Raw genomic sequence first — 144,179 nt, 5'->3', positions numbered from 1 at the left:
GCGATAACGGAAAAAGCTTTAATGCAGATCTTATCAGTCACATATGTAATAGACTACAGATTAAACAGAAAATCCATGCAGATTGACACCCCCAGTCTGCTGGGATGGTCGAGAAGTATGATGGAATACTAAAGCTCAAATTGGCGAAAGTTCACGAAAGTACTGGACTGAAGTGGCCAGACGCTCTGCTACTGGCATTGATGTCCATACGGGTTACCCCACATTCTCGTTCAGGCTTATCTCCCTATGAAATCATCTTTGGGCGGCCTGCTAATGTTTGGGGCGTCCTGAGACCCAGAACATTTTGTGATTTAGAGTATCCTATATTCACAGATAAAGATCTTTGACTAAAGATCTCTGTTCCATTCATCAACAGTTTTCAGCAGCTTTGCAGCCCCTGCCCGAGGGTCCCGGACATCGCTTGGAGTCAGGACAGTGTGTGTTTGTTCGTAAATATCAGTGAAAATCCAGCCTGGACCCCCGTAGGTCCGAACCTTTCCAAATCCTGCTAGCTACGCGGACAGCGGTGAAGGTGAATGGCAAGCGACACTGGATCCATGTGTCACATGTGAAGAAACCTTCCCTCCCGCTTCCATATGATCAACGAAGTCAGGAAGAGGTCCTGATCCAGGAAAGTGAGCGAGTTCCTCGTTTTGTCCCTTTTTTTGATGCCCAAGTAATAGGAGAAAAGCAAGAAGAAGGTGTCTCAGGCTCGGAAGGGGCTCAGTCATCAGCACAAGTGATGGCCCCAGATTCTGTTGCCCCTACAGTTAAACAAGAGGCTCGCAGCACCCGTGTTGCACCGGCTGCATCATCCTCTGTTTTGTTTTCTGATCAGGAAATGCCTGGCCATGCTCGATACAACCTGCGGCCCAGAAAACGACACGTTACCCCAGGTGAATATGGTAGGAGGTACGGAGAGACTTGAACGAGAGGGTGCAGGCTTGATCTACAATTGTTTGCTAGATACGCTTCTGGGGTACTGAGCAAAACACTGGACTGAACGCGCTGAGAGCCTTGAACATTTGCTTGCTCTGTTCAGAAAGAAAGGCAGAATTTCTTGTTTAAAAGGGCCCAGGTTGTGTTTTCTTCAAGGGTTGTGTGAGAACATAACTCCAATTGAGAAGTTTGCTTTGATCTGATTTGTGATGAACGATAGGAGCCTGCCTGTGAGGCTCTAAATGGACACAGGAAAGAAGCACCTTCTGGCAGGTTGGACTGCATTGCCATAGTTTATTTTTGACTTTTAGTTTGCATGTATCCCTTTGCTCGTTTTGTTCCCGTAGAGGAACGCCCTTTTGCACCACGCTATTTACCTGCATATATGCCTTTCTTTTCTAGTTGGACCCAACGTGTTAAAATTGCATTTATAGTGGTGATAGTAATATTACAAATCTTATTAATGGGAGTGTTCATATATTTAGAATTTCGTTACCCTATGCATACTGTTTTGGGAACAACTGCCTCACCTCCGGAACATGTGTTTTATACTTTAACCCCACATAAGGAGAGGCATTGTCAGACTTATGTAAAAAATGTTTTTGTTGAAAAGCTTTATCAAGCACACAGCACCACTAATACAACAAATTGTTGGGTATGAGGTCTTTTACCATCTGGTATGCACAAGCCTGACTTATTCATATCCTTACCCCTGGCTTATTTGGGAAGTTGAGGGGCCTGGTTTAAATTGCTTTCTATGATGTAATTGCATTATACTGTGGACACTCAAAGGTTCTCAGAAAAAGATTACAAGATGATTCTAGCATATATTGAAATTCATCAAGGATTTGACCCCAATGGGAATAATGGAGAGGGAACATTAGATCCGAATGCATGTATGAATATGTATACAACACATGAAAATGTCACTTGGGTAAGAAACGAGATTTTGGATTTTGAGGAACTTGATTTCACTCGATATTTTTGACATTTTCAAGATCGTAATGTTACTGAAGATAGGGCTATTCCAGTGCCTATACTGAATAGTACTTCTGCATTCTGTGTTCAGGGAGTAGGGTACATACTAGTAGGAGAGAGTCGATGTAACTATACTCATCAGTTACGTACTTTTAGCAGCCCTCCATTATTAACCCCGCCTAATGTATACTTTGTCTGTGGAGAAAATGCCTACACTTGGCTCCCACGAGGGTGGGCTGGACATTGCTACCTATCTTTTCTGTACCCTCCAGTCTATATCGCCCCTTCAGATTATCACAAGGATCACCGCTTAGATAAACGAAGTGTACCTGTTGGGAGAAATAAAAGAATGATAGATACTGCCAGTAGATCAGACAGATACTCCACTACAGCATTTCACTGACATTATAAAAGGAGTATTTCCCATTTGGGTGCCTATGATCACCAGCAAAGAAGTAAGGCAATTGTCCAGAGTAGTTGAAGGGGTAATTAACACTACTGCAGGAATATTGACTAATATAACCGTAGAGCTCCAGGTGACCAGGCTCGTTTCGCTTCAAAACCGTATGGTTTTAGACGTTATCTTGGCAGATCGAGGAGGAGCATGCCGTGTGATCGGCAGTTCCTGCTGTGTTTATATCCCTGATTCCGCCGCCTCCATTCATTTGGCTATCCAGAAGCTACATCGTTTGGCTTCCGAAATACATACAGACACTGGTACATGGTCTCTCTCTGGTTGGTTCTGGGGTCTGTTGTCTACCTGGGGATGGAAAAATGTTATGGTATTGGCAGACATAGCCGGTATCATATTCATGTTTTGCCTTTGTATACAATGTGAACTTGAATGTTGCTCCTATTGTGCAACTAAACTCACCTCCTCCTTGGCCGGTCCATCCCCAGCAGCAGTTAAGGCTCAGTTAGTTCAGCAGGAGTTCAAAGATCTAATGCAGATCGATGAAGGAATATTTGAAGATTGACTACTTTAGTTAGCTACATCATGCTAAAAGTTCTGAGGGATAAAAATTAGATTTTCCTTACATAAGGCATATTGGACCTATTTTATGTAAGCATGATGTATCTACATGTACCTTTTCTTCTGATATATACATATATGCTTCGTAGGAAGGACAGTGTTTGTTTACTCCATATAGACGCCATTTTCGAACATTTGCTTGAATAAGGGCTGTAATCACGTGATACTCTTCGGAGGGTGTCAAGCCCCAGTTCATTTGAGTTACTGAGAGCATCTGAAAGTAGATTGTTTTCTCGAGGGTCCTGGGAATGAAGGTCGCATCTGGCTATGGGTGCGATAAGCGCATTCCTCGAGACGCTTTGCCTACATTCCCGGGCACCAAGACGAAAGGGAGTCACCCCTCCAGACCTTCCCAGTAATAAATAGTTAAGCTTTGAACTAACCATGTGTGCCATATATGGTCCTTTCCTGGAGCTCGAGGGCCAACTGGTGTTTTTCCTTTTACAGTGATTATGTGTGTAGAACCACGAGCCATCAGTCTTCTCCGAGCACCTGATGGGTGAGGGTTGGAGAGGCTCCTCCATAGAGTATTTTGCTTAATAAACGATTGTTAGAAATGGGGATTTCTTGTTGGCTAAGGCTTGCACCAAAGCCAGGCAGAAAACACCACTCCAGTCAGGGCAAGGGAGTCACATTGCGCAAAAATCACATAAGGCATAACCATGTACACCTAGCAAGGGTAAAACACATGAAACTGTCTCCAGGCCAATTTAGCTTCTCAGGGGGTTGAAACACCCTTTGTCCAAAATGTCAGGGCTGGGCTGCGCAGGCAGCCAAAGAAGACTGCAAGGGTTCTTAGGGCCTAAACGATGCAGCTGCCGACTACGTGCTGGGCAGCTGGGAAACTGAGCATGGCACCAGCGTGCACCCTGGCTCTCCTCTAGAGAAACAGCAGTACCCCCAAAACAATGTGGGAGCCACGTGGGCTTGGACCAAAATGCTGCCACCAACAACGGGGGAGCCCCTTGGGCTCAGAATGATCAAGTAATACCCCAGGGACAACGTTGGAGCCTTTGTGGGCTCTGAATTATCGAGATATATCCCCGGGACAATGTTGGAGCCTCATGGGCTCTGAATTCTCGAGGAAATGCTGAACAACCTGGGAGCGGCCCGATGCCATCCGGGCCGCTCTACCACCCAAAAATGCCCCAGACTTTGGATTCCCGCTCCGGGGACTCGGAAAGACAATAGCCCCTTCTGTAGAATTAGCCCGTCTGGACTTATCGGGCGGCGCTTTGCTCACGGGGGACTCTGCTGCGGGGCTCTCTTCACTGCATGGGAGCCCCGCTGCCAGACAGGTTGCTTCCCGACCCGGCCAGCACTTCTCCTTCGGCACCGGAGACGCCTTCCTTGTCCTCGTTGTCTTTCCCTGACGTCGGGACTTCCTGCTTCCGCTCCGCGTCATGATGACGTGGCGGTGAGAATCCCGGTTGCCAGGCAACCCCCCGGCTTCCTTCGGGGCCACGGCGAGGAACTTCCTGCTCTGTCTTGTCACCGAAGCGCGGGGTTGGCTCCTGCCTTTCGTCAACTAAAAATAAACTGTGGGCTCCTCATCCCTAAGCGCACAAAGCGGGTTAAGCACCCGCTTCTTGGCAAATGAGGTCCCTGGCGGGGTGGGCACCCGCTAGGGATATAACGAGCACAAGGTCAAGACGCAGGGTGGGCACCTGCACAATAAAATCACACCGGCACGGGGATCCTCATGCTGGGGATCCCCTCAAGGTAGGGGCCGCCGCGCTGGCGGCGCAAATGTGCTATTTCCAGAAGGGGGAGGCCAGCGCTTCCCAGATGCAGCTGGTTCTGGAGCACTCTGTTGTGCTCAGCCCCTCTCCCCATTCACAGGACAGGCTAGGGACATCAGTCGCACCACAGGGGGCGTGCCAGCATTGTGTAGGGAAGGCCCAGCCCTATTCAGGTCCCGGGTGCACTCCTCCCTGCCATCAGCATGCAGATCTCTCCATTCACCACCGGGACAGACCCATCCTGACTCCTGGAGCCAGGCACACCAGCCAGCTCCAGCCAATCACAAGCCAGACAGTCAATTCACATTTATTACACAGACATGCCAGCGTCTAGAAGTGGCACTTCCAACCTAGACACAGTAAATCCGCACACATCATTGCGCAGCATTTACTCTCACGAGTTTGCACATACCAAACTCGACCCTGAACTCCCCACGCATCACATCCCCACCTTGGACACTCACATTCCCCATACATTCCTATGGGAGGGCAGGCCAATTTCACAAAATGTGCTCAGAGTACGCACGCACTTTACACTGGGATACAGTGTTAAAGTGCGCAGAAGCCAAAAATAACTAACACCAGGTCACAATTAAAAGCAAAATGCTTAGGGGTGAACCTGCCAGAAGGGCCAAGTCCAACAACGATTGAACCTTCTTCACTGCCAACTGACTGATTATTGGGTAGTGTGATTGGTCTGTTGGTAGGTATAGCCCTTTATGTTATTTTGTCGTACTTCAACATTACAAAGGCAGCAGACCTTTGAATCTCCCTTCTTCAAGCACTGGCCCATCTTGGGGGAGGAGGCATGACACCTCTGCCCAGGTTCTTCAATGCCTCTGGTCTCAAATTTGGTAGGGATTCACGGGGCACCTCTGAGGCGCCCTCTGGGTACATGGTACAATAAATCCCACACTGACATCAGTGTGGGTTTATTGAAAGGAGTAGTTGGGTACCAAACACTCCCGTATAAGTAAGTAAGGGACCCTCTTCACCTTTCGGGCCCTAGGTATCCAGGGTACCATTTACTAGTTACTTACAGGGGGCAAATGTACAAATTAGGAGTTTATTTTAAGGAAGGACCACTGGCACTGTTGGCCTGGGTGGCAGGGTCCGTGTGCACTACATTTGAAACCACATCAAAACCAGGCAAAATGTGTGGGGGATAACCATGAAAAGAGGCTCTTTCTCGCATTGATAGTCTTCAGGGGTGATTTAATTGTTCCCAGCTGATGACTGAACACCTTTATGCTGCATAGAACAAGACACACTAATGTCTTTAGTATATCTATCTATATGCAGAGATTCAGCTGCATGCAGTTGTGAGGTTAACTGTCTCAAAGTCAATCTATGTGATTCACCACATCAAAGAGTTTCCGACTGCAAAAGAGTGTTTTGGAAATGCGTGGAATTCCTTTTCCGAGTCCGACAAGTCTTTCCGACTCACTAAAGGGTTATGAGACTCATTCTGAATCTCAATAAGGAGAGAGCATGACAGGGATAACCGCTTCCAGTTTTGAGAGGCAATGACACGCATCAGTGATTTCTGAACACAAGTATAATTTCAGTTGCCACACATTGGTCAAACCCCCTGAGTTGGTGTACAACTTTCCCAAATGGAACGTTTTTGTTTTTTTAAGCAGCAACTGTCCCTTAAGGACACATAAAGTATATGGGTGCTGGGCGGTGGCTTTTTTGTTTTCATACTGTCACTCAGGGCTAGGGCAGCCCATATCACCTGCAGCTAAATATAGTTGCCTTTAAACTGAACTTCTGTCCATCTAGGCAGGAAGTCCAGCTGCAGAATTGGGGACTGGATGAAACACAATTGAGTTTTGTGGGAAGTCACAAATCTTTGTCCATCTTTGCAAAAGGTAGTTTTCAAGAATTTACCAGATTTTACTATTGAAGGTTGAAGCTTTGTCCAGACTTAATAACATGCAAGTTGATTTATGTCAGGAAATATTGCTAAAACTTACCTTGTGAGAAAGTACATGACCTTGCCCCCAAGACCCTGCCCATTTTGAAAGCATGGGTGTGGGAAAGATGACTTTACCCAGAAACAGATTCCTAAATTAGTGCATATAGATATCCTCAATGTAAAAGTCTTCATGTAGAGTAGAAATATAGGGGAAACGTAAAAATGTATATTAATATTAAGCAGTTTTGTGCAACATTTTTAAAACTGAGAAGGACTTTACAAGGCACAACTGTGAGTCAGTGAATGATGTTTTGAGCAGTCCTAAATCTCCTCAGTGCAGAGACACATATCACACATCCAGCAATGTAAAATTGTGTTTTTGAATTGTGGCAACTTAGTGCATTATCCAAAACCCATATGCTGCAATTGGATCCTGACAAAAAAAAGAACTGATCCATTCTAATTTTAACCAGGAAGAAACAAAGGAAATGAAGAGAAGACACATTTACTTTTCAAGTCATCTTTGAAAATTACCCACTGCAACTCTGCAGGAGTTCAATTAGCCTGCCAAATGATAAGTCATATAAAACCCACCACATCAGCTGCTTCATCTATTTACAGTTTGTACAATTGAAGTCTAATTACTTGTTGCTCTTCTGAGCAGAACGTATTCATATTTTTTCACTGTCTTCTGCATATTTCTTTTTTTAAGTAGCCATTTAACATGCTTTGAAATAGCATCCGAATCCACATCCCTAAAATGACTTCATAGATCTCTCCGGCTGAAAAATGGATGCTGTCCATGTAATAATATTCTTTGCAAATGCATACAAGATGAAAATTGTCTTAATGCTGCTGTCTGCTGCTGATACAATTTCTTTCAAACAGTCATGCTTCACCAACTATTGTTCCTGTCAAAAAGTGTATATTAGAGCAGAATATATAATCTCAGAGAACTTGTCCTGTACTTTACCAATGTTTTACATCACTTAGACAGTGGGCAAATGGTTTAAAATAAATATACCTATAATAGGGCCGCATTCTGCATAGAGCGACATCACTAAAGTATCACACTGGTGGCATGGACAAACTACAAACATTATAATGCAAAACAATACCAATGCCACATCCAAGTGTGAATGATTTATAAACATTGATGTAGGAGTTGTTCTATGTAGATGACTGGTAGATGTTTGTATAGTTGCTTGTTGTCTTATGCTCTTGCTTCTTGTATTTGGATGGACATGTGTGCTCTTATTTGGCTTCTGCACGCCTTAAATCTTCGATAATGTACAAGATATTGTGTAAATGATGAAAGACAATTCATTTCTGGTCATCTGCATTCTCAGATTTTTCTTGAGGAAATATAGTCTCTTATGAAGCTCCAGTCCACATAGCTCTGTGCTACAAATCACTACTTCAGTCTCCCAAAGATGAATTCAAAGATAAGAATGGAAAGGGGCGACCATTCGGTCCCCCCGAACGTATGGCAGAGTACCACGATCCCCCCGGGAAGCCATCTTGGGCGGGAGGCGAGTCTCGGCTGGTATGCCCGAAGCGGCGTAGCCGGGGCGCGCCTTTTCCCGCCCTAGAGTGGGTTGGCCTAGACACGGACGCGGCTGGCCACGCCCTTGGGCAGGCAGGGGCGGGTTTACGCCCGCCCTGAAGACGGATAAAAGGAGAAGCAAGACCAGAAGGCATCCTCTTGTTCCTGTGCTCTGAAGCTGCACCTCCTCGCTGCACGTGAGCTCGAGACGGAACGAAGAGCCATTTTTGAGCGTTGTAATCGTTCTTGTTTGTTTTTCAGATACTCTGTCGGAGAATGCCGAAGAAGGCGGGAAAGCGAATGACTACCGACCAGATGCTACGTGTTCTCATGAAAGAGGTGACCGACCTAAAGAGGCGAATGGATAAAGACGAGGAAGGGGGGCCGAAACGTCCTTTGGCGGGAGCAGCCCCGGGAGGAAAAGGCAAGAGGCCCAGGAGGGGAGCAGCTGGGGGAGACATCCCGGGTCCCAGTACCCCGCTCGAAGCACCCACTCCCGTGCCGGAGGAAGGGAACCCGATTCCCGTAGTGGTCACTCCCGTGTCCGGGGAAGATATGCCGCCCGAACTGGCAGCACAATTAGCAGCGTGGTTGGGTAAAGGTAGCGAGGGCGCCACGGCTGTCGACGCGCAGGTCTTGATGAAGCAACTGCGTGAAACACGGGAAGCAGCGAAGGTATCCACGCCGGCTGCGGCAGTAGAGAAGTCACTGGGGACTGGTTCAGTCGCAGAGACAGCGTCCGGTTCAGGTAAGCGGCCATTGCCGATTGCGAGGGATGAGTCAGCACCCTCTCGAAGGGAAAAGTTGGGTCAGCATGTCCCTGTAGCTATTAAAGAAAAGATATGGGCAGGGGAGTATGTAAACATTTTCTCGTTGCTTACTGATCATTATGAGATGGAGCATGTTAAGGGCCAGAAAGACCTCATGCATCCGAGTGTTTGGCGCGCAAAGATGGCCGCCTTTAAGGTAAATGAAAACATTGGCAATTGGGGCAAAGCGTGGGGGATTTTTACATCGATCTTGGGGGAACGAAGGCCCGAATTGCTACCCGAATTGCCGATTTATCAGTCACGGATCATGGGGTACTCTGTATCACACGAGGGTAATCATTGGTTCTGCTATGATAATCTGTTCAGAAAGGCAAAAGAACATGATAAAAATTTAACTTGGGATTGTTATGATTCTGTGTCCTGGTCCAAAATGGAGGATACTGGTATGTTGAAATTGCCATTGGTAGGGAGTAGCGTTGGCGAATCCTCCCGCCATTATGCGGGGACGCCCTTTCGATCAGGTACGGGTACCGACAGTCACTCGAGGCCTACCGGCAATACAGGTAAAAGGGGGGTTTGTTGGAACTTTAACAGGGGTAAATGTACTAGGCCCCAGGGGTCGTGCAAATTTAGACACGAATGTAGTGGGTGTGGGCAATCATCCCATCCTGAGTCCACGTGCAGAGCCAAAACGGGTGATAACGGGGGTAGGGGAAGCGCCAAACAGGTCTAACATAGTCCGAGGGGCGCCTTTACCTACCCCGGTTGATACCTTGGCAATGATTCCCTGGCTCAGCGAATACCCGGATCGTGCTTCCGCTGGGGTGTTACGGAACGGGTTTTCATATGGTTTCCGCATCCCAGTGGGGGACTTTCAAGGAGTAGAGAAATGTAAAAATCAGATATCGGTCTTGCAGCATACGACCGTGGTACAGGAAAAGATCCGGAAGGAGGTTACTCGAGGTCGAGTCGCCGGTCCGTTTAGTGTACCCCCGGTTGCTAACTTTGTTTGTTCTCCTTTAGGGGTGGTCCCCAAGAAGGACCCGGGGGAGTTTCGGCTGATACATAATTTATCAGCCCCACGTGGTGCTTCCGTAAACAAAGCGATAGACCCGGAAGTGTGTTCGGTGCGGTACGCATCCTTCGATGAGGCCGTAGCCATTTTGAATCGCCTGGGGCCCGGTGCGCTGATGGCAAAATCTGATATCGAGTCAGCGTTCCGATTGCTCCCGGTACATCCAGACGATCAGCGTCTCCTAGGTTTCATGTTTCAGGGTCATTATTACATGGATAGGTGTATGCCGATGGGGTGCTCTATATCTTGTGCCTATTTCGAAAAATTCAGTAGTTTCCTACAATGGGTCTTCACAAAGAAGACGGGTTTCCAACATGTGATGCATTATCTCGATGATTTTTTGTTCCTGGGGGCAGCCGGGGATCCGGAATGTGGGCAGGCTTTGGCTGCATTTTGTGTCTTAATGAATCAGTTTGGCGTGCCATTGGCACCAGGTAAGACTGTTGGTCCTTCGACTTGCCTCGAGTTTCTGGGGATCGAGTTGGACTCCGGAGAAGGTTGTTTCCGTTTACCAGGTGACAAAGTGTTAAGGTTCAGGTCATCCCTGCAAATGTGTATCAGTGAATCTAAGGTTAAGCTGCATCAATTACAGCAGTTAGTGGGACAGTTGAATTTTGCCCTGAGAGTTATACCAATGGCCCGCCCCTTTTCCCGCTCGATCGCTCAAGCCATGGTCGGCCTAAAGGAGGGCCATCATCGCACAAGGCTCTCGGCAGAGGTCCGCCAGGACATGCGCATTTGGTTGGCATTTCTGGCGGATTTCAATGGTCGAGTCGTCTGGAGCAAACCGGCCGTGTCCTCTGAGGAGCTGGGGCTGTGGACAGATTCGGCAGGGAGCATAGGTTTTGGTGCCATTTTTGGCACTCGATGGTCTGCACAAAAGTGGCCGGCATGGTGGCATGACAGTGGACTGACAAGTAACATTGCTTTCCTGGAACTTTTCCCCATTTTGGTGGCCCTGAGAACGTGGCCCGAAGGGTTCAGAGATCACTCTGTGGTATTCTGGTCTGACAATATGACCGTGGTTGAGTGTATCAATAGCCAGGCAGCACGATGCAAATGGATTTTGAGGCTGCTCAAGGAAATCGTATTACTGTGTATGCAATTGAATGTGCTATTCAAGGCAAGACATGTCCCTGGGGTAATGAACCAGGCGGCTGATGCCCTTTCTCGTTTTCGTATGCAGGCCTTCTGGGGTTTTCTTCCCACAGCGGACCCGGAGCCGGCACCCTTTCCCGAAGCTCTCTGGTCTCTCGGTGCCCCGAACTTCGTAACCTCGTGGGAGAGAGTTTAGCACCCAGGACAAGGAAGGCATATGAAGGGGCGTTCCGGTCCTATTTTGCCTTCTTGGGGACTGCTAGAGAGGAGCTTTGGGGCCAGGAGGAATGGGTAGTGAACTTTCTGATGTCTTTACATCTGGCAGGGAAATCGGTGGCCACGGCCCAGAGGCATCGGGCTGCCATTTCCTTTGTTGCTAGGGCTCATGGGATCCAGGACCCGACAGCGTCTTTCGTTGTACAAAAAGCGCTACGTGGGTGGCAACGCCTTGAGGGTCGCAGAGTAGATGAGAGGCGCCCGATAGGTTTGGATAGGTTGGCCCAGTTATTATCCAGACTCCCTGCAACTTGTTCATCTCAGTTTGAGACAGTGTTATTCCGAGCCGCTTTTACGCTGGCATTTCATGGGGCTATGCGGGTAAGCGAATTAGTGGCAAGGAACAAGCAGGATGTGACGGGAGGGCTGTGCGCAGAGCACGTACAGATCAGAGGGGAGACAATGACTGTCTCGTTTGTGAGGTCCAAGACCGATCAGAGTGGGATGGGTGACTGCACAATCATACGCAGGATTCCCGGGTCCTCCATGTGCCCGGTGAAGTGTTTAGAGGATTATTTAACACGAAGGGTGGCATCATGGGGGGGGACCTTGTTGAGACACGCTGACGCCACCCCACTGACAAGGTTTCAGTTTCAGCGGGTGCTTGCGATGTCGATTACAGCTGCGGGCTTGAACCCGGGCGAGTTTGGGACCCATTCCTTTCGGATAGGGGCTGCTACAGAGGCTACAGCCAGGGGTCTGAATGTGGAACAAGTTAAACGGGTGGGGCGTTGGTCCTCCAATTGTTATAAGAGGTATGTGCGTTTGCACATGTTGTGAAGCTGTAATGATGTACTCACGCTTCTTGTTTGTTTGGTTTTCAGTTACGCAAGCCTACGAGGCGGGGCGGACTATGCAGTCGACCCAACACCGGGCCAGCGGTCAGACATCACCGGCTGTGAAAAGGGAGGTGTGGGTCGTGGGCCACTCATACGTGAGGCGTGCCGCGGACGTATTCAAGACAGGTGACATGATTCACGTGGCTGGGGAATACGGGTACAGTGTGTCCTTCTACGGAAGGGGCGGTCTCTGTATTGACCAGTTTCAATCGTTTTTCGAGGGTTTGCTAGGGCGGACGAGGTCACCGCCGTCTGTAGTCATAGTACATCTTGGGGGCAATGATTTGGTCACCACTGGTAGACGACTTCTCCTTGAGGCAATGCTTTCCACTGTAAGTCGGTTAGCAAGGAGAGTTCCAGGGTGCACAATTGCGTGGTCCCATATGATCCCACGAAAAGTGTGGCGGGGGGCTTTTTCTGTTTCAGCTTTGAATCATTCTGTAAGGAAAATTAATAACAAAGTGAGTAGGTTGTTCCGTTCCAATACACTGCATTCTATTTCGCATGGTTGTATTAATGTGGACAGTATGTATTTGAGGGATGGTGTTCATTTGTCTCGGGTGGGGAATGAGTTACTCATAGGAGACTTCATAGCTTGGCTAAAGACGTTAAAACATGACCTTTAGGTAGGAGTGTTGTGGGGGGTCCGGATAGCCGGTCAACTATCCGGTCCTGTGGCGGTAAGGTCATGATCGGTGAGCACTAATTGGAAGATCCCTATGAGTGGGCGTCACCCATTACGGATGGGAGCGCGCGGGGGAGGTGGCCATTGGCCCCTCAACGGGGAGGCGGTCCCTTCTAAGGATGGGTCGCCGAAAGGAAAGGAAAGGCGGTCAAGACCCCTTCCTGGGTAGGAGGGGTTACAGCCCCCTCCTGGGGAATTTCCCGGGGCCAGGACGTCTGCGACGGCAGATGTGGTAAGTTGTGTGGGGTTTGGGGGGGGGGGTCTACGCTACCTTCTAGATACCTCACACGAGTCCTCGTACGACCTTTAAGTGGCGTCGAGTTTTATTGGGGCCCCCGTCAAGTCAAGGGAAATTGGTAAGTTGCACTTGAGGTACGCCTCTGTGCCGCCCCTCACAAGTGAGGGGGATATTTCTGGGTTAGGGATCTTGACACCGGTTACGACCTTGCCGTTGGCCCTTAAACGTTAGGATGTACAATTTCAAAATTTCAAGTAAATGTTTTGTAGGATGTTAGTTCGGCTAGGAGGACCTTTGTATTAGAGAATATGTTAAGGTTAGCCAAACATCGCAATGTGGTTATGAAATTGTACATAATATGAAACTGTTAATTTTGTTTTTAATTTTGTTTCATATTTTAATAAATACGGCCGGGAGGGTCACTCCCTCCCGTCTTCCAAAAACTTCAGAATTGTTTCCGGTTTCCCATCCTTGGGGATTTGTGTTGAGAGGGGGTGGCGGGTATCTCAGCCATATGGAAAGGGGCGACCATTCGGTCCCCCCGAACGTATGGCAGAGTACCACGATCCCCCCGGGAAGCCATCTTGGGCGGGAGGCGAGTCTCGGCTGGTATGCCCGAAGCGGCGTAGCCGGGGCGCGCCTTTTCCCGCCCTAGAGTGGGTTGGCCTAGACACGGACGCGGCTGGCCACGCCCCTTGGGCAGGCAGGGGCGGGTTTACGCCCGCCCTGAAGACGGATAAAAGGAGAAGCAAGACCAGAAGGCATCCTCTTGTTCCTGTGCTCTGAAGCTGCACCTCCTCGCTGCACGTGAGCTCGAGACGGAACGAAGAGCCATTTTTGACCCACCCACCAGCCCCTGAAGACAGCGATTGGTTTTTGAATAAAGTTTGATGTTTAATTTTGATTTTTTCGTTTGCAGGTTGTCGTATTATCGTGATGACTTTGAGTATGCAATAAAGAATGGTCGATTGGTGTTATGTTTCGCAAATAAAGTAATTCTGCTTTAGTGTCCATGAGTAAGCATGCATTTAATAAAGTTGTTGTTGCTACTGTCTTTTAGAATTAGTCATTTGTAATTTAGTTAGCATTGTCGTATTTATTTTGGTCGGGCGGTAAGGTCATGATCGGTGAGCACTAATTGGAAGATCCCTATGAGTGGGCGTCACCCATTACGGATGGGAGCGCGCGGGGGAGGTGGCCATTGGCCCCTCAACGGGGAGGCGGTCCCTTCTAAGGATGGGTCGCCGAAAGGAAAGGAAAGGCGGTCAAGACCCCTTCCTGGGTAGGAGGGGTTACAGCCCCCTCCTGGGGAATTTCCCGGGGCCAGGACGTCTGCGACGGCAGATGTGGTAAGTTGTGTGGGGTTTGGGGGGGGGTCTACGCTACCTTCTAGATACCTCACACGAGTCCTCGTACGACCTTTAAGTGGCGTCGAGTTTTATTGGGGCCCCCGTCAAGTCAAGGGAAATTGGTAAGTTGCACTTGAGGTACGCCTCTGTGCCGCCCCTCACAAGTGAGGGGGATATTTCTGGGTTAGGGATCTTGACACCGGTTACGACCTTGCCGTTGGCCCTTAAACGTTAGGATGTACAATTTCAAAATTTCAAGTAAATGTTTTGTAGGATGTTAGTTCGGCTAGGAGGACCTTTGTATTAGAGAATATGTTAAGGTTAGCCAAACATCGCAATGTGGTTATGAAATTGTACATAATATGAAACTGTTAATTTTGTTTTTAATTTTGTTTCATATTTTAATAAATACGGCCGGGAGGGTCACTCCCTCCCGTCTTCCAAAAACTTCAGAATTGTTTCCGGTTTCCCATCCTTGGGGATTTGTGTTGAGAGGGGGTGGCGGGTATCTCAGCCATATTTGAATAGCAACTTACTTGCTAACCCCACAGAGATGGTTTTCTCATTTACCTAGAAGAGAACATCAGCGAAGAATAAAAGCTCTATCCTCCCCTTTAAAAGAGGAAAACAAGAATTGACTTTTTAATGTTAATGTTAGACCTACAGAGTAGAGCGCACATTCACCAAAGGGTTTTTGACACCCATTAGATCACAAGAATGACAGTAGAGAAAGATAGACAGCGAGTAATCAGTAATAAGATTCTTTAAAAATCCATGTTTTCAGATTTCTCCAAAACTGAGTTAGATCTAATTCTTGGTATAGTTTTTCTGGAAGGGAATTCTACATGTAGGGTGCTAGCACTGAAAAACGTTTCCCATCTGCCCTGGTTTTCTGTTGTCTTGGTATGGTAAGAAAGGTGGAATGTGTAGATCTTAAAGAACATGAAGGTGCATACTTTTTTAATCTATTGGTTACAAAGTGAGGAGCTGTTCATTGTAATGACTTAAATTAAAGGAGATGAGTTTTAAATTGAATCTGCTGTTTTACCAGTAGTCCATGAGGAAGCTGCAACACTGCAGTAGCATGAGTGCTCCTGGGAAATGTGAATATTAAGTGAGCAGCTTCACTATGGTCCACTTGTAATCTGTGAAGAATTCTGTTATGGAGTGAGTCGTATATATATATATATATATATATATATATATATATATATATATATATATATATAATTGAATTGGCCTAATTCAGCAAAGAGAAAGTAGTGGTCATAGTTACCATTTTTCAGGCTTCTAGCAGGAGACACTGAGCTATTTTCCAAACCAATTTCAACATGACGATAAACTTAGATACCACAGATGCAATCTGAGAAATCATTGAGAGATTACTGTTATTGAACACTTCAAGGCTCTTTGCCGAAGTACTGGGCTCATGTACCAGCCCCATTTTGATGGGCCAGCTAACTGACTCCGCAGTTTTGTTTTGTTGTTCAGGATTATAATTCCTTTTGTCTATATTTAGCTTCAAATGGTTGGCACTCATCCAGTTACTGAATAGGCATATTGTATACTTGAATTCCAATTGAGTTGCCTTAGTGCCATCAAGGTGCAACAGTAATTGAGAGTTGTCAGTGTGGGAGCAGAACCATAATATTTCAATGCACTTCAATATTTCAGATCACAATTACTGACCCTGTAGTGAAATACACTCATTAAAGCAAAGCATAATTTCGATTTGGAACTCTCTTTATCGATAATCTCTTTTTCACTGGCGATTCACTTACACTAGTTTAAGAATCTGTTTGTCTCTCAGGCTCCTTTAAACCACAGTGGTTTTTTTGCAGGTTCTGTTCCTTTGAATATCTTCCTCAGCACTTTCTTGTTCAGCAACAGTCTTTGTCAGAGTGTCTTTACTTTCCAAGTAACTTTGGCCTGAGCTCAATCTTGAACTGAACTTGAAATTTAATCAGCTTTTTGTGCTCTTTTCACCGTGAACTTTTTCTTTCCTTTTGGGGTATTTGTGACTTTGTGTATTCAAGTGCAACTTTTAACTGCTTGGATCAGAAACCACTTCTTCTTGCTGCCACTCATACCTTTGTCTTTCCACTGTAACAGCTCTTGACTCTGATCTCTATCTTGAAACTGGACTTCAGTATTTTCAGGTTTTACATCTGAACTTTCACTAACCTGAAACTTCTCTCATTTTCACTTTTGCTCAATGTCTTCACCAGTTTCAAATCTTTCAAAATGTTCATCCTCTCCGATTCACACTGAAAACATGAGCATAGCTTTGGGCTTGACTTTGCACATTGTTTTGTGTGCTCCACTCTGGACCAGCTGATTCATCCACTGATTCAGCTACTTTCATTTTGCTTGTGTGAGCAGTGGAGATCCATAGCGGCACACCAGGACACTTCATAAGTGTTAGTAGTGTACTAAATTTGGCAAACCTATTCTACACCATGTTTACAGAGTGAAAATCTGTTTGGGGATGTGTTGCTCTCATAATATAGCTTTTGAGAGGTAGACAGAATGTATAGAGAAATCAGCAGGTATTGCAGCTTGTGTTGAATAAATGAAGTGTTCCAAATGTATGTACTTGTAAGTAAAGGAAGCATTGTTTCTCAAACTATAAAAGAAATATTTTAATACAAGCCCTAGTGTTTTTATGAACTTCTATGCATATATCTATTCATAAATCTTTATTTCCAGGACAATAAACCCCCTCCCCTCAAACACTATATCTCCCCTCAAACACTATATCTATTAACCAAATCTTGAACTCCTGGGAACCATAGCAGCCTACAAAAATGATAAAACAATAACATTGAATGATAAAAGTGAATAAAACGTTAAAAAAGAGCCCCCTCAAACAGTACATCAATTTGTCAGGTCTCGATCTCCTGGACACCAGGCCTACCTATGAAAGCAAAAGGTGCCCTAACAAAGGCTGTCCATATCATTTTATGAGCCCAATTAATAACCAGAAAATCTGCAAGGATCAACCGATATAATGTTAATTCATCCTTCTCCAAACCTTAATCAAGAACACAAGAGGGCTTAGGGATATCAGGTCTGTCACTTGTGCAAAATCAAACACCGCCTGCACTGAAAAAGCTGGGGTAAATGTGTGATCTTTATAATGTATACTCCGCCGATTGAATCCTATCCAACTTGGCATAACCCCATACCTCGCTGCCATATCGAAGTTGTGAAATGCATTTAACCTTGTACATTTTTAAGAGGTCCACTGGCACCTGGGAGCCTAACCTATATGCAAAACTAGAAACCGTTCCCTGTATATATACTTTAGCTCAATGAGCTGATAGAGTGGCTCGATTTTGCTTTTTTCTAGTGTGAAACACTGGTTAGTGTTAATAAAAAAGTGTGTGTAGATGAATGTGTTACTTTTTGAACTGTTATGGAAGCAGAGTACATGGCATATAATAATTTAATTACGGAAATAAAGTGGTTGAAGGTGTGGATTTTTTTCAGGAGAAAGGAATACCACTTTACTGGTGTACTAAATATAAATATATGATTGTGGGCAGAAAATTTAGTAAAGCTTAGACAGTATTGTGATGTATCTCTGTTCTAAATAATTGATCAGTATCCATTTTTATCTTTTTGGTTATTTTGTCTTCTTTGTAAGGAACATGGAACTTTTCTCTAAGGAAATAGGTATCTGCTTACATAAGCAGCAAAAGAAGAGGCTTGTTAACATAAGCAGCATTATTGTGCTGTTCAGCAATACCTATCTGTTCATGCACAGTGTTTTCAGGTTAAAAAGATGTGGAAGTGCCTGAACAGTTCAGCAGCACCAGCTAACTTTGCATGAGCTAGGCATTGTGAACTGTACATTATAGTTATGCTGGGTTGCTGAGACTTTCTTGCCACCTAGCCTGCTATGATATACCATGAAACTGAAGTCTGTTTGACAGGCTCAGATGGCTAAGAAACTGGAAAAGAACTGCTACTTATATCAAAATCCGGTAGGCAAATAAAGCAAAAAGTGGAGACATATTAGCGCCTGCTGATGAGTTTCAGATAAAAATGTTTAAAATAAATAAATAAAACATTAATCGTTTTTGATGTAGTTTGTTAATATAGTTGCTGTAGTTGTGAATTGTTGTTAAATTGTTTTGTTGTAATTAAAATGTTTAAAGCGGGGGACATGGCCATCCAAGATAGCCGAATGGACCTATTCCACTGAGGCTCTGCTGCGAATGCTTAGGGTAGTCACTAAAACAGGTATAATACGATTAAATCTGGCTTTGCGAATGACCTACTGGAGCTAACAACAATAGAGGCTTCTGTAAATAGGTAGCGAGACAACAAGCATTGGGCGGATGGCGGCGGAGAAGCATCGTGACCAAGACGCCTAGCCATGACAGCGCAGCTGCCGTGGGTGCAGAGGGTGTGGGTGTGGGTGCGGAGACAGATGCAGCAAGGCTCCCAGGGCCATCGCCAAGTCCTTAGCGGGGAAAGCAAGAGGAGGTATCACAGACATGAACCACCATAGGGGAGAAATCACAGCATAATACTGGGCACTGAGGAACCTAAGGCGGCAACCATTAGCAGCACCATTTACCCTAAACTCCACCAGCACACTGTACATCTGAATGTAACCAGCCTGGCAGCCCTGCGTGGAAGGTCAGGAGAGAACTGCCTGCCGTGGGGCGCTTCAGGCAAGGTGAGCAAGAAGAGGGTCCTTGTGGGTATGCCTAGTTGAGAGGGGTGAGTTGCAGGGGCCCATGCCGGACTCTAAAATGAACGATGACAGGTTCAAAGAGGAGAGACAAGGGGGGACACAATCTCCACCCAACAAGAGCACAGAGAGCACCGACAGGCTCCACAGAGCTGTCCCTATACTACATGTCCCTAATATGATGATGGATGACCGCGGTACATGTCTGGGAGAGAAGACAGTGAGAGACCAGGGACTGTCAGACACATCCCTCCACACACAGTAGCGGTGAGGAAGACCACACTCGAATTGTTGGGACGACTGGACCTGATCGTATTATATCCATGCTGGCTCCTGAGAGATACTGTAAAAACTGCTGACAGGGCACATACAAGACGCTAGAATGCATAAACAGTCCACTGTCAAATCCAAGGAGAGTGAGGTCAAAACACATGGCGGAACGTGCTAACCTGCAGATTAGTGCAGACGCCAATATGTAGGCGATCTATGGAGTGTAGCAGGGACACCCCCATTGGCAGCCTTGAGAGATCCAGTCATCTGAGAGCCACCATATTGAGACAAGCAGCAGGATGGTCAAAAGAGATACTGACCTACAGGACAAACGCTAAGGCATAGACAATGGTATTCTACCTACTGATTGGGACTTTATGATCTAAGAGAGCCTGTTCCCAGGTCCCCTCAAGTGGCTATTGGCACACATTGCGACTGAAACCATGTTGGACCTAGCCCTTTTTTGGCAGGTTCACCCCGAAACTTTTTGCTTTTTCCTAGCCTGTTTCTGTGACCTGGTGTTGGTGAATTTAGGCCTCTGCGCACTTTTTCACTGTGGTACAGTGTAAAGTGCGTGAGCTCTGTGTGTGTGTGGTGAGAGTGCCCTGCCCTCCCATAGGAATGCATGGGGAATATGTGTGACCATGGTAGTTCCTGATCTGTTGGGAGTGCAGGGTCGAATTTGGTATGTGCGAACTCGTGAGATTGAATGCTGCACAATGATGTATGCGGCATTAATGTGTCTAGCGTGGAAGTGCCACTTCTAGACATGGGTGTGCGTTTGTAGTGAGTGTGCTGGCACGTGATTGGCTGGAGCTGGCTGGTGAGCCTGGCTCCAAGAGTCTGGATGGGTCTGCCCGGTGGTGAGTGGAGAGATTAGCATGCTGATGTGAGGGAGGGGTGCACCTGGGACCTGAATAGGGCTGGGCTTTCCCCACACAATGCTGGCTCCGCCCCCTGTGGTGCGACTGATGACCCTAGCCTGACTAGTGAATGGGAGGGGTTGCTGAGCACATCAAGAGTGCTCCCAAACCAGCTGCGCCTGGTTTTTCCCCCACCCTGCACCTTTAGACAAAGGATTGTGCTGTATAAAAAGGGTGCTGTGACACCCTGAAGATCTTCTTGTTTCTGACTTGAATCCTGCCAGGGGCGTGCTGCTGCTTGGGCCCAGGGGAAGGCTTGCCTCCCTGGGCCCTGCCCAGCCCTGGGATATCTGATGGACTTATTGTGGACCCTTCTTCCTGACCCTGGAAGCCTTGTCCTGTGATGTCCTGCTTGTGCTGGGACCCTCCTTGCTATGGGGGTCATTTCTGGGGCCTTTTATGATTTCTATGCCCCAGCGCCTTGAGAGCGCTTTTATTCTGCTTTTCTGGGCAGAGCGCTGTTGTTTTCCTTTGGAGGGAAGCACTGCTGCCCTTTTGTGTGCCCGCAGTCCTATTTTTGGACTCGGGTGCCCACCCCGATTATGGTCGCTATTTTTATAGATTTTTATTATTGCAGGAGCCCACCCTGCATTATGGCCATAATTGTTTATATACCGAGGGTGCCCCCCCCTCATTATGCCAGTTAAATCACCGCCGCTGCAACAGGATTCGGGATGCTGTGGAAACAGGAAGTCAGGCAATGTTTTGCCTGACGGCAGACGGGACTTCCGGTTTTGCAGGAAGGTCTCGCGCCCGCGGCCGGACCGGAAGAAAAGGAGAGAAGGCCTCCCGCGGCCCGGGGCTCCCGTGAGCTGTGGAGAGCCCCGGGGCCGCCAGCAGCGAGAGGAGAGCGGCGGAGAGTGCAGGCGGGGCTCCGGTGGGGAAGGAGAGCCCCGCGCTGCTCGAGGAGACCGTCGAGAGAGGTGCCGCCATCCCCATGAGGAGGAGCCTCCAGCGAGCAGCCCAGTGAGTGAGAAAGGGCTGGGGGGGCTCTGTGGGGAATGTGGATGGTGCCTGATCAGGGCACCGGGTGATGTGCACTTCTGAGCGGGCCCGTCCTGCAGTGGGCCGCTCCAACGTAGCCATGGCAAATTAAAAGGGGCCAGAGGGCCCGTGAGCCTTTTGGTTGGTGCCCCAGTGAGGGGCTGATCTTCACAGTGGCAGCGCAGTTGCGGACCGCTGCAACGAGGCAGGCATGATTTTGGTCCCGGAGCCAGCCTGCTCTACGTGCCCATTGCCCACCAGTGCTTGCGGGCATATTTTCATGAGAGCCTCGTGGGCACATTTATTTAAAACGGCAGCTGGTCACTCACCCAAGTTTAAGGGCCCATATAATGTTTGCAGAGCCTAGAGGGCTCCAACGATGGGTATGTTTTGTGTCAGAGCCTGTGTGGCTCCAGCAGTTGGCGCAGTTTTGTCCTAGGGGCTAGCGAGAGCCCCTGTCGCAGTTTTGTCTCCAGCTGCCCAGCAATTAGTGGGCAGCTGCACCGTTTAGGCGCAATGTGAGAGAGAGAGTCCTTGGGAGGGACAGAGGTGGCACAGTGGTGCCAAGCCTTCTACAGCTGCGCACCACTTAGTGCCAGCTGCAACGTTTAGGCCCTGTTACTGTTCTCAGCTGCCCAGCAAGTAGTGGGCAGCTGCAACGTTTAGGTTTGCGCCGGTGGCGCACCCCTGACTGGCGCTGCGATGACAGAGCACCCGGACATTCAGGACACAGGGCATTTGAGCCCTTCTTGAGATGGCCAGTTGGCCAAGGGGGCTGGTATGTGATTTCTGTGCAATATGATTTCACTATGTTTATAATGGTAATTGTCTAATGTGATTTTTGCGCAATGTGATGTTACTGTGATTGTGAGGTTACTTTACCTGTGTAGGTTTATGTTAGTGAGAGTTTACTTCACTGTGAGTCACGCCCCTAAATGTGAGTTATGCTTAGGGGGAGAGTCTAATGTGTTTAGACTAGTGAGAGATTGCCTACTGTATTTTTTCCGGTTAGACCCAAATGTGAGTTATGCGTAATGTGCTATGCCATTATGCCTGTGACACCTCTGAATGTGTTTTATGCATTATGGGCCAGATGTAGTGAAATAGATTTACCGATTTTAAATTACCGAATTTTACCGATTCGGTAATTTAAAATCGGTAAATCTATGGGGTCGACATGTAGGTATTCCAGATGTGCTGGAATACCGAATCGGATGAATTCGGTATTTACCGATTCGGTAAATACCGAATCGGTAATGCCCATTCATTCCTATGGGCTTTGAAGCCCATAGGAATGAATGGGCATTACCGATTCGGTATTTACCGAATCGGTAAATACCGATTTTCACAAGGGTGCAGGGGGTGTCACTTTGACACCCTCTGGCACCCCCAAAACAGGCCCGGGTGCCATGTGGCAGGCATACATGCCCTAAGGGCAGGTCTGCCTGTCACATGGCATAGGTGTGCATGCACACATGTGCATGCACACCGGAATCGGTATTTTACCATCAATTGGATTTGATGGTAAAATACCGATTCGGTAAGGCTCCTGGGACTCTGAAGAGTCCCACCTACATATGGGTGGCTCAGATTCGGTAAATTTACCGATTTTTTATTTTACCAAATCGGTAAAATTACAGAATCTGTAATTTTACCGATTCGGTAAAATAATGCCCCCATACATGCCAATCACCTATTTACCGATCGGTAACGGCCCAAAATACCGATTTTTGGCCGTTACCGACCGACCTACATCGGGCCCTTGGTGTCTTACCTACAACTCTGAATGTTTCTATGCATCATTTGTAATACTTCTGAGCTATACCCCTAAATGTATTTTATTCTTAGGTGGTTGTGTTTTGCCTAGTATATTATACTAGAGAGGTTATGTGTCCATGCGTGATCTAGGCCTATGGTTATTAGTATTGCGTAGTGTGTACCTACCTGTTACCAGTGATTACTGGTTGTGACCTATAATTGTTATTTTGTGCTACACTTATTCTAAGTTCTAGAAGTGCTATTTCTGCTAAGTGTTGATTCTGACAATGGTCCATGTGGCCCTGTCCTGGTGTAAATAATCCAGTGTGAATATTGCCCGTGCCAGTGGGCACAATGTATATTGTGTGATTACTATCTAATGTGTTTTGACAATACAAAAGTTATTTTTATATAACCTTGCGTGGAGTTCCTTTTGTGGTGTGCCTAGGGTGTTGTTGCTGTTGTGTGCATGCGCAAATGCTTTACATATTGCCTCCGGGATAATCCTGTCTGCTCGTGACAAGCTACCAAGGGGGTGAGCAGGGGTTATCTTGGCTTGTGACTCCCTTGCCCTGACTAGAATGGTGGTTTCTGCCTGGCTTTGGCATAAGCCTTAGCCAACCAGAAATCCCATTTCTAACAGACCAATACTAGAGGGTGACACCCACTAACGCCATTGACCCTATGCCATCCAAAAAGACACAGATTAACAGCGTCTCCAGCTATTTCTCACCCACAGAGACAAGATAGCCTAGCGAGGGAGGAAGCCCAATGAAAGATATGACACTCATGAAAGAGGACCTCGTAGCCTAATAGAGAGACTTTAATAGGGAGCTGAGGAAAGAGGTCAAGATAGATTTGGAGGGCTCCCTTGAAGAATTCTGCTCCGACATTTAGGGTAAGCTTGTGTCCCTGCAACAGAATGTCGACTCAGTGGGCCCACGTACACTGGATATCGAATCCAAAGTGCAATAATTAGATCACAGAACGACAGGGATAGAAAATTTGATGAAAACTCTCCACCAGCAACTACAAGACACAATCTTGAAATTGGAGGATCTTGAGAACAGGTCTCAGAGGGACAATGTACAAATCCAGAATCTGGAAGAGGGAGCGGAAGGGCTGGACTTGGAGGCATTTGTCATGGGCCTGTTTCGAGAGAGGTCTTGGGGTTCATGTGTGCTAAAACCTGAAAACGAGATTAGTATAGGCCAGAGTGAAAGTTCCACATGGCAAAAATACCTAGAACGTGGAGGGGTAGGAGGGGATGCATGCGGGAGAAAATATAAAATAGATACAGTAGCAGATCACACCACACCTTTGGTAGTAATGGTGCTGGCCACACTCACATGGAATATCGTCGCTAGCCGAGCTCCGACGCGTGGCCACGCCCCCTGCCTCCTTGCAGCGTGGTCCGCGACCTGCCCCCGTAGTCATTGGTGTTTTCTACTGTTCTTAAGTGTTTCCCTGTAATTTGTAAAGTTGTAGTTGCTTTCTGTACTGCCTGTTGTTTTGCCTGTTTTGCCCCCTGCGTCCTCCCTCCCCGCTTCCCGCCACCGCCGCTAAGCCCCGCCCCTTTTGCCTTCTGGACCCTCCCCGCTCCCGCCTCCCAGCTGCTCCGCCCCCCCCCGAGCACTTGGCCATATATGGCGACCGTGCGGCGCAGGTGAGTGTGACCTAGCTCTAGGACACCCCCGCGCCGCACGGCCACCAGCTGCTGTGTGCGTGTCCCCTGCCTGCTGCCTCGCTAGCCGAGCTCCGACGCGTGGCCACGCCCCCTGCCTCCTTGCAGCGTGGTCCGCGACCTGCCCCCGTAGTCATTGGTGTTTTCTACTGTTCTTAAGTGTTTCCCTGTAATTTGTAAAGTTGTAGTTGCTTTCTGTACTGCCTGTTGTTTTGCCTGTTTTGCCCCCTGCGTCCTCCCTCCCCGCTTCCCGCCACCGCCGCTAAGCCCCGCCCCTTTTGCCTTCTGGACCCTCCCCGCTCCCGCCTCCCAGCTGCTCCGCCCCCCCCGAGCACTTCGCCATATATGGCGACCGTGCGAACGCGCAGCGGTCACGCGCAGCGGGCGCGCCGATTGTGCGCCGAAGGCGCGCCAAAGGTAAGCCCGTCTGCGCCCGTCCGCGACCGGATCGCGACCAGCGCCAGGACCCCTGGCCCCCGAAGACCCCGACCGACCCGCCTGACGTACTCTGCCGCCACCCTCATCGCTCTCAACTCCGGCCGACTCCCTGAATGCCATCAAGCCACACCACGACACACCCACGGACCCTTCAGCTGCCACACCTGCAAGTTCTCCTGCACCCGGACCTGCCTCGCACCAGCACCCGCCAAGTCGAACTCCAGCAGCACCCACCTCAAGTGCATCCTGCTCAACACCCGCTCCGTCCACAGACACGCCATCGAACTCTGGAACCTCCTAGACGCCACAGCCCCTGACGTTGCCTTCCTCACAGAGACCTGGATGAACGCCTCTTCAGCTCCCGACATCGCCATCGCTATCCCAGAGGGCTACAAGATCGTCCGGAGGGACCGAAACGCCAACCAGATGGGAGGAGGCATCGCCATCATCCACAGGAACACCATCCGTCTCACGACCAGCACCGACAACACCCTGACCAGCGCCGAACACCTGCATTTCCAGATCCACACCAACCCGAACACCACCCTCAGAGGCACCCTGATCTACCGACCCCCTGGACCACGCACGCAATTCAGCGAGGACATCGCCGACTTCGTCAGCCCGCATGCCCTCCCCTCCGCTGACTACATCCTCCTGGGGGACCTGAACTTCCACCTGGAGAACAACAACGACCGCAACACCAGCACCCTGCTCGACAACCTCGCCAACCTGGGACTCAAGCAACTGGTGTCCACCCCCACCCACCTCGCCGGACACACACTCGACGCCGTCTTCTCATCCAGCACAGACATCAACTTCAGCCACGCCACAGAGCTTCAATGGACGGACCACAGCTGCGTCCACTTCACCTTCAAGAGAACGACGACCCACCAACACCAGCAACAGGCCGCCCGCAGAAGCTGGAACAAGATCACAGCAGACCAGCTCGTCACCTCCCTGAGCCAACACCCTCCTGCCAGCTCAGCGAACCCCAGCCAGGCCGCCGATAACATCACGAAATGGATCAGCAACTGCGCGGACGAACTCGCCCCGCTGAGGACCCCGCCCAGCAGACCCGGCAGCAAGAAGGCCCCATGGTTCACCGACGAACTCAAGAGCTCCAAGAAGAACTGCCGAGCCCTCGAGAAAGTCTGGAAAAGGGACCCGACACCGGACAACAGGACCTCCTACAAACTGGCCACCCGGAAACACCACCAGCTGATCCGAGCCGCCAAGAAAACAGCATTCAAGGACCGGTTGGACAACAACGCACACAACAGCAAGGAACTCTTCAACATCGTGAAAGAGCTCTCCAACCCCAGCGCAGGAAACAACGACATCACCCCATCGCAAGACCTCTGCAACTCCCTCGCCTCATACTTCCACAACAAGATCACGGACATACACAGCAGTTTCAACAACCAACCAACGCACACCACGACCGACCAGCCACCCCCCCCCACCACCACCCTCCACGCCTGGACCCCGATCAGCACAGAAGACACCATCCGCACGATGAACTCCATCCACTCCGGATCACCAACCGACCCCTGCCCTCACCACGTCTTCAACAAGGCCGACGCTGTCATCGCACCCCACCTGCGAGACATCATCAACACATCCTTCAACACCGCCATCTTCCCCGAGAGCTGGAAACACGCCGAACTCAGCGCTCTACTCAAGAAACCAACAGCAGACCCTGCCGACCTCAAGAACTACCGCCCCATCTCGCTTCTCCCGTTTCCAGCCAAAGTCATCGAGAAGACCGTCAACAAGCAGATGGCCGCCTTCCTCGAGACGAACGGATCCCTCGACCCCTCACAGTCCGGCTTCAGAGCCAAACACAGCACCGAGACCGCCCTCATCGCCGCCACCGATGACATCCGAGCCCTGATGGACAATGGAGAAACAGCGGCCCTCATCCTCCTAGACCTCTCCGCGGCATTCGACACGGTCTGCCACCGCACCCTAATACGGCGCCTCAGCAACATCGGAATTCAGGACAAGGCGCTGGAATGGATCATCTCCTTCCTCGACGGAAGAACACAGCGAGTCCGCCTACCACCGTACAAATCAGAGGCCTCCGAAGTCATCTGCGGCGTCCCCCAAGGATCATCACTGAGCCCCACCCTCTTCAACGTCTACATGAGCCCCCTCGCGGCCATCGTACGCAAACACCACCTCAGCATCATCTCCTACGCCGACGACACCCAGCTGATCCTCTCCCTGACCAACAACCCCGCCGCTGCCAGAGCCAACCTGCACGAAGGGATGAAAGAGGTAGCCGAGTGGATGACGACCAGCCGCCTGAAACTGAACTCGGACAAGACGGAGGTCCTCATCCTGGGCTCTTCACCCTCCGCCTGGGACGACTCCTGGTGGCCTCCCGCCCTGGGCACCGCACCCAAACCGACAGACCATGCACGAAACCTGGGCTTCATCCTGGACTCCTCCCTCTCCATGACCAGGCAAGTCAACAGCGTCTCCTCGGCATGCTTCAACATCCTACGCATGCTACGGAAGATCTTCTGGTGGATCCCCACAGAGACCAGGAAGACCGTCACCCAGGCCCTCGTCACCAGCCGACTGGACTACGGCAACGCCCTCTACGCCGGGACCACCGCCAAGCTCCAGAAGAGACTCCAGCGGATCCAAAACGCCTCAGCCAGACTCGTCCTCGACATCCCACGATCCAGCCACATCTCCGGACATCTGAGAGACCTTCACTGGCTCCCCATCAACAAGAGAATCACCTTCCGCCTCCTCACCCACGCACACAAAGCCCTACACGACCAAGGCCCGAGCTACCTCAACAGCCGAGTCAACTTCTACGCTCCCAAACGCCACCTCCGATCAGCCAACCACGCCCTCGCCGCCGTCCCCCGCATCCGAAGAGCGACCACAGGAGGAAGGTCCTTCTCCTACCTGGCCGCCAAGACCTGGAACTCCCTCCCGTCCGACCTGCGCCTGACCCAAGACCACCTATCCTTCAGGAAGAAGCTGAAGACCTGGCTGTTCGAGCAGTAGCGGCACCCCCCCCTCCCCAGCGCCTTGAGACCCTACGGGTATGTAGCGCGCTTTATAAGTGTCACTGATTGATTGATTGAATATCAAGGGGCTTAAATTGCCCGCACAATGACAAAAATTGTGGAAATATTTCTTAGTCCAGATACATGATGTGGTAGACCTACAGGAAACACACATGGAAAAGGTCAAAATAACACTGATTAAGACACAGAGCCTACCAAGTCCCTGCCTGACTCTGTGCCTGACTGTCTGAATGTGTACACATTATATACTATTAAATTACATACTATAAGCAAGCACCCAAGTCTAATTACAAACACATTCATTCATATTGGCTTGATAAAATAACTATATTTTGAGTATAGCAATTCCTATTCCTCCTTTGCTGCTCACTATATTTTTATTTAATGTTCTCATCTAAGCTCCCTTCTATTTTGCCTTTCACTGTAGTGTCCAGAAGATACACATTTTCTTTCAGCTTATACATTCTCATTGTACAATCTAATTAACATACCTGTAAAATCTCTTTGCTGTTGTCCAAACGTTTTGTAATATCTGATAACAACAGTTTTTCACTGCAAATCAAATCATAGCTATGTCAATTCTCCTCCTCTCTCAGTAGAAATGTACGCAAAATGGTTACGCTTCCCAATGTGCTCTTTCTCATACTCCTGTACTTAGTACATCACAGAGTTCCTTTCGTCTTTTTTGTTGTTGTTATACCACTCCTAAATGTTCACTATTTTTTAACCCTTTCCATATCAATGTAAAAAAATAATCTTTGGCAGGATTTTGTTGTGGATTTGCGGATCCACCAAAGCACTCAGTGAGACCCTCCCATGTGAATCCACATGGAGCCCTTAAAAGTATTAACAAATCTGCTGTTAATGCATTGCATTTATATGTTTTTCTAAAATATTGTCAATTACGAGACATATGCTCCCTATTGAGCAATTTTTGTTCACCAACCTACTTTTCAGTTTCACACTACAGTCTTGTTTGTTCCCTTCTCCCTACACTCTTTTAGCTCCATATCAATATTAGCCATGTTTCCAAAAGTCTCTACCTACCAGTAGGTTGAAAGTGTGCAAGACTTTCTTTCAGCAGCAGCATATTATCTTTACAATAACTGTAGCAAGTGTGGTTGACTGTTTGGCAAGTCCAAGCATATCCAAATGACATAACAAAGCCAATCACAGACTAGGTTACTTCTTTCTTAAAGTCACTACCCAATTTTAGTTCCCTGCACATCTCCACCATCCACTCAAATATGCTCTTTTATATTTTTCTTGCTATCATCCCATTGTCTCTAAAATGGTCAGATTCTAGACTGTAGGCCATAGTTTTGGGTTTTGGGTCAGAGAAAGTGCTAGACAGAGCAGCATAGATAGGAACCTAGGTTTACCTAATGTAGACATTATTTAGGTTGGCCAAAGAGGGATAAAGTGACATCAATTGCTTCCTTTCGTTGAAAACAGTGTGTATTGCCAACATCCAGATTTCATTATAGTGCACTGTGTTGGCAATGACCTAGGCACAATTACTGGAGTAGGACTGGAAATCCTAATGATGGATACCTTTGGCAAATTAATATCACTTTTCTCACACACAGCCTTGGTGTTCTCCGAAATTTGCCAAAGACAGAAGTGGCAGTGGTCAACACAATTTTGTCCGCAGTTGGAGAAATCCTAGAAACAATAAAGCTGTTCCTGCATTTCTCCAAGACCACAACATGGGAACTATATACCACAACAGCTTAAGCTATGACATGGACGGAATATATTGAAAAGACAAAGTCCATTTCACAGGCAGCAAGGTGATCCTCAACAACTTAAAAGATTGCATCATGTTCTATGTGTAGTTATCATTTGTACAACAGAAACACAAAGACTCTTTTCACAGTCAACCTTTTTCTCAAACACTGTTTATTTTTGTTTTCAAATCTTTTTTTCTAATTTCTCATTCAGATCCGTGGAGTAGGTATACTTTTTTGTTAGACAGGCGACTGAGTCCTAAATTGATGCCACCACATCTTTGTTGATGTGGTGGCAGGCAATCAGATCACATCCTTTGCTCTGCTAAATCCATGGATCATCTGCAACATGAAATATACAAATTCTTTTTTTAACCTTATTTTCCCAAAGACTACTAAATTGCTTTATACCACCCAGCAATAAGCACACTTTCTGAACCAATATCTAGCTTTCTGCCAAATTTGGTGTTATTCCGTTCAGCTGTAGCTGTGGCTAATTTTCCTATTTAAAATTGCATGGGAAAATCGCATTTCGGGGCCCCCTTTTTCTCTGCCCCTGGCTGATGGGTCACCCAAAAACATTCTAGGAAACAGCTAAAATGGATGTGATTGAATGTTTTGTAAAGATTTGTTTAACGGCACCAAGGTTATTACCAAAATAAAAGCCATTTCCAATGAAAACGTGACCCTAACAATCACTACCCAGCAAACACATGTGAATGGTTATAGTTAGGTCACAACTTGCATAGAAAAAACATGTTTTGAATTTTCTGTTTCTTTAAAAAGTTTCAGTGCATCTGTACGTACCATTTGTAAAAAAATATATAATAATTCCTAGTTACTTTATGGAAATGTTTACGCTGATCAGTCAAACTGGGAGCAAGGAAAAAGGCATCCCTGCATGGGTACCACTCAGCACTGCCATAGTATAGGACATCTTTGAGGGTGGTCCCCATGGCTGTGGAATTTTTTTTCTACAACATAAAAAGGAAGAATTGGAATCAATTTGTGATTTTCAAAAACAGAATAAAAAACATTTTAGAGCCATTATCCAGCCAATCACATTTGTAAACATATTTAAAATGTGATTGGGAGGAGTCATGCATCAAGATAAACAAACATGTTAACTCATTATAATGCACTCTGTTTCTTTATTAAAAAACGTATTTCTCAAAAGCTACTGAATGATTATATACCAAACCAACCAGGTCATGCTTTTGTAATAAAATTCTGATTTCATGCCAAGTGTGGTGTAAATCTGTTTAGTAATTTGGGTTGTAGGTGTAAGGAAAATTTCTCAGGGGAGCTAAATAGCTCACTGTGAAAAAGGATCATTTTCAAGTCATTACGTGTTGGTGCCATTCAAATAAATCAATGCACTTTTTTTCACCATCATCCACCTTCTGTGTTGAAATATGTATATATTTACGCATATATAGAGAGAGATACATAGAAACTTTTGTGCGTGTGTATGTGAATATTACACAGTGCCAGTCCCAACTTTAGTTATATTTAGGTCAGAGTCAGGGTATTGGCCTTTAGGGAGTGGGCTCTCCTTGAAGAGGTGTACATACAGTGGCAACTGAGTTGAGTAGGGGCATGCCCACCTAATGGGGCTTGGTTGCCTGGAGGGGGAAGGCTCTCAGTGAAGAGCTGTTCACTCAGAATTGACTTTGGTTAGTAGAGGCTTAAACATGTAAATTGGCTTAGGTGTCTGGAGTGAGTCACTTCTCCATGATGAACTGTTCATAGGGTGAAGGCTGTGCTTAGTAGCATCTTGGCAACCTACTGGGACATATGTGTATGTTGGGATTGGACTGTCCATGAGGAGCTGTGCATTTGGTGATGGCTGTGCATAGGAGGAGCTTGGCCACTTAAATGGGGTCTGGCTGCCTTGACAAAGTGGAGTCTCTCTGAAGAGCTGAACTGATTTGTAGCGTAAACTGAACAACATTAGATTGGAAGATTTCATCAGCATTGTCATCGGTCATGTCATCAATGATGTCATTTGAGAAGTCATCAGTGATGTCATCTATGATGTCATTGAACATGTCATAAGTGATGTAATATGCGAGGTCATAAGGAGTCCAAGTTATAGTTAACTGGCTGAACTGTTACTGGTGAATTTCAGTGGTGTTTTAGAATTAAAACATCTAGTTATGACTGTTATTTTCACTTAACTATCGTGTTCTGTAGTATCTTGCACATTTCTCTGTGCACTTTACTGTACTTTACTGTGTTGTGTTTCCATTTAATGCTGTATGGTTCTGTTATTCTAGAATGTATTGTCACTTAACAACTGGTGGATTCAATGACTCTCTTTTGTTGGAGTTGTAGATGGAGCCAGTCCTGCCTGACTCCACTGTCCATGTAGCCAATAAGCTTAAAACATACTCCCTGTGCCTGGTTCCTACAAAATATTGGTGATGATCTTTGGCTACATGGGTGAACCTACGCTAAGTCTATTCAGATGTGAAGACTGTTCCACAATTTACATTCCGGTGAGCCTCAAATCTGACCTCACTGCTGTAATTCAATCCAAACTCTAAGCTGGACTTCTGCCCTTGAGGTAGGATCTTGTTTTCTTTTCTCTTTTCCGCTTTCATGCAATTGGGATACCCAAGGTCCTAACTAAAAACTGTTGTTATTTACCTTCAGTCGGGCCCAGCCATTCGACTTTGTTCTGTGCAGCTCTCGTGTCGTCATTGTTTTGCTCGTGCTTTGCCACGATTCTGCTTCCAGTGTTCCTTCTTGCTACCGACATCTTCGCTCCTGTTTCCTTAACATTCTGTTAGGCACACTGACACCTTTCACGCTCGACCTACTTTCCTCCTGCCTCGCCTAGCTGCTTGTTTGTGTGAAAGGCGGCGGCGGGCGCCATCTTGGGTGTGGGCTCGGGCTGCGCTCCAGTCGCGCCGGCCTCCCGCCCTCCCTGACTATTTAGTCAGGAAGCACTCGTCGCTCGCTGCCTTTAGAGCTCTCCCTAGTCGGGAGTACTAGGGCTGCGAGCAAACTGTGTTCAGCCATCATCTCCGCTTGTTTTAACCATTTGAAAAATCGATTTTAAACGTGTAAAATTTTTATGTTCTGAAAATTCCTTGGGGGTTTCTAATTAGTTTGTTCTGTAGCGGGAATTGAGGTTAGGCACACTGACACCTTTCACGCTCGACCTACTTTCCTCCTGCCTCGCCTAGCTGCTTGTTTGTGTGAAAGGCGGCGGCGGGCGCCATCTTGGGTGTGGGCTCGGGCTGCGCTCCAGTCGCGCCGGCCTCCCACCCTCCTCACGCCCCATATATTGGAACCATGCCCAGACGGCGCAGCGGGCTGGCGCAGCGGGCGCGCGCCGAAGCCGCGCCAAAGCCAAGCCCGTCTGCGTCCGTCCGCGGCCGGCCCCGGCCCAGGGCCACAACCCCTGGTTCCCGACTGCTGTACTCTCCCCGGCACCTACTAGAGCTAAATCCCGGTAAGCCATGTCAGGCCTGTACTACTGCTGTCCTGACCGCTGCGATACCCACTCGTCCTTTCATATGTCCAGGCTGTAGCTATCAATTTACCACAACTTGTCTATCAGCCCACTCTGATCCTATCCACGGCACACCATATGTTAGAGAGAATATAACTCCACATGGTTGCCGAGCTGCGCTTATCAATGCGCGCTCGCTCCCATGTCATAGTTTCTACATTAGTGAGCTTATAGTCACCCATGACTTGGATCTATTATTTGTTACCGAGACCTGGGCAGATGCCGGGTCAGGCCCGGATTTCTGCGACGCTACTCCGGCTGGATATAGTGTCGCTAGACATGACAGGCCCATAGGACGAGGTGGGGGCCTTGCCATTATTTACAAGGACAAATATCGCACCACACTCGATCCTATAAACTCGGTTAACTGTGAATCAGCGGTTTTTGCTATCAGTATTAATCCCAAACGGGCACTAAAGGGTATAATACTTTATCGACCCCCTGGCCCCCGTAATTCTTTTCTCTCTACCCTCTCTGACCTGAGTGACAATGTCATCTGCTCTGATAAATTTACCATATTGGGAGATTTTAACTTTTATTTGGAAGATCAGGACAACCCAGACACTGCCCAACTCACGACTGATTTTGCCAATCTTGGACTGCACCAACTAGTCAAGGGTCCTACACATCAAGCCGGACACTCCTTGGACGGGCTATTTACTAATGATCCTGACATTACTGTATCAGACATTATTCCAATTTCATGGTCAGACCATAGGGCTATTATTTTTCAATTAGATACACGACTCTCTACCTTTCCGCACCCGAGACCTCGCATCAAGATAGGTACCCGGGCCTGGAAAACTGCAGATCTCCCACAGATGTTGCATTCCTTGGCCTCCTCCTGTCCTCAGGGAGGAAATAGCTTGTCACCATCAGCTTCAGAGTTCCAGGACTGGATCAGAAGTGCCGCTGATCTAGTGGCCCCAGAGAAATTTATGCAACCAAATAGAGTATCTCCTTCGGCCCCCTGGTATAATGAAGATCTCCGTCTACATCGCCAACATTGTAGGAATTTAGAAAGGCGCTGGAGGAAAGCTTACTGTGACACAGCTAGACAAACTTATAAAGACGCTCTTATGATCTATAAAAAGGCGATCCTGGCCCGGAAAACAGTCTTTTACTCAGCACAAATTGAGACTGCTGCTAACTCTGCCAGAGAACTTTTCGCCGTTGTCACCACCCTGTCCACCCCCTCCACTGGACCTGGAGTGGAGCCCTCACAGACTTTCTGCAATGAACTGGCCATCTTTTTTACTACTAAGGTTGCAGATATTTACGCTTCATTTGGAAATGACATTAGAACTGAACATAGAGGTGACAGCAGGAAAGAAATACTGTCACACCCTAATCCCGACTCCTTCTCTTGTTTCTCACCTGTTTCACATCAGGATGTGATCAAAATCATCTCCACCATTAAATCAGGCTCTCCTTTGGACCCCTGTCCCCCGTCCGTGATGCAGAAACTCACAGAAGTGATCTCACTCCCATTGATGGAAATCTGCAATAACATATTCCTAACAGGCCAATTTCCTAGTATATGGAAGAAGGCTGTTATTAAACCCCTCCTAAAAAAACCGTCCCTAGATCCTACTGCTGTCGCAAGTTATAGACCAATTGCGTGCCTGCCCTTTCCTGCCAAAGTATGCGAATATCTGATGAATCAGCAGCTCTCAGAGTTCGTCGAGACTCACCAACTTCTCGACGAAACGCAGTTTGGATTCAGGAGAGGGCATGGAACAGAGACTGCCTTGATAAAGGCCTCTGATGAGACTAGGACGATCATGGATCAGGGAGGGGCGGCTGTTCTTATCCTTCTGGATTTGTCAGCAGCCTTTGACACGGTCGACCATGTCACTCTTGTCGACCGTGTCACAACCCTGGGTATAAATGGTCGGGCTAAGGATCTTATTTCATCCTTCCTGGCAAACCGTACCCAGACAGTAAGGCTCGGAGACTTCTACTCTCCCATCTCTGCACTCCCTTGTGGAGTCCCACAAGGCTCCTCGCTAAGTCCCATGCTCTTTAACATCTATGTAGCGGACTTAGCGAGGATAATAAAGGCCTATGGGATACAGTTAACATCGTATGCAGATGATACCCAGCTGGTGCTGGGTATCCATAAGGATGGCCTTACTGTAGCAGCCAACTTCCAGAAAGCTATGCTCGAGGTCAGTACCTGGATGGCCTTGAACTGCCTCAGGCTTAACTCGGACAAGACCGAGATCATGACCTTCGGAAAACTCTCCCCTGAATGGTCCCTCGGTTGGTGGCCAGATAAGCTCGGCCATCCACCTGTCCCAGTGGAAAAAGCCAGAAACCTGGGAGTGATTTTCGACAACAAGCTGGTCTTTGACCTCCATGTTAATAAGGTTGTGTCATCTTCATTTTACATCTTGAAAAAGATCAAGAAGCTGCTACCTTATCTCCCTCCGTCAGCTGGGAAGACTCTGGTTTCTACCTTAGTCTTCTCAAAAATAGATTATGGGAACGCTCTCTTCCTCCACACTCAGAAGCGTGTCATCATGAAGCTGCAATCTATTCAGAACGCGGCTGCTAGGATTCTCCTCAACATCCCTCGCCGCAAATCTACCACCTCTGGTATTCGCCAGCTTCACTGGCTGAGAGTTGAGAGCCGCTTTAAATTCAAGGCCCTCTGTATTGCCTATAAGGCCATACATGGCACAGGACCCAGATTCTTGATCGAAGCTTTTCAGCTCTATACCCCCAGAAGGCACCTTAGATCGGCCAATACCAGTCTTCTGCCGGTGCCACGTACAAGATCAGTAACCTGGGGTGATAGGCGCTTTCTCGTGGCCACTCCAAAACTTTGGAACCTTCTGCCAACTGCCATAAAAGCCGCTCCGAATCTGATTAGCTTCCGTAGGCTTCTGAAAACATGGTTGTTTAACCAGTGAGAAGACAGTAGGATGATGAACCTTTGTTGCTCCACAGCGCCGAGACACCTTCGGGTATTTGTCGCGCTATAAAAGTTGCGTAAATAAATAAATAAATAAATAAACTTCTTCACTGCACGTCACGTCGCAACGCACGTCAACGTCGCTGCCATATTGAATAGTTGAGAAGCCTATCTGTTCATCTTCATGTCTTGCTCCTCATTTACATCAGAGGCATTTTGTTACGTTGGGAAGACTCCCATCTTCTTTAATGAATTTCATGCACTTTTAACAGTGTTTTGGTGGCTATTACTCATCGTTAGGAAGTCTCCCCTCCACTATAGTGGACTTCAAGCATTTCAGAACTGCGTTTTTGTTACATCGCTGCAATGTTGCACACACCATTCCACATTACTTCAAGGTGTTTATAAACACCGATTTTTTTGTTTCCGCTGCTACATCTTTGTGTGTTTTATTTCTTGTGCATCTATGGTGATGCACACACCAGTCTTTTGTACTTCATTTCAACAGCTATTCTTCAGCTGCTACATTATGCTACACCTTTTGTGCATCTAAACTAAACCAATACTCACAGTGATGAACACACATTACCATCTCCTTGGTGTTTGAAGCCTTATCGTTTCTTTGTTAGTTTCTATTACAAGAACTTGTGTACTCACTCAAATTATTGCCTACAGTGCACACCTCTTTGCTTATGGAAACCTACAGTGAACACATTTGAAGTTATTTTTCCTTTTTTCCCCTTTTTTCTTGCTCATATTGCATATTAAAATACATCAAATTCTGTGTTATTTATAGTTTTTTTTAGGTATGTGCACCATGGAAGCTGTTAATCCTCGACCTGCCTTTCTGGACTCTCCCGGTGAACCTTCAGTCAAGTGGGAAATCTGGCACGATGCTTTCAAAATATATTCGGGTGCCATTAGTGGCTTAAGATTTAGTGCAGAGAGGAAAAAGTCTCTTCTATATTCTCTAGGATTTGAAGAAAGGTCCATTTTGAAGCATCTACCACCTTTATCTCAAGAACAATTGCAGGGTATTGACGAATACTGAAAAACTGTCCTTAAATTAAAATCCAGATTTGATAAGCAACCCAGCCTTATGGTTTTGAGGCATAAATTCTTCAAAAGGAAACAAACAGAAGCTGAAGATGTGGAAGTAGACTTGCTGCTGATTGCAAATTTGAGAATTTTACAGATCAACTTATTAGAGACCAGTTGTCTGCCAGTGTAAAGATAAAAACACCAGGCAAACATTATTGAGCTTAGGTGATCCATTCTTTGATGAGACCATAAAATTGCTAAAAGAATCAAAATATCCATGGTCTCATTGAAGGAATTTAATGACAGGCCCAGTGATATTGTTAGCACTGTTAATGTCAACAACTCTGTCAGACATCAAATTAAGTCATCTCAAACCATTACTAGTTCCTCTTCTAAGCTCAAACCTGATATTGTCAACACCAACAAAGTGAATAGTAATAATATCTGTCTCAGATGTGGTAACCCCTCATCTCAAGGGATCCCCTTGTCCTACCATTAATGTTATGTGCAATTACTGCAAGGAAATGGGTATTTTGCTAAGGTCTGTATAAGAAAAAGAGGTTTCAAGAAACCCACTGTCTGTCCAGTCGAATCTGATGAAGATTCTGACCCTGAAGTCATCTCTGTGGTCAGAAGTACAGACGATAATAATACTGATTCTAAGTATGATGTTGCTCAAGATGTTGTTGAGGGCAATCTGTCCTCATGTATTGATCCCATTGTTGACATTGATGTAGGTTGTTGTCACACTATTAGTTCTTGGTGTATTCTGAGTCAAAGATCACGGTATTCACTCAGAATTTTTTTTAAAAAACTTTATTTATTGAATGATTTTCATCATGTATAACAAACAGTACAGCATGGAAACCATGATATACACATGCTCCATTCTTGGCATAGTAGTCTCTCTTGTCTTCGCACAATAGCATAGCGTCTGGTGGATACATCCTAGATAGTGCACAGCTATAGCAAGATTACACACATCTAGTATAATGCAGTAGGGATACATTTACAACATCAGGGGCACATTTCAGAAGGCCTCCATCGCCATATTGCTTACATATCTCTTAAGTCACACATCCTGAAACCCTGAGCAGCAATGATGAAGCATGGAAACACAGAACATAAAGCAGTTAACTTGAATGTATTTCACACATCTTTGGCATGGATGAGGGAAGCCTGGGAGACAAGAAAGGGAAGAATTCATACACCATTCAGACATCATGTCCCAGGGGGTAGGTATCTGATCCTTCTGAGTCTTGCATGAGGAGGTAACCTTGGAGAGGTCCCCATATATCCTTTGATCTAGATGCATGTGGAACCCTTTGAGCATAGCCTGTCAGTTGCTCCTGACAATAGAGTAAATCGTCCAACCAGTCTTTGAATTTCAGAGCTCGCCCCCTGTCCCACCTGCAGGCCACTCTACGCTTGGCCAGCAGGAGCGACATGGCAAGGAATTTGCGATGTGACTTGGGTATCTGTGCGGTATAGCCCAAAAGCACCATCAAGAGATCCCTCTCCAGTGTGCTATTCGTCATTTTCTCAAGTACCTCGAAGATCTGCTCCCAGAACTCCTGTATCTTCGGGCATTCCCATGCTAAATGTAGGAATCCAGCCCCAGGCCTTCTACATCTCTCACAGCAGTCAGTATCTGATGGCTTAAATCTATACTTTTTAGCGGGTGTATAATGCAGACATTGTAGGTAGTTATAGTGTATAACCCGCAGTCTACAACTAACAGAGATTTGTGAGGTCTGGGTACAACAATATGTCCATTGCTCGTCAGTCACCTCCCTCCCCAGTTCCTCACTCCAGTGTGTGTGGGCTGTGCTAGTAGCATCCGTTTCTTGTGTGCGTATACTGTGATAGAGCCCAGATACTAGGTGTTTTCCATCCGTGGATCCCAACATTTGATGTAACGGGGCAAGGCTCATGGGCTCCCGAGGGAAGTCTGGGATAACCGACCGAACCCCCTGTCTGAGTCAGACATATATGAAAAAATCTAGAGGCGAGAGTCGAATTCCGTGAAATAGCTGGTCTGCAGAGCGGAATGTACCATCTTGAAAAAGGTCACCCCATTTAGCAACATTAATCTGTTTGCATAATTTGTGAAACCCTTTTTACTGCAACAATGGCATGCAGGGGTGAAAGGATAGTGGATGCCACAATGGGTATAACAAGGGGGAATCAAGAAGACTCTAGACGCTGGTCACCATCCATCGAGATACGTCGGGAGGGTCAGACGACCTTCGAAACTTTATCCCCATCAAAACTATCATTATATTCCTATGAGGAGATCGATCTGGCCCTAACTTCTACCTCTAGATGCTCATAACCTGGGAGGCAGTATCCACAGCGCTGACATACTTGAAGCTATTTATTATTAACGCCAGATGTATATTCAACTCTAATATCATCGGAACTCCCCACGTCGCTATCAACTACATTGAAGGAGATCACATTTCTATCATACCAGCCTTGTATCTGCACTTTCCCTACAACGACGTTGGGTCAACAAGATTGAAGAATTATATATTTAGGATTTTCGTTCAGCTCCCTTATTCATCTCGAGCTGTTTTAAGTCAAAGACGGGTCACCTGATGAAGGCTAACGAGTCGAAACGCGCGTAGTGCATCTACCGCTTTGCCTACATCATGTTTATTCATCTTCTCCTTTCCAATTTAATGTCTTGTTATATGTATGTCTTTGTACCTGTGATGAAAGACTCCTACTGATTTAGAAATGCATCAAAAGGCTTCTTAAAAATATTTATCACTAACCGTCTACTAAATTCAATTTTAGAAAAAATATATTTTTGATAACATCAAACAAAAATAATAAATTTTGAATAAAAGTACAACTATGTGGTCAATGATAATTTATGTATAGTGGGTTCCTATATCACTATCCTTAATGTTTTGTGTGTACTAGTTATAGACCTTTTTCAAACAATAATTTTTCCCTATGTATAAATAGCGTATTTCATATATAGGGGTCCCCTACTTCCTAAATCGATCTATGATACTGTTCCATGCGTCAACAGTGCCTATAACCATGGTGGGTGGGGTTGCGCGAGATCAAGTGGGTGCATGTATGAAACCATCCAAAGGAATGGGGTCAGCGAGCCAGTTTTCTGTAGATACCTGTGGCATGTATCTGAGGGGATTAATCCAAAAGGAAGCAAAATGCTCTTGCACACTTAAGAAATAGACTTCGAAGTCAGGGATATCAAAGCCGCCCTGGGCATAGCATCTCGTGAGTGTGGACCATTTGAGCCTCGGCTGTTTACCTCCCCAAAGCAATCTAAGTAATTCAGTGCAGAGAGTTTTCTAAAAGTAGGGACCAGGGTTGTAGGGTATATTCATGAAGAGATATAAAAACTGCGGGAGAACAACCATTTTTATCAGGGATGCGCAGCCTGCTAGCAAGAGAGGAAGGGAGATCCAGCGAGTGACATTGCTGATAAGGTGAATTATGGCTGTGCCATAATTGAGACGTATGGTGTCTTCTCTATCCCTGGAAAGCTGAATACCCAGGTAGGGAAGGTCGGTATTGCATCATTCCAACGGAAAGTCAAGGACAAATCTAGTTACCGCAGGTGTTAGAGGGAAAACCTGAGATTTCCCCCAGTTAATATGAATCCCGGATAACCGACCAAAGACAATGAACTCCTGCATTAGGGGGTTGATTTTTGTTGGGGATCTCTAACATATAGGGTAACGTCATCTGCATAAAGAGATATAAAAATTTGGCGTAAATAACAGGGAAATGCCTTATCTTGGTGGTGCTGCTGAAGCCTGGATGCCAGTGGTTCAATCGCTATGGTGAATAGAAGTGGAGATTGCAGGCATCCCGGCCGGGTGCCTCTCGTGATGGAAAATGCGGGTTAGAGATATCCATTGATCAGCACTTTGGCAGTAGGCTGTTGATATAGTAATCTGATCTAGGAGATAAACAGAGGAGGGAAGCCCATATGCTGAAGTACTCCAAGGAGATAATTACACCCATAGTGGGAATTCAGGTGCTACATCCTGAAGCAAGGAGAACAAGGTGCATAGGTTATGGCACGGCCGGGAACAAATCCTGACTGATCAGGAAGGATACTTTATCCGTTAAAAGGGTTAACCGGTTAGCCAGGACCTTAGGCAATATTTTTATGTCACAGTTTATGAGCGACAACGGTCTGTTAAAGTCGCAGGAATCAGGAGGCTTGCCGGGCTTTAAAAGAGAGGTAACAAGTGCTTCCCTCGTCGAAAGGGGGAGCACTCCAGTTTCCAAGGATTCCTCATATACTTCTTTGAGAACTGGAGCCATGATAGCAATATAATTTTTATAAAATTTGGCTGGAATGCCATCAAGGGCCCGTGCTTTCCCATTTTGCAGGTGCATTATCACCTCTCTAATTTCGTTCAGCTCAAAAGGGATGCATAAGAACTCCCTCTGTGTATTGCTTAGCCACCCGAGTGCCACGTCTCCCAAGAAGCTATCTAGATCTACTTTCCCAACTCGCTGTGTGGTATAGAGCGCTGTATAATGTGAGGTGAATGTTTCAAGTATGTAGGCTGTGTCCTGTTGTACCACCTCCCTAGGCCCCATTACTTCTAATATGTGATTTGAAAAGCGAGGGCACTTAGTCATTTCATCTAATGCTTTTCATGGCTGTTCACCGTCACTGTACCTGCAGGCCACCGAGTAACCTCCCTTAAATTTCACCTTTTGCTCTGCAGTGTCCCCATATTCTGACAGTTTCTCTCAGAACTCTCTCTGCACCTGTCCCGTCTCCCTGCCTCCATCCAAGCCTCTAACATCTTCAGATCTTTCTCCAATTTTCTGAGCGTTCCCTGTGTGTCCCTAAGCACAGCAAACCTTTTAGAGATACAGAACCCGCAGAGTGTTACCTTGAAGGCCTCCCATATTGTCTCCACACTAGTCACTGACGCCTTGTTTCTCAAAAAGAAATCCTGGATCTCCTCTCCCAGTTTACTATTGAAAACTGCATCCAGTAGGGCATTGGGCTTTAACCTCCAGCTAGGGTGGGGCTTATCATACTCTGGAGGTATGAGCGTAAGTTTCACGGGGCAATGATCAGTAAACGTTCTGGCAGGGTGTATGACATCACGAATAACCGGTCCTAGGCCTCTTGAAAGTAGACAGTGGTCTAGTCGAGCCCATGTCACAGCATATGTTGTGAAATGCGTGTCTTCCCTGGCTTTTGGATGTGTGTAGCACCAACTACCGATCAGAACCCCCTCGTCCAGTATTCCCTGCAAGACTGCTTGTGAATTATTATAATGACATGATGCAGTGTTAGACCTATCCAAGGCCGGGTCAAGGGCTATGTTAAAGTCCCCACCCCAAATTATATGGGTGGATCCCACATTTATAACCTTTCCCCAGATGTTAGTAAAGAACTCAGGCGTATCGACTTTAGGCCCATAACAATTCGCTATTGTGACCGAGTCCATGCCTAGGCGCCCCATGCTATTATATATCTCCCTTGGGGATCTGTTAACGCTCCTCTTAATGCAAAAGGTGTCTGCTTTTTAATTAATATTGCCGTGCCACGGGCATAGGAGGAAAAAAAGGAGAATAGCCTGCTTTCCGCCCACTTCCTAGCAAAAGTGGCAGGAGAATGTGGGCTAATATGGATCTCTGGAAGCATAGCAATGTTTATCTGTTGACAGTCTAGATAGGCTAATATCTGCCTGCGCTTTCTAGGGTCCCCCAAGCCTCTGACGTTCCAGGACAGTATTCTCAGGTGAGATTTATTTTTCTGGGTCCACCATATCTCCTTATATTGCAATACCTACTACAGTGCAGAGCTGTGTACAATAATAATGGGACAATTAGAGATTGACATTTACAAATGAGGTGCTGTAAAGTACGCATTTTAAAGCATTCATTAACCCACATCCCTACCTCCCCCACCCACTGAAGCATTCCAATCATGCCAGTTACATTTGACCCTCCCACCACCCTGTTACCCAGTAAACAAAACATTACATTAAGCATCTCTAGTCGACGACCAGAGGGAACCTGAAAAGGGGGATTTCCCGTAGAGGGAAATTCTGCTGGGTGGCACACTGGACCCTCTCACCATTCAGGGGTATCAGACAGGCCCCTTAGTGGGCTTCGAGGGTGTCTGGCTGCCTTTGAGTCCTGTTTCCCATCAGGAGGCAGGTCTCGCACTCACGTTCCCGCATCTCCCAGATGCGGGATCATATTGAGTAGGCTCCGCCGCGCCGTAGCAGGGCAGTGTCTTTAGTCATTAACGTGAAGCAACATGTAGCCATCTTGCATGTTATCCATCAGTCTATGTTCGGTGAATGCGATCTCGGCGAATCTTCTGGTGAAGTGACGACAGTCTTTTGTCTCTTTAGGTGCTTTAGAAACTCTTCAACTTGTTGAGGGTTTGTGTTGACCATTTGTTTACCTTGATATGTGACCCGGAGGCACGCGGGGTATAGAAGGGCGTAATCAATTTGGGCCTGTGGTAGCTTTTGTTTGACAGGGAGGAATTTGCGTCTCTCTTCCTGCACTAGTGTAGTAAAATCAGGGTACATGGCGAAAGGAACTCCTTCAAAGATCAATTTTCTTTTCTCCCTTACCACCTTGAGGTCAACGTCTCTGTCACTGTAATTCAAAAGGCGTGCAATGATGGGTCTGAGCGTGCTTCCTGGGGGTGGCCTCAGATTTAGGGATCGATGGGCTCTTCCGACTACGAAGTGAGGGGAGAGAGATTCCGCTCCCACCACTGCCAGAAGCAACCTCTCAATGTACTCCTCCATTTTGCCGGTGTTGGTACTTTCTGGTATGCCCAGAACGCAGATGTTGTTCCTTCGGCTCCGTGCTTCTATATCCTCATTCTTGGTAGCTATAATCTTCAGTAGCTTATCCATCTGCACCACTGTGCTTTGGATGTGAGATGTAGCATCTTCAGCATCTGATTTGTGTTGCTCAGGGGCTTTTATGCGTGCCTCATGGCGATCTATTTTGTGGGCAATCGCGTCCATGTGCGTGGTCAGCATATCCATTTTATCAGCTATGCTTGTGATAGAGCGAGCTTTAGAAATATTTTATTTAAGCTTGTGATGTCATACTCTCATAATTTGAATTAATATATTAATAAGTGTTTGCATGATTTGTTTGATTAAACCAACCTAGATTAAGTTTGCACCACACATGAACACGCGGGAAACTAATTATATGTGCTCTTGTTGCAATTGCAAGTCTGTTTTTGTAACACATTATTAATATTGTCCTGTTTGTTATGTCTGTCCTATTGTCTTTGTCACCATTAACATGCAGCTGATCATTCATGGCATGTGCCTTTATATGTGCTTACATGTATGTCCTATGTTGTGTTTGTCTGTCTGTGTATTATTTAATCATCTTTTTACTCTTTCAGAAACATAAAGCTGGATTACATGAAGAATGGTAGTTATTATATGTGTTGCTTTATTTGTTTGCTTTTGCTAAATGTCTTTTATTAGTGGGTTAATTAATAATTTGCAAGGGCTGGGTGGTACAGAAGGGTTTGTTTTACCTGAATTAATTATTCTTTTGTGTTTGTTTAAATAATAGTTTTCTGGAAAGTGATGCAGGCTGAAAGTGGCGCAGGGTCGCAGGCAAAAAGTGGCGCAGAAAATTGACGCCTTCTAAAAGAGGCCTACTGATGCTAAGCCACAGGAGAAAGTTATTTTGAAAAAAAAGATGACAAGCCTACAAACTTTTATTTTGAAAGCTTCAAAAAATGAACTGCTAAAGTCAACTCTGTGGAGTGGGTTTGGATGTGCCACGAAAGTTTAGAACGGTCTGGCTCAAGGCTAAAAGGAAGAGACGTGACAAGATTTCATATTGCTTGAACATTTTTGCTACAAATTGTAGCGGACTAAGGAACTGTTGCCAGGATTCTGTGCATGGACAATGACTTTGTGTAAAGCCTGGTCTCGTGATGGAAGATGTCACAGTTTACTGTGGCGTGAGGTGATTCAGCCAATGGAGAGCCAGAATTCAGCTGTTGGAATGTGAAAAATAGTTAGCTCAGCTTTTTTAGAGTATAAGAATAGATGGAGCCTAAAAACTAAAATTCTTTATAAATGATGTCACAATCCACTATCACACTTACCAATCAATACCAGGCCCATAAACATAGAGAGTGAGGTGAATGGATACTATATGTTTGTTTAAGACATTCATAATAAACTATCTACAATAAACAAGACCAGCTTGTCATTTTAAAAAGTTTATTAAAACATATTTAAGAAAACTTAGGTTTGGAACTTTATTCAGCAAGCATTAGAAAAAGTCATAAGTAAGTTTTATTCAGCATTTTATAAAGAGAGCTTAATTCAAGAAATTATTATTCATTAGCAGAAATAAGTGAAAAAGAGCATTTCCAAAACCTAACTAACTATTCTGTCTCTACCCTCATCGCCTGAAAACAAAGTCTTAAAAAGTTACATTTCTTACGTGTAATCAACGGACAGCAGAACACGTCCTTCTGGAATCAAGAGCGTAAGCCAAAAGTTTGCAGTTAACGCCTATTCTTATACTCTAAAAAAGCTGAGCTAACTATTTTTCACATTCCAACAGCTGAATTCTGGCTCTCCATTGGCTGAATCACCTCACGCCACAGTAAACTGTGACATCTTCCATCACGAGACCAGGCTTTACACAAAGTCATTGTCCATGCACAGAATCCTGGCAACAGTTCCTTAGTCCGCTACAATTTGTAGCAAAAATGTTCAAGCAATATGAAATCTTGTCACGTCTCTTCCTTTTAGCCTTGAGCCAGACCGTTCTAAACTTTCGTGGCACATCCAAACCCACTCCACAGAGTTGACTTTAGCAGTTCATTTTTTGAAGCTTTCAAAATAAAAGTTTGTAGGCTTGTCATCTTTTTTTTCAAAATAACTTTCTCCTGTGGCTTAGCATCAGTAGGCCTCTTTTAGAAGGCGTCAATTTTCTGCGCCACTTTTTGCCTGCGACCCTGCGCCACTTTCAGCCTGCATCACTTTCCAGAAAACTATTATTTAAACAAACACAAAAGAATAATTAATTCAGGTAAAACAAACCCTTCTGTACCACCCAGCCCTTGCTAATTATTAATTAACCCACTACTAAAAGACATTTAGCAAAAGCAAACAAATAAAGCAACACATATAATAACTACCATTCTTCATGTAATCCAGCTTTATGTTTCTGAAAGAGTAAAAAGATGATTAAATAATACACAGACAGACAAACACAACATAGGACATACATGTAAGCACATATAAAGGCACATGCCATGAATGATCAGCTGCATGTTAATGGTGACAAAGACAATAGGACAGACATAACAAACAGGACAATATTAATAATGTGTTACAAAAACAGACTTGCAATTGCAACAAGAGCACATATAATTAGTTTCCCGCGTGTTCATGTGTGGTGCAAACTTAATCTAGGTTGGTTTAATCAAACAAATCATGCAAACACTTATTAATATATTAATTCAAATTATGAGAGTATGACATCACAAGCTTAAATAAAATATTTCTAAAGCTCGCTCTATCAACTCCCTCATCTGGTGATTTCAAAATCACCAAACAACACCCAAAAATTTTAATTAAAATTTTTATCTATTGAACATGTTTCAGGCTTACTCTGGATTAGTATTTAAGCTCTAATTTCATCTATCTCATAATTAGTATTGAGTCTTACATATTACTAATTCTGTATCCTTTACCCTTTCTTTATTCAGCTAAGTTGAATCCTTTCCACCTTTGAATCCCCAACCCCCAATGAATTTATTAAAAAAACTAAGTTTTAAAATTACATAACTACATTTTGAATTGCACCAACAAAACAAATATCAATCTGAGTATTATAAAACAAAACAAAAAAAAAAGTAAATTTTTGAAAATTTTTGAAAAATTAGTACATAGTATATACCCCCTCTTTTTTTTTTTTTTTCATTTTCTAAACATGTTTTCTTCGACCTTGTGTCTTACATAAAAGTGTTTCCAGCTAACACAATTTCTTCGACCTTGTGTCACCCTGACAAAATTTCTTCAGCCTTATGCCAAAAATAAACCTCAACTTAAAGAAAACTAACACAATTTCTTCAGCCTTATGCCAAAAATAAACTTTAATTTAAAGAAAACTAAACTTAGTCATTGTCACCATTTTGACTGCTACTGCACTCCTCAACAATTAGAGTGATAGTTATGTAGGCCCATTCTGGAGACTTGTATTTTACATTTGGTCTCAATGGTCTTTTGCTTTTCCTGGCAATCATTTCAATTTTCTCTTCAGCTTGCTCTTTTTTGTCTGAATCACTCTTCTGACTTGACACTTCATATTTGAATTTTAAATCTTTAGGCCAGACATCACCTTTAAGCCAGACATCACCTTTTCTCAAGAGTTTCTTCTTAGGCTTGCTTTCTTTACATTCAGCTTTCCAAGCCTTTTTTCTGAATTTTCTTATCTCAGACTCTTCACTCCCATCTGTAACATTTTCTGAGACTTTAAATCTGTACCAAGGAACTTCTTTACTCAGCAGCTTCACTCCGTTAGAAACATCATCCTTACAGCTGGTACTTGGTAATTCTTCCTCTTCTTCAGGGATCACCATTAGCTTCCCAGTTTCAGGATTCTTGTTCCCGCACACAGAGCTACTCTTCTGCTTTTCAATACTCTCCTGGACTTGATTATCTTCTTGCTCAGAATTTTCTGCTTCTGAATCTTCTCTTTCTGCTTGAGATTCTTTTTCTAGCAGATTGTCTTCATTTTCTGAATCTAGAATCACAATCTCTAGATCTTCTTCATTCAATCTTTCATTCACATGGACATCATCATCCAGATGTCGACCACCTTGTCGATCTTCAAAATCTGGATTTTTGACATCATCATCCAGATGTCGACCACCTTGTCGATCTTCAAAATCTGGATTTTCTTCAGGAATTTCTTTTTCAGAGTCTGAATCAGTTGTAGTCTTTTCACTAACTTCATCAGTGTTATCAGGTGCAGGTGCATAAAGGGTATTACTGATATGCATCCACCCAGTATCTGTTGTCACCTGACTTGCTTTCTGCCACCTGGGTACTAGACAGTTTCTCTTCCGATGAGCCTTTGTTCTGACCAAGTCTCTTGGCAATAGATCATGAGCCTGCTCCTTTTCCATATCTGTTCCCAACTGATGGAATACAGAAACTGTATCATTCTTTCTTGTTGGAAAAGCTTCCACCCATTTTGTAAATAAATAAATGATGACTAGGACATATCTCAGTTTGTTATGTTGGGGCATTTCAAAAAGATCTGTTTGAATAGTTGTAAATGAACCACCCTCCCGGCCTATGGTTCCCAAATTCTCAAATGTCTTTTGATCTGGATTGTTTTTCTGGCATGTCAGACATGTTTCCCTAAACAGTTCAATCATTGTATCTCTTGCTAAATGACTTGGACCATGGTACATCTGTGCGATGTCAACAATCATGCAATTGGACATAACAGGTCCGCCATCTTTGTAAACCCTTTCATTTTCCTCTCGCTGTCTGCAACCTTCTTTGAGCCATGTGTTTTTCTCCTCATCATGTGCCTCATCTTGTAATTGTTTTAACTCTTGCCATGTCTGAATTGCAAAGATTAGTATGAGGATGCTTGAAACATGTTCATTGAATTTTTCCCCTTTTATTGTAACCCACTCCTGAGCACTAAATTTAACAATTGTACCTGCGTGCTCATTGCCTTTTGAGACATGATCATTTTTCTCTCCAGCACATTTTATCTCTGCTATTTGGTCTAGAAGCTCATATTCTCTGTTGAAGTCTGGCATGGCCAGAACAGGAGCTTCACTCAAACTCTTTTTAAATTGCTCAATGGCTACAAGTTTAATTTCTTTAATTTCTGTCAGGACAATTGGGCCTTTTATATCTGCTTTTGTCAGTCTCCACAATTGTTTTGCAAACACTGAGAAAGCACTAATCCATTGGCAACAGTATCCAACCATGCCTAGGAACATTCTTACCTGTGGGCATTCCATTACCTGAATCATTTTATTTCTCTCAATAGTTACCTGACTGGGAATCCTCTCTTGGAACCTGAAAGCAAAAATGATTTGACTCTCTGGGTGCATTGGGACCCAATACCACTCAGTATCATGTGGTATCTGACAAAGGATCTCTACTGGTTTGGGCACAATAGGAGAAGAGATAACTATCTCATTAACCTTTCTCAGGTCCTGTATTATTTTGTACCTTTCATCTGGCTTTCTAATTCCCATATCTGGTGAGTCACAAATATTGTTCTCAATCTCTTTTAAGACACCCTGCTTAATGAATGTTTCAATAACAGGAATTGTTTCTGGCTTCATCTTGTACTGTGGAACATTAGGAAATGAATTTCCCTGCTTGTTTGCAATTTTAACTGGATCAGGTCTATTTTCCTTGACTCCACTGAATCCTGTATCTGTATTGTATTTCTGCTCATTAACATAATTTAAAAATGGCGGCAAAGGTATCTCATTCTGCTCAATCACCACCTGTCGCTGTATTTGTAGCTGTTCATTCAATAACTGTTGCTGCTGATTTATCTCATCCTGCATCTGTGAATTTTTACACTCACCTACAAAAGCTAAGGTCGATTTTTCCTTCTCTTTTTTCTTTGTCCATTTTGTTTTCCATTTATTCGGACTACCCCTTTTTCTCAAAGCCCAAATTAAATCTTTTATATGGGCAGAGGCAATTTTACCTGTATTGTTCAAGCCTTCAATGTCCTCATCATCTTGTAATCTTTTTAATCTATCTGTACTGATTGTATTATCCAGTAATTTGTACTCACCAGGCTGTGTCAGGTCAACGTCAGTGTTTTCACTAGGTGAAACTAGAGTCATCACTCTCTTTTGCTGAGTATGAATCATTACTAACTCATTTTCAGGTACTTTAAAATTAAGTTTTTCAGCAAACTTTTGAATTGGAATCGTTAAAGCTGTGGGACTAGTTTCATGTTTTCTAAGCACTGATGGAACAGGTCCAATTACCACAGGAACTGTCACTGCTTCCATGTCTGACGTTAACTGCTCAATTAAATCATTAGTAGAACTTACATGATCATGAATATTAATTTCAGAAGTACTAGGCATCTCATCATACCTACCTGTTGTGACACCTTGAGAAAGGGTCTGGACTGGGACTCCATTAATCTGGACTGGGACTCTTGGCTTTACATTAATCTGCTCTGGGCGTTTGCTTGAATTTCTTTCCTGATCTGTATTTACAACATCATTTTTACAATGATCAATTAATTCTTCTCTGTCAGGTTTATTATTTACATTCGCTAAATCAAAAATTGGATTTTCATTAAAAATTATCTCTTTGCGGGGAGGTGGTATTCTTTCAGAATATGTGTCATTTAAAACTGCATCTTTAGCATCTGTATTTTTATTATGTTTACTAGTTACTCCATTACTCACCTGTTTATTCATTAATTTGCTCTCACATGTAGCAACAACCCTTTTAACCTTTTCAAAAATATTTTCCATTTTCTGATAGCAGAAAAACATTTTCTTCGTCATTGAATAATTTTTATTCATGTTTTAATATACTTACCTCTATTAAAATTAATTAAAATAATTAATAATAAGTAATTATGTTCACTTAATTGGCCTAATAGCGTTTACTGATCAATTAATTAATTTATTTAACAAAGTCAGGTGAAGTAAAACTTTATAACCTGATCAATTTAATATAACTCCTAATTTACCTGCATCGCTAATTTTAATAAACCTGGAAAGAAATATGTATTTACTAAACAGCAATATAAAACATTTATTCAACACTTTAATGTGACTGGGTATATATTTTAATACATTTATTTGCACTTACACACCTTTCTGCATCATCAGCTGTGGAAAAAAAAAACTTAATGTGTTTCCCTTTAATTTAAATATAATGTCTTGCTGCCACCTTGAACATAACGCAACCTTCCTAATTACACCAGTAATTACAGTAACTAGCAAAATCCTTGGAAATATTTATTTATTTAATTACCCTACACAATCTTTGTTCTCCCTTTGTTTGAAATTTTCAAATCACAAACATTGCTATGACTGTTACTGTGGTTCCGGTCCTACTACTGCTACAGCTCTTGTGGCAGCTACTAATGCTTTGACCTTATTTTGTGACAGCTGATATCACTGCTGTTTCTGCTCTGCACACCCTGTTACCATGTGACAGTAGATATCACTGCTGTCCCTGCTGCTGTGGTATCCACTATTTTCCAGCAGTAAGTCTTGGGCTAAGTAAGTTTTGAGCATTTATAATAAAGAAAAACAAAGCATTCGTTTTCTAGAGTGTTGACCAATCACAGAATTTTTATCATAACACTTTAGCCAATTACAGCGCTATTACAGTAACCTATGCTGCTGTTGCAATCCTTTTCCCTTCCCTCGCGCTATTACAACAACTCTTTCTTTGTAAAAAATTAAATCTCGGCCGATAGCAAGCTTGCCGCTTCAGCCAATCACAACACAGCAGCTGAAACGCTCGGCCAATCACAGCGCAGCTGTTTGCTGTGACGTATGCTTCACTGCTTCAGTCTCTCTCCCTTCGTGCGCTCAGGCCTCTGCTTTAGGAGATATTATTTGAATACAGCGCACAATCTCTCACCCAACCCATATCAGCTGTAACAAGCTTTTCCTTTTACAAACAACAGCGCAATGAAGAAGGAAATCAAATCGGGGACATTATTCAATTGTAATAATTATTTTAAGCAACAACGCGCTTCAGCCAATCACACAAATCCCTGCCGCACCTCCAGAAGGATTGTTTTCAGGTCTTCGGCCTGTGGGGGTTGCGATTCCTGTAACGGCCCTCCAGCGCCATTACCCACCTCTGCTGTCTGCAGGCGAGTGTACTTCTTCGTGTGAAATGTGAGACGCAGTTGGCACGTGTCTGGTTTCCCCATTTGGAGCACCTGGTAGCCTGCCACTCCACTGTAACGACGCTTAGAGGAGAAGAGCACAGCCAGCCAGTGCTCCAGAATGGGTGCGTCGCAAAAAGAAAATATTGAGAACAGTGCGCCACTCACAGCTGTAATAGTGGGTAGTCCTTAGTGGCGTGCGGTATGTCTGTATTGAGCAGTACGCGCCCCCCTGCTCTTCAATCTGGCCTTGAAATGACATGAGCTTCCCCTGCCCCCGTTGCATTGTTAATAAACAGGATGATGTAGAACTATTAAGAAGCAATGCACATATATGTCAGTCTCTGCACTGTCCAAATCGGATCCCTCTTGTTGGTATTGTGTATCTCACACTGCACTCATTACAGCCGCCCCTGCAGAGCTGCTCTGTGGCGTTGTAGCCGCTTATGGCTGATCCGCCATCCGCACGGTTTTCAAAATGCCAGCCCTTCCCTGCTCATTTATGGCAGCTACCCAGTTGCTAGGGCAATAATAAAGCAGCCGTTTGGCCCCCTTCTTAAAATAAATTGATTTAATACAAAAGACCGATTTAATATAAAAGACTGATCAACACTTGGCTGTTTTTACACAATTAAGTAAAGAGAATCTTACACTGTATCGTATATACACTTGATTTTTAAAGATTTTTTAGACTTTATACTGTTTTTACATAAACTGTATTCTTCTAATGGTTTGAAGTAACCACACAAATAAAGAATTCATTCATCTGTGCAATAATAAAGCAGCTGCCTGACTCATTTGCTCGTATCCCGGTAAGAGGAGGTATGCCCACTAGCTCTGAGACACTCACCATACCGTAGCCGCCGCCATCTCAGGGCTCAAGCCTGCGTGCCACATGGAAGCTGCAGCGCTTGCGTGCGAGTAGTCGCCCAGCAGCAGTTTCAGGCCACTCAGGGATGTATGGTGGATTCAGCAGCTTCCTCCCGTAACAACTGTAAATTGCGCCGACCGCTCTCCAGACTGGGAGCGCTTATTCCCCAGGTTCTTGGCCCCGCATGCTGGTGTTGTGGTGGTCAAGCCGCACCAAATGGGCAGGATAATTACCAGGATATCGGTGCCAGACTGCGGGAGCCTCACACGATGGTGGCCATTCCACTTGTGCGCCACCAAGCGCCCCCATCACTCAGAAACTTTTTTAAGAAACATGGAGGCGTTCACAACTTATTTCTCCACCAGATCGTTCTCCTGTTTCAGAAGAAGGGCGAAATATTGAATTTATGGTTTTTTTGAGGAGGTAATGGAATTCAGAGGGAGGAGAATCAGAGGGAAGGTATTTGTTGCTGTAAAAGGGCTCAACATTTTAGGGTGGCTTCACCAAGGGCTGTTTGCAATGATACTTAAACCAGGGGCTGAAGAACAAGTGTTGTTAGTCGGTAATGAAGAAGAAGGACATGTTTGGAAAAACAAATTTCCTGAAGTTTTTGGTACTTATTTAGGTAGAATAAAATGATTTAAACATAGGATTATTGTTAAAGATGGTGCTCTTCCCATTAAGCATAAGCTCAGAGGAGTACCGTTCAGCGTTAGAGAAGATTTGGAGAGGGAATTAAAGAACCTCTGACATTGAACCCACAGACTCTTCCTTATGTCTTTCTCCCTTGGTGTTAGCCAGAAAAAGGGGAGGGGAGCTTCGCATCTGTGTGGATTTGAGATCTCTAAACAAAGAGATTTGGGTGGATTACCATCCCCTACCCAAAATAAGTGATTTGTTTTCTTCCACCAAGAAAGCTTGTTTCTTCACCAAACTTGATTTAGCCAGTGCTTACCACCAGGTGGAACTGGATCCTGAATTTTGTCATTTAAATGGGTATTTTTCACCCCTTGGCACTTTTCACTATTGTTGCCTGCATGTCAGGCTTGCGACAGCAGCCTCTGTTTTTTAAAGGAGCATAAGTAATATTCTTAAAGATGATGACGGGATCTTAGTCTTTCAGGACCATGTTCTTAATTTTGGAAAGGATGTTACTTTTCATGACGCTGTCCTTGATAAATATTTGACGTTAATAAAAAACATGGTATTTTGTTGAAGAAAGAAAAATGCCAATTTTTGTGTTCTAAAGTACAGTACCTGGGACATGTTATTTATCAAGATGGAGTAAATCCCAGGGCAGGTTGTTACAAGCTATTGTGGATGCTCCTGAACAGTAGACAAGTCAGGTGGGGAATCGTTGTTGGGATTATGTGAGTACTACTCCAAGTTCATTCCCAACTTTGCATCCATTGTGCGCCCCATTAGTAATCATCTAAAAAAAAGGTGTGACGTTTGAATGGTGCAATCAGTGTGTCACAGCTCTCAATTTTGTTAAGTCCGCTTTGAAGAATTGTTTGTCCCACCAGCCTTTTGACCCCAGTCTACCGTGCTGTGGCACAGTGGATGGCCACCAGGTGGGCATTGGGGCTACGTTGACTCAGTCGAAAAGTGGCTGTGAAATCATTGTTAGTTTTGCCTCCAGGGTACTGAGAGCCCCTGAGCTCCAGTATTTTTTCATCGCAAAAGAGCTTTTGGCTTGCACCTGGGCTATAGAGAAATGTTGTCCATATATCTGGGGTAAGCGTTTTCTCTCACAAACTGAACACAAACCTTTACTGAGCATCCTGGGTGGCAGCATGAGAAAATGTTGCATACCCAGAATAATGTGTATGGTCACCAGACCTCTCCAATTCCAGTTCAAAGTGAGGCACGTGTCTGGGGCAAAAATGGTAGATCCGACTTTTTATCCGGTTTTCCTATTAAGATTAATTAACATGAGGACCTCAAGTTGAATGATTTCACCAGTGAGGATTGTGATGACTGTTTGGGAGCTGTCCTTGAATTACCTTGTTCTGATCTTTGTTCTGAGACTGAGTGGGTGCAACCTTTGGAGTCTAATTGTGTGCTGCAGGAGGTCTGTGTTTTTGTGAAGAATGGATGGCCCGGGTAAAGGTCCTTTCATTTCCACTTCAACCTTTATGAAAGGTAGAAAGTGAGCTTTCTCTTGAAGATGGTTTGCTTCTCAGAGCTGATAAGAAAGCTGTTTTCCGCAAAACCAGTTTTCAAATGGCTCATGAAGGGCATCTTGGTTCCACTATCATCAAGCGTCACATCTGGGACATGTATTGGTGGCTGTCAATAGATTCTGAGATTGATGATGCTGTTTCTGATTATTGTGTGTGTGTGGTGCTGCAGACAAGAGTTTTAATGTGTCCTGTGACGTTCTTCCAGGTGGATTCAGTTTCATTTTGGTCCTCATGGATTATGTCTCTAAATGGCCAGAAGACAAGATGGTGAAGAAAGCCAATACCAAGTGTGTTGTGGAGTTGTTAAGGGAGGTGTGGCTGAGATAGGGTTTTCCTTAGGTTTAAGTCTCTGATAATGGGAAACAGTTTGTGAGTACAGAATCCCAGTCATTCTTTCTTGAGTCTGGTGACAAACATAGGAAGAGTTCCTTGTATCACCCTCAGACCAATTGTCTTGTGGAAAATATGAATCGGGTTGTGGGGGGGTGTGTTAAATGGGCTAGAGCAGGGAACCATGATGTTCATAGAGCATTGGACAGTATGGTGAGGTTTTATAGGACAACACCTCACTCCTGCACGAACATTTCTCCTTTAGAGTTGTGAGGGGACGGAAACCCAACACCAGGTCAGGGTTGGATGGATGGATAAATGGCTTAAATCTGATTCTGATGTTTCTCAGTTAATGTCCATTGCTAGAGAAAATATGACTGGTACCTAAACCAAACGAAAAGAATGGTTTGACTCAAAAAGGAGTGTCAAGTTGGCTCCGCTCCAGGTGGGGGACATGATCAAGATCAGATCTCCAGTTCATACAAAAAAGGGTGGGAGTAAGTTCAGTGATCCTGTCAAAGTTCTCAAGATTGTTGGAAATGCTGTAAAGGTCATGGGAGGTTATTAGTAGAATCTCAACAGGGTCGTGAAGGGTCGCGTTAAGGAGGTGACTCCTTTGTCTGAGAATGTTGATCCACCTTGTTTTAACCTAACCAATCTCAGGAAGAGTTCCAGAAATATTGTTAGACCTGCAAGATATAATTCGTAATGTCATGTTCATCACACTCAAACAGGATTTTGGACACAACAGGGCACTGAGACTGCACTTCTTGCTCTTCTTGTCATTGTAGAAGAAACCAGGAAGGTTCTTGCTAACAAAGGCAGCGCAGCCCTGATTTTATTGGACCTTAGAACAGCCTTCGACACGGTAAATAACCACCTGATGATTCAAAGACTCAGGGAGGCTGGAGTGACCAGATTAACCTTACAATGGCTACAGTCCTTCCTTATAAATGAGGGCTTTACAGTCTTTAAAGACGAGTTTGCCTCAACACAAATACCTCTGACATGTGGGGTCCCACAGGGATCCTCCCTAAGCCTCACCATGTTCAATATATACATGAGGTCACTGGCAGACATTGTGTGCCCATTTGGTGTACAGATCGTCACATATGCTGATGGTACCCAGTTAATCGTCTCCATGAAGCAAGATAACCAACATGGTCCTGATCTAGCTGCCTGCCTTGAGAAGGTCTTTAATCGGATGAACAGTTAATTTTTAAAATGTAGTGGATCAAAGACCGAACTCATGCTCCTTGGGAAGTCTACCCGGCTAAACATAGACCTCCTCTGGCCTGGCTCCCTAGACCCACCCCCGTCCCAAAAAAACAAATTAAAAGTCTTGAGGTCTGGCTTGATTGCAACCTTGACTTCAAAGAACAAGCACGCAAAGTAGCAGCGAGCTGCTATGACCTTCTGAGAATGATCAGGAGGATACTTCCCATGCTTCCCTTTACTGCCAGGCGATTGCTAGTCCAAGCTCCTATTTTGTCACGACTGGAATATGCTAATGCTGTTTACCTGGGAGCCCCTCAAGCCACCACCAAAAGACTCCAAACGGTGCAGAATTGTGCGGCCTGTATGTTGCTAAATATACCCAGACATACCTCAGCGAAATCTGACCTCACTTTCTTGCATTGGCTCTTTGTCCTGGAAAGAATTGAATTCAAGGCAATGTGCATCATACATAGAGCACTCTCTGGAAATGGCTCGCTCTTGATATGTCCCTGGATTCAATTATATCGACCAAATAGAGCCCTTAGATCCGAGAACAAGGGCTTAATCTTAGTTCCAAGATCAAACGTTCACGCTTTGGAGGACGACTGTTCACGTATACTGCATCTAGGTTTTGGAACATCCTACCCCTCCAAGTACGTTCCGAACCAAACTACCTCAAGGTTAGAAAATTGCTTAAAACTTTACTCTTTCCCTGATCTCCTCACAGCATATTTGGTGCCATAGCACTGGGATGCCCCCGGGTAACTACACGTTTTAGAAATGTTCCTTCATCATTCATTCATTCATGTTGTGTTCATTTTGCAGGTTGTATTCCCTCAAACTGTGTGATGATAGGTTGATTTGTTTTGCAGTTTTTTTTATGAGGCTGTTTTTTTTCCTTTTTTTAAGAAGAAGGGAAGATATGTAGCATCTTGTGCGTTTCTCTGTGGACTTTATTGTACTTTAATGTGCTGTGTTTCCTTGCTGTATGGTTCTATTATTTTAGAATGTATTATCACTTATCAACTGGTGAATTCAGTGACTCTGTTTTGTTGGAGCTTTTGATGGAGTCGGTCCTGCCTGACTCCACTGTCCATGTAGCCAATAAATAACCAGCTTAAAACCTACTCCCTGTCCCTGGTTACTACACGTCCTTTTGACCTTGGATTTTTCTGTAGCTAGAAAGATAGATACATAGATAAACAGATAGATGTATTTCATCCCCACCTGTTTGCAAGTTGCATTGAATCACAAATACCCTTTTGTAAGTCTGAAAGACTTCAGGTGTACAAAATGGCTATGCTACATCGCAGAGGTATTTTGCACTGGTAGAGGTATTTTGCACTGGCAAACCCATTGATTTGTCACATTGTGACAACAAAATAAAATATATAATATAAAATGTGTTATTTTTCAGGTCTACGATGCAAAAACATTTTGCAAGTACTGAGATACAGGTGTACTTTTAAATATTTTAATGATTACATCTGTCAGCAAAATACAGTGGAAGTGACATCATGCACCATTTGACTATGCATATTGTTAGATGGTTGCAAAATTTTCTCATGGGTAGTACTTCCGCTGTGCAGTCAGTGTTAAGGCCAGCGCTGAAAGCTATGGAGAGTAAAGAGGACTCGCCGAGCACCACTTGCTTTCTAGGTGCTGCGTTCATGACCTCTATGACCAAGGGTTGCAAGCAAGGCCAGGGCTAAGGGTACCAAAGTGCATGCTTGGGGAAGAAGTTGATTCCCCTGAATACACCTAATCGACGGATTTGCTTCTGTGCTGGTCACGAAAGAGACTTCACACAGACTAACTAGAGTGGGTTTCCAGCAGCCCGCGCTATCTCAATTCCTCCAGAGGCGTTCTCTGTCATCTGCATTGCTTGATTGTCATATTTGCTCACCCATCCATCCAGCTTGTCGTGAGAATGGATGATTCCCTCTGCAAACTCTCTCTTTAACAGCTTGTGATTTAGCTCTGGCAAGAGATCAGTAGACTGATCCCCGGGCATGTTTAAAGATTGATTTCGCTCAGTTCTTCCACCACAGACCCACTTGACAGTCTACAAACATAATCAATACCGTTACACCACAGGTAATTACTCATTAGGAAAGCGCCTTCCTCTCCCAGGGCCGCAGATATCAATTTATCATTTCATTTCCATGCGTGTCAGAAAGGTGCATTTACCTTTCTGAAGCATCATTTGCGCAGACAAGGTTAATACTAATTTAATTCACTCGAACAGTAATCTAAATGAAATGCCTCCATGAAAATGAGGAATTGGACAGAGTTCTGATTAAATCCAATAGTGGGGCTGCTCTCTCAGCAGCATAGCTTGACTTCTGATTGATAGTTGCCAACATTGTTTTTCTTTTCATGTCCTGGCCTAAGTTGTTAAGAGTAACACCTTTTAACTGTAATCACCTGATGAACATTTGCCATACGATACCTATTTTGAGAAAGGCACTGTTCGTCGCAGGGAGCCTCATTCAGTAACACTCTGTTGTTTTAGTCCTAAGAATTCTGCATCCATACTGTGCTTTTGCAACACAAACATGAAGTAAACAATTAACAATTTAATGAGCTCCCCCTTTAAACATTTTTGGGGATGAAAACATTCTACATCTTGAACATGAAGGGTCAAATAAATAAATAAAAAAAGGCCAGATATGTTTCCCTGTAGAAATACCAAAGTTCTGAGTCCATTTCTGACTTTCATGGTATTTAGGGTAAACTCCAGGAGCACCATTGGTAAGATATGAAAATTGAAGCTTCATCAGAGAACATTCAGCCTTACATATTTGTACCTTTGTAAATATAAGGTATATATTTCTGAATGAGAAAATGTAATGTATACGTGCATTTGGTACTGCTAAATTCTCTCCTTTTTCCCCACATGAAACTATTTTTTCTCCATGGTGGAACAACTTCCACTGAGCCCCCACCAGTTATGGGGATGCTTTCTCCCATTTCGCACCTTTAAATCAGATTTACATGTGAATAAGTCCACGTGCAAGTGTACACATTTTTCAAACCTCAAATTTTACATTTGCACTTGTATATTGTGGTATTTGTGCATCTACGTTTCAAGTAAGTGCACAAACACCTTGATGAATTGGGACCCTAATTATTAAATATGAAGCAGCCCAAAGATGCAATTTAGAGTGCGGTTTAACTTCCATTTCATTTGATGCAAGTACTTTCTTCTGAAAACAGTTGGCAACATGTGGGATTTTGGGCCATATGTAAAAGCCAAATTTTAGAATCGGGCTGTTTTGACTGGAAAAATTAGATTTCAAAGGTACAAAATGCAAAATGTGGGGGCATATTATCAAGGGGGTTTATCTCTACTTTTTTGTCTTTAAAAGCCAAGAAAGCGGAGATAAAATGATCTCCCTATTACCTAGCTGTCGGTAACACCAGTTAGCGACAGCTAGTAGGAGATAGCGACCATCTTGGGCCCCACTTTGCATGTCAGTGATATTTATCACTAATGACATGCAAAGTGGGCGTGCCAAGATGTTAGTGACTGAAAACAGTCGCTAACATCGCTATCTCCTATTACCAACTTTTGGAGATATTCGCGCTAAGCGCGAATATCTCCAAAAGCTAACACCTGCCTTGAGCAGTTCTTAGCCATGTTATCCAATGGGAGGTGGATAACATGGCTAAGAGCATTAGCTCGGTAATGCATGAATATCGCTGACTTTTCAGCGATATTCATGCATTGCGGCGATTTTTATCGCATTTGCGATAAACCTTGGTTATACCAAGGTTTATTTGCGGTAAAAATCGCCGCAGCTCAGTGGTAAATTTTTGTCTCTAACCAAGCAATAGCGATAATTATCGCTATTGCTTGGTAATATGCCCCGTGATTCCGTAACTTGTTACTGAATCGCATTTTGCATTTGCGATTTGGTATTTGGAAGTGGTGTGTTTAGGGCGTCCGTTCCAGATACTGAACTGGTGTGGTATGCATTACTGTACTGTTTTGCGACTGAATTCTGGTCGCAAAACAGTAATAAGTTACCACAAGTTTAGAACTGGTGGTAATCAATTTGAAAACGGAAAGGGGTCCCAAAGGGGACCCCTTTCCCTTTGAGAATGTAAATAATAATATTTGTTTTTTAAGAGCAGACAGGGGTCCCACAGATCACTGCCTACTTTTAAAAAAATGAAACTTCAAGGTTTTTTTAAAAAAAAATTAACGCATCCAGTTTTCCTTTTTCGAAAATAGGATGCATTTAAAAAAAAAAAAAAGAATAAGATTTCTTTCTTAAAAAGTCAACACAGACAATATGCCACCTAGCTTAATATTCATGAGGTAGGTCAATGTGCAACTCACAAGGATTCCAGAGATGAAACTCAATGAGTTTCATACATTAGGAATACCAATTTGATCATTGCAATTCAGAGAGTCGCAATTAGGAAATTGGTGTTCTTAATGGTTGTACACCTGGCCCTTTGTTGCTTTAATGAAATGCTATTAAAATAATTCCAGCTGACCTCTATTGAACCTAGGAACTGGTTCTGAGGGTCTCACTTTGAGTACCTCAGTAACACATCTGGAAAATATCCCTGAAGTCACCCATTACCAGTTGCTGAAAGTGCACCAAAGGCAAGCTCCCACACCCTACACCCACTACTCCCACGCCAACTGCACCGATCACCCCAGTCTCTTAACTCACACGAACCAACCTTTCATTCATGAAGACCAAGTGCCATCCAAAAAACACACCACACATGCATGCCTGTGTCTCAACACCAGTTTGCTCTTCAAACATGCCACAGAGATATGGGACCGCACTATGGATCTTCTCTTTGTCATGGAAACATGGCTAAACCAAACCGCAGCACTGGACATCATTACAACTATCCTCCCCGGGTAGAAGATTGCCAGGCAAGACAGTCAGCACAATCCCTGAGGTAAAGTTGCCATTATATTCAAAGATACCTTCAGCTGCTCCACCGACATGGACACCTCCACCAGCTAAATGGAACACGTCATGTTCAAGATATGCATCAAAGCCAACTTTTCCCTCAGCAGAACCCTCTCATACAACCACCAGGACCCCACTCAAATTTCACCAGCAACATCATAGACTTTTTTCATCCCTCATCATCAATGCCAGCACCTTAATCCTCCTTGGAGACCTTAGCTTTCTCCTATAAGATCATACTGACCCAAACGCAAAGGCCCTTCTAGAACAAGTCAGAAACATTAGCCTCTCTCAGTACGTTACTGTATCCAAATTTCTCAACAATCAGCAAAATCACGTTCGACAAGCCAGCAACTATGAACTGGACACGCCATGTCCTCGACAGTTTCAGCATACCCATCCCGCACCACTATCGACCTACCACCACCAGAACTTCCTGCCACAGCTAAAAAAGCGTCTCAGAAGAGGAGTAGGCTTCTGTCCTCTCCAGGCACCGGCCCGAGGACACCAGCAACTTGCTAAAAGTCATCAAGAACCTGAAAAGCTGGGTCACCAACAGTGGAAACACCCTGGCTCCGCTGAAGTGCAACCCAATAGCAGTCGCCCTACAATAGGCCAGCTGGTACACAGAGGAACTCAGGCTGACAAGACCCCACTGGAAGCAGCTGGAGCACAAATGGAGGACAAGTTAAAACTCCAAAGATTAGTAAATCTTCAAACTAGCTCAAAGACGGTATCTAGAGCAAATACGGAATGCCAAGCTCACAGCTCTTGAAGATTGCTTCAACCCCAGCAAAATAATATTCACCATCATCAAGACTTTCACCAAGTCTACTGCTGCCTCCAGCAATATCACCCCCTCACAAGAACTTTGCAATAAGCTCTCAGAATTCGTCTGTAACAAAAACACCTCCAAATACACCAACTTCATCCCTCAAACCGGACCCTGTCACCATCACAGATCAACTTACTATCACAGCCAATGAACAAATCCTTACCTCGTGGCCTGCCGTCACCACCATCAAAATTGCTGCTACCATGAAGACAGTCCTCTCAAGTGCTCCATCTGACCTTTTCCACCACCTCACCTCCTACCAATCAGCAGAGCAATAACACCCATCCTCAATGCCTCCATCTACCCAGCCACATTTCTGGACACCTGGAAGCATTCCACCATCATGCCCCGGCTCAAGAACTCTTCAGCTGACTCAGCCATGCTTTTCAACTGCAGATCCATCTCCCACCTACCATACCCAGAAAAAGTCTTAGAGAAATTAGAGATACCATGTAGTCTAAATTCAGGCCTAACCACAATTCAGAAACAGCAATCATTACCACCAGGCAGTCCTCATTTTCCTGGACCTCTATGCAACAGTTGCCACAGTCTCATAACCCATCCTCATCAGGATTCTGCATGACATTGGTATCCAAGGGCCCATTCTCCACTACATCTGCTCTTTCCTAAAGGATAGAGCCCAAGCTGTCAGTAAGGCACCTTGTTTCTTGGAAGACCACAAACTCATCTGTGAAGTGCCTCAAGGTTCAGCACTCAACCCCACCCTCTTAAACGCATACATGTTCCCTCCTGCCAATGTCATCCATGCGCACAACATCAACATCCTCTCCTACGCCAACAACATGCAACTTATACACTCTCTCTCATAAAAGACCCCAACACAAAAAGCAAGTTCACCACCTGCATGACCGAAGTCACCAACTGGATGAAAACCAACTGTCTTAGGCACAACAGTGATAAGACAGAAGTAGTGATCATCTGCAAGAGCACCTCATCGTGGGAGTCTGACTGGTGGCTGGCCAAACTTGGACCTATACCCAGAACCCAAACCTCGAACCTCGGAATAATCATAAACAGCAAACTGGACATTACTGAACCAGTCAATGCCATCACTGTATCCTGATTCCTCAACCTGATGATGCTAACGAAGATCTACAAATGGCTCCAACACAACGCTAGCAAAACTGTCACCCATGCCCTAGTCCCTAGTAAGTTGGGCTATGTGAACACCATTTACGCTGGGATCACCAAGGAACTTACTAGAAGAATACATATCATCCAGAACTCGGCAGTAAGACTCATCCTCAACATCCCACACAGAACCGACATCACATCACACCTAAAGGAACTCCACTAGCTCCTGATACATAAATGTGGTCATTTCAAATTCTTAAACACACACACATTCAAGGCACTACATAACTCTGTAGGAGAATGGGTGTTCCTTGAGTGTGGAACAGCCTACCAATCCACATCAGAACTTGCTCCTCTGTTCCTGAGTTATGTTATGTTATGTTATAGTAAGTTTATATAGCGCACGGCTACTCTAAAAGAGTGTCCCGGCGCTTTCCACAGGCAGCTCAATGTATAGCAACATAACAAGGAAAAATAGATAAAAGAAAAAGAAAAGGCCCACCCGAAAAAAATAAAGATTAAAAAGCCAAGTCTTCAGGCTCTCAAGTTCTACAAGTATCTGAAGACCTGAAGAACTTGCTTTTCAATGAAGCAACCTACCATAGGCAGTGCAAGGCAAACACTCCTGCTCAGTGCCAGGATACCTTTGCTGGTAATAGTGTGCTTTACAACTGCACATAACATACCACACAGGGTGTAGCAGTAACTCTCTGAGGGAATTTCTGGTTGATCACAAGTGAGACCCTGATGATCCCCTGAGAAAGTCCCCTGGTTATTTCTCATTTCACCCATGATATTTCACGAGTCTCTGGGAGAAGTAGTGCACCACCTGTGTTCCCATGGGACTTATAAGTTGTATAGTGCTGCTAACTCCTGTTACAGGCCCTATTAAATTTAAAACCTAAATTGCAATGAGGCATATATTCGTATTTTGCATCCAGAATAACTTCACTTAACGTTGCTTCTGTGCATACAGGTCCATGCTCACTAAACTTGTTTGCCAATCTACAGTAGCTTGAACTGGGGAAAAAGTGCATTTACATACAAACACTAATTCACAAATAAAAATGAGGTATGCACATAATGAAATTAGTATGAACAAACTTATTTTCCATCACATATCTTCCTAGTGCAAAGTCTGCTTTTGTGGGGATATCTTCTAATGGAATGGGTGCAGATTTTAATCCAGATTGAATTCACAGAGGAATGAACTACAATGTGTACCTGTGCATTTACAACTCATGCATAATGTCACAGAGAACTGCAGATCCTGAAACCCATACTCATAAAATATGTGAGCAGTTAGTGCAAAATTACATTTCTGCTCTTTATCTATTGGTAGAAATGTATTTAAATATATTGACAAGTAAGGCCCTTTATGATACGTACATGTCAACACACTGCCATGCGTTATGGGGTGGGAGCACGTTGATGTCATAAGGCCGCCATCACTGCACTGCTGTGGTGAATAAAAGACAGTGAATACCATAGCAGACTACCTCAAAGCCACAGTGAGATTCCGGAACACTCTCTGGCTGTCCCTGATGGGCAAATTGGTGCTGGTAAAGATGGTTGTCCTACCCCGCTGTTTATACATTTTTGATGGTGTCATATTTGCAATCCCTAACATTTTTTGAATTAGACAGGTTAATTGTCGAACTGCTTTGGGCCTCAGGAAGGAAAAGAGTAAGCCTGACAACACTCGAACATAGCTGGAAGGAGGGTGAGTTGGAACTACTGTGCTTGGAGCTACACTACTGATCTGCCCAGCTGCAGCATACGGTGCACTGGTTCGATGAATGCGACAATTGGGAGCAAAGGCTGCTTCAGGGTTCATGTGGAGGGGTTCCTCTGATGGGGCTCCTCATGTTAGGTGCTGGAGTGCCAGACTTGGTTCTGTATGTGGTCAGAGAGGTGTTGAGCCAGGGAAGGGGCAGACCAGCAGGTGCAATGACATGCTCCCCATGCCCCTGACTTATGCATTTGGGCACTTCTCCCATTCGCTCAGAGCACACAGACAATGTCTGTGGACTGGTGGTGGACTGGACGTTGCAACACTTTGTGGGTTCCGTACCCAATGATAGATTTGTCACTCTGGGTGATGTAATGAGTTGAGTTGAGTTGAGTGAAAATTTATATAGTGCTACTTTGCCCTTAGGCGTCAAGGCGCTGAGGATGGAAAAGAAAGCAGCTGTGTGAGGGGAGAGCGGGGATACTGGTTAATGGTAGGCCTCCCTAAAAAGCCAGGTCTTCAGAGCCTTTCGGAAGAGAGAGTGAGAGGTGAGTTCCTTGATCTCAGCCGGAAGAGTATTCCAAATTTTAGGAGCATGGGAGCTGAAAGCTCTGTCGCCCCATCTGACTTTGTTGGTTTTAGGAACAAACAAAAGATATTTGTTGGCTGAGCGAAGTGTCCTGCCAGGGACATAAGGGGTCACCAGGGGTTTAATATCATCAGAGCCAAGCCCGTGCAATGCACGATGGGTGAGACACAGGACCTTAAACTCTATTCTGGCTTGGATGGGAAGCCAGTGAAGGTCCTTCCTGATAGAGGTGCCTGAGGCGAGCCTCGAGGCATCAGCAACAAACCGAGCTGCTGCGTTTTGTACTGTATGTAGACGCTGTATCTGCGATTTATTAATTCCAAGGTACAGCGCATTACAGTAATCTAACCTTGAGGAAATTAGGGCCACCTTAACCTGTTTATGGGCATCGGTGGAAAGATAGTGTACTAATTTCCTCAAGGTTCTAAGGACCCCACAGCAGGTAGAGGTCGTCCTGCTAACTTGTTTTTCGAAGGAGAGCTTGGTGTCGAAAATAACACCCAAGTTCCGAGCGGACTGGGAGGGCGAAGGACAGGCTCCAAGGGCGGGAGGCCACCAGTCCATTGACCAAATCTCCTCCTTGCCTCCGAAGATTAGCACCTCCGTTTTTTCCCCATTCAGTTTGAGGGAATTCCTCACCATCCAATTTGCAACCGCTTCCATGCAGTTCTTGAAGTTTCGGGCTGTAATATCAGCAGTTTGGGAAAGAGAGACCATAATCTGGGTGTCATCAGCGTAGGAGAGAACTTCCAGGCCAAAACATCTTACAAGCCTGGCAAGGGGTGTAACATAAATGTTACAGAGCGTGGGGCTCAGGGACGAGCCCTGAGGCACCCCGCACTGCGCCGGTTTGGCTGGGGAAAGAAAGTCACCCAGCTTGACCCTCTGTCCACGGCCATCCAGGAAAGATTTCAGCAGACTAAGTGCCGGTATGTCCACTCCTAATGGGGACATTTAACTTGGGACTTGGGCATATTTTGCAGTTTGCCAAAATAGCGGCCACAGAATGTGGTATTTATTTGTCTGTTCCAGTTACACCCCAGGAGTCAGAGACTCTGTTGGCAGTGCTCAATATGGCGGGGTCGAAACTTGATCTCTCAAGTTTTCAGGCTACTGTGGGAGGACCTCATGGTGTGTGCCCTACTGGTCCAGCATAGGTGGCTAGAAGTGATGGATGAGCCTTTATTGGATGGGAAATGGGAGGGCGTACACAAGACTGTGAAGAAGACCTCTACCAATGCGACATTCAAATTGCTACAATGCAATATACTCCAGGGGTACCTCACCCCAAACACATTCTTTGCTATTCACCCTGAGCAGTTAACCTCTTGCCTATACTGTTATGCGAGTGGGGCCAATTATATACATATGCTATGGTGGTGTCCCGAGCTGGACACATACTGCCAGGCAGTCATTGATAGAATAAATGCAGCTATGGGATAAACAGTCTCCAGATATGTTAAACAGTGCTTGTTAGGGATGATTCTGGGTCGAAAGATGAAAGGGTTTAGTATAAGAGTCCTATTGTTGGGTTTGGTGCTCGCCAAGCATAATGTGGCTATTCGTTGAATGTCCCCTAACACTCCAGGGGGAACGAATGGAAGAAGAATATGGCTGAGTGGGTGGTGGCAGAAGAGTGCCACAATCGGAAATCTCAGGGAGACAATAAATTAGCGGATGATTTACATGCTTTGCTGGCAATGCTTGCTAAGCTACTGGAGCCGCCAGATGCTGGGCCCTCGTGAAGGACACATGAGTATTGTGCATACATGTTGTGTGGAAGATAAGTAGATGGGTTATCAGACTGGGAATGTGTGAGTGAGATTAGAGGTGAAAACTAGGAAAGCAATATTTGGACTGCCCTGCACCAGTGATGTGTCAAACGTGTGCCTAGGTTCTCACCGGCTCCCTGTGATGGCCAAAGTGAATATCCAGTACGTTGTTCTATGCGATTGTTGAGATAGAGCACAGTGGGAGGGAGGTGGTTTAGAATACCACATATATTGATGTAAGATGTTGTGTTCTGATTTATTTAAAATGGTAATAAAAATGTATACCACAAAAATAAAACATATCTTTGGTATCTATAATGGGAAAAAAGTGATGTGTGGTATGTTTGAATTATTCTCAGCCACTAGAAATTACTTAGACCACTTGCAGTCCATCATTGTGTTGCCTATGGTGTCAATTTGGACAGGAAGCAGCCATTTGCAAATCAGCCTTGTTCCTTTTTCGATAGGAACAATCCAGCCCAAACTAATAGGAAGTTGGAGCAAAGTCATACATTTTAATGGCTGGTCAATATTTAGGGTGGCAAAGTGGGCAAAAAAAGACTATCTACACTGTATCAAATCTCCACTATGTTGAAGGGCATGGGGCAGTACACTTTTTAGTAATTTACACTTTTGAGTAAGTTGAGTACTTTTTGGCTATCCACAAAATCAGAGTGCAAGTTACTTTTTGGAGGAAATTTACACTCAGAGTTTGTGAACAGCCTAAAAGTAGTCAGAATCAGATATCACTGTTTTTGAGAATAACATGCAGGACTTTGTATTTGTATTTGTATTTTGCATTTATAGAATGCAATTATCACCGACAGGTCTCTAAGGGCTATCAGAAAAGAGAGGCACAGCCTGGCCTGCAGATGCAACGGGGCTAGTATTGAAGAGAGCCCCAAGCCTCTAGGCAGAGAACCGTTTTTAGCTTCTTTCTAAATGGAAGAAGGGCGCGCTCTTTGCGCAGTGTCTCTGGTAGTTTATTCCACAATGGGAGGATAGCAATGGAAAAGGCTCTACCCCCTTTGGAGGCAAGTCTGAAACGATGACAAGTCAGTAAGCAGGCCTCTGAGGACCGGAGCACCCGATTCGGAGTGTAAAGTTTTAAGCGATCTTTAACGTACATAGGAGCTTGGCCATAAATGGCCTTATGCGTAATGCAGAGACCCTTGAACTTGGTTATCTGCTTTACTGGGAGCCAGTGCAGATGTTGGGGGAGAGGGGTGGCATGGGCTCCTCTGGGCAGTTTGAATATTAGCCGGGCAGCATCGTTCATGGTAACCTGAAGTCTGGCAAGTAATTTCTCTGGGAGGCCAATGTACAAGGCAGTTCCGTAGTCAAGACGAGAGATTATCATTGCCGACATGATCAGTCTGGGTTTCTACACTGTTTTCCGCATGATTTCAACACTTTTATCCAGAGTTTAATCCAAATGTTTTATCTGCTTTCAGCAGTCAAACTGTACATATGAAACCACTACATCTGCAGTGTTGTATCCCGATGGGCCAATAACTCCATTTAACCTCCCTATCAGAAATAATCGGGCAGCCATGATATGATATGATATGATAAAGAGGGTTTGTGGAGCGCACGTTCACCAGCGGTTTCTTGGCGCTTAAGTGGAGGGGCTGAGGGGCCCAGCAGTGTGATGGAATTAGTTGTAGGCTAGGGATAAAAGCCAGGTCTTAAGTGACTTCCTGAAGTGGGCATAGGAGGGGAGAAGGCAGAGTTCAGGGGGGAGGGAGTTCCAGAAGAGTGGAGCTTGGGAGGAAAATCTCAGGCCACCATCCTTCTTGCATCTGAAGGAGCAGGGGGACAGGAGATTGGAGCCGGAGGAGCGTAGGGCACGGGAAGGGACATAACGGTGTAGTCAGGAGGAAATGAAAGAGGGTCCCTGGGAGGAGAGGGCTTTCTGGATCAGGCAGCCCAATTTATGAAGGCTGCGCTGGGCCTCTGGGAGCCAATGGAGGCTCCTAAGAAGGGGTTTAGTGTGGCTGAACTTGGGCTGGCCATGAATAAGCCTGGCTGCTTGGTTCTGGACGATTTGGAGTCGGTGAGATTGGTACGCAGGTATACCGGCGTATAAAGAGTTTGCATAGTCAATGCGGGACATGACTAGTCCCAGGGTAACCTGAACGAGAGCTTCATGTGACAGCAGTCGGCTAATTTTCCTAATTCGGTACAGGTGGAAGAAGCAGACGGAGACCACTGATTTAATTTGAGCCCTCATGGAGAGGTCGTTGCTGATGGTAATGCCTAGGTTCTTGACCGAGTTGACAGGGGATGGGGGGGACCAAGGGAAAGGGGCCAGAAAGTGGAGTTCCAGGGGTTACCTAGGGGCCCCGTGAGGACCAACTCAGTCTTGTTGGGGTTAAGTCTGAGCGTATTGGCGTTCACCCAAGTGCTGATGAAGGTCATGGTGGATTGGACTTTCTCAATAGAGGAGATGGAGGGGTCAATGTTGAAAATGAGCTGCAGGTCATCGGCGTAGTTGAAAATGACCACTGATCTTTTCTGGAGTTCGGAGATCAGGGGAAGGATATACAATTTGAACAAAAGGGGGGAGAGGAAGGAACCCTGAGGGACTCCACAGGTGAGTCGTTTTCCTTCCAAGGCGAAGGGGAGAGGCAGGCGGCTTAGTAGCGGTCTTGGAGAAAAGAGGCGATCAATCTCAGCGGTGGGCCCCGGATGCCAGCCATCTCGACCTGATCGAGGAGAACAGCGTGGTCGACGGTGTCGAAAGCCGCCGACAGATCCAGGAGCACCAATGCCTGTGAGGTGTTCTGATCGACTCCCTTTCTGAGCTCATCATGGATGGCCAGGGCAGTAATCTAGTCTCCACTTGCGCTCCGCGTTTGGCGCAGCGCGAGTTTCCTGTCTTTGAGGTCTTTCGTGAACTAAAGTTGGGCATCGTGGGGCCTCTTCTTCTTGAGTTCTTTCAGAGGGGCAAAGTTATCTCTAGCCTGGGCCCGCCAGGAGTCGAGATCTTCAGCCTGTGTGTGAAGTGAAAGTGACAGGCTGGAGGCTTGGAAGGTGGTGGGCAGAGCCGAGGTGAGGGGTGCACAAAGGGAAGGGATGTCTACGCGACTCTAGTTTCTGACCATGATAGGGTCAGTTGTGGGAGCTTTAGTAGTTGTAGGTTTAATAATGGAGAAAGAGATAAGAAAGTGGTCGGACCATGCACAAGGGGAGATCTGAAGATCAGTGATGTCCAGGTTAGAGCTCCAGACCTGATCCAGGGTGTGACGGCACCCGAGTAACATGATCGACTGGTATGCGGTAGCAGAACCACGCCATGATTCTTCCACTGGCTGGATTTACTAAATAACGGCTACTACTTGGGTTATATTGTGCAAGTGTCACCGAATGGCTTCTGGAAATTTTTTCCTGCTGAAATACCTTGTCATTTATGGACTGAGAGACTTTATCATTTATGTGGAATTTTTGGAGCATACCATTAATTGGTGTCTAACCTCCCTGTTGGGGTGCTGTCTTACCACACTCTAGGTTCCCAACCCACCCCCTCCCCGTCCTGAGGAAGACCCGTAGCTGAGGTGTTGATCCTCCCACCACTGCGCAAGGGTCGAAACGTCGTCGATCTCCCCCACTTGTGAAGCCTGGACCCCATTTCCCCTGCCCCTTCAAAAAACGATGATAAAATTATTGTATGACTTAATACGTGGGTCAGGCTCCGACTAAGGAAATTCAACATTAGCCCTTATCTGAATTGTTGGACTTTTCCTTTTCATTCTTTTCCTCTTTAACTTGAGCACGAACTTCTTTGTACTTTCTACTGCACCTGGCAGCATCCCCCTTCTGCCTTTGTTTTTATGAAAATGTATATATAAATGCGAAATAAATTGAGAAACTTATATGACTTGATACAATATTGTGCTGGAAATTATAACTTTTTGGGTACCTTTAATTAGACTTAAAACGTTTTTTGGCTTTTTTGTATGTTTCCTTTTTTATTTGACAGGAGCAAGTCCCTTGAAGTAAATCGGGCTTGAGAGTAATGTAAAATATATATAGATTTCTCTGACTAGAAATATGTCTTGGACCACTTTTTTGCTGTACTTTAATGTGGGTGGCCACTTTAATATGCTCAGTAAATTTCAGACCATTTAATGATTCCGTAAAGTGTATCGAGCAGGCCCTCTGGCGCATGTCATGGGGCCAGTATTTGAAGTCTCCTATAATGAGGATTTTGGCGTGATTTATTGCTAGCTCTGCTGTCAATCCACTGAAAAACTTGAGAAAATTCGGCGAGTGGGTAGGTGGCCTATAAAAAAGGGCACATGTTAAAGGGAAACTTTTGGAGTCAAGTTTGAACAGTAAGATGTCAGCGGAGGGAGTTTTAGGGGTAGTGAGGGAAGTGAATTTGTGAGAATGGGAGATGATGGCTGCAACTCCTCCCCTACCTTGCCTTCTGGTCTGTTAGCCTGATGAATGTAGTAGTTGTCAGGGATGGCGGCCAGTATGTCTGGCACGGATTCAGATGAAAGCCATGTTTCAGATAGGAGCAAGATGTCTGGTCTAACGGAATCTAAGAGATGGAAGATCTCGAGCAGGTGCCTGACTAGTGAGCGGGTATTTAAGTACCAGATGGATATATGGTCGTGGTTCATGCTGGAGGAGAGGGGGGGTTATGGGGTATGGGCCCCTAGGGCTCATGGGGGAGATGTGGGGGGGGAGGGTCCTTGGGGAAGGAGAGAGAAACGTGAGTGGATGATCAAATCCCGGCGTTATTTAACGTACTGAGGAGGTCAGCGTCAATGGGCCATTTTCCCTGGAGGGATTTAAGCTCAGTGACTGTGTAGCAATGGGCGAATCGGGCAGAGTGAGTGGCCCCTGGCCCCGGTCGGCCATGGACAGGCGCAGACGGGCTTGCCTTTGGCGTGCCTTCGGCGCGCCAGCGGCGCGCCCGCTGCGCGCGTCCGCTGTGTGACGGGAAACACATCCCCAGTTATGGGTGGTGGCACGGCCCTATTCGCGGTGCTCCGCCATAATGAAGCTCGGCATAAGGGTCCCACCTTATGTTCTTCTTCCACCCATTGGGTGGAAGAAGAACATAATGATTTCAATGGAAGTACTAAATCAGGATCAGAATTCACCAATGGAATTTCTTCTATCATGCTTTCCGTATGGGGGAGGAAATTCCACCAATTATTTATTATTAATTAATTATGAATTATTATTTAGAAAGCTATGGGCCTGATTAAAATTTGGTATTTGGCTGATGGATTATATCTTATGGCACTAAGAAAGCAGACAGGATATCCGTCCCTTATGTGATGAATAACCCAATCGCCAAACTGTAACTCAAGCCCTAAATCAGGCTCTAGGTCTTATTTTTTAAAGGCACATGATGCAGCTTTGAAGCTACTCACCTTTGCCGGTCTTTAACTATTTAATTGGCTAAAAGAAAGTGATTAAGGTATGAAAAAATATGTTACCTTAATAATTCACAAAAAGCCATAAAATACACCTGTCAGCATAATTGCTCTGATTTCAATTTCTGGTCTCTAGATACCAAAGCAAAATATTAGAAAAATGACCTTTTCCTGCTTGGTCCAAGACAGTTTAGCACAGGATCCTGAAGTGGAGCAATTGGTTGAAATAGGGCATGCAATTTAACAAGGGTAACTCAATTTTTATAAAAAATGGTAAGAACATAATATGACCTCAGATATGCTCACACATGCTCTGACTGATCACCCTGTGGCCTGCACTGGGGATCTGGAGAAAGATCTAGAGAGCTTGCAATCCTGGCTTCTTGCCAGATTAAATGAGTTCGCTCCCTTACAGCCACCCAGGTCCGCTGCTCGGCGGGTTTCTGCCCCCTGGTTCACGGAGGAACTAGCCCTTGCTCGTAGGCAATGTAAAGTGGTAGAGCGTGCTTGGAGAGTCCAGTATGAGCCCGAGGCCAAACAACGGTATAAAACCACGATGAAGTCATACCATGAACTTGTCCTTCAGAGCAAGAAACGGTATCTTGCCAAAAGGATTGACGATGCTGCTAATTCCTGTAAGGAGATCTTCTCAATCGTGCGCGAATTCACTAGCCCCCGGTCCATCTCTACTCAGGGTGCTCCGGCAGAGACCTGGGCTAACACTATTGCCAATTTTTTTACCACCAAAATTAGGCAAATCCAGGTCTCTTTCCCGCAGAGAGACCCAGATGATGTGTCTGTGATGCCGATTGAGGCAGCGTCTCTGTCTCCCTCAGGCCCAGCTCTGCTCGATTTTCCTCCTCTCTCGGCTGCTACATCTTTAACCTTGATGAGGAACCTCAAGTCGGGCTCACCATTAGATCCTTGCCCGGCAAAATTTCTGGCAAAAATGGCAGATGCCATAAACCCTATAGCCAATCCCATTCTTAATCTATCCTTGAGCGAGGGCTTTCTGCCTCAGACCTGGAAGCAAGCCATGGTCATCCCTCTGATCAAGAAACCCAATCTTGACCCAGAGGCACCCTCCAACTACAGACCAATCTCGCTCCTTCCAGCACTGACCAAGATCTTGGAAAAACACGTGCACAGCGTGCTTTCCAACTTTTTGGAGTCTAATGATCTGCTCCATGAATCCCAATCGGGATTCCGTTCCAACTTAAGCACCGAGACGGCGCTCTTGGAAGTCTCGGAGATCGTAAGAGAGGTGCTGGACATGGGAGGCAGGGTGTTGTTAGTTATGCTAGACCTGTCAGCGGCGTTTGACACCGTCCCCCATGAGGATCTCCTCACCAGGCTCCATGACATCGGGCTAGGGGGGACGGTGCTCAACTGGTTTTCTTCCTTTTTGGCCAACCGCCGCCAGACGGTCTGGGTCCCACCCGGATCCGCCGAGATGCCGCCATTGGGAGTCGGAGTGCCTCAGGGCTCTATCTTGAGCCCCACTCTTTTTAACATCTTGATGACCCCTCTGGCGACATTGGCGGAGTCCTATGGGGCCCGGATCGTCTCTTATGCTGACGACACTCAGCTCCTCTTCACCTGTCGCAAGGGTGAAGAGTTTGATGGCGAAGGGATCCGCGAGTGCCTTGGGGCTGTTTTCAGCTGGTTTTCACAAAACAGCCTCAAGTGCAACTCGGACAAGTCCGAAATACTATTCTTCGGATGCCCTTCTGAACCAGACTGGCGAGGATGGTGGCCTGCCGACATGTTCCCTCCCACACAGTCCTCTAAGTGGGCTAAGAACCTGGGAGTGAAAATCGACAACGAGCTTTCGCTCAAATCCCAGGTTTCTACTCTTACGGGAACTTGTTTTGGGATACTCAGAATGCTGCGCAAGTTTTTTCCCCTTCTTTCGGAGCAACATCGGAGGATCACTGTTCAGGCCCTTATAGGGTCCAGATTGGACTATGCCAATGTTCTATATCTGGGCCTGCCTGAATATCTCCTCCAACGTCTGCAGATCACCCAGAACGCTGCTGCGCGTGCCATTTTTGGCCTTCATCATCGCACTAGCGCCTCTAATCTTCTTGTATCCCTCCACTGGCTTCCGGTGCGGAAGAGGATACTGTTTAAGACCATGACTCTTGCCCATAAGGCCTTACATGGCACTGGTGCCAAGTATCTTCAGAGGAGGCTGGATTTCTATCGACCTGCACGATCCCTCAGGTCAGAAACCTTGGCCTTGGCTCGGGTACCACGCATTAAAAAGGCTCGGCTAGGCGGCCGGTCTTTTAGCTTCCTTGCTCCTCAGCTATGGAACTCGCTACCGTTGTCCCTGCGAAACACCTCTAATCTGCTTGTCTTCAGGAAAGACTTGAAAACCTGGTTGTTTGCTGGATAATTTTCCCCTCCTGTGCCCCTTTTTCTGTTATTGTTATGTTTCTTGCTCTTTTCCATGGTCTGGAGCTCAAAGCGCCGGGACACTCCTTTGGAGTAGCCGTTGCGCTATGAAAGTCCCATTTTAACATAACATAACATAACATAACAATTTGGGAATATGTCTTCTTCAAGAAGCAAGTGTCTGCTTGAGACTTTGGTGCAGTGGATTCAAGAAGATGCCACTCATTGTAAATGTGCATATGTAAAAGTCAGTTTAATAGGCACTCAATGGTTAAGCTAATTAGATCACATGGGATAGAGTAAGGAAACATGTAAAAGGTGAAAGGAAATAGGTCGTAGAATTGCTTTCCAGTGGTTTATTGCAACACACTGGAAGAGGATAATTATCACAGTACCTAATTTTTTATGCCGGACGTGGTCTTTTTTTTAACCACTGATTTTGTTTTTATGCGGCTGGTTTACTATAATGTAGAGTTAGATTCACAAATGTATTCCAAACGTAATGAAAAGGCTTTTTTTGTAACCTGTTAATGGCTTTAAATGATTGTAATGATTGATTCGTATACATTACAAAACATTAGGAACTGGGGAACCAGGTTTAAATCCTGAACTTGGCTCAACTTTGTGTGATTCTGGGCAAATCATTTGACCTCCGCATGCCTAAAGAAAAAAGAAATGATTCTCTTGTTCTCATGTTTAATGTCTAGTATTCAAGTAAACAATATCAATCTACAGGAGGCAGCCCATTTACCCTAATAAGACTAGGGCAAACATCTGTAACGTATAACAATGTCTCAAAAGGGTGTCAGTAAGAGGACAATTAGAATTAGTACAATTAATTACTGAAGAATAAATCAAGAAGGGGAGAAAACCAGGGAGACAAGATGCTTTGCAAAACAAATTGTATTAGTACATTCATATATTTGACAAATTCAAATTCTATTGATTAAACAATTGAAGAGTTGTGCTGCGTTACATTAAATGCCTTGTAACCTGTTGGATACTGTGCACAAGTGCTCGTGAAGGATTGTGACAGTGCAAGTGACACGTGAGTTAGTATATACAGCTACGGTGAAGGGTGCGACGACGAACAAGTGAGCTTTAAAATTGTACAAAGTCAGGATAACCAAACAGTAAATGATAATCTAATACACAAGTAATTAAGTATGGTATCCTCAAGGATACTTTTGTTTTGCAAAGTATCTCGTCTTCCTGGTTTTTGCCCCTTCTTGATTTATTCTTCAATAATTAATTGTACTATATCTAATTGTCCTCTTACTGACACCCTTTTTAGTTTTCTTGTAAGCACTCCTATGCTTATGGGCCAAGTTTGCACTATACAAAACTGCAAAAATATATAAGTATGTTAGAAGTCATTGCTTACTTTTATTCTCATAACACCAAGAAATATTTAGGATGGAACTGATTATTATTTCTGTCCTCGGGCTGTGTTGGAGGTGTGCTGTAATTGTGGCATTGAATTAGGTATGAATACAAAAATCTGACCAAGAGACTCATAGAAGTTTGCTAGATGGACTATATATAGGGAATTGTTTTGGGACTCTAATTTATCCCCTTTGCTTGAACAAGAGAGCAGATGAATATCAAGAGAATAATAAAACTAAGTCTGGCCGGTCAGTTATTCTAATAGCTTAGCTGCAAATGTCACAGTCATTGGAGGAATAACTTCCAACTATTTCCAGAAATAGAAACAGAAATTGGCTTTGGGGTGGTCACAGAAAATTGAAATGTTCAGGCATCATGAAGTTGTATGTATTTCACACATATTGGAAGATAAACATGTGACTTAGGATGTAAAAACACATATTCTACAACAAGAAGCTACACATAGCTGCTGCCGTCGGCCGCCGAACGTTCGGAGCACTATCTGGCTGGTGCTGTGAATGTTCAACGGACGACGCGACCCCGCCCACTCTTTGGAACGCCCAGCACTGCGCTGAAATAACGGCCGCAGCTAAGGCGTTATGAACCGCTGGAGTAGAGATGAAATGCAGCATGAGGAAAATTTAAATTAATAGGCTAGAGAATAGTGCTAGCAATGCAAAGTCTCTGGTTTTAAAATAAATGCAGTAAAAAAAATTTGCAGTGCTGCCAAATCTGATGTAAGAACAACTGAGGAAAAATATTAGCTTCCTAATTTTCTAAGTTATCCATAGAGAATAATGATTAACAAGTCTAACATTGAAGTACAAATACAGGATTTGAAACTGCTACAGCTCGCTTCAATTCATTGGGCCTCATTTATGAAAGTGACGCATCGCTGTATGAAAACAGCAATGGGCCACTTTTCATTGCACCCTTTTTTCGACACCAATGATGCGTCATATTTACTGTATGACGCATCATGTCGCAAGGAGTTACAGATACGTCACAGGCATACAAATGACGCATTGCTGGAGTGTGTCACAAAAGTGACGCAACTCTAGCAATGGGTCATTACACATGGGCAAGGCCCATGTTAAATGTGCCTGCATCAGTCTTACGCCTGCCATGAGGCAGGTGTAAGATACTGATGCATTTGCGTCCTTGAAGTGGCATAGTGAAATGTTATAGATTTCACTACGTCCCTTCTACGACCCTTTCTTGCGTCGGAACGCCCCCCTGCATACATTATACCTGGCGCAGGTATAATGTGGCGCAGGGGTTTACAAAGTGACGCATCTGCCTAGTTGTGTCACTTTGTAAATATGGTGCGACAAGGTGCATTTTTTATGCGGCTGGTGCATCACAAAAAGTGACTCACCGGCGGCACAAAAGTGAAGTAAGTGCTCATAAATAAGCCCCATTATTTCTTGATGAATGACAAGATCAATATTCTAGGGCCCGCTTTCGGTGTTTAACTTTTACCTAAAGAAAAGGCACCTTGGTCAGATAGCCTTCCATACGGTCTCCAATTTTTAGAAAATATGTTTGCACCAACTTCAACAATTATCGATGAGCTTATATTCAAAAATGCATTAAAAAAACCCTCATCACTAAATGGAGCTTAAGAAAATACTTTCAGCATCCAGGAGAAAAGCCTATGTCTTAAAAATCTTAAGCTGATTATCCCCTTGTTGAATGTGGATTCTAATATTTCCCTAAACTTTATTTTTTGGGTTATCTCCTGTGATGTCAACCTCCTCCGGTGATGAATAGCAGGGATTCGAGTTAGAACAAGATATCACTGAGAAAATGAATAGTGTGATGATTTATATTTGCAACGACAGAAAAGGAGAAAAGTTCACGGTAGAGATCACTACAGATGTGAAAAATGCATTTTGCAGGATTTGCTACCCTTTTTAGGGCTCGCCTGCTGTGCGCATGCGCATAGCTGGCGAAGCTCTATAGAGGCTTAAATAAGCTTTACCTAGACTGGCGATTGACTGGCGATTTGATGCTGTGCCCGTGGCTTTTAGGTCAATGCGCAAGCGCATTGACCTAAAATGCGCGTGCACATCATCAAATCGCCAGTCAATCGCCAGCAGCACTCCTCCCCTGCTGCTTCACACCCTCATGCCGCTCTCCCCGCTCCGCCCCCTCCCTTGCCCGCCGTGTCGCATTTCTCATCCCCCCTCCCCACAGCAAGGCCCTCAGCCGGCCGTACTTTCACTTTGACGGCCGCTGGCCGTCTCTCGTGTTTCTCCTTGTTTCGCTCTGTCCCTCATAGATATTATGCGGCTAGGAGGGGAAGGGGTCGTGTATAGCTTTCTGCTTTAAGATTAGTTGTTGTGGCTGGCAGCGGCCACTTAAAGCAATCCTTCCTCATCCTCGCTTGTAATCAAAATACTGCATGCATGTGCGCATACTTAGAGGGGCTCGGAGTCAGTAATTGTCGTCCATTGATCTTTTTAACTGTCAATCTCACCTTGATCTTTTTAACTGTCAATCTCACCACATCATACAATATGGGGCAGTGAGTCACCGTACTTAAGCAAATCGGCTCGTATTCTCTTATAGCATTTTGTCTCCTCACGTCATCTGCCTCAAGTGTGCTTCACTGCCAGTGCTGCAGGGACAATATCGTTTTCTTCAATTTTTAAATTTTTTTGGGGGGTTTAAACGATCTTTTCGGGTTACAATAAGTACCTTTTTTATCTGTGCCAATAAGTATCCTGTTTTCCTCTGCAAATTAAAACTAGAAAGGGGTTATCTTTTCCGAGTACCGTGTCTGCTAGGAAGCACCCGTGGTGTTATGCTAAACTCCTATGCAGAGCTTGCTTTTATTTTTAAATTAACATGTTTATTGCCAGCATATAGAGCGGTCCTGTCTGCGCGTTAATGTAGCCATTTTCATACCCCCTTGCGAAACCTACCTACTGTTCTTGGTCCGCCAGGTTCCTTGAAGCTTGATGTTTAGAGAGCGATATGTCTCTTTTGTTTTTGGCAGTTTGCAGTTCTGCTGACTAGAAAAATTGCTTTTTCTGTGTGTTCCAGAGTTCATTTGTATGCTTTACTTAATTTTTTTAAACTTGATTAACCCCTTCACTAATTAGACTTTTTCTTCCTTACGTGTACCCGAGTTTTGAACTCCTTCTCAGTGATGGTGTCCTGTGAAGTCTTTGTGTGGCTCTACCTCATTAAAACCAATGAATGCTTTGGAGCACGGCTGCACATTTAGGGCCGAGGTTTATTGTTCATCTCCTCCCCGCCCCCTCCCCTGGAGGGTTTGAATGCGCATTGTTTGTGTTGAGGAAGGTCACGTGAGCACTCTCTGCAACAGCCCACCCCCAAAAGGCACGTGCTCATCTCCCAGCTGGCTGCTGCTTTGACACAGGCCGACACTTCCTGTCGTGCGTTCCTTGCCCCCACCCCGAAAGAATTTGAGATGGCATGTTTGACCTCCGACCTTTCTTATCCATCCCAGTCCTCTTCTGTTCTTAATTTCAGCTTCTATACCCCTGCACACCAACTGTTTGAAAACCACGTAGGGTATACTTATACTGGGTTAGACTTTGGCACGTCAGTAATGGGTTTATGTGGTCAGCGGAATCTTTTTGGGGGTGGAAATAGGGGAAGAGGGTGTTATGCCAGGCACCCTTTGAGGCCTTATTGCCTCCTTGTGCTTTCACCAACACATCGACCATCACCTCCACATCCACCATGACATCCACCACCACATCCACCACCACCACATCCACCACCACCACATCCACCACCACCACATCCACTACCAGCACCACACCCACCACCACCACACCCACCACCACCAGACCCACCACCACTACATCCACCACCACATCCACTACAACCACCACCCCATCCACCACTACCACCACCACCGCATCCACCACCACCGCCGCATCCACCACATCCACCACCACCACATCCACCGCATCCACCACCACATCCACCACCACATCCACCATCACCACCACATCCACCATCACATCCACCATCAAATCCACCACCACATCCACCACCACATCCACCACCACATCCACCATCACATCCACCATGACATCCACCGCCACATCCACCACCACATCCACCACATCCACCACCACTTCACCACAGCATCCACCAACACATCCACCACCACCACCACATCCACCGCATCCACCACCACATCCACCACCACATCCACCACTTCCACCACCACCACATCTACCACCACCACATCCACCACCACCACATCCACCACCACCACATCCACCACTGCATCCACCACCACCACATCCACCACCACATCCACCACCACATCCACCACCTCATCCACCACCTCATCCACCACCTCATCCACCACCTCATCCACCACCTCATCCACCACCTCATTCACCACTGCATCCACCACCACCGCATCCACCACCACCACCACACCCACCACCACTACATCCACCACCACATCCACTACAACCACCACCCCATCCACCACTACCACCACCACCGCATCCACCACCACCGCATCCACCACCACATCCACCATCAACACCACATCCACCACCACCACAATCACATCCACCACCACCACCACATCCACCATCACCTCCACATCCACCATGACATCCACCGCCACAGCTACCACCACATCCACCACCACCGCATCCACCACCACCGCATCCACCACCACCGCATCCACCACCACCACATCCACAACAACCACCACCCCATCCACCACTACCACCACCACCGCATCCACCACATCCACCACCACCACATCCACCACCACATCCACCATCACCACCACATCCACCACCACATCCACCATCACATCCACCATGACATCCACCACCACCAAATCCACCACCACATCCACCACCACCACATCCACCACCACTTCACCACCGCATCCACCACCACCACATCCACCACCACCACCACATCCACCGCATCCACCACCACATCCACCACCACATCCACCACTTCCACTGCATCCACCACCACCACATCCACCACCACCACATCCACCACCGCATCCACCACCACTGCATCCACCACCACCTCATCCACCACCTCATCCACCACCTCATCCACCACCTCATCCACCAACGCATCCACCACAACCACCACATCCACAACCACCACATCCACAACCACCACATCCACCACCACCACATCCACCACAACACCACCACATCCACCATCACCACCACATCCACCATCACATCCACCACCACATCCACCACATCCACCATCACATCCATCACCTTCACATCCACCATGACATCCACCACCACATCCACCACCACATACACCACTTCCACCGCATCCACCACCACCGCATCCACCACCACATCCACCACCACCACCACATCCACCACCACCACCACAACCACATCCACCACCACCACCACATCCACCACCACCACATCCACCACCACCACCACCACCACATCCATCACCGCATCCACCACCACCTCATCCACCACCTCATCCACCACCGCATCCACCACCACCACATCCACCACCGCATCCACCACCGCATCCACCACACCCACCACCATTACTTCCACCACCACATCCACCACCACTTTCACCACATCCACAACCACCACATCCACCACCACCACATCCACATCAACACCACATCGACCACCTCCACCACCACATCCACCACCACCACCACTTCCACCACCACCACCACCTCCACCACCTCCACCACCACCACCACCACCCCCACATCCACCCCCACATCCACCCCCACATCCACCACCACATCCACCACCACCACCACATCCACCACCACATCCACCACTACCACCACATCCACCACCACCATATCCCCCAGATCCACCACCTCCACATCTACATGTGTGTGGCTCTGTGTGTGTAGGTGCAAATGCAATGTTCTTGGATTGTCGTCACAATAAAATACACTGAACATAATCTTCACAAAAGTTATTTACAAACGTTTAAGCTATTGCCATTATAAATTACAATAACTTTTATTTAAGTATTAATTATTTACAAAATTAAAACCAATTGTTATTTGTAATATCAATACATCGAAGTCACGTAAATACAACACACATTGCATTACAAATGCTATAGGTGTCACATTTGCAAAAGTTAAAACTATTGACATTGTAACTGACAAAGCTATTAATTTTGCTACTTTCAAAACCAACACATAAATAAAAAAAGTGTCATTTACAATACCAATAGCTCAAACTTTCCTAATGCGAGACCTATTGCATTTCCAGTGCTTGTTTTCAAAGAGTTAACATGGGAACATGGAAGTGCAGCTATATTTTGCTGCCATTCTTTGTTTTGTCGTGGAAAAATGGGTCCATTAGTTTTGTGAGTATTTGCATGTCTGGGCCTGGATTTACAAACATTTCACACAAACGCAAAGCTGCACGTAATGTTGCTGTTCTGTGTTGCAGGAAGAGGAGAAAGCAGAACTGGGCCATTTTAAAAGAAATGCGCCTTTCTCCTCTTTCCCGCACTTGCGCACTCTGGGCTGCCTAGTTCGAGTGCATGCACCCTGGGGCCATATTGCAAGAGTGCCTGCATTGAGGTCAGGATAGTTTTTGGGCCAGAATGCAGTACACCTGCAAAGAGGAAATGACGTGCAGAAGATATTTCTCGTGGTTACACCAGCCTCAGGCAGGGGCACAATTGTGGAGCAAACCAATGTCTACAGTTCTTTGTAAATATGTGTTTCCGTCAAAAATCATGGGTGGGTGCATGAGGAAGCCCATGCATCACCCAAAGTATGCCCCCTGATGCAAAGTAATGCAATTCACCACAAACTTACATTTGGTTGCTTTGTAAAGACCAAAATGGATTTTGTGACGGGTCTGCATCAAAAAAGGTGGTTGTTATGACTCACCAATTGCTAACACAATTGTGAATCCCTGGTTAGAGATCGTCAATCTCAGCCCATGCTATAGCGCCGACTGCCCTTTCAACCTTGGCATTAAGAGGGGAGATAGAACAGTAGTTTCATAAAGAGCTCATCTTTTATCCTGGCACTCACATACCCAAGTACCTGCAGATGATCAAATCTTATATAAGTGAATGTTGCTGACGCTTCTCTGTTCTCACCAACAGTGACTGTTATACATGCAGGAGACTGTTTTTTTCTTTCAGCAATCTGGTGCACATCTACATTGTGCATGGCATATCCAATGTAGCACTTTGGTGTCCAGATTGACACTTTTTTAAAGTCTGAGGTGACTATAGTTGTCTGTCAGAGCCATTGTCACTGATCTTTTACAAATATGCATACAGTGAGATTGAGAACAAGTTTACCTCCTACCCCAATGCTTTTGACTGCTTGGTGTGTCCATCAGCCCATAATGGAGCACTTCCATTGCAGTGCACAAGAGAAAACAGTGCCTCTAATCTCCTTTGCCCGCACGAGCCCTTACCTCAGCACTACATAATCCATCCCAAAGACTGATCATTCTTGCTCTGCTGTTTTTTCCTTTACTGTTACTATGTACTTTTCCTTTTAACTACCCCTCTGACAAGGTTGTATAATTGACGTGATGCACTGTAAAGCGCTATATAAAATGATATAAACTGTAATCTACCTCAAACTGTATATACCTTGTTGCATACCAAGTGCCACATTCTGTCACTATGTATATGTATCTACTCCAAATGTATCTCAGGTTTTTGCTGCTTGTGTGAATCTCTGTTAAGCGCTCTGATGCCCTCGGGTCAAGTCCGTGCTATGTAGAACTCTTTGAATAAAAAATAACATTAAAATAAATAGTTTACATCTTAGAAGAACAGAAAATCATCACACTATTTGTCCCATACAATTCTTTTTTCATAGATACATTCAATAGAAAAAGCAGTCCTTTCTTGTTAAGTTTCTGACAGCAGTAGACATGTTCTAATGGTTTTGATAGGACTCAAGTGGAAGCCTGCCCTGAAGATGGCAGCCCTACTGGATTGTCGTTTAATCGATTGGGACAAGCTGACCCCAGGATAGCTACCTCAAAGCCTCGTGGCCTCAACAAGAAAAGCCAGTATCTTGCTTTTCTTCGATCTGTTATTTCGTGATTAGGCCGTGCTGACTTTTTTTGTTGAATAGCCATCCACTGCCTTAATTTCATGGCACCAGTGCAGTTTATATAACCCAACCCCGGCGCGCAGGCACAATGCAAGTGCATGCTCAAAAAACATGTTTTCTCCATTGCATTTAATAGCAAAGTTCCTATTTTAGTGTTACCAATGTGCCCTCCAGCACCATTAATCCGCAATAATAAGCTGCTGTACAATATTTCTACAACACTAGAGGGGTAAGGTCTGCAAACAAACATGGCAGGAGGTGTGCATGTTGCTTTAGTGGCGCATGTTTTCAAATTACATCCCCTAGGTCGCTTCCACCCCATAATGCAGAACTCTGAGTGCAGTGTCGACAGCTGGTGGTAAACCACGTGTGATGCTCGTCTGGTATTGCTTTTCAACTGGCATAGAAACAGGCTAATGATGCCGTAGCAGTGAGCTACATGACATTGCCAGCTTCACTAAGCTAGAAGCTTTGCAGTCAGTTGGCCAACATGGATCAAGACAGCATCATTTCTGCACATATAGCAGCAGGGCAAAAGTCGTAAAAAAAGAAGTGGGGGGGACGCTGTCACCGGAAGTGACGTCACAAGGAAGTGATTTCACAAAAGGTGCCGAGCTCCTCGTCCCAGAGATGCCAAAGAGTGAAGTCCAGCTGTTTGGCAGGGGGTACGGCGTCCCTCCGGTAAAATAAGTGGAGGGGATGCCGTCCACCCGCGTGGTATCCCGACTCGAGCCCTGCATAACAGTGAACAAACCAAACGTAGGCCATGGTTCACTTTTGTATATATCTGATGTATTCAGTTGTTTCTACTTGTATTTAATTAGGTCCTGGTGGAGATACATTTTTTTCCCGGAGTTGTATATAGCGCGAACTTGACCCAAAGGAATGGGGTATCAGTGCGCTTTACTCGAGCACCACTTGTTTACATAGGGACACATTCACATTTTTTTTTAAATATATTTTTATTGTATTTTTTTACATAAACAGGATTTTTGTTAGGCACCGGAAGATTAAGTGATTTGCCCAGAATTACAGGATGTTGATCGTCATTGCCGAGACTCGAACCTGGTTCCCCTGTTTTGAGCCCATTAGGCTACATGGATTTGTGTGCTTAAAATTTGCATCCCCCTGGTTGAAGAAATGCTAAACCTCAAAAGTCTGTACGCTAGAGAAACATGTACATACGTTCCACATATAACAATACCTCATCCCACACGCATACATGCCAACATTTTAGGACAGGGAGGTGGGAGATCTAAAGTATAAAATCGGGAGACTTCTATTGTAGAAAATGCAATTTCAGGCGGGAGACCAGCCGCGGTTGGGAGTGGGATTACGGAGTTTTACAGGTAAGTAAACATAGAAATAAATAAAACGACTTTCGTTGCGCGCACTGCATCACATTTGGGGATGTAGTGCACGCAACAAAATTTGTGTTATTTATTGATAAGCTTACTTACCTGTAAACCTCCCTAATGCATAGTTTACTCCCCTCACCCTGCCTCTCCCCATTCCCACGTCACCGCCCGGCAGGTACTCCCACAACCGACCGCGGCTACGGGAGACAGCTGAAATAAAGCCATTTTTGGCTTCAAAAATCGGTAGTCTCCCGCCTGAATCAGGTCTGGCATATATGCCATACGGACCCATTTTATAAGTACACAGTGCTCACGTCATCCTTTCAGACAAAAACAGCAAAGTGAGAAATCCTGACAAAGACAACAGGTCTACATATGTTTGCTAATTTATACAAATGGAAAGAAAATAATGAACAAAAGTTGTTTGCATATATCAAGAAATTGCTATTATGGTATGTTGAGCCTGAAAAAATGATGAGAGAAAAAAAACACTGAAAGGTTCATTGACACTCATTGTTCAAAGAAAGAGGACATAGATCTACTAATTCCCTTGCACAAAAAGCTATCCTTGATTTTCTTTGAGTAAATAAGCTCTACTTTACACTTACTCCTAAACTTTCAGGAATATGACAGGCCTCCAAATAGAAAAAAAAAGTCTGTGAATTTGAGGAGTAACGATCACAATCAGAATAATGGAATGATGTGTGTGGGTGCCTATGTATGTTTGTGACTTGATACAAAATTTGTCTGCGAAAAGTAGATGAGCAAATGCAATAGCAGCAAACATGCTAATCTAGATAGAACTGACATCCTCTCAGAAAATGCAATCACTTCCCAGTAAAAATTTAAAAGCAGGTTGTGATAAATTATTGGATACTTTACTTCCCAGGGTGCTCAGTGCCAGAATGATGAATTCCTGCACTCTGAGAGAAATTTACTTTTTTCTGCCAAGGTTTCCTCTTCATAATGCTCCCAGGCCTAATGTCATGGTCATCAGCGTTGATTAATGTCATCAGAGAATGTTAAGATAATACATGACATAGTTTGCAGCTAGGAGTACTAAAACCTTGGCTTCTGATAAATCATCAGGATGAAAGCATTTGGATGAGTATATCAACAGGCTCTCTTTTGCAATCAAAATAAGCAAACAAGAAATAAAGAAACGTTTTCCTTTTTAAAACTCTGTACTCGACTAGGTAGTACAAATGAGCATGGTAATGTGCAATCTACATTCCTACGTGGTCTAGCATATCGATTTCCTCTCCTTTTATTTCTTTGTAGCTTTATACCAATGCACGACTTTTCCTATAACCTGTCATTAGGGCAGAGCAAATGGCCTAAATTTAATTAAGACAATGTGAACTATGTTCACCAATATATTTTGCTTAAGCATAGATTTATATATCCATCATCGGTACATTAATTTGCTTCTATATGACAAGCAGAATATGCCCGATCCAAATAAAAAGTCATCCCTGAAGCAATCACAGTCTTAAAATCGATTGGATTAAATTACAAGAGATAAAATACATCAATAAGAGACTATGCAATGCCATCAAAGCCAGATAGTTTTTACAAGACACAGATGAAGAAAGGAACAAGGAAGGGATGATACTGGGCAGGATTACTGTTGAAGAAGAATCAGTAGCGTTCAGTGTGTGGCTTGAGTGGAGGGGCGGGGGGAGACAGACGAACATGAAATACATTTTAAAAAACACCTGCCTCACTGCATTGTGCCCCTCTCTTCTGCAGGGACAGGATCCCAGAGTGCACTGCAGCCAATCCTGATGCTGCTTTTATGCTGCTGAAAGCAGTGTCAGGATTGCCCTGAGCCCTGATATTTTTCACTCCCAGTTAGACTGGGAGCCTGTGCCTGCTCTCTCCAATCCGGCAACGCAGCTCAGGTTGAAGAGAGCTTCAGCATGCATGACGGTTTGGCTGGCCTGAGACAGCTTGCCAGATCATCATGTGCACTGAGTAGCATTCCTCCGCCAGGCTGGCTTCACCCTGGCCCCACCCCAAGCTTTGGCTCCAAGAGAAAAAATAAAACGATAAAATTCAAGGGATTATTATAGTTATATTTTTCATGGTGTTGGCTGCTGGCAGTTGGGGCAATGGTGCCGCTGAGAAAATTGAAGGAAATGAGAGCAAGAATAATAACACCAAACACTTGACTCCCTGCAACCACTATAGATCTCCAAAGCTTGTCAGAAAAGACACTAAGGCCCTCATAAAGATGTCGGGGAAAAAGCCTCCGACCGCTGGTCAGCGGCATTCCACCCAACATGGTAGGTTTAAAGTTTGACCGCCGTATTAGTATGACGGCGGTTGGGGTTTAAACCTGGGGGGGGGTAACTGAGGTGGTTCTGACGGCCTCAAGGAGCCAGTCAGTCAGTCAGAAAGCACCATAATCCCTTAAGGATGAAGTTTCCGCCGTTGGGATTATGATGTTGGTTTCCAACAGCCATTCCATGTCAGCCTTTCCGATATGAAAAGACTGTCAGAAAGGGTCGCTGACTCCCTGCAACCACTATAGATCTCCAAAGCTTGTCAGAAAAGACACTAAGGCCCTCATAACGATGTCGGGGAAAAAGCCATTTGACCGCTGGTCAGCGGCTTTCCACCCAACATGGTAGGTTTAAAGTTTGACCGCCGTATTAGTATGACGGCGGTTGGGGTTTAAACCTGGGGGGGGGGGTAACTGAGGTGGTTCTGACGGCCTCAAGGAGCCAGTCAGTCAGTCAGAAAGCACCATAATCCCTTAAGGATGAAGTTTCCGCCATTGGGATTATGATGTTGGTTTCCAACAGCCATTCCATGTCAGCCTTTCCGATATGAAAAGGCTGTCAGAAAGGGTCGCTGGGGGCCCCTAGCAGGGCCACCTGGCCCGCCGCATTCTGCCCTGAGCCCCCTCAACATTGCTGCACTGAGTGCCACATGATGCAGGGATGTTTACAAACTTCCATTTTTCAGTGGGAGCTTGTGTTGCGGGTCTTGTCAGCCAGCTGCACAAGCTCCCAGTGTATAATGGAAGTTTTTGTCCGCACTATGTGCGGGTGCATAATAATTGGGATTGCGGAATCGCTGACCCATGGTCGGGCGGTTCCTTTCCAGCAATAGTGTTGGGCGGATGCAAGTCTGCCCGACATTGTAATGGGGACCTTAGTGGACTATTTATGTTAAGTATAAATTTAAAATAAAAAAAAGCAAACTGTCAAGTCAAAGGTCCTGATTTAGAGTTTGACAGACAGGGTGTTCTGTCACAAACACAATGGAGTCCCTGCCTGCCAAACCCTTGGCCCATCCACCTGATTTAGAGATGATGGACCATAGCTATTTAGTCAGCAGAGCCCCTATTGGTTCATTTGACAGAATACTTCAACTGAATGCCCAACAGAGTAGGGGTTGTGGTAGGAAGCACATTACGTTGCCTGCTGTATTTAGGGTACAGGGTGAATGTGTTTTGTTAGGAGAGTAGTTCAACACAATAACAGGACTTCAACTCTCTTTAAGGCATCCAACATAACAGGCCAGCCTGCAATAGACAGACTTCTCTCCACATGATCCCTGGAAGTCAGGGTACCACATTCCATATGATGCTCTTAACACTTTGTGGATTACATCACCATTAAAGAGGCATCACTTATAATATACATAGGCCACAACACCCCCCTCCAATAAAACAAAGCCTGTACATAGTATTTATATGAATATAAAGCAAACAATGTAAACTTTACAAGTAAAATGCAAGACTAAACACACTACCAGTTACTCTGGAATCGCACATAAAGGTTACCAGAACTAGGATGAAAATGTGTAAGAACATAATTGACACTTTTTACCCCAATACAATACTATATTTGTTTTTCTCCCAACGGTACAATCAATTCACAAAATAGTCCTTCAGCTAGGTAGGGCTCCTCTTGACCCTGGCACCAGCATGAGGTGAACTCAATAATGACATTTACTCCCCATCCATCCATGGCTTGGAAACCTCTAGAACATTATGTTTCTGATCTTCCTGTGAGAGACAGTTTGGCAAACATGACATACTCCACACCTCTCCATTCTCCAGAACTACCACATTCTTTTTGACCTCAGTTATATGGAAAAGTCCCACAAATTCAGATTCCCCTTTGCCAACCCTCTTTGGTTTATTCACATACACTTGTTTGCCATCTTTCCAAACTATGGCACCACGTTTGGCATCATGACAGCCCTTGCATTTTTTTAAACACAGCCCAATTGCTCACATTGCACCTCACTCTCTCCTTCTTCCACCCCATCCACAAGGGATTTAGTTTGGACCAAGCCACTCTTCCCTTCAAACATTGAAAATGCAAAATCACTGTAACACTGTTGGGAGTGGTGCACTGTGCCCACAGTTTTTCTCTTAACATTTGCCTGAAAGATCGTCTCACCCTTACAGATGCCCTAGCACAATCCCTCACCAGGCCATTCATCTTCTCCACGAGCTCATTGGCCTAAGGAGCATACAATGCAGTGTGGCAATGCTCAATGGACAATTCACTCAATAAAATCTTCATTTCATCAGAGACAAACTGAACACCATTGTCAGTGATGATTGCCTTAATAACTCTATCACATGTAAATATGTCCTACAAACATTCTAACACATTTTCTGTGGTTATGGGACTGGTGCAATAAACTGTTACCCAGTTGAATGTAAAGTCTACTAATATGAAAACATAACTTTCCTTCAAGGCCAACAGATTAAAAGGACTAACAGTATCCAATGCAAGCTTTCACCAGGACTCCTCAGGCACCTCAACGGGAGACCCCGGGGCAGCTCTAACCACCTTGGATTTATTTCTGTTTGCACACTTCCAACAATCTCTTACAAACGCTTCTTTTTTGTCTGTGTATGCTGGACCACCAGAAGCTCTCCATTTCCCTTGCCTTGGTGAGGTTCCTGCCAAGGTGTCCTTTGAGGGCCAAACTCATTATTTTGTTCTGCAACCTACTAGGTGGAATCAACTGGTCCCCCCTGAACCATCTGTCATCAATGACGCTCAATTCCTTCCTCACACCCCAACACCTCTTCACCTGTGTGGACCATAATCTACACTCAGTCCAAACTTGCACCACATACTTCTTCACTTCATCCCAGAGAGTTTCTTTGCTACAACCCTCCTTTCACTCCAATACATTTATGGATGATTCCTTCACTTACATGATTGGCATTTCTATCTCGGAAAATACTTATTCTTCCAAATGGAATCGGGAAAGGCAGTCAGCTGCAGCATTGTGAATTCCTGGGAGATATTCCACCGTAAAACTATATTCTAAAACAGCTTCTACCCATCTCTTGATCCTGGGAGTAGCTCTTTCAGTACCCTTGCAAGTAAACACTTGAACCAAAGGATTGTGGTCAGATCGCAATACAAAAGGCAAACCGCACAGAAAATATTTGAAATGATCGATGGCCCAAACACACACTCATGTGCTTGACACTCAATGACAGAGTATCTCTCTTCTGCCCCTTTCAGAGAGCGCCAAGCAAATGCTATGACCTTCTCTTCACCATTAATAATCTGAGTTAGTACTGTTCCCAGCCCCTTGAGACTATTATAAATTGTGAAAATTTTCTTTTTTGTCACATCTAAATATCCTAAATTCAGCATACTCCCAATCTGCATCTTTATCTTAGAAAATGCTTCTTCCCTTTCACTTGGCCACTCAAATTTGACCCCTTTGTGAGTAACACCTTTAAGGGCATCACAATGTTTGCAAAACCATGAATGAATCTGAATAGTATTCAACCAATCCCAGGAATGACCAAATAACTTCTTTGTCCACAGGAATCTTTTAAATATGAACGCCCCTAAGGGTGTAACAAATGAAGTGAGGTGACACAACTGTTCATGCAGCTTCATCCAGTGATAATCTACAGATAGGTCCACGAAGCTGAATACATTGGCCCCTTTCAGCATAGATAGCATGTCGTTATGTTTGCAGGGGGATGAGAGTCTACCCACATACACTATTTTAGGTCCCTGAGGTCCAAACACATCCTCAATCTGAACCCCTTGCCCTTGGGTGTGAGAACTACAGGGGCCAACCACTCCGACGACTCAATCTCTCCCACCACATCTAATGCTTTAAGCCTATCCCATTCATTCTTTAAGGGGCACGTCATAAGATTGGGAACTTTCCGCACCTTATGGACTACTGGTCTGGCATTATTTTTTTAGAATGATCGTGTGTACAAAGCCTCTCGGAAGACCCAGGCCTTCTTTAAACACTTCAGGGAATTCACTTGCTATGTTGTCATCTTCCTCAAGATTCTCTATGAGCATAACCTTCTCAGTGGCATTAGGATTAAGTGTGATTCCTATATTCCTTTGGTGGCATCAACCCAACAGGTTATCATCCCACCTAGCCACATATAACTTCTCTACTGTCTCACAACCTTTAAAATTGATATTCATTAATGGTTTAGCCTAGCAGGTCAATCTTGATAACACCATAACCCCCAGGAGAGGCATCAGGAGCACACAACTCTATTTTGACCTTGTAAAATTGGTCTCCCAGTTCTTATCATCTATTAAGGTGAATGGAGATCCAGAATCAGCCAAAATGTAAACATGCTTTCCATCCACCATTATTTGGCAATCCGGCGTCATCACATGACCAGTATCCACCTTGCCTTCCATCAGATTCACTCCTGAATCCTCAGTTTGCGATACACACAGAATTGCGTGTTGATGTACATCAAGTTGCTCATCTATGGTCTGCACCTTGATATTTTGCACACCCTCGCCAGGTGTCCTCTCTTACCACAGCCCCTACAGATCAATTTTCTTGCCTAACAATTGGGACTGTTGGAAAGGTGTTTGGGATTGCCACATCTGTATCACATTATCTTAACAATATCTTTCGTGTCTTTACATGTAGTTCCCTTACTATTAATATTAACTGAATTTCCTTTAAAATTAGCATTCCCTTTACAATTAGCATTACCCACTTTGTATACGGATGGGTTCCATTCATCTTCTTCATCACTGTTTACACCAAGGTGGACAACTCTTTCCGTCATGCTGGCAGGTTTTTCCCGCATTCCCTTCACCCAACTTGTGGTGTGCTCCATCCCCTTTAACTATATCCACAGCATCTTTCAATGATGGATTTATTATAGTAATTTTTCTTGTACACAAGGATTGTTTGTGAAACACACTAGCTGGTCTCTTCTAAAGTCTGTAAGTTCCCCAGCTCACAAGTGTGTGTCAAACTCTTTAGTGACGCTATGTTATTCCCAACTTGTTCAGTCTTGTTCTGAACTCTCATGAAAACGTATGCCCCTCCATAACTGTGTTGATTGTTTGTCCGGAGTGTTTCTCAAACATAGCAATGGACATTTTGTATATGTAGCTGAACTCTCCCTCAGCATTCTTACCGGTAACTCATCCAAACTTTCATAGATATTATGACCTTTAATTCCAAGATTGTGCAGTAAAACACCCTGTTTCCTTGCCAGAGAAAATTACCCCACCCCATTGTGATTAAATAGGAATCGAGAAGTATTTTCCCCATTTCTTCCATGCCAAGATGGGGCCTGCAGCCTCAGAAAGGAATTGCAGAGATGGGAGCATGCTTGCTGCTGGCATGTTTCAGACTTGGCACTCAAAGGATCCCCTGAAAAAAAGAATGAATTAATTAAACAATCTAAAACAGCCAGTTAAAATAATGAATTTACATTAATTGGTTAAAACAATAATGTAAAATAAGAATGTTTCACCTAGTCTCTTCAATTTGCTGCTGCTTCACTTGTGGCTATGCTCTAATAAGTTTACATTCCTGAATTATTGTGAGCATAATTGTATGGTTTCAACTTTGTGCTTAAAGGTCAGAAAGCTTCTCACAGTACCTTACAAGTTTTCTTTTTGTTCCACTTCAATGTCCTCCATTCTATAATGCTTGCAAGTCTGGGAGATCACTCTAGACTCACTCAAAATTCCCAAGTGCCATTGTTAACTCAACATCGCTGAGCTTCCTGCTTTGAAACAATAGAGTGTGTTTAAAACGGCCCTAGTTTTAAATTTTTATGCTGCTCTACGTCCTGTGCTGCAACCACTAGAGAACTTCTCAACTCCCTACAACACAAGTTGACATGGAAGCTTATGAGCATCTGCTAGGGCGCGTTCTTTGTCTGAGTCGCACTCCAATTCTCAAGCGCCTGCACACGCTCCTCCTGTCAGGTTTTACTCCAATGTTCAGCAACTGTGCTCCACTATGTCTTGCAACACATGCTGGGGCTCGAACCAGGCCTCGAGCTGGGTACAGGTTCCAGGACTTGTGATCCTGTAACGTCAGGTACCCACGCATCAAACGGCCACAGCAATCCGCAACCTACAAAAAGGTTGCTGCTAATTGCAAAAATACATAGGTGCCAATCCTTACCGGGCTCTAATAAAAATAGTCTTTAAATTTCACTAATGGAGGTGTTCGCAGCAGCAGCTCACTAAATTCTTCTTCCATTCAGCACTGGCACTGAATCACAGTTACACTGTACACAAGGTTCATGGCGCATGCTTGTAACTCGTCGCCAGGGTTAAGAGAGTAGATCAACACAATGACAGAAGTTTAAATCTCTTTAATGCATCCCCCACAACAGCACAGCCAGCACTAGACAGGCTTCTCTACAACTGATCCCTAGATGTCAGGGCATCACATTCTATATGATGCTCGTATCACTCCTTGGATTACATCACCATTAAAGAGGCATAACTAAAATACATAAGCCACTACATCCCTTCTTTCCTATCCTTTGCACCTGTAAAAACGTGTTAATAAGGGAAAAGAAAAAAATAATGACCCTCCCCTTACCTTGGGATAAAACTCCCAGGATGTGTGAAGGTCATTTGTTTCTTGTTTACAGGAACAACCTCCCCCTTTGGATCTGGAACCTCTTGCCTGTACTTTGTGGTGAGCAGAAAGTAGGCCTGAAATTTTCATTGTACTAGAATAATTGGTTTAATTTACTATACTTGACAAACAAAGGCTGCAAGAAAGGATACTACCTGCATAAGGGACCACATAGCAATGTTGAATACCTTCTCCACATCTAAAGTGATACACCTGAAAGTTCCATTCATCTAATAGCTATGTTTATCATGTCACAGTTGGAAAGGGCCATCTTTTGTGTGGTACTCCAGGAGATTTGTGACTTCACTGCCCTACCTTTTTGCTGAATCCATTTTTATTGGCATTAAATATCTCTCCACCTTACACTTAATTGGCACACTTAGTTTAATTATACATTCCTAATAACTGGTACTAAAAGTACCAAGGGTCTGTAAATGAAAGGCTGCTAGTGGGCTGCAGCACACGGTGGGCCAACCATTAACGTAGCTCTGTAAAACATGTCTCAAGCCTGCCACAGTAGCATGTAGTGCTGTTTATGCTGCTATTTTAACCTGACAAAATAAACCTTTTGCCATGCCTAAACCTTCTGTTTTAATACTTTCAAGTCAACCCTGGTGTAGACCCTAAAGGCTTATAGGCCAGGGTGCATGATATTTAGAAAGCAAGACATTTATATTTAAGTTATGAAGGTTGTTTATGACATGTAAAACTTACATGGCGTAAAAGACTCATAAACACCAGGGTTAGTCAACCACATTGAATGCTGTGAGGCATATTCTCAAGAACGTGTGATAACCATCGCAAAAGTAACATTTGCACAACACAACATCAGCAGGGTGAGTAAAGACCAGGGACTGGGGGCATGGGGGAGATGTGCACAATGGCAAACATGCACAACGATGTGTAGCACACTGCACACCCACAGTGACCTTGAATCATGTCCTTGATCCTCATGGCACACTCCAGCACACATACATTGCAGCAACAGCACACCCACATTGGCAACAATGTGGTACAATGTGCAAATCCAACACTGCAGAACAGAGGACACATCAGGCTCCACACAGGCACAAAAACAGGCCCACTACATCTGACAGATCTGGAAACTGTGAAATGGAAATGAACGCGTACAACCTCACATCCGTCATGAAGTCAAAATGTACATGGTCCCTCATCGAAATCCTGCACCTCCCAAACAGTCACATTGTACATTGTTCTACAGTCTGCATTAAGCATGGGCGGAAAATCCGTTACGCTCGCAGATTTTGCGGATTTTCGGTAAATTCGCAATCTGCGAGATTCGCGAATTTCCCGCAAAATCCGCAAATTCGTACGCAGCGGATTTTTTTTCTTTGCGGTGTAAGTTCGCAATTGCGAACATGTAGGTGCGGCGGGCAGCAACAATCTCGCACTCGCGAAATTACAAAAATTGTAATTCTGCACAAGAAATCTACTAGCAAGCAGCATAGACCTTCTGAAAATGATGATTTTTATCAGAATAACTCCTCAGGTTGACATTTGCCTGCACTTTTTTGGATTTGAGGCCTTTTGATTTTCTTTGGATAACTTTTGGATTAGAAATCAACTTTCTCATATAAGCTTGGTGGGGCATTACAGTTGCTGTAATGCTGTTCTGCAGAAAAACGAGTTTTGCAAAAGTGAAAGCAGGTTCAAAAGTTCAAACTCATCATTAGTAACCGTTCCCTGTAGTGCTTCCTGACAAGGGCCCCTCCAGAGTTCAGTTGCTAGTTGCAACAATTGTATGACCCTTCTCTGACCCTCAGAGCAGGCTCATAGAATAGCTACAAGTAGGCCACAAAGGTCCTGGAAAAAAAATTGCACTGCAACAGAAAGCAAATTACAGATAAGGAAGCAGGTGCCAGACTGGAATTTTATAACAGTGACACATTAATAAATCAACCCCAAATTAATTCATGTCAGTTGAAGCAGGGAGGTGTGCTTGCTTTTTCCCCCCATAATCTACAGTGATGATGAACCAGAGGGTGGCATAAGGCATTGATGTACCAGAGGGTGGCATGGGTGAAACAGAGGGTGGCAGGGGTGAAACAGAGGGTGCTGGGAACCTGTGATGATGAACCAGACGTAGAAACAACATAATCGTGACCGTTGCGAGCCGACATGTAAGTTCGCAATTGCGAACTGTTACAAAACCCTCGCGAACTGTCAGAAATCCTTGCGAACTGGCAGAAATCCTTGCGAACACAAAAAAAAAATTCGCGAGAATTCGCGGATTTTGTGGATTGAGAGTTCGCAAATTCGCAAAATTCACGAACGCCAGATTCGCAAAATTCGCCCATGCTTAGTCTGCATGCAAACAAGAACAATGCACTAACATACATGACAACACAATGTCAACATGCATCTCCCCTTTACATTGAGAGGGACACACAACACCCCCAGCAGAGCACAGAAGACCACACACCAGTGATGCCGGAAAGGACCACCACACCTTCGACACCAACACCCTACAACAGCCCATGGACATCCCACACAACCCACCACCAGGACCAGGGCAGCCAAGCCACTTAGAGGAGAACACATACCCTGCAACAGACCACACAGCAGGAAGCACCCGCAAGCACGGCTGGCTCACAATACTTCACCAACCCACACATGGCAACCCAATGCCAGGTGTCAGAACGCCAAAAGGGGGTGGCCGAACTGCTGTGGGATCGGTCCGAATCCATGGAAGCCCACATACGTGGGTGTCAAATATCCCTCAGGGACCACCTACACCCCACAAAGGAGACCCACACTGCCATAGTGACACATGCAGATGCACATCCCCAGTACAGAACCACGCCCAGGGGTACGCAAATATCAGTCACACACCCACGTTGGCTCTGTGTATGATGGCGCAGGCCACTCCGCTCACACTTACAGGGGGAAACGTAACAAGCTACATCCTGGTGATCTTCCCCACTGGGTGGGATGACTGTCCACAACAATCCAAACACCATTGGTGTGTGTCGACATGGATAAGTGTGTGTGGTCTGCATACCGCAGTCTGGCCCTCACATCCATGCTGCATTCGGAATTGTGTACATTCTCATTCACCGGTCACTTGCCTCCTAGGCACATGCCTGGTCCCCACCTCTTCTGACATTCTGCTATTGTGTGGCTCAGGTGTCATGCTGTTGATGGCTAATGTACATGGCTGGGCCATGTTCCCACAGTGAGTTGTGCTGTCAGGTCTGGTGGGTGGGCATGTTGTATGTGAGCTTGTAACATGTGCATTTCCTGTGTTGTGAGTTGCATGATTGTGGAGTTGAGGTGTGTGCATTTGGTATTGGCCAATGAGCAGTGCATTTCCGTGGGTGCCATCCTGGTAGGAATGACTGTAGGAGGTGTTTGCATCATGCACATTGCCTGGGTGGTTGGCGGGGACATTGACGGAGATTCCCCATTGGTCCACTAGTGCCTGCACATTGGTGGGATATGTGCTCTTTCTGTTGCGCTTATTTTGTGCAGTGTTACCAGGGGGCACAAGTGGGACATGTGTGCAGTCAATTGCCCCTCGAACAGTGCGGGAAGCCAGCTGTGGCATACACGCCTTGCTTGGTCTCTGGCTGTTCCTGTACAGTGTGGGGGAAGTATTGGTACTGGGGTACTAAGCTGATGGTATTATCCATGACCATTGTGAGGGACTTGGATTGGCCTGGCTGTGTGACTCAGCCAACTCGGGTGATTGTTGGTTGGAGGGAACCAGAGGCCAAGAGGTGCATCACGGCCAGCACCTTTATCTGACGTCTAATGTTGGTTGTCCACTATGTGTTGGTACCGTCAGCTGGTGGCCAATGGTGGTCAGGATGCAGAAGTGGGTTGTCCCTTTGAACCTGTTATGGGCAATTACATTTTCTGGTGTTGGATGTGTGAGGTTGGTGCATTTTCTGTGGTCGCTGTGTTTGTCTGTACTGCCTCAGTCATGGTCCAGGGGGGCAGTGGGTGCCATGAGGGGGTCCTGGTGATGGTGGTGGTGGGTGTTTTGGCCCTCTTGGGTGTCCTCCCACATGTTCATTGGCTCCATGGTGTCTGTTGTTCTTCTGGTGCAGGCTGTGGTCTGACTTTGCACCAGGTCAGAGCAGGTGTTTGTTTCCTGCTGCTAACGAGCCTTATCGCATGTTTTTTGGTCGTATCACCGATCTGGCTGGTCTTTGAGAATGTTGTGGAGTAGTGTTGTTGCTGCTTTTTGCACGAGAACGCCTACTCTACATCTCATTAGTGATAGTTGCAGGGGTCGTCTGTGGCGATGTTTTTTGCGGCTGCTATCGCTGGAAAACTGGTGCTATGTTACCAGCTTGTGAATGGGGTGATAGATTAATCGTAACTTTTGCTGCAATAAAGTGCTGTTAACTCGGCGATTACTCCTTGAGAGTAAGCTTTCTAGAAGGGGGGTGGTCCACAGAGAAATCCAAGTCCACATCAGTTTTCACAGGATTTTAATAAAGACAACACACTCAAGAAAACTCTGGACCTCTTGAGTTTTCAGAAAATAGGGTATTTGAAGTGAATGATGAGTGTGTTAGGCATTACATCTTAGTGTCCTTAGGCTCAATCCTTGAGAGTAAGCCCCTGTGCACTTGGCAATGATAATCTGGAGATTTATACATTGGTCTAGGGCACCTTTCCCTGATCCAAAGCCATATTGTAAGTTAGAAATAACATTATTTTGCTCCAGTCAGACAATCTCGCCAGAACCACCCTTCCCAAAATTTTCACAGCAGAATCTATTAAAGATATATGTCTATAAAATTGGGGCTCATCTTTTGACCACTTTTTAAACACTGGAATAATGATGTATCTGGACCAAGTTCATAAAAATCCAAAGTTTCAGGCAGCATTAAAGATTTGCCTGAATATTTTTGCACAGATTAATGGATCTGCTTTATATAGATCTGTGGGGACCCTATCTAGGACCGGTGGATTATCTTTAGACATGATTACAATGGCATCATAAACCTCATCCTCTCCAAATGTTATCGTAGGGTGTTGTCTAGTAGATACCCGTTCAATATTGTATCCCTCTGCTGCAACCCTTCCATACTTGCCCTTAAAATGCATGACCCCTACTTCTGAAGAGATAGTACAATCCATAAAGGTAACTTCAGGTCAAACCATAGCACTATTATTTACCATGCTTATATGTAGAAGATTATTTCAAGCCTGTTCTTTAATTTATTGTTCATGGGCTACTGTGGCCCGTAGTCATACTTTCCTGCATACCCTTATCCTAGTCCTAGCCTTAGGATTTTGTTTTAGAGTTATTACAATTTTTTATGAGCCATCAACCATTTTCTGTCAAACTATTTTTCAGCCCCTTACCTTTGGTTGTCTAATTCCACCACCCCCCACTCCATTTTCAACATAAGAGGAGTATGGTAAGTAAAAACATTCCACTTAACGTTCATGGGCCTGATTCACAGAATGAACTTAAGACTCAATCCTAAATTTACTACCATTTTGGTATTCACAGAAGGCACTTACTCAGTCCGGTATTCACAGAAGGCACTTACTCATTTCGGTATTCACAGAAGTTAGTAGTCCTAACTTTAGGACTCCTAAATGCCTTCTGTGAATACCAAAAGTCTTAAAATTAGGATTTTTCTCAGTTTAGTAGTAGTAAAGTTAGGACTCCTAACTTTAGGACTCCTAAATGCCTTCTGTGAATACCGAAAGTCTTAAAATTAGGATTGTTCTCAATTTAGTAGTAGTAAAGTTAGGACTCCTAACTTAAGGACTCCTAAACTGAGAAAAATCCTAATTTTAAGACTTTCGGTATTCACAGAAGGCATTTAGGAGTCCTAAAGTTAGGAGTCCTAACTTTACTACTACTAAATTGAGAAAAATACTAATTTTAAGACTTTCGGTACGCACAGAAGGCATTTAGGAGTCCTAAAGTTAGGACTACTAACTTCTGTGAATACCGAAATGAGTAAGTGCCTTCTGTGAATACCGAATTGAGTAAGTGCCTTCTGTGAATACCAAAATGGTAGTAAGTTTAGGATTGAGTCTTAAGTTCATTCTGTGAATCGGGCCCAACGTGTTTAAATAACTTCTGCAATTGATATTTCAGTAAGGATAAACTTTTTATTTTTTTATAACTAGGTGTTGTTGAGAATCATGAGAGTGTTTCTGAAGTTAAACACTACTTATTCTACATTATGACGAGGAAACTTCTCCAGTTTTGAGAATGAGTTGGAAATTAGTTGGTCTAAGAATAGTGATGTTTTGTAGGGCGTCAACACAAGTCCAATGATAAAGTTTCAACTTGCTGAGGTCTTAAATTGAGAAACTTCACTAAATAAGTTGAGTTTTGAAGGGCAAAATAAATTCAATTCTGACGTCCTTTTTAAGCTTCCCAACATTAAGAACAGCGAATAAGATCTCTGCATGAATGTCGAGTCTGAAGTATGTTTTCAAGTTCATTGTGGTTATTTGGGGTGAGGTTTTCTGACTGGATTTAAGTTCTGAGATTGGTGCTCTCCCTAATGTATTGTTGTAACTTTTTTTCCACGCAGGGTAAAAATGTTTAGACAGCTGTTGTGATGCATCTTGCAACAGCGTTTCTCCTGCTCATTTACCCACTTGAGGGCTCATTAATCATCTTTGTAGAGTCAGATGTGTCCATTAAATCGACTCTTGTATTAGTCTTATGAATTTACTTTTCCAGTGGTATGCTCCCCGAATGAACATCGGATGTGCTCACATTTGTGCTTACTTAAATGGTGAACCTGTGCCTTGAACACATTTAGCAATATCCACCGTACGTTTATTTAATTGCTTCTTCTGTGTGATGTAATTCTGTGGTTATGACTGATTATATGGTTTCTGGCCCTGAATCTGAGCATATAACTCAATTGGGCTTCAGTGATTTAGCTGCAGATTTTCTGAAACGAGTTTTCATGTTTTTGTAATTTGTTTGTGAGCTCAGATTTGGGTTTCATGTGGGAATACGTGCTCTTCTGAGGGGTCTATAGTTGACTCATCTGAAGGCATGGATACATAGGTTCAGTACTTTGTGTGTATGTTTATCTTTCAGTTTCTCTAAAGTACCTTTGAAGTCTTGGAGTACTTGTGTGGTGGCCATCATAAAGAAAAAGGACACAATGTTTGCATTGTTTCTTAGTGAGGTGTTTCCTTCAGATCATTGTGTTGGTTAGATGCATTTTGGAATTTAATAAATGGTACTCAGAATCTTGTTTTGAGGACATCACCATTTTTAACTCATCGATCTTGAGGATCCTATTAAGCTACAGTATTGTGTTTCAATTGTTTTCTTCCAGTGGTCGAAGGATTCGGATGTGACGGGAAGCTCATGATCGTTTTCCCTTTTTATTCCTGGTTCCAATGCGAGCAGCAAGTCCTTGCTTGTGTGCTTGTTGTTTGCTAGTGATGGTTTCTCACTTGTGCCTTACCTTATGCTTTTCTGAGAGGGGTTACAGAGTATTTTAAATCTTATAAGTTAGGATTCAAACTCACTAAGGGTGGTAGGAGGAATGTTGTCAAGTAGTAAGTGAGGAGTACACTTGTTTGCTATTAATTTGAAAGAATATCGGCCCATCAGGTCTTTCGTTTTTGTTTTTGGACTCTTTGTATATTCTTTCAGGTTTGTGTCCAATTTTAGAATATGTTTTGTCAAACTGAGCCTATTGGAGGTATAACCTTGCTATTATTTTGAGACTTTTAGTCTAGAAGATATTCACCTGCCAACTGTGACATAAAGAGGCGTGACTCTGTTCAGTCTATGCTGTATAGTGTGGATAGTTATATGATCCTCCACCCCTCCCCCAGTTTGGTTCAAGACCAGCCGACAGCGAGAGTATCCATATTTGTAAACTGCTTTTGACATTTGTAATGATTATTTTGAGTGAGTTCAAGGGACTTTTTTTTTCCCTACCTCTCATTTCTCTTGGCAATGAAAGGTAGCCTATGCAAACATAGGATGTATAAAAATCCTGTACTATATTTATTTTTACTGCCATTGTATTTTTTTTGTTTTGTGAGGGCTTTGTGTTCTTTAAAACTGAAATCTTCAACGACCAAGATACAATCTATAGAGCGCTTCTCATTTCTCAACATCTGATTCCGTTTTCTATCACCAATTTTCCAATAGTGGTTAAGGAGGTTTTGTCTAGAGTGGCACAACAATCCAAAGATTCTGCTGCAACCCTTCCATACTTGCCCTTAAAATGCATGACCCCTACTTCTGAAGAGATAGTACAATCCATAAAGGTAACTTCAGGCCAAACCATAGCACTATTATTTACCATGCTTATATGTAGAAGATTATTTCAAGCCTGTTCTTTAATTTATTGTTCATGGGCTACTGTGGCCCGTAGTCATACATTCCTGCATACCCTTATCCTAGTCCTAGCCTTAGGATTTTGTTTTAGAGTTATTACAATTTTTTATGAGCCATCAACCATTTTCTGTCAAACTATTTTTCAGCCCCTTACCTTTGGTTGTCTAATTCCACCACCCCCCACTCCATTTTCAACATAAGAGGAGTATGGTAAGTAAAAACATTCCACTTAACGTTCATGGGCCTGATTCACAGAATGAACTTAAGACTCAATCCTAAACATACTACCATTTTGGTATTCACAGAAGGCACTTGCTCATTTCGGTATTCACAGAAGTTAGTAGTCCTAACTTTAGGACTCCTAAATGCCTTCTGTGAATACCAAAAGTCTTAAAATTAGGATTTTTCTCAGTTTAGTAGTAGTAAAGTTAGGACTCCTAACTTTAGGACTCCTAAATGCCTTCTGTGAATACCGAAAGTCTTAAAATTAGGATTGTTCTCAATTTAGTAGTAGTAAAGTTAGGACTCCTAACTTAAGGACTCCTAAACTGAGAAAAATCCTAATTTTAAGACTTTCGGTATTCACAGAAGGCATTTAGGAGTCCTAAAGTTAGGAGTCCTAACTTTACTACTACTAAATTGAGAAAAATACTAATTTTAAGACTTTTGGTACGCACAGAAGGCATTTAGGAGTCCTAAAGTTAGGACTACTAACTTCTGTGAATACCGAAATGAGTAAGTGCCTTCTGTGAATACCGAATTGAGTAAGTGCCTTCTGTGAATACCAAAATGGTAGTAAGTTTAGGATTGAGTCTTAAGTTCATTCTGTGAATCGGGCCCAACGTGTTTAAATAACTTCTGCAATTGATATTTCAGTAAGGATAAACTTTTTATTTTTTTATAACTAGGTGTTGTTGAGAATCATGAGAGTGTTTCTGAAGTTAAACACTACTTATTCTACATTATGACGAGGAAACTTCTCCAGTTTTGAGAATGAGTTGGAAATTGGTTGGTCTAAGAATAGTGATGTTTTGTAGGGCGTCAACACAAGTCCAATGATAAAGTTTCAACTTGCTGAGGTCTTAAATTGAGAAACTTCACTGAATAAGTTGAGTTTTGAAGGGCAAATTAAATTAGATTCTGACGTCCTTTTTAAGCTTCCCAACATTAAGAACAGCGAATAAGATCTCTGCATGAATGTCGAGTCTGAAGTATGTTTTCAAGTTCATTGTGGTTATTTGGGGTGAGGTTTTCTGACTGGATTTAAGTTCTGAGATTGGTGCTCTCTCTAATGTATTGTTGTAACTTTTTTTCCACGCAGGGTAAAAATGTTTAGACAGCTGTTGTGATGCATCTTGCAACAGCGTTTCTCCTGCTCATTTACCCACTTGAGGGCTCATTAATCATCTTTGTAGAGTCAGATGTGTCCATTAAATCGACTCTTGTATTAGTCTTATGAATTTACTTCTCCAGTGGTATGCTCCCCGAATGAACATCGGATGTGCTCACATTTGTGCTTACTTAAATGGTGAACCTGTGCCTTGAACACATTTAGCAATATCCACCGTACGTTTATTTAATTGCTTCTTCTGTGTGATGTAATTCTGTGGTTATGACTGATTATATGGTTTCTGGCTCTGAATCTGAGCATATAACTCAATTGGGCTTCAGTGATTTAGCTGCAGATTTTCTGAAACAAGTTTTCATGTTTTTGTAATTTGTTTGTGAGCTCAGATTTGGGTTTCATGTGGGAATACGTGCTCTTCTGAGGGGTCTATAGTTGACTCATCTGAAGGCATGGATACATAGGTTCAGTACTTTGTGTGTATGTTTATCTTTCAGTTTCTCTAAAGTACCTTTGAAGTCTTGGAGTACTTGTGTGGTGGCCATCATAAAGAAAAAGGACACAATGTTTGCATTGTTTCTTAGTGAGGTGTTTCCTTCAGATCATTGTGTTGGTTAGATGCATTTTGGAATTTAATAAATGGTACTCAGAATCTTGTTTTGAGGACATCACCATTTTTAACTCATCGATCTTGAGGATCCTATTAAGCTACAGTATTGTGTTTCAATTGTTTTCTTCCAGTGGTCGAAGGATTCGGATGTGACGGGAAGCTCATGATCGTTTTCCCTTTTTATTCCTGGTTCCAATGCGAGCAGCAAGTCCTTGCTTGTGTGCTTGTTGTTTGCTAGTGATGGTTTCTCACTTGTGCCTTACCTGTTGCTTTTCTGAGAGGGGTTACAGAGTATTTTAAATCTTGTAAGTTAGGATTCAAACTCACTAAGGGTGGTAGGAGGAATGTTGTCAAGTAGTAAGTGAGGAGTACACTTGTTTGCTATTAATTTGAAAGAATATCGGCCCATCAGGTCTTTCGTTTTTGTTTTTGGAATCTTTGTATATTCTTTCAGGTTTGTGTCCAATTTTAGAATATGTTTTGTCAAGTTGAGCCTATTGGAGGTAGAACCTTGCTATTATTTTGAGACTTTTAGTCTAGAAGATATTCACCTGCCAACTGTGACATAAAGAGGCGTGACTCTGTTCAGTCTATGCTGTATAGTGTGGATAGTTATATGATCCTCCAGCCCTCCCCCAGTTTGGTTCAAGACCAGCCGACAGCGAGAGTATCCATATTTGTAAACTGCTTTTGATATTTGTAATGATTATTTTGAGTGAGTTCAAGGGACTTTTTTTTCCCTACCTCTCATTTCTCTTGGCAATGAAAGGTAGCCTATGCAAACATAGGATGTATAGAAATCCTGTACTATATTTATTTTTACTGCCATTGTATTTTTTTTGTTTTGTGAGGGCTTTGTGTTCTTTAAAACTGAAATCTTCAACGACCAAGATACAATCTATAGAGCGCTTCTCATTTCTCAACATCTGATTCCGTTTTCTATCACCAATTTTCCAATTGTGGCCAAGGAGGTTTTGTCTAGAGTGGCACAACAATCCAAAGATTCTGCTGCAACCCTTCCATACTTGCCCTTAAAATGCATGACCCCTACTTCTGAAGAGATAGTACAATCCATAAAGGTAACTTCAGGCCAAACCATAGCACTATTATTTACCATGCTTATATGTAGAAGATTATTTCAAGCCTGTTCTTTAATTTATTGTTCATGGGCTACTGTGGCCCGTTGTCATACATTCCTGCATACCCTTATCCTAGTCCTAGCCTTAGGATTTTGTTTTAGAGTTATTACAATTTTTTATGAGCCATCAACCATTTTCTGTCAAACTATTTTTCAGCCCTTACCTTTGGTTGTCTAATTCCACCACCCCCCACTCCATTTTCAACATAAGAGGAGTATGGTAAGTAAAAACATTCCACTTAACGTTCATGGGCCTGATTCACAGAATGAACTTAAGACTCAATCCTAAACTTACTACCATTTTGGTATTCACAGAAGGCACTTACTCATTTCGGTATTCACAGAAGGCACTTACTCATTTCGGTATTCACAGAAGTTAGTAGTCCTAACTTTAGGACTCCTAAATGCCTTCTGTGAATACCAAAAGTCTTAAAATTAGGATTTTTCTCAGTTTAGTAGTAGTAAAGTTAGGACTCCTAACTTTAGGACTCCTAAATGCCTTCTGTGAATACCGAAAGTCTTAAAATTAGGATTTTTCTCAATTTAGTAGTAGTAAAGTTAGGACTCCTAACTTAAGGACTCCTAAACTGAGAAAAATCCTAATTTTAAGACTTTCGGTATTCACAGAAGGCATTTAGGAGTCCTAAAGTTAGGAGTCCTAACTTTACTACTACTAAATTGAGAAAAATACTAATTTTAAGACTTTCGGTACGCACAGAAGACATTTAGGAGTCCTAAAGTTAGGACTACTAACTTCTGTGAATACCGAAATGAGTAAGTGCCTTCTGTGAATACCGAATTGAGTAAGTGCCTTCTGTGAATACCAAAATGGTAGTAAGTTTAGGATTGAGTCTTAAGTTCATTCTGTGAATCGGGCCCAAAGTGTTTAAATAACTTCTGCAATTGATATTTCAGTAAGGATAAACTTTTTATTTTTTTATAACTAGGTGTTGTTGAGAATCATGAGAGTGTTTCTGAAGTTAAACACTACTTATTCTACATTATGACGAGGAAACTTCTCCAGTTTTGAGAATGAGTTGGAAATTGGTTGGTCTAAGAATAGTGATGTTTTGTAGGGCGTCAACACAAGTCCAATGATAAAGTTTCAACTTGCTGAGGTCTTAAATTGAGAAACTTCACTGAATAAGTTGAGTTTTGAAGGGCAAATTAAATTCAATTCAGACGTCCTTTTTAAGCTTCCCAACATTAAGAACAGCGAATAAGATCTCTGCATGAATGTCGAGTCTGAAGTATGTTTTCAAGTTCATTGTGGTTATTTGGGGTGAGGTTTTCTGACTGGATTTAAGTTCTGAGATTGGTGCTCTCTCTAATGTATTGTTGTAACTTTTTTTCCACGCAGGGTAAAAATGTTTAGACAGCTGTTGTGATGCATCTTGCAACAGCGTTTCTCCTGCTCATTTACCCACTTGAGGGCTCATTAATCATCTTTGTAGAGTCAGATGTGTCCATTAAATCGACTCTTGTATTAGTCTTATGAATTTACTTCTCCAGTGGTATGCTCCCCGAATGAACATCGGATGTGCTCACATTTGTGCTTACTTAAATGGTGAACCTGTGCCTTGAACACATTTAGCAATATCCACTGTACGTTTATTTAATTGCTTCTTCTGTGTGATGTAATTCTGTGGTTATGACTGATTATATGGTTTCTGGCCCTGGATCTGAGCATATAACTCAATTGGGCTTCAGTGATTTAGCTGCAGATTTTCTGAAACGAGTTTTCATGTTTTTGTAATTTGTTTGTGAGCTCAGATTTGGGTTTCATGTGGGAATACGTGCTCTTCTGAGGGGTCTATAGTTGACTCATCTGAAGGCATGGATACATAGGTTCAGTACTTTGTGTGTATGTTTATCTTTCAGTTTCTCTAAAGTACCTTTGAAGTCTTGGAGTACTTGTGTGGTGGCCATCATAAAGAAAAAGGACACAATGTTTGCATTGTTTCTTAGTGAGGTGTTTCCTTCAGATCATTGTGTTGGTTTGATGCATTTTGGAATTTAATAAATGGTACTCAGAATCTTGTTTTGAGGACATCACCATTTTTAACTTATCGATCTTGAGGATCCTATTAAGCTACAGTATTGTGTTTCAATTGTTTTCTTCCAGTGGTCGAAGGATTCGGATGTGACGGGAAGCTCATGATCGTTTTCCCTTTTTATTCCTGGTTCCAATGCGAGCAGCAAGTCCTTGCTTGTGTGCTTGTTGTTTGCTAGTGATGGTTTCTCACTTGTGCCTTACCTTATGCTTTTCTGAGAGGGGTTACAGAGTATTTTAAATCTTGTAAGTTAGGATTCAAACTCACTAAGGGTGGTAGGAGGAATGTTGTCAAGTAGTAAGTGAGGAGTACACTTGTTTGCTATTAATTTGAAAGAATATCGGCCCATCAGGTCTTTCGTTTTTGTTTTTGGACTCTTTGTATATTCTTTCAGGTTTGTGTCCAATTTTAGAATATGTTTTGTCAAACTGAGCCTATTGGAGGTAGAACCTTGCTATTATTTTGAGACTTTTAGTCTAGAAGATATTCACCTGCCAACTGTGACATAAAGAGGCGTGACTCTGTTCAGTCTATGCTGTATAGTGTGGATAGTTATATGATCCTCCAGCCCTCCCCCAGTTTGGTTCAAGACCAGCCGACAGCGAGAGTATCCATATTTGTAAACTGCTTTTGACATTTGTAATGATTATTTTGAGTGAGTTCAAGGGACTTTTTTCCCTACCTCTCATTTCTCTTGGCAATGAAAGGTAGCCTATGCAAACATAGGATGTATAGAAATCCTGGTCTATATTTATTTTTACTGCCATTGTATTTTTTTTGTTTTGTGAGGGCTTTGTGTTCTTTAAAACTGAAATCTTCAACGACCAAGATACAATCTATAGAGCGCTTCTCATTTCTCAACATCTGATTCCGTTTTCTATCACCAATTTTCCAATAGTGGCCAAGGAGGTTTTGTCTAGAGTGGCACAACAATCCAAAGATTCGGCTGCAACCCTTCCATACTTGCCCTTAAAATGCATGACCCCTACTTCTGAAGAGATAGTACAATCCATAAAGGTAACTTCAGGCCAAACCATAGCACTATTATTTACCATGCTTATATGTAGAAGATTATTTCAAGCCTGTTCTTTAATTTATTGTTCATGGGCTACTGTGGCCCGTTGTCATACATTCCTGCATACCCTTATCCTAGTCCTAGCCTTAGGATTTTGTTTTAGAGTTATTACAATTTTTTATGAGCCATCAACCATTTTCTGTCAAACTATTTTTCAGCCCCTTACCTTTGGTTGTCTAATTCCACCACCCCCCACTCCATTTTCAACATAAGAGGAGTATGGGAAGTAAAAACATTACACTTAACGTTCATGGGCCTGATTCACAGAATGAACTTAAGACTCAATCCTAAACTTACTACCATTTTGGTATTCACGGAAGGCACTTACTCATTTCGGTATTCACAGAAGGCACTTACTCATTTCGGTATTCACAGAAGTTAGTAGTCCTAACTTTAGGACTCCTAAATGCCTTCTGTGAATACCAAAAGTCTTAAAATTAGGATTTTTCTCAGTTTAGTAGTAGTAAAGTTAGGACTCCTAACTTTAGGACTCCTAAATGCCTTCTGTGAATACCGAAAGTCTTAAAATTAGGATTTTTCTCAATTTAGTGGTAGTAAAGTTAGGACTCCTAACTTAAGGACTCCTAAACTGAGAAAAATCCTAATTTTAAGACTTTCGGTATTCACAGAAGGCATTTAGGAGTCCTAAAGTTAGGAGTCCTAACTTTACTACTACTAAATTGAGAAAAATACTAATTTTAAGACTTTCGGTACGCACAGAAGGCATTTAAGAGTCCTAAAGTTAGGACTACTAACTTCTGTGAATACCGAAATGAGTAAGTGCCTTCTGTGAATACCGAATTGAGTAAGTGCCTTCTGTGAATACCAAAATGGTAGTAAGTTTAGGATTGAGTCTTAAGTTCATTCTGTGAATCGGGCCCAAAGTGTTTAAATAACTTCTGCAATTGATATTTCAGTAAGGATAAACTTTTTATTTTTTTATAACTAGGTGTTGTTGAGAATCATGAGAGTGTTTCTGAAGTTAAACACTACTTATTCTACATTATGACGAGGAAACTTCTCCAGTTTTGAGAATGAGTTGGAAATTGGTTGGTCTAAGAATAGTGATGTTTTGTAGGGCGTCAACACAAGTCCAATGATAAAGTTTCAACTTGCTGAGGTCTTAAATTGAGAAACTTCACTGAATAAGTTGAGTTTTGAAGGGCAAATTAAATGCAATTCTGACGTCCTTTTTAAGCTTTCCAACATTAAGAACAGCGAATAAGATCTCTGCATGAATGTCGAGTCTGAAGTATGTTTTCAAGTTCATTGTGGTTATTTGGGGTGAGGTTTTCTGACTGGATTTAAGTTCTGAGATTGGTGCTCTCTCTAATGTATTGTTGTAACTTTTTTTCCACGCAGGGTAAAAATGTTTAGACAGCTGTTGTGATGCATCTTGCAACAGCGTTTCTCCTGCTCATTTACCCACTTGAGGGCTCATAATCATCTTTGTAGAGTCAGATGTGTCCATTAAATCGACTCTTGTATTAGTCTTATGAATTTACTTCTCCAGTGGTATGCTCCCCGAATGAACATCGGATGTGCTCACATTTGTGCTTACTTAAATGGTGAACCTGTGCCTTGAACACATTTAGCAATATCCACCGTACGTTTATTTAATTGCTTCTTCTGTGTGATGTAATTCTGTGGTTATGACTGATTATATGGTTTCTGGCCCTGAATCTGAGCATATAACTCAATTGGGCTTCAGTGATTTAGCTGCAGATTTTCTGAAACAAGTTTTCATGTTTTTGTAATTTGTTTGTGGGCTCAGATTTGGGTTTCATGTGGGAATACGTGCTCTTCTGAGGGGTCTATAGTTGACTCATCTGAAGGCATGGATACATAGGTTCAGTACTTTGTGTGTATGTTTATCTTTCAGTTTCTCTAAAGTACCTTTGAAGTCTTGGAGTACTTGTGTGGTGGCCATCATAAAGAAAAAGGACACAATGTTTGCATTGTTTCTTAGTGAGGAGTTTCCTTCAGATCATTGTGTTGGTTAGATGCATTTTGGAATTTAATAAATGGTACTCAGAATCTTGTTTTGAGGACATCACCATTTTTAACTCATCGATCTTGAGGATCCTATTAAGCTACAGTATTGTGTTTCAATTGTTTTCTTCCAGTGGTCGAGGGATTCGGATGTGACGGGAAGCTCATGATCGTTTTCCCTTTTTATTCCTGGTTCCAATGCGAGCAGCAAGTCCGTGCTTGTGTGCTTGTTGTTTGCTAGTGATGGTTTCTCACTTGTGCCTTACCTTATGCTTTTCTGAGAGGGGTTACAGAGTATTTTAAATCTTGTAAGTTAGGATTCAAACTCACTAAGGGTGGTAGGAGGAATGTTGTCAAGTAGTAAGTGAGGAGTACACTTGTTTGCTATTAATTTGAAAGAATATCGGCCCATCAGGTCTTTCGTTTTTGTTTTTGGACTCTTTGTATATTCTTTCAGGTTTGTGTCCAATTTTAGAATATGTTTTGTCAAACTGAGCCTATTGGAGGTAGAACCTTGCTATTATTTTGAGACTTTTAGTCTAGAAGATATTCACCTGCCAACTGTGACATAAAGAGGCGTGACTCTGTTCAGTCTATGCTGTATAGTGTGGATAGTTATATGATCCTCCAGCCCTCCCCCAGTTTGGTTCAAGACCAGCCGACAGCAAGAGTATCCATATTTGTAAACTGCTTTTGACATTTGTAATGATTATTTTGAGTGAGTTCAAGGGACTTTTTTTTCCCTACCTCTCATTTCTCTTGGCAATGAAAGGTAGCCTATGCAAACATAGGATGTATAGAAATCCTGTACTATATTTATTTTTACTGCCATTGTATTTTTTTTGTTTTGTGAGGGCTTTGTGTTCTTTAAAACTGAAATCTTCAACGAGCAAGATACAATCTATAGAGCGCTTCTCATTTCTCAACATCTGATTCCGTTTTCTATCACCAATTTTCCAATAGTGGCCAAGGAGGTTTTGCCTAGAGTGGCACAACAATCCAAAGATTCTGCTGCAACCCTTCCATACTTGCCCTTAAAATGCATGACCCCTACTTCTGAAGAGATAGTACAATCCATAAAGGTAACTTCAGGCCAAACCATAGCACTATTATTTACCATGCTTATATGTAGAAGATTATTTCAAGCCTGTTCTTTAATTTATTGTTCATGGGCTACTGTGGCCCGTTGTCATACATTCCTGCATACCCTTATCCTAGTCCTAGCCTTAGGATTTTGTTTTAGAGTTATTACAATTTTTTATGAGCCATCAACCATTTTCTGTCAAACTATTTTTCAGCCCCTTACCTTTGGTTGTCTAATTCCACCACCCCCCACTCCATTTTCAACATAAGAGGAGTATGGTAAGTAAAAACATTCCACTTAACGTTCATGGGCCTGATTCACAGAATGAACTTAAGACTCAATCCTAAACTTACTACCATTTTGGTATTCACAGAAGGCACTTACTCATTTCGGTATTCACAGAAGGCACTTACTCATTTTGGTATTCACAGAAGTTAGTAGTCCTAACTTTAGGACTCCTAAATGCCTTCATGTTCAATATCCAGTCTGCCTTTCAGCATTTACCTGCCGCCCGTTAGTCAACACCTAGAACAGCACCAGATGAACAAAAAAATGAATACCAACAATTTTCAACCCATGCCCAGCTGCGAAACGTTTAGGCAAATCAGGTCAACATATCTTCCAACTTATCCTTTTGCCTGGACCACGTATTCTACTAAAAACGAAGGCAAGCTTCTTTTTTCTGAACCTAAGCCAGATTCAGATATTGGTGTTTGTGAAACAGAAATAAAGATTCTAGCTTTCAATTAGCCTTCAATTCTAGGCACACCACCTCTTACAGCATTCAAAAGAAAGTTGGGAGTCATTAGTGATGTAGAACTCTCCCTTGTACCACAAGTTAATAATGTAGCGAAGGGAATTATTCTTCAACTCTCCCGTCTTCAAAGTGTTCTGTCACTACTTCAAATTACTCCTCTACTGGAGTTAACTTGTGACCTAGTGATAGCAAGAGTAGATTCTTGCACCATAGCATACATTAGTCTACCAAAAAAGCACTTTCAGGATTTAAAGGCTCCACAGCTAGACAACCAGAGTAAGTCTGAAGGTGTATGGCAACATAAAGGCAGCACTGAAAGCTCTGCACTCTGTCAGATGCTATGAGCAACTTTCAATTTATCTGTGCTACCCAAAAGCCTGCTTGGAAAAGGACAAAGTTTAACAGCCGGCCCAAAGCCTAATAGGATTCTTTTTTCTGCATCTGCAATTGCGGTTACCCAAAAAGCATTCAACTAAAGATTGAAGATTGGAGAGTGGACAATCTGAGTTCAGGTTTCTAAATGATGAAATGCTAAGAGTCCCCATCTGAAGGCAGATCCCTGCCACATGAGTTTTAGGAAGGGCCTGAAAACTCAACACTTATTCAAACAAAGAAAGAGGTTAGAAGATAAAAATAAAGCAAGAGTCTAAATTTAGAGCAAATCACAAACATTTTATCTCCAGCGCTAATGCATTTCTTGACTGATAGATGGCACTGTGTTTGCTTTAAATACTGGTTATCACTGTATCAAGAAATGTTTTTGTCAGGTGGGTGCAAGTTGAGCCAAGTAGCAGACAGAGAACTAGATGGACCTGTGCTAGGGTCCTGAGATTAGAGTCATTGAGATCAGTAAAGACTTTAAAGAACTAGGGGGTATATTATCAAGCCTGGGCGATAAATTTATCGCTGCTTTATCGGCATAAAACTGCTGATAAAGCGGTAATAATGGGCTTGATAATATGCTCTATGGAATTCCAATCGAAGCCCATGTTAGATGTGAAGACATCTAACATGGGCTTCGATTGGAATTCCATAGAGCATATTATCATGCCCATTATCCCCGCTTTATCTGCAGTTTTCTGTCGATAAAGCAGCAATCATTATATCCCCCAAGCTTGATAATATGCCCCAAGGTCTGGAGGATGTATGGAGAGACTTTCTTCTTAAAGAACAAGACTAAACCTACTTCTCATCATTCTATGATATAGACATATGTGTCTCGACAACTGTGTTTTAAATGTGTGTAGGTGACTTGCGTGGTCATGATGCTGAAATTTGTTTTGCAGTGTCAATAAGAAACACACTGCCTGCAGAAGGAAGAGGCAAATGGGGGGGGGCACATTTTGTAAAAGTTCCTTTAAAGAGTTTGGCACACATAAGAAACGAATATGCATATGCCGCATTTGTTGTGCATAAAAAAAGTAGTCTTCGACTTGTATTTAATTACTAATGACTTTCTGCAGCTTGCTTAAAATCCCAACAGTGAATGAAGGTGAAGGTAATTGGGCGTTCAGGTAGTTAGTAAATGGTCACTAATGAACTGCTTCTGGCAATCCTTGACTATTAGAAGTAAGCAGGGGGGAGAAGGTGGAAGGGAGATCCTGCCTTCACTTTCACAATTTAAAGTCAGGAATAGTAGTCGGAAAGGAAAGAAAACTCAACAGGGTTCCATTAAACACCAACTTTTACCACTGATCAAACAATGAATTAATTTAATGAAGGAGTGGCATGTTTTGCTCAGCTCAGCAGTGGTGTGGGAGGCACACAGGTGCAGGAAGGATCGCAGGGCACAGTTTAATTTCAGAAATCCCTTTTGTACACCCGTCTTCTGTAAACGCACTAGCTCTGCACCACCAGGGCAAACCTATCACCATCTTGGCTCTGAGTGTCCCCTTTCCTTGCCACCACTTCCTGCTCCCATCCTCTAACCCCTCCCAGGGGGTGAGTCCCCTCCTCATTTGCCCTGCCCCCAAACCTGCATCCCTTTCCCCTACAATCATTCTAGTGACGTCATGATATGGTACATAGAAAGGCTGCAGTTTCTTAAACATTCTTTGTACATCTCACAACTTTCGGTTGGTCAGTCAGAAACATCATGTTATTTTCACAATGTGCAATGGGGCCCATCGGGAGATGGGGGGGGGAGACCGACCGGAGACAGTATAAGGTGTGTGATAAAGGCCGCTTTATTGGGAACAGGTGCATCTTACTACAATACCAAATCCTTGGCCTTTGCCGTACAAAACTAGGCCTAACTAAATATATACATACCTGCCACAACCACCGCCCCCACCCCTAAAATGTTCCCCCACAAACAGCATATACATAATTACCAAGTACCCAAACGCCTGCCTCAACTGTTTAAACACTTGCCATATGTACACTCCCTCCCCCTCTGTCCAGGAAACCTCATTCCTCCTATCCTACCCCCCCTTAACTAGGAAAAAGCGCCATCCCAACAACATCTCACCAGCACCTGCCCCAGCGACATCAAACCCCAGCCATCCTAACAAAGAAAGCACCTGATCCCAACAAAACCCCTTCCGAAAACAACCTCCCCCATGACCAACAGACCTCGCTCAACCCCCTACTTACCATGCCACCATAGGGCGGGAGGGCGGGACAAAAACGTTCCTGCCTACAACTCGACTGCTGGGTCACTGTCCCTAAAATGGTGGACAGTGACCCAACATGGCCGGTATTATACACACCAGCCCAAAAGGAGCCCAAGCCTTTCACCAGCCCAAAGCTAGCCCAAGAAAGCCCAAATCCCCCAAGAAGCCCAACCAGCACAAAACTCCTTCCTGTCCCCTGCCTATCTCATCCCCCTCCCCTTCCTCCCGGGGCCCCAAAATTGCCCAGGGGGGGCAAACCCCATTGGGGCCCATCGGGAGACGGGGGGGAAGACCGACCGGAGACAATATAAGGTGTGTGATAAAGGCGGCTTTATTGGGAACAGGTGCATCCTACCACAATACCAAATCCTTGGCCTTTGCCGTACAAAACTAGGCCTAACTGAATATATACATACCTGCCACAACCCCTGCCCCCACCCCTAAAATGTTCCCCCACAAACAGCATATACATAATTACCAACTACCCAAATGCCTGCCTCAACTGGTTAAACACTTGCCATATGTATACTCCCTCCCCCTCTGTCCAGTAAACCTCATTCCTCCTATCCTAACCCCCCCTTAACTAGGAAAAAGCGCCACTCGAAAGCCCCATACGGCTTTCGACCCCCCCAGGACCCTGCACCTTCGGATACCTGCGCACCCCAAGAGCCCTATCTACCACCTCCTTCAGCTGCACAATATAGATCTCCATCCCATATCCTCGCAAATGCACGCCATCCTCCATGAAAAAATACACTGCCCCATACCTCAACTCCGGGTGCTCCATCCTACCCAAGCCTTCCTTCTCACAGAAAGCCCGCATTTCCCTGTTAATTTTCCTCCGTGTCCTGTCAAAAGCTGCAGGCCTTTCTGCCCCCCTCCAGCATCGTCTAGGAATGAATTCCGACCAAATGACCTCACACCCCGCCCACTGCCTCCGAATTTCCAGCAGATCCCTCTTCATCTGTTTCACCAGTGCCAGTCCCTTACACTGCACCAAGTCATTCTCTCCCAAGTGGATGACTACCAAATCCGGACAGACCCCCCCACCGCACAACATTGTTTAAAGCCGGCACCAACTCGTGCCAACGCATGCCCCCTTTTCCCCGCCAATGACACCAAAACAACTGGTCATCTAACTCCAAATTTAGGTTCCTGTGCTTCTCCCATTCGGCCCTCTCTGCTCTCTTAACAAAGTAAATGCTCATCGCCGCCGCCGTAGGCCCCGCCACCGCACCTGCAAAGATACATGTGTAAGTAATGGGCCAAACATGTCAACCTCACTCCACTGCTACCCCCCGCATCATGACGTACGTCCTATAACAGTCCGATTTCCAGCGTCCCAGTCGTTTGATCTCTTTTTTGCCCCAACCCTTTCGCGCCGCCTCCGTTGCCGCACCAATGCAAAAAGAATGCGTCCCGAATTCCTTCGGGTTGTCACCCATGGACCGCAGGGCGTACCGCAGGACCCACAGCAGCTGAGCTGCCATCACCCGACCAGCCTCTCCCCGACCAAAAACCTCCCCACCGTCCTGTGCCCGGCCCCCCGCCAGTCGTCTCCCCCACTCCGCCAGACACACCGCCTCTGACCCCCCAGGACCCAGCACCACCCAATACCCTCTCCTCGCTGATCAGTCTTCGACCGTCGCAAACGTACCGCCACCTCCCGGCCCCGCAAATCTACCTCCCCCCACCGCACTCCTGGCCGTCCCCGCAACCCCACCAACTCCGACACCCGGAACGCTCCCAAAACATCCATGACATCAGTATGGAAAACAAAACCGTCTCCGCCTGATCCCTGCACACCTCCGGTAAGCGGCGCACCAATCCTTCCAGCATCCCTTCCGTAATAGGACGTCGCTGCCGCACCCTCGCCCCCTTCTCCTTCTCCCAACCCTCCAAAAGACGCCCCCCAGCTCTCCCGCCGAAGGCGCGTAACCCCACCAGAGCTTCCCCATTAACGCCACCCCCGCCAACTTTCCCGCAATCGTCACCCTTGCCAGCCCCTTGTCCATCAACCCGAGCATGTACCGCACCACCTGCTCCTCCCAACGCCACTGGCCACGCTGCCTTACTGCTCCACCACGCAGAAACTCCAGCCACGCCTGCTCATAAGCCTTCCACGTGGACGCCGCCAGAGACGCCTTCACCAACTGAACGACCCACGCTCTCTCACCAACCAAAGCTCCTCCGGCACCCGCGTCTTGACTGCGGCCGCCTCCGTGGCTAGCCCATGGAACCTCTGCCACTGTGAACGAGACAAAGCATCCGTAATGTCATTGTCCACCCCCAGTACATGCTGAGCTTGAAACAGAATGTCATGCTCCAGGCACTTGAACACAAAAACGCACATCAACTTCAGCACCTGGGACTCCCTCGCGGACTGCCGATTCACCACATATACCACCGACATATTATCCACCCTGAACAAGACTCGCTTGTGCGCCAAGTCCTGCGCCCATACTGTCACTGCTACCACCAAAGGAAAAAGCTACAGGAACGCAATACTCCGTCCCCCCGCCTGCAAATGAGCCGGCCACTGCTCCGCGCACCATCTCCCCGCCCAGTAGAGACGGAAGCCGCCGACTCCCGCCGCGTCCGACGACATCCTGACGTCCCACTCCCAGTCCTCTGGCGGCGCCATGGGCACTCCATTAAAGTGCCCCAAAAAGGCAAACCACATGCTCAAGTCCTCTCTCGAACCCGCCGATAGTCATACGTGATGATGTGGCAACGTCAGACCGGACAATGTCTGGCAAAACGTCCGCCCCACCCGCACGACTCGGCACGCAAAATTTAGATGCCCCAGCAACACCTGCACCTCCTGCACCTTCACTTTTCGCCTGGCCAACATGTCTCTCACCAAATCCATCATCACCGCCTGCTTTTCCTCCGGTAGGCGCGCTTCCATGGCCACTGAGTCGAGCTCTATACCGAGAAAGGACAGCACCGTGCTGGGACCCTGAGCCTTCTCCGGCGCCAAGGGGACCCCCAAGTAACCCATCAAGTCCGTAAAATTATCCAGCTGCTGCCGGCAGTCCGTCGAACCGGGCCGACCCACCAGGAAGAAATCGTCCAGGTAGTGCGTCACCGTCTCAGAGCCTGTGCGCCAGGAAAACGCCCACTGCAAGAAGAAGCTGAACCTCTCAAACAATGCACACGACACGGAGCACCCCATGGGAAGCGCTCTATCCACGAAAATGAGGCCGTCAAACTGGATCCCCAGCAATTGATGATCCGCCGGATGCACCGGCAACAACCGAAACGCAGATTTGACATCGCATTTTGCCATGGGTGCACCCTGCCCTGCTGGCGTCACCAACCACCTCGCCACGTCCACGGACGAGTACGACACCGACGCCAACTCTGCCGAGATGTAGTCATTCACCGGCGTGCCCTCCGGCCATGACAGATGCTGAATCAGTTGAAACTGACCCTGCTACTTTTTTGGAACTACTCCAATCGGGGAAATGATCAAGCCCGGCAAGGGCGGCTCCTGAAAGGGCCCCACCATCCTCCCTTCCTTCACCTCCTTGAAAAGCTTCTCCCGGACGATACCTCTGTGCTCATTCACAGACTTCAGATTCTCCGCCCCCCGAGCGATCCACGGACCCTCGTACCCCAACCGAAAACCCTCCCTGAAACCCCGACGCAGCACAGCCGCATTGTCCGCCCGCGGATAAGCCAACAAGAGAGGTTCGAGCCTGTCCAGCCTAACCGGTGTACGAGCCTTTTCCCATGGCACCGCCCCTGCTGCCCCCTCTCCCTCCAGCGGGATCTGGCACCGACTGCTGCCCCTGTGCGGGCCCTCCACTGAGCCCCCAGCAGCGCACCACAGGGTGTCTCCTCCCGCACTTGGAGCATTCATGCCGGAAACTGCACATTTGCCGGAGACAGGAACCCCTATTGAAGTCCCAGCAGGCCCCGACGCTGTTTGTACTTCCGGTGTCCCCCGACCCCAGCCCCCCACTAGTGGGGCGGGCCTTAAAGGGGTGCGACGCCAGCGGAAGCCCGCTGGCCGTGTAGATGGTGCGGCCAAACTTTGCCCCACTCATCGTCTGCTGATACAAGTCCGCATCTAGCTCTCCCCACTGCTCCCCCGGGTCCGAAGCCATGCGTGCCCGGAACTCCTCGTCGTAATGCGACCAAGCATAACCTCTGTATGTCGCGTTGACCGCCGCACCACATCCATATACTTGAATAAAGCGACCGACCTGTCAGGATACTTTTCGCAGTAGACACTAGCGTAAATCAGGAAGGCAGCCGACCAATTCTCAATAGTCACCGGTACCTTGGGGCGTCTAGCTAACTCCTGTTCCTCCTCCTTCGAACCCTCCTTGGCCATCAACTCCCTGTGAAGCAACTTCAAAATCTCCACATACTCCCCCTTCCAGATCTTCTCCTTGGTCGCCAGCGACAAGTGCGCCCCCAGTGGTTTTGCCACCCCCATGTACGGCAGCTTCTTGACCGGCACATCACAACTCTCCTTCGCCCCGCCGCCAGACGCCACCGCTCCTCCGGACTTCGCCGCATCTCCCGTCCCCGAATCCGCCGAGGCTGCATCTCCCGCCGCCCCTCGTCCCTGTACCCACTCCTGCATCCATCACATACCTGCCCTTCACCAGTCGCACCAACTCCCCACCTTCTGCATCCGTACCCACAGACACCTGGCCTCTCCGAGGCGCACCTGAATTGCCCCCCCGGCATCCGCACCTCCAGTCACCAGGCCTCCATGAGGCCCGCCCAAGCCACTCCCCATCCGTGCTCCGGTCTTACCTGGCGTCAAGGCTGGCGTCCGCACCGGATCCCGCCGCCTAACCAGTTCCGCTGGGGGGGCCGTCACTCGCGGCACCGTCTGCCGGGGGTATACCTGCAAAATACTTCCAACAGCATTACTCGTGTCCCCCTCCCCCTCCCGAAGCTCCCCGTCCTCCTCCGACACCAACTCTCTGCTCACCCTGCTCAAACCTGCCTTGTCCCTGCACGCCTGCATCAGCGCCCCCCAAGTCTATGCTCTCCCTTCTCCCACTCTGCGTCTGGCAATCCGAGTAGCCTGACACACGCTCTCTCCATCCCCGTCCCCCGGCGGCCGTCTCGACCCATTGGGAGGGGGGCGACGGAGACCTATGGCCCTGCCATCCACTGTCCTCACGTGCATGGTCCCTCGGTGGAGCGCCACCGCCCTTACAAGGCAGAGGGTTGGAGCCGCATGCTGCTCACCCGAGCCCCCTGCCAACTGCTCCTGCCAAGAAAAAAGCGGGGAAGTCCAGCATGCCGATGTAAACTCACCTCCTTCGCCCCCCCAACCTCCTTGTGCGCCTCTCCCCCATGCCACTGAAGGCCCTGCCTGTCCCGCTAGATGTCCCCTCCACCCCTGTTCCCCTGCCACCACCCCCCACACCCCCCAGCGCCCTCCTGTGCCCACCCCCAGACCACCACACGCCCCACATCCCTGCGACCCACCCCCGGTACACCCCATCACCCCTCTGCCCCCTGTACCCCACTCCCCGCACCCCCCCCCCCTTCCCCCTCTCTTCACCCACCCCCTCTCTACACCCGACCCGCGTGGCCACGCCTCACCCCTTCCCGGCCCCCCGAACACCCCAGCCTCACCCCCCCACCCCATCCACCCTCACCCCCCGCGGCGACGCCGGCCTGATAGGCCCCACCATGCCCCCTTCCCATACGACGATGACCCCAATCTAGCTCACTCTCTCCCCCCTCACCTGCCCCTTCCTCCTCCTCCGATTCCTCTATCAGCAACGGGGATCCACCCCCCTCCCTCTGGCCCCCCAGCCCCACCTCCCTGCCTGCACCCAGGACCGACCCCCTCCCCCTCCCACGACCCCCCACCACCCCACTCCCCCCACCTTGCAAGCCTGGTAACCCCCCATCACCCCCTTCCCCCCCAAGCCCGCCACCTTTCTGCAACCCAGGCTCCTGCCCCCCCTGCCCCCCAGTCAGAACCTCCAACCGGGCACTTCCCCTTAGCACCCCTCCCACCCCCCCCGCTTGCCGCTCCTCGTGCCCCCCTGCGCCCCACTCCCATGCCCCGCCGGCCTCTACATTGCAATCAGCTCCCCCTCGCCCCCCACCCCCTCCACAAACGTCAAAGGCACCTTCCGCGCCCCTCCTCTCTTCCTCCCCGGCCCTTTCCCACGTTGTGGTGCCCCAGCCGCCTGCCGACCGTCGCCGCGCATCACTCCACCTCCCCACCCCTCCCCCTCCTCTCTCTACACCCGCGATCTCGGCGGCTCACAAGCCGCAACCGCCGCCGCGGCGCCATCAGCAGCAGGCCGCGGAGGCCTTACCCGAATATCGCCTCTCAGCAGGTCCATCCTGCCCGCGTCCCCCAGGAGGCGCAGCGCCTCCCGCACTCGAGGGTCTGTCATCGCTGCCTTCGCCATGCCAGGTAAACGCCGCTCCCTCCGCCTCGCCAACCACCACCGCTGTATCACCGCCTCTAAACTTCACGCCTCAAGCCTACCACCTCTCACCACGAACCTCCGCCGCTAACACAATCCTATGAAACCTACCCTGCCACAAGCAAACCAACTACCAACAAAAACTTTCCTGCCTACAACTCGACTGCTGGGTCACTGTCCCTAAAATGGTGGACAGTGACCCAACATGGCCGTAATATACACACCAGCCCAAAAGGAGCCCAAGCCTACCACCAGCCCAAAGCTAGCCCAAGGAAGCCCAAATCCCCCTAAGAAGCCCAACCAGCCCAAAACTCCTTCCTGTCCCCTGCCTATCTCGTCCCCCTCCACTTCCTCCCGGGGCCCCAAAATTCCCCAGGGGGTCAAGCCTCCCTCCGGTCGGCCGCCCCCGCAAAGCCCCATTGTCCTCTAACATTTGTCGTTGATCCTTTTCTGACAGCATTATCCTTTTTTGAGGTGTCCCTTTAAGCAAGGTCTCTGTGTTTGCGGTTCCAGGCTGCCCTTGCTAGCGATTTTGTGGGCATCCATTTGGAACTGCCCTGGCTGCAAGTGTCGTTCCGCTTGCTCAGGAGCCTTGCTGGCCACTCGCCTGCTCCTCAGTGACCCTGCCGCGAGGCATCCCAAGGATCTTGTGGGAGCAGCTCATCTTACCTAACCTAACTGTTTTCTTTTGGTTATTTTTCTTGGTTTTCTTTTGCCTCACCGCCCCTTTGACCCTGCATCTGTGATGCCCGCTTTCTTTGGTGTGGGTGGTTGGGATTCTGAATCTTCTTGGGGGGTACGTGTGCCTAAATGGGGGTTGACACCCCTTTTTAAACCCCCGGGGAACTGGCCACTTCCTTTCCTGATTGGTTGGCTAGGGGTTGCTTGCGCGGCTACCAATCTGGTACCCCCCTTTTTCATGAGCTTGCTGGAGGAGGGCTCCTGCCCCCGGGAGGTGTTTGCCACGGGCACCTAGAGGGTCCAGCTTCTCCTCCCTGACCCGTGCTTCATCTCGACGTAGTCTCTGCCCTGGAGGGGCAGCGATGTCCGTCTCTGATCCCACTACAGAGGCATAGACGCCCCTCCCCCCCCTATGAGTTTTAACCTAAGAACGGATTCCCCTACTTGATTCTCACACTTTTGCACTTTATGAAGTGCTTTTATTCCATACTTCATCAAGTTTGGTTAGTGAAGCGTATTTACTCTTCATGGAACGCCATTTCATCTTGAAAGTGCAAACATAATATTACAGGTCGTTTCATTGTTAAACAAAATATGTTTTGCAGCCTTGCTAATTGCTCAATGGTGTGTAGAACACACTCCACAATAAACAGGTACTCTTTCAAATTTCATCTAAAAAGCCATGGTTACATTTCCCGTGATATTGATGCGGTCAGCAGCAAATAACCTTGATATTGTCGGAGATGATTATCATTAAAAAATAATTAGCACTTCAGAGACCAAGGAAAACGGATGAACATTCTGCGTGGTGGATGGTGAGTGACTTTGCCCCATTAAGCTTGCACATGGTCTAATTGTCAGAACAGTTGCAGGGCTAAAGTAAATGACGCACGCGACCCTGTTCTGTTTACATGTTCTCCGGAGCTACTGCTTGTTGCTGCCATTAAAACCAGCCCTCCTGGCACTGAACTAGGCAGCAAGGCAGCCAGAGGAATTTTTTCCTTCTCGGAAAATGCAAATAAAATGATGATTGCAGGAATGATTTAATGACTAGCTACTGTGCCTGTAATTGTGCCATTTGCTTCCGCCAAGTTTAAATTGACACCATCTATATTTAGCCATAATCTGCGGATTTGGAGATACAAATTAACATAACATATCATTTTATACTGTGCAGGTACTTTACATCGCCTGGGCATGGCATGATTCACTTCATTTCTGTAATGTGAGTCAGGGCGAATAACATTTCTCATTGGTGGATCAGTGAGTTGAAAAGGCAATTTATTTGTCATTGCTTCGAGGCATCAATTTCAGAATCGCTCCCTTTTTCATTAATATATTGGCTGCATAAGGGAACCTTCAAACATTTAGTGAATATGTATCTGAGGGTCTCGCCAATCAAACCTAAGTTTGCCAAAAAGACTTTGATTATATGCTCAACCAAATCAAGAAGGCATACAATGGCTGAAAGTCAACTACAAAAAGTATACAACCTTACAAACTCAATGCAATGCCCCCACATTAGTCTTGCTAGCCTAGAACGTGACTAGATACCCACATTCACTAACTAGATGCCTCAAATTACCCACCTATCCGCGTTTGATTGGTTCCTAATGTTCCCATACCCTTCCAGTAATTACAGAACTGAAACACCTTCATGTAGAGGCACATGACTCCATGTAGCAAAATGTTTAGCTCAATAGGGGACAGAACTAGGCCCTAGGCTGCTGTCCCAAGTGAGAATCCTCATTGCTGGTACCATAAGGTCAGGAAATAACCGAACATTCCTAACACTGGGAATAACAAAGAAAACCTTGAATGCCCTTTCCCCCCTGAGATCAGATCTTGGCTTGCATGAAAAATGCCTCTAAGCAGTTCAACGAATCCACCACAAGAGCAGGAAGAGAGACTACGAGACAGAAAAGTTACTATACTCACAGATGAGCTAAAATCTCATGAACCCAATGTTTGAACAACAGATCACATGCTGCTCACCCAGCCAGGACGCCACTGTCTGCTGGGGTGACTTCAATCCAACGCGTCCGAGCAGCGCCAATGAGTGGCCAATGAGAGAAGGGGGAAGAACCAGTCCCCCCTCTGTGCTATATAGTGCTAACTTGACCCCCACCGTGCAGACGCCACAATCTGCTGGGTGGACTTCAAACCCCAAAATCCAATGCTCCTGCGCGACTTCAACAAAAGGAGGAGCGCATCTCCCACTGAGCTATATAGTGCTACCTCGATCCCCGCTGTGTGGGATACCACTATCTGCTGGGGGGTACCTCCAAGACCCAAAATCCAATGCGCCTGAGTGACACAAACGAGAGGAGGAGGAATCAGTTCCCCTCTGTGCAAAATATCGCTACCTTGACTCCAGCTGCAAGGGACATGCATGGGCCACGCTCGGGGAAGCCCTGGCCATCAGTCGGCCTGTCTGCACCTGCCAGTGACAGGAAGAGGCAGGGTAAGGCCACCCCACTTGGGTCTGTGTCCCGGAAAAGCCCCAGCCATTGCTGGTAATACTGTTAATTTTGCTAAATATGCTAGAACTAGTGAATGCCTCCATGTACACTAAAAGTCTTAATTACTTAGCTTCAGCTGAGTATTTTGATTATGATTACGTTTATATTTCTTTAATTTTTACATGGGTCTTGTAAGCCACACTTAATGGGAGCAGATGGCTGCTCGGCACCAATGATTGCACATTGAATTAAGGTGGAATTCAACCATGGACGAATGAAAAGTGGAGGACCATCCATCTGGCACTGGGAAGGATCCGAAGGATGCTAGAAGACATGAAGTCGAAAACTGTACCTTACAGGATATGGATAATCTAATTGTGAAGGTGAAGGAAATCCTTAATAAAGGTAAGGAACAACCCATGTTGCAGGCACCTAAGACTAAAATAACCCAAGTTTATAAGGGGAAGGCAACTGATGAACACACCAGCATGGAAAACCCCTTTCCTGTTGACATACAAGACTCTGAGGGGAAAAGGGCCTCACATTCTGTTATATTACCTAACGCCCAGTCAATATCTACTAAATAACAGCCTCAAATGGAAGTATCTATCAATGTCCAGCCTAGTAGCTCATCTCTTTTAACATGTTCTAATCACTATGTTCCGCTTGCAAGTCCTGATAGAGAGAGGAAACAACCTTAAACTGCTGAATCTATGTCCAATGCTAAATGTTTAGATTGTTTATAATGAAATACCTCTAGTACCATTCATTTGTAATTTTGTTTCAATGGCTGGGCCTGACTGTTCCCTACCTATAAGGTTCAATTAATTAACCAAATTATTTATAGTTTTTTTGTCACATGGGTCAGTAAGGAAACGTACAGTCCCTCTATTTACAACAATATTCAATATATACTCAAAATCTTCATTTAGAAAAATATTTTTACTTCATGATTATTTCTTTTTTTGTCTTAGTATATATTCTACAAACATAATAAACACATTTATCTTTTGTATACTGATACATCAATATACAGTGGTGAAATGATTTATGTACAGTGCATAACTCAAAATAAATGTTAACACAATAACATAACATTTACAGTGTCATACAGTCCTACTACATAATACTTGTATACCGGGATATTCACTACTTAGCCTCGGTATTCTCTCTTCTGTATGGTCCAAAAATAATGTGGGGGATGTGGAGGTCAGAGAAACGCTTTTGTAAATTTTATCACAGAATTCACACCACTAAACGTTGGTTGATCTGATTGTCTCTCAATATTTTTTGTTTCAGCACTAGCGATACTCTTGGCCTCGTGCTGTGGGTGGGTGAATGGGGGGTGTATGCCAACGCATTGCGACCTTCAGGTTTGGACCTATGTTTAAAAGAAGGTCTTCCTCAGGGCTGGTGTAGTTTTCCTGTTGTAAGACATTCTAAAAGGGGAATACAATAGGGAAATGTACTTGTGTTTTTTCTTTCTTGTTTAATTAGTACAACCGCCAAGTATTTTAGTTTTGTTAGCCAATTACCAGCTATGGGTGTCAAAATGAGAGGCTGTGAAGCGACTTTCACTCTTGGAGATGGTTTATTTTCTAGGAATATAAATGATAAATACAATCCTATGTCTGAACTTTCTATTGTGTGTAACATTACAAAGATAACCAAGCCTGGTGAACAAGAATGTCCTACCTGTTCTCCATTTAGATCCTTTTATTCAAAAGGAATGTGTATACATTATTTCTGGGGTCCGGTACTAATGGTCACACTATCTTTTGTGCCTGTTAGTGAGAGAGGAAAAAACATCTTATATCTGTTTCTATATTCAAAAGTGGCTAAAGAGTTAATCAAGTCTTTCGCCACACTAGTGAGGGTTTTGTTGAAAAATTTAACCAGATCGTGATTACACATTAGTAGATCGGAGGAAACGTGATTGCTGGATTATACATCATTCTGTTAGCTTATATTGCTAGTAACCGTTCCGGTGAAGTTTTCTTACTAGCATTTTGAGGCTTCATTTATTCCTTGTGCATTGTGCTGGCCGTTAGTTCTACTTGTGTCCTCTCAGGAGACCGCATGCAGCCTCTTCGTGTGTTTCCCAATCGTCGAGGAAAAAAATGCCCTCATTTACCTTTGTTTTCTTCTTCCCCTCTCTAAACGCTCCTTCTGTTGTAGCAGTTATGCTCAGTCTCCGTCTTTGAATCTCTGCAACTTCTGCTGTTGTATAGCAGCAGTTTCCTTTACTTGCTGGTGGATCACGTGTGCGGTGTCCGCCTATCACCTTGCTGGCCGGATATACCTTGATCCTTGCAATGTTTTTTTTGTTCCCTGACATGCTCGCTGCTTATGATTCGCATTTCTACATTTAGTTAGTGCTTTATTTTGCTCAGAAGGGATTGTACCTATATGGATAGTGATACGGGGTCCCTGCTGTTCAAACGTAAAATTTGCTTATTATCATTCCGTTTTGTGGATGTTGTCAATACTTTCCTTTTTCAACATGTTTGTTCTAATGAGTGTCCTCTGTTTGTCAAAATGTGCTTTGTTTTGGGTTTTCTATACAGCCGCTGCATTTCAACTTCGACTAATCTTTCTTGATGCAGAGGGCATGGTCCTATTTTCACGAGCTGTTCTCAAGTAAAGCATTTTGTGTCTAGGCAGTTTCGGATCAACTCCATTCGATGTCCTATGGGCACCTGAATTGGCCATTTATACACAATGCATTATTTCTGAGATTTCATTAAGTCTGTTAACATTAGTGCCCAATATCAGAATGTATTTAGCTTAAAAGTTAGCCAAAGCTGTGTCTAATGCATGACCCTTTATGTGCTTCAGCACGGTCCATTTTAGATCTTGAGGAGAGTGGTTCTTTTCTAGGCAGTGTTTTAACATCAGTGTGGTAATATAGATTTTCCTAGTATTTATGATGGAAAGTCTTAATTTTATTAAAGACACGGAGGCGAGTATTATGCCTTCTTTTCTTGCTTTATTCTCAATAGCAGCAAGATAAGTAACAACTACAAATACCCAGAAGGCACAGCAGGAAAACTACTGGCCAATGGGATTAGAGTAAACAAGCAATAGACCAATCATAACCAGGATAGTATATATGGCCAGCTCTGACCACACAAAGTCCTCTTTTCTTGTGCGAGAATTCAATGAGAATGCATAAACAATGGAAATATAGACAATAAAATGCAAAAAGTCATAATCCAAGCCAGAAGATCCTGAAGGAAACCCAGGACTGCAGGATAGCACTGAAGGAAACTCCTATTGCAACGAGGTGAAGAGCCAGATGAAGGAAGTCCATCCACAGGAACAGACGCAGAGTTAATTGGAGGCTGGTGGTAAAGCCGGAGTTCCTAAGGGTGGGAAAAAACAGACAAAATTAGTAAAGCAGAGTTGGGATAATACTCGCCTCCGTGTCTTTAATAAAATTAAGACTTTCTGTCATAAATACTAGGAAAATCTACATTTTATCTCAAGAACGGAGGCTCCTATTATGCTTGTTCAAAGCATATCAACAACTAAGGAAGAAGCAGTAACAACAGGTTTGCAATAAAACGTTTTGAAAATAGTATCATTAGACCAATCTGCTGATTTCAGGATATCCTCCAAGGCTTTAGAGGCCATAGCACCCCTAGCGGAGTGAGCACCAAAAGCAGTAACATCAATGCCCGCGAGGGACATGATCCACCTCACCCAACGGGCTAAAGTGGCAGAGGACACAAGATGATGGGGTTTGCGAAAAGAAATGAGCAATTGCGAATGAGAGGAAGACCTGAGATCAGCAGTTTTCTGTTCGTAACTTTTTAAACATTGTCCAACACAAAGTTGAGGTTGCAAAGGAAAACAGGGATAAAACACAGATTGTAAATTAGTTTTGGTACGCCTGTGAACCTGAATCAAAACACCAGAAGGTGAAAGCTGTCTGGAAGACAAATCCAAAGCTTTGACATCAGAGACACGTTAGATTGAAATTAAACATAACAACATGGTAAGTTTGGCTGAAGCATTTTGAGAGAAAGAGCATCATTGTCAGGCCATGAGATAAACAATTTGAACACCAAATTAACATCCCATAAAAAGGAATACTTAGCCAACGGAGGTTTTGAAAATCGAACTCCATGAAGCAGCCGACACACCAAAGGATGGGAACCTACTGGCTTATTGTCGATGGGACAATGGTTCAAAGAGATAGCAGATCTGTACAAATTAACAGTGCGATAAGATTTACCCGCACTGGCTTCTGAAGCCAGGAAATTAACCACGAAGCTTAAAGGAGCTGAAAAGGGATCAACAGACCGTTCCATACACCAGCTTGCCCATAAAGACCAAGCAGACTTGTAGGCTCTGGAAGTACCAGGGGCCCAAGCTCTGCTGATAAAGAGTGAAGCCTCCTGTGAAATGATGACGTCAGACGAGGAAGTCCGGAAATCTTCCAAGCTGACAGAACCAGAGATCTGTCTAAGAATTCCCAAAGACTCTTTGCCAGTTCTGCGAGAGGGTTCGACTTTGTGCCACCTAGATGGTTTATGTAGCGAACCGCAGAAACATTGTCCATCCGAAGGAGAAGAGAACAACTTGCTTTGTTCTGTGCCAGACTGCGGATTGCAAAGGAGCCTGCCAGCATCTCTAAACAGTTGATGTGCAATGACGACTCCTCTGGAGACTATGTACCTCCAGTCGATATTGAACCACATCAGGCGCCCCAATCCGACAGGCTGGCATCTGATTCTAATACAAGATCTGGGGCCGTCGCGAAGATTGTTCTCCCGTTCCACGCATCTAAATGGTCTATCCACCATTGTAGTTCGAGACGGGACTCTAGAACTCGTAGGGTCGTAGGCCTTTTGTCAGACTCTATGGAGGCTGACAAAAGGCCTACGACTCTTGCAAGAGAACGTAGAGACACTTCGGAAAGACGAAGAATTTGACATAACTCTGACCGAATGGCTGAAACCTTGGATTTTGGAAGATAAAGAGATGCAGTGGAAGAGTCCACGCGGAAGCCTAGAAACTCTACACTCTGAGAAGGGACTGACATAGATTTCTCGGAATTGATGAGGAAACCCAGATCGAGGAGGAGAGACTGAGCTACATCGAGATGGGAAAGAAGAGTTTGCTTGTCTGAGTGCATGATCAAGATATCGTCCAGATAAATGATGAGACGAATACCTAGGGAGAGCAGATATGATACCACAGGCTTCATCACCTTGGTGAAGCACCAAGGAGCAGAAGAAAGTCCGAAAGGAAGCGAACACAACCGGTAAGTGACACCGGACCACTGAAATTGTAGACATTTTGTGTGAGACTCATGGATAGGAATTGAAAGATATGCATCTTGAAGATCAAGTCTGACCATCCAATCGGATTGGCGCAAGGTACCTCTGAGATGGAGAATGGTCTCCATCTTGAAGTGGCGATAAACCACGAACTGGTTGAACCACTTGAGATTGATGACTGGACGAACTTTTTTGTTCTTTTTGTGAACCAAAAAGAGGGAGCTTAGAAAGCCTGAGGGATCGAAGGGAGCGACAAGAATGGCTTGTTTTTGGAGAAGATTTTGAATCTCCTGAGAGACGAGCAGAGATACGTCTGCGGAAAAAACCAACGGAGGAGGAAAAATAGCCTGGGATGGTTGAGCGTAAAACTCTATGAGATAGCCTTGGACAGAATTGAGGACCCAGGGGTCCGCTGTGGGCGTGCGCCACCTGTGAAGAAAGAGAGCAAGACGACCTCCGATAGGAGGGGGAGGGCTCACCTTGGTTGTTGACGTTGTTGTTGTTGGAACGGAAGCCTTTCTGTCCTCGGCCCCGGAAGCCACGTCCTCGTTGGGGGTAAAACTGCGGCTTGAATTCTTGATAGCCGGAATTGGCTGCGCCTCTGGAACCTTGGTTTGGATAACCGCGGCCGGAAGAGCGGTTCCTGCCTCTGCCGGCCCTGCCAAAAACCCGAGGGGCAAACACTCTTTTGATGGAAAACTGGGCCTTGTCCAAGGAAGCAAAAGTGGACACATAACGGCTGAGACCCTTGACAAGGGAATCACCAAACAAAAGTCCGTCAGCTTTGACACCAGGATCCTGGGTAGCCAAGTTGGCCAACTTCGGGTCCAATTTGATTAACAGGCCCTTACGGCGCTCATGAATGATTGCTGCATTGGCATTACCTAACAGGCAAAAGGACCTTTGGAGCCACAAAGAGATTTCTTCTGGATTAAGGTCCGTACCTTCCAAGCGGGCTGTCTCCGCCATATCCGAAACCCGGGCCAAAGGACCCACGACGTCCAAAAGCTTGTCCTGGCAAGTGGACCAGGCCTTATCCACACCCTTGCGTGGATCTTTGCCAAATTTCGAGAAGAAAGTAAGAAGAGGCTGATCTATAGAAGGAGTAACGGTAACATGACAGGGAAGGGAAGGTTTTGGACATTCAGACTTGAGTTTTGCCCGAACAGACTTGTCTAAAGGCAGACGGAACTTGGAGGAGATGTACTCTCGAACATGGGGAGTGGGGAACCACTCTGTAGAATTAGGATGTCTGACAGAAGCGGGTTCAAACATAGGATTGCCCTACATATCCAACACAGGCTGGGATGCAAAAGCATCCAATCTCTCTTTCTTGGGGGAAGGAGGATCAACCAACTGAAAGAAATCTGCTAATCTGCTAAGTCATCAGTGTCACCCAAATCATCGTCATCATCTGTGTCAGGAATAGTATTAATGACCAGCTTCTTAGGAACCTCCACATTTTTTGTCTTAGTTTTACTTTTAGACATAGTAATCTTTATCCCCTTCTTGGTGGGAGGCCTGGGAGGAACCACGTCCTCAGTCAAATGCGAGGAGGACTTGCGACCCAACAGTGACACATTTTTGGAAAGAGAAGTGGAAGGAACCAGTTTGCGTTTTCTGCTATCCCCCGCAGAATGGGCCAAAGCTTTGGTCATGAGGCTCAAAAGGGAATTCTCCATGTGTTTAGAAACACGAGTCATTGAAGCCTCGACAGAAGTCTCCACAGAATTGTTAATAAAGTGACTGAGGTCTGTCTTGAAAGCCTCGCTTTCCTCATTGTCCAACTCGGGAGAGCTTGGAATCTCCATAATAGGAAAAAACAGTGAGGCAGGGGTTAATTAGACCAGGGAAACAAAGGGGCCGTAAACGGGCCGGAATGGCAGGGAGACACTCCCCGAGAGGCAGACGAACAGCAGGAAGCCACAGAGCACAGTCGTGAGCAGCCGGTGAGGAGCAGGGAGCGGGAAGCGTGCGCAGCGGTGAGAACCAAACGCTGCAGCGCTCGAGGGGGTGAACCCGAAAACGGGACCGGAGTAAATTGAAAAACGAGCGCGAATGCGCTCGAGGCAAAATACCAAATATGTCAACAAATAAATAACAATTAAGCAATAGAAACGTAATAAACACGCAAAGAACAATAAATTCAATAGAGAAATAGTAAATGCGACTTATCTGACTGCGTAGCAGCAAGAAAAGAGGACTTCATGTGGTCAGAGCTGGCCATATATACTATCCTGGTTATGATTGGTCCATTGTTTGTTTACTCTAATCCCATTGGCCAGTAGTTTTCCTGCTCTGCCTTCTGGGTATTTGTAGTTGTTACTTATCTTGCTGCTATTGAGAATAAAGCAAGAAAAGAAGGCATAATGGGAGCCTCAGTTCTTGACATAAAATTATTTTACATTTGAATCGGGACGTATGTTGTGTCCAGCACGTTTTTATTGGTTGCGTTGTTTTTCCCACATACGCTTTGGCATGTACAAATCACACAATATACCACATTGGTGGCATTGCAGTTTGTAAATTCGTCATGTTTGATGCTCTTGTTTTCATAATTAAAGGTAAATCCTTCAATGGTGTTACTGCACTCATTGCAATTCCCACAGCGTTGGTGCCCCTTGACTGGGGGTAAGGACAAATTTGATTGTAAAGGGATTTCTGGTCTTTTTTTCTTAGTGTTAGCCGGCACTAGATGCTCTTAATGCTCTTGTTTTTCTTGAGCGCAAAGATTGGTAGTTCTTTAAAGATTTCTAGTCCTTTTACAATTTGCCAGTTTTTTCTCACAATTTTCTTGACTTCATTAGTAAAACTAGAGAACGTAGTTACGCATACCAGAGGCATCTCTTTTCCTTTTTCTTTTGGTGTTAGCAAGGCCTCTCTCGGTGTGTACCAAGCCCACTTCATTGCTCTTTTTGTCAGCTTCCTGGGGTAATTTCGTTCTAACAGCTTTTCTAAAAGAACTTTTGTATTGGAAAAGTAGTCCTCCTTCTTGGCAAAATTTCTTCTTATCCTTAAGAATTGACTAAAAGGAAGGTTCTCTTTCAGATTTCTTAGATGAAAACTTGTGAAGGGCAACAGTGTGTTCCTGTCAGTGTCTTTGGTGTATTAAGAGGTATACATTTTTCCTTCATCATTTTTCACCATGATGTCTAGAAAATTAATTTCCACATTACTTTCATTCAGCGTAAACTGGATGTTCAAATTTCTTTGATTTAGCCATATTCCAAATTGTTTCAGTTGTTGAGATGTCTCTCTCCAGAGCATAATGACGTCATCAATATATCAATGCCATATTTTTATATGGCCTTCGAATGGATTGTTATTGTATATTCAACGTTCCTTATAGAGTGACATGAACATCACTGCCCTTTCTGGCGCTAATGGACAACCCATTGCAGTACCTTTGATCTGCAGGTACTGCTCATCGTTGATTTGAAAAAAGCTCAATCAAAAATATGTCGGTACTGCATGAGGTCTTGTGCGTTTATCCAAAAAGTATTCCATTCCTTCTAATCCTTCTTCCTGAGGTATGTTTTTATATAGGCTGACGATGTCTAGGGTGACAAGAAGTTCATTTTCATCCTCAAAACTTTTACCCTCCAGGAATGTTATTGCCTGCATCGTATCCTTTATATAGCTGATGGTAGAGTTTGCCAACGGTTTTAGAAAAGTATCCAGATATGTGGCCGGTCTTTCAAGGATTGAGTTTACACCAGAAATAATTGGTCTCCCTGGCGGATTAGCTGCACTTTTGTGTATCTTGGGGAGTATGTATATGAGTGGGGTTCTTGGGTTGTGATTGTAAAGAAATTTCGCTTCTTTATTCGAGAGCGACCCATTTTCCACTCCTTCCTTAATCAGTATTTCAAGTTTTTCCCTAATGATTTTGGGGAAGTTCTCGTCCGTTTTCCGATAATGCTCTACATTTGCTAGTTGTCCATACATTTCCTCCTCGTACTTCTCTCTCTCTATCAAGACAATTCCTCCGCCTTTATCGGCTGGCTTGATTATAATTTCTTGGTTGTTTTTCAAACCCTCCAGAGCCACTTTTTTTTTTGACCCATATGCCATCTGGTGTATTTGTTGTCCAAAATGTCTTAATCTTTTAAGACATTTTTCTCAAATTCTTGTAGCTCGAATGGCATGCTACCTGTAGGTGGAAAAAAGAGAGATGGATCTTTTAAGCCAGAAAAACTTCTTTCTGGAACATATGGTTTATCTTCAAAGAATGCCCTTAGGCGCATCTTTCAGAATAGTTGGATTAATTCTTGTTTCATTTCACAAACATCAGGAGATTTAGATGGGATAAATGACAATCCTTTAGTCAGTACCCGTGTCTCTGCCTGATTTAGGCCCATTTTGGTCAAATTGTAAATTCGACTTCCAGTGTTTTTTACCAGCGATAAGTTTTCCTGCGGGTTGTTATTTCGCCATGATATTATGCCCGGTTGGGATTCGGATTGTACCATTGTTCGGAACTGTTTCTTGTTTTCCGCCCAGCATGGGCCCCGGCCTAAAAAGGAGGGGGTCCTTGGAAAAAATGCACTTGTTGGTTTCCTCTAGAGCTTGTCGATGGTTCTGCGTCACGAGTTATCAGAAAAGGATGAGTCGTCTGAAAAAGTGGTAAACTGTTTTTTACTTCTTCCTCCGTAAGTGCAAAGAACACTAGTGTTCCCTTGCTGTTTATAGTAAGCCTTATCTAGAAACGGATACACTCTTGCTTCACTGAAATTTAAAATATCCCTCTGTAGTTTATTTCTTTTAAAGTCTTCCGTGTTTTTTTTTAAAGTTACGTTTTCTTTCTCAAGTTTGGTGAGTAAATCCTTAGCGTTTTCAATGGCAGTGTTACTCTAAAAAGTTTCTTCCAATTATCTACTAAATAACAGCCTCAAATGGAAGTATCAATGAATGTCCAGAGTAGCAGCTCATCTCTTTTACCATGTTCTAATCACTATGATCCGCTTGCAAGTCCTGATAGAGAGAGGAAACCATCTCTAACTGCTGAATCTGTGTCCAATGCTACATGTTTAGATGAAATCAGAGTTATTGTTGGCAGTTTCAGAAGTGATCTTAACGCTATGAAATAAGCAGTTTCCGCATTAAAGTAAAGGTTTACTGACCTTCTAGAAGTCAACAATCGATTAACTGAGAAACTCTTGACCTATCAGGCCTGCGATCACCCTGCTTGTCAAATGGAATTATCTAGCCGCCACTTAAGACCAGTAAATTATGCAGCACACTTCTGGTCAGATGCACCATTGCGAAGAGAGAGTTGACCTCTCCTACTGTTCTCACTCCATTCAGGGATAATACTGATTGAAATCACTTGTGTTATGATGAATACAGTACATGCTAATTTACAGGAAGGTGTTAATTTTAATCCAGCCAATCCCTGTTCCATCAGACCTACTCAAAACCCTTTATTTAGCAACAAAAGTATGAACGTACCAAGGTACATAGTGAAAGAGCCAATATAAATAAAGGAGTTCATTCATTTTTGGTGTGCCAAAAAATTCCTGCCTCTTTTTTCCGAACCAATAGGGAGCTACATGATCAATGCCCTAAATTAAGGGAGTGCCAAAAAGAAACTACTGAATCATTAATTAACAAGGTGACCCACTGGAACTTGTTGCAGCGCCATTGTCTTTACCTAATCCATTCAGATAATATACATACATAGCATTTAAGTTTCTGCAATACTGGCATCTGATGCCATTAAATGAACTCTAAGAAATTGTAATCAAGTGGATGGGCAACTGGCTGTGGATGCTCGCACCATTTCTCATCTAGGTTCTAATATAAAATTCAAAATGGCCCAAGATCTTCAACTCCTACTGTATTACTCCTACAGTATTACCCTCTTTGAAACCAGGGATGTCTAGCAATGCAGTTCAAACTGTCATCTCTAATTCATCAAGTGATTTGAGCCTGCTTGGAAATATTGTCTTGCAGAAGCTATGAGGTTAGAGTTTCCCCTCTAGCAGAGATTGATTGACTGCATACTATTAAATTAGATAACAAATATGTTGATGTTTTCTGCCAATCTACCTCCCTCTGTTCACCAATGATCAGGTGTACACCTATTCTAACATCTGATTCTTCTGTATTACCTTGGCTGCCTTGCCTTCCTCATGGTAGTGTCAAAAGCACATTATCTCTGAATATATGCACACAACAATCAATCAAATCTACACAGAATTGTCTTAGCATTCATCCTCAAGTTCTTTTTTCTACAGTGAAAGAGTTTTTGCCCCTCATTCGGAATTTATCATGGAATGTAGCAGATTTGCGAGGGAAAATCAAAAATCCTGAGTGGGGAATTTGTGTTGATTAATTTGACATCATACTTATGCAGGATATGTGGGCATAGGAGCAACCATTCAGATCAGGTTACTCAAACTATAGCACAGAAGCCATTTTATCTAGAGAAGGTTGCCACTGCAGTGATTTATTAATCGGGGTCAGAAACTCTCTTAATTTAGAGGATCATTACGATGGTGGCGAGACTACGATCGATAGGCTGTTGGTGGCAGTCTCCCCATCATTGGGACCACCTTCACGGCCCGCCACATGGCGGGCGGTGTGATGATGGTCGGAAACACCAACCGCCACGCATCCAATGGGCTCCTTGGGCCCACCAGTGCGGCGGAGGGCCTCGCAAAACCTGCATTGGTAGCAGTGCCTGCCTTACTCCACCGTAGGGACTACGATGTCCCTCTCTGCCAGCATTTCCAAGGCGGTTCACATGCCATGGAAAAGCTGGCAGAAATCAACTTTGGGGGCCTGTAAAGGGCCCCCTTTTCCCTGGCCTTAAGCTGTGGGCACTGGGGATGCCCCCCTACATGTCCCTGCACCATGTCGCAGGCACAGCATGGTGCCTGCCATGTAGTGCAGGGATAGGTGTGGTGACCCCTTTTGTCTTGCGGTTTGTGCTGCAGCCAGCAGCACATACCACAATACAAAAAATAGGCAATGCAAGCGCCTGTGTAGCGGTTGCATCGTAATTCCTACTGTGGTCCTGCCACCTTGTAGGTGGGCGGTCCCAAAAGAATACAATGGCAGACGGACTTCACCACCATCGTAATCAGCCCCTAAGTTAACAAGCATTTGCAATGCAATCGGTCTCGCCTTTGGGACATTATATGTATTTAGCTATGCAGCACAATAGTTTGGGCGCTGAAACATCTACTGTTCTTTAACACGGAGGGAAAGTAAGCACCAAACTGCGTGACACACCAGGTATGAGAACACATGGAGAGAAATTCTGCCTTTCAGCAGGAAACGCTATAGTCCAAATCTCTGTTTTTTTAATATAAAATTAGGGCCTTCGGTGGTCAAATCACTGAAAACTCAAGATTTGAAAAAAATATTGTTGTCCACAGGTGCTTATAGAAGGCAATTTCTATGGACTGGAATCTAGAGAATGATAAAGTGATTCTAGTATTTTACTGACCTCTGCTGGTCGTTTTCTATCAAGACAGTTAAATAGAGGCAGTTGAACAGAAAAAAAATTCCCTAAGCGGAAGCAGACAAGTCCTAGGCCTGATCTCCAAGCCCACAAAGTATATTCACATAAGTATACACTAAAGTATATACAAGAGGTCTCGAATGCTCGACCTAAAACACACACATAAGTATATACTAAAGAACATACAAGTGGTCTCGAATGTTCGACCTAAAAACTGGAGGGGGGGGCAGGGCAGGGTTCTCTAATGAAGCTTAAGTGTTCATTTGAATGGGTGCATGTATAGCCTTGCTAATGTTTTCAGGAGAGTATTTTTATATTACTTATATGCAAGTAAAAGTCAAAAGTGTCCAAGTCTGAATATAAGTTTCTTAGTAAGGTAAGTGTGGAAATGTACTAGCTTAAACTTACTTTTTTAAGACAAAATAAATACAGATAAATACAGTCAGAAACGTAAAAAAAAAATAACAGCATGAAACTGGATGCCTACTTTTAATAAAGGTATGTGTTTTCTAGAGATATAGTCGTCTGGTGCACTGCTTCTATGAAAATCAAGGTATGCTTATAATATTAAGTATCTTTTCCTACACGTGCTGAGCTCTTCTGCTAAATAGATGATTTACAAGAAGTTAAACTGTTAGTGGCGTCCAACGAAGGCCCAGCATGGTTAGATATTTGCATCATTTTAATACATCCAATAAATATGTGAGTTCTATTTAAAGTAATTGTATTCAATTTTACATTAGGCGAGGATCCTGATGATCTGGCATTAATTGACCTCGCTCGAACAGGAGTACCGGCTGGGCGGTGACGTGGGGAGGGGCAGGGTGGGGGGTAGTGATGTATGGATTAGGGACTTAAACAGGTAAGTAAACATATAAATAAATAAAACAAATTTTGTTGCGTGCACTGCATCACCAAATGAGAAGCAGTGCGAGCAACAAAATTTGTTTAATTTATTTACATGTTTAATTACCTGTTTAGGTCCGTAATCCATTCATTACTACCCCCCACCCTGCCCCTGCTCCTCCCCACGTCACCGCCCGGCCGGTACTCTAACTACCGGCCGCGGCTGTGCTCGAACTATGTTCAACACCTGTACTGTAGACAGTTACCACCCTTTAAATAACTAACACACTGTAGCACTGGCTAGGCGACTTGCATATTCTTGAAAGCAAGACCACAATTCTCTGAAACATGAATCATGCATGAGTAAAAGAAGTACAGTAGGAGGACTGTGGAGGTAAAAACCAGGAAAAGACCAGATTATGCCAGATAAAAAGGGACATGTGGGTGTTTTCAGCAATACCAAATAGCAGGGTAATTATCAGACGAAATTGCCGCCCTAATCAACATTTTTATGCTTTCTTTGTCCTGTGAAACCAGCACAAGGAGAATAGCTGTCCTCAACCATAACCTTGTGAATACACTCAAAGCCAGTTTAAAATATTTTTTTCGAATGTATGTTCAGGCTCAGCGGCATCCTGTCACAGCATAAAATTACATGAACCATTTGATCCGGACTAAATGGTGGAGAACTAATGACCTTTCTGTTGCTTGCTGAAACAGGGAAGACTACTAAACACAGGATGTTCCATGTTTTAAGAGACAGAAAGGGCCTATTCTATCTTGTGCTGCTTAAAAAAATTAACAAGTTTGTACTCCCTTGTGCAGATCAAGGAGGACAAATTGTTACATACATATGACACGTGTCTTTAAAAAATAAAAAATAGACATAGTATAACTAACTGCACAGAATACAAAGAGAGTAAGGGCAGAGATCACTATTCGATGTAGGATAAAGGGATGGGGCCTCATTTATGAAAAGTGACGCATCGCTGCTTCAAAACAGTGATGCGTCACTTTTCATTGCGCCCTCCTTGAAACACCAATGATGCGTCATATTTACAGTATGACGCATATTTGCGCAAAAAGTTACAGATACGTCAGTATTTCTGACGTATCTGCATGGCGCAAAAGTGACGCATTGCTGGAGTGTGTCACAAAAGTGACACAACTCCAGCAATGTGTCCTTTCACATGGGGCAAGCCCCATATGAAAGTGACTGCGTCAGTCTTACGCCTGCTGTGAGGCAGGCGTAAGAAATTGACTCATTTGCATCTTATAGATTTCACTGCCTCACTTCTATGACCTTTTCTTGCGTCAGATCACCCCCCTGCATACATTATAACTGGCGCAGATATAATGTAGCTCAGGGGTTTACAAAGTGATGCATCTACCTAGATGCGTCTATTTGTAAATTTGGTGCAACAAGGCACATTTTTTACGCTGCAGATGCATCACAAAAAGTGACGCGCCAGCGGCGTAAATGTGATGCACGGCCTCTTAAATGAGGCCCATGGTGTCTAGGTGAAACTTCTGAACCCTGATAATCATCCAGGGAGATGAGAAATGTATCCTTATTCCTCCCACAAACGGGACTTGGTACAGACCCCTCAATAGACCACTGCATGCCGGATATCCGTGTAGAGATGTGATCTCCAAAACATTGATAAAACAGTATCGTTAATATGTTTATAGGAATGAAATATTGCAATGGATTAGACTTCAGGTAGAACGTTGGCTGTGTCTGGTGGATTAATACGTTCAAGGTAGTGGCTGGCCTGTGTTCGACCTCATGGTAGCTATATTATATCTGCGCCAGTTATAATGTATTCAGGGGGGTGACCTGACGCAAGAAAAGGTCATAGAAGTGAGGCAGTGAAATCTATAAGATGCATATGCGTCCGTGCAGCCTCTCGCGGCGGTGATATACTCTACAACACGCAAGCACATCACCCGGCCCGCCCCTCTTACACCTGCAATTCTGTGTTTACAACTAGAACAGAACTATCGCCTTCCCTCCAATTCCATCTGCGTTGTCATCAGAGCCACCTGCCAATCATGGTGTCCTGTAGACGCTCCTGCCCCGCCCATTCACTGAACCCGCTACCTTTAATACGCTGCCGCGACTTTGTTTGTAAATGTGATCGGGAAGTGGATTGGCCACCACGTAACGTCAATCCCCCAAAAATATAATAAAAAAATTAATTAATAAAAGCTGTACCCCGTAGACCCATTTGGATATATTCTCAGAGATACAGAATAGGCGGAGTGAGACTACAGCGAGTGCTCTTGCACAGTTCGTTTTTTAGAGGTTTTCAATGCACCGTTAGACGGATCACAGCCTCAAATGAGCAAGCGAACCACTTTACCACCTCGGTCCGCTACACTTGTAGTTTAGTTTTGCGTTTAAATAAACACATCGTACAGTATCACACAAGAGCGGGCTAAACAACACAAGCACTTGATTAGGCACTTCAAATGGTTAAGATGTGTGTCCCAACATTTACCTTAACTACCCAAGGCTACTGATACTGCCAGGGGGAGGGACTGAAGCTGCGAGTGCGGGCTCCGGGAAGACATCAAGCATTTACAATGCACTTGGACTCGCATTTAGGCGAGACCTATTGCATTGCAAACCAGTAGTGCGTAAGGCACGAACAGGTAGAGGGGGCGGGCGAGAAAGGACAGACTGCAGGAGGAAGGGGCGGGTGAGAAGGCATGGATTGTGTGGGGGGCACAGGAAAAAAAGTAGTGCTGAAGTAAAGGGGCCAGTAGCCATGCAAGGACACAAATGAAGACATGGCTGTCATAAGGAGGGACTAACAAGCCTACACCTAATCGGAAGGCAGCATTTAAGAGAAATGCTAATGAAAAAGATGGGCGAAGAGTGGGCGGAGCTTCCATGAGGCTTCCCCACTATACTGAATACTGCTGCCTCGCTGCAATGCTAGGCTCGACCTAATAAAATGCTAGAAATCGACAGCTTAGATATCAGTGGGCTGATTGTGATTGGAAGCAATGGCTCTAGGATTACTTTATATAATGTGTACAATCGCTCAGTTCATATAAACACAGAATCCCTAATGTTAAAACTGCTTTTTATGCTACATTTAAGCCATTAAAGGCCTTTCTCCTATTATTGACATTTAAAATGAAGCAAAGGGAATTCAGAAGTTGGAAGCAGAGTTGTTACAATCCCGATTGGCCTCTGCTATGCAATTACTGTCCCTGACTTTAACACATGGCTTGCATGCTTGCAATGGGAGATTCACATCAGAGAGACTCAGAGTTTTTACATTTGCTAGAGAGGTTTCCATAGTCCAAATGATTAAACCATTCTGGACATTGATTTTTATTCTAAACATTGATTTATGGCACTTAGCATTGGACTTCTAGGTATTACTTAGATCTGATAGTAATCACACTGCCCTTAAGTTAACACTGAAAGGTAACCAGCTTGCTGACACTACGGATAAATGCAAATGGTCAGAGATGGCCTTGTCACTAGTGAATAATAATACATTTGCTTACCATATCCGACAAACTATTGCAAATTCATAACTAATTTAACAACGTTTTGGACCATTTGTGTATGCATATACAAACATATAATAAATTAATTTAGAATAAAGTAAACTAAACTTTAAAATTCTACAAATGATACATCTACCATTCCCACTCCAGCTTATACAGTCAATAGGAAAATGTTGGACTCACTACTCTCACTCTACGCTGTCCAACAGTAGGAAAAATACTTAATTGCAGCTGGACAATTTTCTTTATTTCCACTACAGTCAGTGAAACATTAGAGAAAGTGTTGGATAGCGGAAGAGTAAAATGTTATATTCCTACTCTAGTTAATGCAAGAGTAGGGAAAGTGTTGGATTGCATAAAACTAAAATTTACTGTTCCCACTCCAATCAGTGTAAGAGTAGGGAAATTGTTGGACTAATGAGGGGTAACATTTAATATTCCCACTCCAGTCAGTGCAACAGTAGTGAAAGTGTTGGATTGGGGAGGGGTAAAATCTACAACTTCACTCTCCACCCAGGAAAGAAAATGCTGGATGGGAAACTTTTAGTAATCCCACTGCACTCTGGTAACATTGTAAACAATGGCATTCACTTAAATAAAATAAAATAAATTCACAACTTTAATTATTTACCAAAAATTTGAATATGTAAATATTAAAAAAATATATAGATATATTTAAATAAACAAATTAGATATTTATTACAATGTCTAATATATATCATAAAGTAATACAATTATTATTTTACTAAAAATACCAAACTACTGGGCCTATTACGATGGCAGTAGGTTAGACCGCCGACCGCCATCGTTTCGGACAGGAGACTGTCCAACAAGCAATTCGAGGTCCTGCCCGCCTGATTAGGATACGACTGAAACCCATGCTGCCGTAAAATGCCTTTTTCTACTGCCGCTTTTGCTGCAGCACAGGAAAAGGGCAGCAGCACAAGCTGCAATAACAAAGGCACTTTGTGCAAATCTGTGCA

General features: G+C 44.7%; 1 protein-coding gene across 1 annotated transcript; it reads right to left on the bottom strand.

Annotated features, from left to right (window-relative positions):
• Positions 1-43,823: 43,823 nt before the first annotated feature.
• Positions 43,824-133,096, bottom strand: LOC147722641 (uncharacterized). The gene is made up of 2 exons (XM_086967339.1): positions 131,828-133,096; positions 43,824-44,578 (listed from the first exon to the last, which is right to left on the bottom strand). The coding sequence occupies exons 1-2, from the start codon at positions 132,621-132,623 to the stop codon at positions 43,824-43,826; spliced, it is 1,551 nt and encodes a 516-aa protein (XP_086823465.1). The 5' UTR covers positions 132,624-133,096.
• Between the last annotated feature and the right edge of the window lie 11,083 nt (positions 133,097-144,179).

The sequence above is a fragment of the Lissotriton vulgaris genome, chromosome 4_1 (assembly GCF_964263255.1).
Source record: "Lissotriton vulgaris chromosome 4_1, aLisVul1.2, whole genome shotgun sequence".
Classification (NCBI taxonomy): Eukaryota; Metazoa; Chordata; class Amphibia; order Caudata; family Salamandridae; genus Lissotriton; species Lissotriton vulgaris.
This window is presented reverse-complemented; position numbering and strand designations above follow the sequence as displayed.

What these genes read in the sequence shown, in the direction of transcription:
- LOC147722641 (XM_086967339.1), bottom strand. Translation starts at nt 132,623, where the DNA reads ATGTTTGAACCCGCTTCTGTCAGACATCCTAATTCTACAGAGTGGTTC. An exon ending in CAACAACGTCAACAACCAAG is followed by an intron (nt 44,579 to 131,827) that starts GTGAGCCCTCCC and finishes ATATTTCTAAAG; the next exon opens with CTCGCTCTATCACAAGCATA.